Source organism: Adiantum capillus-veneris, chromosome 1 (genome assembly GCF_014529385.1).
Source record: "Adiantum capillus-veneris isolate H3 chromosome 1, ASM1452938v2, whole genome shotgun sequence".
NCBI lineage: Eukaryota > Viridiplantae > Streptophyta > Polypodiopsida > Polypodiales > Pteridaceae > Adiantum > Adiantum capillus-veneris.
The window spans coordinates 192,256,371-192,400,549 of NC_140931.1; the positions used below are offsets into that span (position 1 = coordinate 192,256,371).

The following is a 144,179-nucleotide window of genomic DNA, read 5'->3' on the forward strand; positions in this document are numbered from 1 at the left end:
TCCATATGTAGAATTTGATGTGAAATTTTTAAATAGATCTTTGGTGTAAGAGGTGAGAAGTTAAAGGGCCCTCTAAGAGGTAAACCAAAGTGAGGGTAAAGATATATCTTTCGTTGAGGAAGGAATTGTGCAAGCAAAAAGACCGTTTCAAAAAACCCCTGATGCATTGATCTGATCACACAATAATATCAAGGACCCAAACCCATAGCTTCGATTACGATAGCCAAGCAAACATTTTTACAAAAGTGATCACGAGCCCAAAGTGTTACCCTTGTTATGCCTCGAAACGTCCACCGTTTGGTTTGAGCTACTGACATTCCCAAGTGAGGGAAGAGCAACCGCTCATATCGCTGCACAAAATCTCTCCTTACAGATTCACTTGATTTTTGAAGATGAAGAATGGCCACAGATAAAACCAGCTCTTGCCACCGATCCATAAGTAAGGAAATGAGCAAAGAGAAGCCCTAAATGATTAAAAGAGACAATCCTAAGAAGTTCTTAACACGGAGATGTGAAGAAAAGAGAAAGATGAAGGTAAGAATAATGTAAGAGATGAGGATAGATTGCACCTTATAGCGTTACCTAAAAGTTAAAGGTGTAACTTGAGGTTGAAGATTTATCTCCTTCTTTTATTGTTTTGACCTGAGGATACCTCTTTCTTTTTGTTGGGGAGTTTGTAAGGGCCTTCTCCTAGCCCTTACGTGAGGCCAACACATCTAAGCCACCGCCTTAAAAGAAAAAAAAGATAATATAATAATAATAATTTTAAAAAATATTCGAGTAAATTTGTGCTCAATCTAAGCACCCTAATCTACTCGCAAAATGCTTTCAGTTTACACCATGGGAACATGGACATAACCAATGCATGGGAGATTAGCTCTTCATTTTGAAAAAATTATCATAAAGAAATGCAAGAAAGAAAGGAAAAAGAAAGAGAAGATAAGGATGAGGATGAGGTGAGTAAGTAGCTTGTTGAAGAAGTTTTGAAAAGCAAGATGAGTAAAAAGAAATTATCTATAAGGAAGATAAGCTATCAAGATAAGAGAAGGAACTTATCTAAAATGTGCGTAAAAAGAGGGCTTCTCTTCTCATTTTAAACTTTTGTCCTTCATTTCAAGAGGTGCAAACTTGAGAGTAGGCTTGAGAAAGACATAGCTAAGCCTCTTTCACACACACACCTCCTACACACACACCCTCTCCAAGAGAAGCCATGGCCAAAACCTTAATCAAGTTTGTCAAAACTTGATCTTCTTCTTCCCATTACCCTCTCCCTCTTCTCTCTCCTAATTCTCAAGATTTTTCATAGCTTGAATTCCCTTTTCCTCTTGCCATTCTCTCATTCCAAGTAGCCAAATTGGTGGTCTTCAAGTGAAGTGAAGAGGAAAAGAGCCGACTACATCAACACACTTCTTCAATACTCTCCCAAATCAAGGAGAAGACTCTACCATATACACACTAAGGTAATGTTTTCTTGTTCTCTTTATGCTATTGTGCTTTCTTGAAAGTGATTTACTTTTATGCTTACTTAAATTCATGGTTAAGCTCTCATGTTTCCATAAGCAAGACTATCCCTTGCTTGCTTGGAAAGAAGAAATAACTTCGTTGTTTCTTTCTAATTATGGTTCATTGCTAATCATAACGAACCATGTTGCTAGCAACTAATCATGATGTTATTTCAAGTTTCTTAGACTACCAAATGAATATGGCATAGAGAGAGTAGAAAGCACTCTCTTTAACCATAGGTGATTGGAGGTCATAATTATCCAAGTTCCATTATTTCAAGTTTCTTAGATTACCAAACTAATATGGCATAGAGAGAGTAGAAAGCACTCTCTTTAACCATAGGTGACTGGAGGTCATATTTACCTAAATAGTATGCATTATTGAATGGTGACTAATATCCTTAATTTTTCTTAATCTCTCGCATAAACCTTTTTATTGATTTTTAAGTTATTTTTTACTCTCACCTAAATTATTCTTATAAAAGTAATGCCATAAATCAAAGGCAACTAAGTAATGGAATTGTTTTTGCAACTAACCTTTTTTTTCCAAAAGAGGAATCATGATTTCTCCAAAAGAAATGCTCTTGATCTTGCATAAATTATATGTGCAAAAGTTTTAGTGACATACTAAGTTAATATCCAATTTTCAAGAGGGAGTTGAGTTTTTAAGGGTAAATTTATCATAAACAAAGAAGTTTTCTTTGTGAAAGAAGATTCTCATTCCAAATAATGCATTCCTTCCCTTTCCTATTGCCAATTGAAAAATCCCAAATCTTTAAGTCTCTCCTAGCTGTGTGATTAATCCTCTCCACGAAAGCAAGAGATAAGCCTAAACCCTATCTTGAGAAGAATTTGTTGATCATTCGTACTCCATTGCATGAGCATTTTTGCATGACACTAGTATCTCCACTCTTAGAAATTTCACAAATTACTTTTAGACTATCATTCATTGAAGGATTCTACTCTTAAATTAAGTCAAGAGCATGGAAGGGGATTCCGACCTACGGAGCGGGAATCGAACTTGGGAATGAGGAATTTGTGTAGTTAGTAAATACACTCATCTTAGGGGGACACATTGACGACTGTGCTCGGTCGTAATCAAGAAAAAAGCGTCAGTGCCTTGAACCAAGGGTGAATTAGAGGACTCTCACTAGTTGGTCCTGGAAGGTAGAGTTCAAATTTAGTCTCATGGCTTCATTTTGAAAGTTGAATCAATAAGAGAAAGATATTTTGGGGTTAAGGGTTTCATACGGGAAAAAGTGAATGTTATCACCTCCTTGAGTTGACATCGAAGAGCAAGAGGAGTCATGTCTTGGTGGGGGTCTCAAGCGGGAGGGATATCAGGAATCATGGTGTACCCATTTGGAGGTGGTGCAGCCAGTGGTCCCTGGCATGACCTTCACAAGACTATGGTGGCAAAGTATGAAGTCAAATTCTCAAACCTTTTGTAAAACCCATTGTTGTAGATATGACGTCATTAACCACCATTCTACTAAAAGGTCACACCCAAAACGAACAAGTACATAGTCATGAAAACATGCTACGTAAGTAAACAGGCTCAACCCCACACACTCCAAACAACACAGCCATGTCCAAAACCTATTGCATTTATGAAAATATCATATTTCACTATGGATACCCTCTAGCAATAGTCTCAAACCAAAGAAGTCATTTCATCAATGACACTATTCAGATCTGGATTGAGATATCCTTGCATCAAAGATTAACACCGTACTATCCTAGATGCAATAGATAGGCTAAAAGTAGTAACAAAACTACATTGTGGGCATACAAAATAGCCTACAAGATCACTACTTGAATGACACCTTTCAAAATGGTGTATGGGACAGAGGATGTAGTTCCATTGGAACTCGCACTTCTTAGTCTCAAAGTCATTGCTGAGTATGATATAGATCATAACACATACTTGAAGAAGATTCATGTTGAGATGTCAAGCTCAACATGTACACCTCCTAGATGACTACCACCAACAGTCATCATCACTAGCACACCGTGGTGGATATTCATAGCCTTGCCAATGATACTACAATTGGACTACATCAAGTTGGTCTTCCTATTGAAGCGATGGCACACTTATCCTGCACCGCACTGACTAGCGATTTACACTAGACCGTTGTATTAGTTCCCTCTTATGTTGTATTTTCCCCTTATGCTTTGTAGACCTTTTAACTTGAGTTAATGAAGAAGAAGAATAGTCTTTTGCCTCCATACTTGAGCGCGCGCGTGTGTGTGTGTGTGATTGCAAGCTCATAAGATCTTTCCTTCTCTCTCTCTCTCTCTCTCTCTCTCTCTCTCTCTCTCTTTTAATATGGTATCAGAGCTTGGTTGTGTCTAAGGAGCTTGGAGTAGTAAACAAGAGTAGCCTAGGAAGCGGCCTCGGTATTCCCGAGACTTATCATCAAATGATCCGATTGAGGTGATTTCTTTTTGGAGATTGTGCGCCTTAGAGTTCTATACAGTGCAGCTAGAGTTTCATTTCAGACACATTTTGAACCATGTTCTTTGAGTTAGAGTGCATTTGTATGCAAAAACAGTAAGGTTCACAATTCTCCAAATCTGCATTTTGGAGGTGCAAAAAGCTTTGGTTTGGCTACATTGTTCATAGATATTGTTTGGCAGTGTGAAATAGGTGTATGTATGTAGATTGTGGTTATAGATGGTAACTAATTATTTTCAACATATTGCTTAGGGACTTGGTGAAGGGTTGGAAACATTTCCTGCAACAATGATGGGCTTAACCAAATTGTCAATGAGAAGCTGGACAAGAACAACTTCCATGCTTGGAAGTTCAGAATGACCAATTTTCTTATGGGTAAATGTTATTGGGACTACATTGATTGAGAGCATGAGACACCACCGCCATTAACAGAGGAAGGTGCAAGTGCTGTGCAAATAAAGGCATTTAAAGATTGGAACCAGGGAGCTTAGAAGGGCATGTATTGGATTTCTATGAGTGCGCACAATACTATGATTGGGCACATACAAGATGCTCAAACCCCTAAGGAGGCTTAGAACACTTTACTGTCATTGGTGGATGTGACCAGCACAAAGGCAAGGAAGCTGCAGCTGAAAACTGAGCTAAATATTGTGCAAATAGAAAGCCTATCTATCAATGATGCATACAAGAAATGTGCAATTTTCTATGATATATGGTAAAGTACAGTACCTGGTTGATGTACTGCATGAGCCCAATATCTCAAAGAATTTGGTCTCTATTGGGAAACTAGTTGAGCAAGGATTGCCAAATGAGGTTTGACTCTGATGTTCTCTTTGTCGAAGAGCATAAGAAGAATGGAAGATTGGTCACACAAGGAAAGAAAGTAGACAGAATGTTTACTTTGGATGTAAATGTGCCCAAGGTAAATGCTGCCATGTTTGCACAAGGAGAAGAAATTGTTAAATATAATGAGATCGTATCGGTCATGTGAATCTGCAGAGGTTGAAGATGATCCAAACTAAAGAGATGGGTATAGGTTTGCCTACATTTAAAGTTGCTGAAATGCAAAAACTTTATGAAGCTTGTCAATTTGGAAAGTGGGTAAAATCATCCTTTCCTCATGATAAGCTTGTAAGCAGGAATGTAGTAAATTTAGTACACACAGATGTATGGGGTGCGACAAAGATTACATCTATGGGTGAATGTAGATATTATGGTAGTTTCATTGATGACCATACAAGGAATTTATGGGTCAATTTCATGAAGCAAAAAAGTGAGGTGTTTATGTACTTTTAGAACTTCAAAGTTATGGTTGAAAAATAGAATGAAAAACATGTAAAAATCATGAGGTCAGATGGAGACAAATAATATTTCTCCAATGAGTTCAATGGTTTTCTGAAAAGGCATGGAATTCAGAGGCAGTTTTCATCAGGTATACTCCACAACAAAATGGTGTTCTTTAGCGAAAGAACAGGCACATTATAGAAGTTTCAAGAGCCTTGATGAATGAGAAGAACATGCCTCACTATTATTGGGCTCAAGTTGTTTTTACAGGTATTTACATCATGAACATGACACCTACTACTACATCACATGATATGACACCAAAAGAGAAGTTCTATGGTGAAAAATCGGATGTATCAGATTTTAAGGTGTTCAAATGTATGGCTTATGTGCACGTGCTAGATGAGCTAAGAATTAAGCTTGATCCAAAAGAAAAAAAATATGTGTTCATTGGCTATTCTCTTGAGCAGAAAGGGCACACATGTTATAATCCTATCACGAGTAAAGTGAGTGTGAGCAAGGATATTGTTTTTTATGAGATGGCAAGGTAGTATGCTGACGTGAAAGATGATTGGGGGGCGTGGGGATTCACTATGTGGTTTCATATGGTATCATGTGAGTGTAAGGAAGGTGGGTTTTTAATAGGGGTACCATAAGCGTATACAGTAGGGGTAAACCCCACTTATATTTTATATCGACCATAGGTAGAGAGGGGAGGGGGTGGGGGGCGGGGGGGCAATCTTGGCACCCCACGCATCAAAAAATTTCCTTTATACCATGGCAAAATAGCCTATCTTCATTAAGACTACCAGAGTAAGCTTTTGAAATGTGTAAATTATTTAGGTTTTCATGTCAAAGGCCGAGCCATGTTTTTGTTATACATTATGGAGATGTGAAACTCTTGGTTGGTTTGTTGGTACTTACCGATCTATTTTTGCTTTGTAATGAGAATCAAAGATTCTTGCACCAGCTATCAAAGATGAGACAAGACATTTTTGAGGCACAAGTCTTTCTATCCCTCCCCCTTACTATTGTTTTCAACTCTCTCTTCCATACATATAAAATCAAAAACCACAAATATTACCTCTTACATTGTTATTGCTTGTGATTTGTCTTCGATTTGGTGTCTTCAATTGCTTGTCGTGATAATGCTTCCGCTTTAATTACTTGCGTTAGTTGATTGCTTGCAATTAGTGAGAAAAAGAGAGACAAAAAATGAGAGGGAGACGTGTTTAGAGTGGATTAGTTAATATTGAAGTGGATTTGAGAAAAAAAAAACGAGAAAAATAGCTAATTTGTAAGTAATGTAGATTGTGTGTAAAAAAGATAGTGAGAGGGGAAAAAAAGAGAAGGGTATAAAAAAGGAGTAAAAAAACCTCTCTTTAAAGTTTAAAACTAAAATGTCAAAACAAATATTAAAAATAAACTGCTAAAAATAAGTTAGAGAGAGAAAAGAGAGAGGTGTAATAGAGAGATTAAAAAGAGGTATGATTCAGGGTGTTGGTATGATTCAAGTTTAAGCTTTAGGTTTAGGGTGTGGGTGTGACTAGGGTTAGGTGTAGGGTAAAGAGTATGGATGGGTTTAGAGTTTTATAGGGTTTAGAATTAGGGATGGGTAGAGTTTAGGGTAGAGGGTTGCCTCGGGGGCTCCACCTCTATGTATGTAAGTATACCAGGAGAGTTCAACAGGAGGGGTTTTTTAATTCAAACATTTTGGATAAATTTACATAAATATATTTAAATAAGGGCTTTTTTTATTGCACTTTAAAAAGAACCCGTAAATTCATAAAGAAAGAGGGGTTGTTTTATTAGTTCAAGATTCACAAATAAGGGGTTTTAAATACCCTTTGAACGCACGTTGTATAGATGGTTTACATATAGTGAACCCCTCGAGAGGGTTGCTTTAGGATAGAGGGTAGGCTCTAGGCTTTAGGGTTAGGGTTAGGTTTGGGGTAGAGGGTGTAGGCTAGGCTTTAGGTAGAGGGTTTAGGGTAGGCTTTAGGTTAGGGTTTCGGATTTAGAGTAGGCTTTAGGTTTAGGGTTAGGCTTTAGGTAGAGGGTTTAGGATAAGCTCTAGGATTTAGGGTTAGGGTTAGGTTTGGGGTAGAGGGTTTAGGCTAGGCTTTATGGTTAGGGTAAGGGTTAGGTTTGGAGTAGAGGGTGTAGGCTAGGCTTTATGTAGAGGGTTTAGGGTAGGCTTTAGGTTAGGGTTTAGGATTTAGGTTTAAGGTTAGGCTTTAGGTAGAGGGTTTAGGATAAGCTCTAGGCTAGGGTTTAGGTAGAGACGAAGATAAAGAGAGGGAGAGGGAGAGGGAAAGATGGAGATAGAGAGGGAAGAGGGATAGGTAGAGAGGGAGAGGGAAAGAGGTAGAGAAAGAGAGGGAGATACGCATGTGCACACGCACCTGCTTTTGCTAGGCGACCATCTCTACATAAAGATCGGGGGGTATTGCACCCCACGAAAACAACGTGACCGGCCCTGCACCTTGAATCTTCACCATTGTCGGCCCCCCTTCCGTCCTGCTGCATGGCCCCTTCACCATCATTTCATCACTTGGTAAGCCTAATGATTATTGTTATTATTAAAGTTCGTTCTCATTGAAAGCGAGATCTGAGCAGCCCACCAAATGCTCATCAAAAAATTCAAATTTCGGGAGCATTGAGGATTTACTGAAGTACATGAATTCAACAATATAGATTAACTACAATACTCAATCCTCATTAACAATATAGATTACCTACAATACTAGCTTAATACAATCAGGTCAATGTTGAGAGAAGGCCATACTATTGCGACAACTAGTCTTGAGGAGATTAACGACATGCCAAATTATGAGGACGCCAACGATAGTAGTAATTATGTTGATCTCCAAGAATGCACATAGCACCTGGGCAGAGCTAGTACTGACCTGACATTCGTTATGACAACACTTGTGCTAGGCAGCTTTGGGTCCTTCATGTTGGAGTTGATGTTAAGGGCTGAAGTACATGACTTCAACAATATATATTACCTACAATACTCAATCCTCATTAACAATATAGATTACCTACAATACTAGCTTAGTACAATCAGGTCAATGTTGAGAGAAGGCCATACTATTGCGATAGCTAGTGCTGAGGAGATTAACGACATGCCAAATTATGAGGGCGCTGACGATAGTAGTAATCATGTTGATCTCCAAGCATGCATACATCGCCTAGGCAGAGCCGGGGCTAACCTAACATTCGTTATGACATCACTTGTGTTGGGCAGCTTTGGGTCCTTCATGTCGGAGTTGATGTTATGGGCGGGCTGGATAATCCTGCTGCTCAAGCTTCTCATGGCTTTCTCCATCCGTCCCAATTGGTTGTGGGTCATCAGTTATTTGAGCACTAGGCGAAGCATTAACATTGAAGAAAATGGTAGTATTAGCATCATTAACAACACTAACAGTACCATAGACACCATCCATCCATGATGATGTACACGAAGACATAGACGCCATCCATGCCAGGAGCCAGCGTGTCCATTTATTCTCTCATATTTTGGAGCGTGGCAGACACGAAGAAGTATCCTTGCTCACGTATCGAGGGCTGCTTCACAGAAGCCCTTAAAGACACTTGTTGTTTGCAATTAGTAACCATCTTTCTGATGCATCCACGAAGTCAAAGCACATGGAAAAAACCTGACAAACCTGCATAATCGCAAGCAGCAGAGAAATCTATTTTAGGCAATGGTCACGCGAGGCTTAGTTATCAGTTATTTAAACAAATAACTAAGCTTCATTCTTGGTCACACGCAAAAAGGAGCATTAAATGACTTACTAAGCCTACCCTTTGTAACTATGCCAAATTTGGCATAGTTGTGAAGTTGAAGACATAGTTGGGAGGATGAATGAATAACTAAGCCTCGCGTGACTATGCAAGAGGCTTAGTTATTCATTAAATGCTTTGCTTGTGCATAGTTGCCATAGATATCAATAAGTGATAACTAAGCGTCGCGTGACCATGCCCTTACGAGCGCACAGTATTACACGCTGAAGAAATTTTCATGGCCCTGCCTTTCTCTGCATGCTATTTTTTCAGGCGATGGTTTTGCACGCGAATCGCGATGTGTTGCTTTTTTTAAAAATAAAATTGGGTCAATCGTGCATGTGCCACGTGGTGGCTTGTGCGCAAAAAGGGCCTTTGGCTCACCTAGTAAAAATTGAATATTGCTAACTTGACTAGCACAAAGTAGGTGCGTTGAGAGAACAATGGCAGGCAACGGGCGGGATAAGGAGCGACAGAACAGAGACGGTACGGCCCCCCACATTGACGAGGATCTTGCGGAGCGCCGTGTAGCTGCAGCCAGGAACTGTGCGGACGGTACGTGGAGAGAGAGAGAGAGAGAGAGAGAGAGAGAGAGAGTTCATGGATGCCTGGGTGGGTTTCAGCCTAGCAGATTTGATAGATTGTAATCCAACAGCTACTGCTGGAATGGGTTTTTTTTTGTGTATCTCCAAGGTTTTGCTGCAGTTGTGATATATCGTGAGAGAGAGAGAGAGAGAGAGAGAGAGAGAGAGAGAGAGTGTTAGTTAGTTAGTTTAAACGGGTTTCTACGCTTAAGGTTTGTTTTAGCAACAACTTCTCTTTTCAGTGGTTATTTTAATTGAAGCTTTTCTCTTTAGTATGCGGGAAAATTTTATCCTTTGGAGTCTCTCTCTTTCTCTCTCTCTCTAAAATACACTCATGTATGTATGTGTATATATGCCTTTGCATTCATGTATGTATAAAAGTGTCTGTGTGTATGTATGTGGATATGTGCGTGTGCACACACATAATGTATATTTATATGCATGTGTGTATATTTTTATATGCATTGCTTCTTTCCACTCTGGATTAATCATGGTCTCTTCGATGGAGGCTGGTTCCTTTACAAAGCCCACAATCTCAATCATTAGAGCCTTGTCGACGATGTGTTTGGGGACTCTTTTTTGCTCCTTGATTCTCTTTGACCTTCTCAAACCATCTTCTCCTTCGCGAGGATTGTGGACATGAGGATTTCAATCATCAAAGAGTTGTTGAATCCACTTTGGTAGTGGCTTCTCTTGCGCTGCTATAAGTTGGGTTATTTCTTCGGTTAATGAGAAATTCGACCCATAATATGTGTGTGATTTTGTGTACACACACATGTATGTATGTAGACTTGAATAAATAAATAAATAAATAAATAAATAACTAAATACATATATACATAAACATAAACATATCAACTTTAAATTGATTAAGACTCCATTGTGAAAGGATTTCTCTGAGTACAGAAAGGAGGTCCTTTATGTATGAATAGAAAATTCAGACAAAGGTCTTTCTCTTAGATAGAGAATTTCTCTTTCCGAAAGTGAATACTCAGAATGGGAGAGGTAGTCTAGCATGTTCTCCTCCGCTCATATAGAGAGGAAATCACATTCTCTCTCTTCGAAATGAATAATCAAATGGGAGAGAGCTTTTGTTTGTTTTCCTAATCTATGTGCTTGTAGACTTCTGATTAATAAAGATTACTCTTCAAGAGGAACAACCCCATCTTCTTGTCCCCAACGGTGTTTCGTCTCAAGTCACATGGCTTTTGGATGCACTTGTCAATTGATGCTCTATGAGGATGGCTTGGAGAAATAGGAGTCTTTAGCTTCTGTAGTAGTCTTAAGCTTCTTGTACTTAAGGAAGGAAAAGCAAGAAAGCGGAGAACAACCAAGAAGTCCCCAAAGAGTTGGTCTAACGGTAAGACTTTGGCTTCTCAACCTACGGGTTGTGGGTTCAAATCCTCTGTTGGGTCTCCTCTAGAGGGACACCTTGTGCTCACATGGTGTTACTTGTTACTAGGGCTCTTGCCCTTAAACACACAAGTGTATCGGACATCCTTCTCCTGAGGTGGGTGATCCGAGGAGGAGGTTCCTAGCTGGTTGCTATGAGTTCTCTCTGCTGTTCCCAACATGTGGTGATGGTGATGCCTATGCGTGGCTCTTGCTTGAGGTGGACATGGTGATGCCTATGCGTGGCTCTTGCCCGATGATACGCAGCCCTTGCCGATGTTTGATGATGACTAATATTTGGAAGAGATAAGCAAAAGAGAGAAAATAAGATGTAGATGTTTGAAGTAGAAAGAGTCTAGGACCATACAAGCGTCAAAGTCGGCGATGCGGAAGCGTGTAGACCAAAGGTGAGAGAGAGAGAGAGAGAGAGAGAGAGAGAGAGAGAGAGAGAGAGAGAGAGAGAGAGAGAGAGAGAGACTTCAGGTAGCTCTTTGCACAGTGACTCCACGCCTCGGCACTAGAGATGGTCATACTTGGCATACATGGTATCGTTTTCTCTTTACGGATCCCCCCTTGTCCACCACCACCCTCTCACCCTTCATCCGATTGCTCCTTCAGATTTGGGTTTCCATGCGACGGGCTATCATACGCTCACCTCCCTCATGTTGTGAGGAGATTGAGCGCCAGCCTCTCATTTGGAATGCTGCAGTTCTTGATTCTTCGGTTAATCTACCCCGTTAGCTTGGAGAGAGGACTCACATTGATTGGGCTGCTTGGGACACTGGCCCTGTTGCCTCTATGCGGTTATTTCATGAGACACGTATGCTGGATGCAGATTTTGTGGCAGAACATTATGACATTGGTCGCGGGGTGATAGGCAGACTGCTTGAGATTGATTCCGCCGTTCCTTCACAGTGGGATGCAGTCATGCAAGGCACGGTTCAGATGCCTCCACATTGTGGCTGGGAAGGCCTCTTTGCTCAGAGCACTCTCTTATTAGTTCGTTTAGACACCATGCTGTTCACAATTGATACTGACTACTCTCCGGGGATTCATGCTAGATTGACATATGATGCCACCTCTCCGCACCTTGTCTCCCTCGGCGCTCGATGGGAGGCCATACGAGTAGTTGGCTCCCGCGGGAAGCGTCGTTGTGTTAACCCCCGTTTCGCTTCTGCTGATGCTGTACTTTGGAGGCTTTGGGTGTGGGAGGGTCGTGCCCTATCTCAGCTTTATTGGGATCCAGGAGAGTGGCATTGGCCTCACTTTGACCCCACCGGTGCACCTGTATCATTCTTTGAGTACACTGTCAGGATTGGAAGGTTAGCATTGATGAGACAGCAACCAGAGCAGCCCACTCGTATGCGTTTCTGGTTACATTCAGGTCTCTCCCATGCCTATCTACAACAGTTTTGGTCCGCCATATGGGATTTACATGCGGCTCGTCGTATTTCTTTTTTCATGTGGATGATTGCACATGCAGGACTTCTAGTTGGGACTTGGCTAGCTACTATGGGTCATGATCCGTTATGTACTCGCTGTCCTCTGCGACTACTTGAGTCACCTGCACACTGTCTTTGGTCATGCTCAACTTCCCATGTAGTGTGGCTTGCAGTTTGCTTTTTACTTGACAGAGCGGGTGTTCAGCATGGATTTCTCACTTGGGGATCTATCTCATGGTTGATGCCGATGCCCGGCCCGCATCTTTTCTACGAGGGCTCAGACACAGATCAAGCCTTTATGCTTACCTCGACTGGTTATCGGCGAGGGACTTTGGCTATGCTACCACAGATTGCTTGGCAGGGGGATTCTCAGACACGTGATGAAGTTTTTTCAGTCATCACTAGTATTACACTATGGAATGTTTGGAGAGCTCGTTGTCTTCACATTCTAAGTGCGGCTCCACAACTCCTTCAGGATACCCTCACTGCCATTTGGCTGGACATCATTCACACCCTCATTTGGCAGTGGGATTCTTCCTCAGGTATATCTCGAGAAGCCGAGGCTCGTCGATTTGCCTTCCTTCGGCGTTGGGCCCGATCCCCACTCTTCTTCACACTTACAGGTGGCCAGATTACGTGGCATTATGCCCCTCCTCGGTGGTTTCTCCTCCACTCATCACACCGACCACCATGAGATTGTTCTAGTTGAGTTGTCACTATAGTGGCTCTCATCCTTACATTCAGCTTGTACACCCCACGTGACAGGCTATTTTGGCATCCGCTGGGGATTATATTGTACTCAGTAATATACAGCCCTGACTTTTTCCAAAAGAGAGAGAGAGAGAGAGAGAGAGAGAGAGAGAGAGAGAGAGAGAGAGAGAGAGAGAGAGAGAGAGAGAGAGAGAGAGAGAGATGCACTGAACCAATCAACCAAGGCAATGAGATAACAGATGATGTAACAAATTGTTGACGTGTCGACCTACTGAAGAACGGAGCTACCGGCCGAGGGGCCTAAACCCTAAGAAGAACAAGTAACAGAAGGAGTGTCACAATGTGATGATGTGGTTGCCTGAGAGCAGAAACCCTAACCCTAAATTTTGCCCGAAACCCTAATTCTGTTGAAACCCTAACCCTAAAATCAGAAAGCCTAATTTTGCCCGAAACCCTAATTCTACTGAAACCCTAACCCTAAAATCAGAAACCCTATGAAGAAGCAGCAGAAGAAGAAGAAGAAGTTTTACAGACTTACAAAGTCTTGACAAGTGGCCTATTTTTAAAGAAGAGTTCCCACCAACTTATGGGACCCCGTCGATGGGGCCCAAGTGACATAAAGGCATTAAAAATAAAGTAGAACACACTAAAAATACTTTGCACATCAAAATATGATGATGTGGCACCTGTACGGACGTTCCGGAATTCGCAGTGGATTTTTAAGGAAATTCCAAAATTTTAGAAAAGTGATTTTTTGGGGTCAGCTTTTCATATTTGATACTTTTAGGCTTTGGGCCTTTAAATATGAGCCTTGGGGGCCCTCTTTGGCACTCTTCAACGCGAAGATTGCAGAGGAGGTGCTCTCGGTCTGTTGTACTTTGCGAATCAGCAGTAATATAAAGAAATACCGAAAGGGGCGCCAAGGTTTGGGGCCAATACTCTCTGGTGTGGAATTCCGCCACTCCGTGTCGCGTGTCGTCTCTCTCTCTCTCTCTCTCAGTTCAGTTGTTATTGAGCAGTTTTTGTTGAAGTGCTAAAAGTCTGTTCAGTCTGTTCTTTTATATTGGCACGTGGTGCCTATCTTGTGACAGTGGTATCAGAGCATCAGGCGTGTGCTTTCTGAAAGCATACCGGTCCTACAAAAGAGCAGACAAAGCTATTGATGGAATTTTATTGGAGAGATTTTCGCCCTGCAACCCGGACTTATTAGCCACTCTCACCCTTACTTCATCGCGCATCTGGCGCGCTCCCGTCTTCACCGCTCATGTCTTATAGGGCATAAGCCATTAAGATCACTTGCAAAAGAAGGATCCCATATTTGTTTCGAGGCACTGTTTTTCTCAGAAGCAGTGCATGCAGATGTTGATGTCTATAGCTACCAAGCCGCACACTTCCAAGGACTCGGCAAGATTTCAAGAAAATTTTTGCCCGAAGTTAAATGGTTTCTGACATCTTCCTTCGAAGTGCAACTTCTGGCAGAGTCGTGTATCGTGAAATGCTTGCCATGGAAACCCTAGCAGATTATAACTTGAAATTTCTTGACATCTCTCAGTAGATGTCTCTTCACGAGCAGATGACCTTGGAGGTTTGGTGTGATTGCTATCTCTTGGGACTACCATCGCCGCCAAAGAAACACTGTCTGTCCAAGAGCTGATGGACCATGTTGTGCTCGGCTATGACCTAATGAAAGGAACCTAACCCTAATTTTTGGTGCAGGTTTCAAGATGGAAAGTCAGTCGACTTTTCGAGCTTGATTGATGTCGAGATTGCTTTTTAAGTTTGAGTTCTGTTTGATCTTGTTTGGTGATACTGTTTGGAATTTGTTTGAAATGGATGGTATCTGTTTTAAACCTGTTTTGGTGCCGATTTGAATTGTTTGACCTTGGTTTGATACTGGTTTCAATGATTGGTGATTTTACTCCCGGGTGGAGAAGTGAGAAATATTGTTTTTGTTTGAACCTCTGAACGATGCAGGTCGATGCCTGGGGAGCGTTTCGTTGTATGTTTGAAAACCTCGGAACGACGCAGGCCGATGCCTGGGGAGCGTTTTGTTGTATGCTAGAAACCTCCGAATGACGCAGGTCGATGCCTGGGGAACGTTTGGTTGTATGCTTGAACCTCCAAGCGACTCAAACTGCGGTCTGTGGAGCGTTTGGTTGTATAGTCCTCTGAGCTCATGGCCCGGACCTTTTTAGGTTATTTGCGGGAGGAGTGACGAGGTAGTTGTTGAATAGCTTCATACCGCAAACCGTTTGTCTCTGGGGAGTGCTTAGCGGCGCTGTTTGTTGTCTTGTAACATGTATATGTAAGCATTTGTGTTGCATTGTGATGTGCCAATTACTGAATATTCCTAATTGGATGAGATTGCATGGGTATGTAATTTTAGTACATCAAGACACCTGTGGAAGATCAGTACGGTCTAGGTGTGATGGCTAATTTTACTACGTCGGAATATAATGAGTTCCGATCTGGACGAAAGGAGAAGCTAACTCCTTGATCAAAAGAGCAAAAAGGAGAAGCTAACTCCTTGATCAAAACAGCCGAAAGGAGAAGCTAACTCCTTGATCAAAAGAGTAGAAAGGAGAAGCTAACTCCTTAATAAAAAGAGCAAATTGATTGTCCCTCGGAATGTCCCTCGGAATGACCCTCAGAAATTTTTGAGCTAACTTGAGTTGTTTTGCAGATATGCTGTAATCGCGGACGATTACTCTCTTTCAAGAAGGGGAGATGTAACAAACTGCTGACGTGTCGACCTACTGAAGAACGGAGCTACCAGCCGAGGGGCCTAAACCCTAAGAAGAACAAGTAACAAAAGAAGTGTCACAAAGTGATGACGTGGTTGCCCGAGCGCAGACACCCTAACCCTAAATTCTGCCCGAAACCCTAATTTTGCTGAAACCCTAACCCTAAAATCAAAAAGCCTAATTCTGCCCCAAATCCTAATTCTACTGAAACCCTAATCTTAAAATCAGAAACCCTAATTCTGCCCGAAACCCTAACCCTAAAATCAGAAACCCTACGAAGAAGCAGTAGAAGAAGAAGAAGAAGTTTTAGAAACTTACAAAGTCTTGACGAGTGACTTATTTTTAAAGAAGAGTTTCCACCAACTTATGGGACCTCGTTCGATGGGGCCCAAGTGACATAAAGGCATTAAAAATAAAGCAGAACACAATCAAAAGACTTTGCACATCAAAATATGATGATGTGGCACCTGTACGGACGTTCCGAAATTCGCGGCGGATTTTTAGGGAAATCCCGAAATTTTAGGAAAGTGATTTTTTGGGGTCAGCTTTTCATATTTGATGCTTTTAGGCTTTGGGCCTTAAAATATGAGCCTTGGGGGCCCTCTCTTGCACTCTTCAGCGCGGAGATTGCAGAGGAGGTGCTCCCGGACTGTTGTACTTTGCGAATCAGCAGTAATATAAAGAAATACCGAAAGGGACGCCAAGGTTTGGAGCCAATACTCTCTGGAGTGGAATTCCGCCACTTTGTGTCGCGTGTTGTCTCTCTCTCTCAGTTTAGTTGTTATTGAACAGTTTTTGTTGAAGTGCTAAAAGTCTGTTCAGTCTGTTCTTTTATATTGGCACGTGGTGCCCGTCTTGTGACAGATGATAATACAATGGGACCTGTGTAACAAACTGCTGACGTCGCAAAAACCTAAAGAATGGAGTCAACTTGCAGATGTCGGCCGAGGGGCCTAAACCCTAAGAAGAACAAGTAATAGAAGAAGTCCTACCGACTTATGGGGACCCCGTTCGATGGGGCCCCAAGTGACATAAAGAAAGAAAATAAAGCAGGATCCGGACACACGCAAAAACTGATGACGTGGCAGATTTTCGAAAATTGCGCTAGCATGATGACGTGGTAGGCTGTACGGATTTCCGTAAATTACGCTGGTAGCTTTTGGCATTGCTTTTTGGACCAGAAGCTTTTGAGTTTTGAAGGCATTTCATTGTAACTGCTTTTCAGGCCAAGGGCCTTTAAATATGAGGTTAGGGCTCATTCTCTGGCATGCTTCTTAGAGAAGGTGCAGAGTCTGGAGTACCGACTTGTACTGTGTTGATGGAATATAAAGAAATACCGAAAGGGGCGCCAAGGTTTGGGGCTAATACTCTCTGGTGTGGAATTCCGCCACTCCGTGTCGCGTGTCGCCTCTCTCTCTCTTTCAGTTTAATTGTTATTTGAAGTGCTTAAAGTTGTTCGGTCTGTTCTTTTCTATTGGCACGTGGTGCCCGTCTTGTGACAGTGGTATCAGAGCATCAGGCGTGTGCTTTTTTGAAAGCATACGGGTCCTACAAAAGAGCAGACAGAGCTATTGGAATTTTTATTTGAGGTATCTTCGCCCTCCAACCCGGACTTATTAGCCACTCCCACCCTTACTTCATCGCGCATCGGGCGCGCTCCTGTCTTCACCGCTCATGTCTTACAGGGCATAAGCCATTAAGATCACTTGCAAAAGAAGGATCCAAGTTTTGTTTCGAGTCACTGTTCTTTTCAGAGGCAGTGCCATGTAGATGTTGTTGTCTACAGCTACCAAGCAACACACTTCCAAGGACTTGGCAAGCTTTCAAGAAAAAAAATTTGCCCGAAGTTATATGGTTTCTGACATCTTCCTTCGGAGTGCAACTTCTGGCAGAGTGGGGTATCTTGAAATGCTTGCCATGGAAACCCTAGCAGATTATAACTTGAAATTATCTCTCAGTAGATGTCTCTTCACGAGCAGATGACCTTGGAGGTTCGGTGTGATTGCTATCTCTTGGGACTACCATAGCCGCCAAAGAAACAGTGTGTCCAAGAGTTGATGGACCATGCTGAGCTCGGCTACGACCTCATGGAAGGAACCTAACCCTAATTTTTGGTGCAGGTTTCAAGATGCAAAGTCAATCGACTTTTCGAGCTCGACTGATGTCGAGATTGTGTTTTAAGTTTAAGTTCTGTTTGATCTTGTTTGCTGATCCTGTTTGGAATTTGTTTGAAATGGATGGTATCTGTTTTGAACCTGTTTTGGTGCCGATTTGAATTGTTTGACTCTGGTTTGATATTGGTTCAATGATTGGTGATTTTACTCCCGGGTGGAGAAGTGAGAAATATTGTTTTTGTTTGAACCTCGGAACGACGCAGGCCGATGCTTGGGGAGCGTTTCATTGTATGTTTGAAAACCTCGGAACGACGCAGGCCGATGCCTGGGGAGCGTTCTGTTGTATGCTAGAAAACCTCCGAACGACGCAGGCCGATGCCTGGGGAGCGTTTGGTTGTATGCTTGAACCTCCAAGCGACGCAAACTGCGGTCTGGGGAGCGTTTGGTTAGTACAGTTTTCTGAGCTCATGGCCGGACCTTTTTAGGTTATTTGCGGCAAGGTTGTTTCTGTACGTACGTACGATCTGGTATAGTACCGTACGGTACGTCCGTACGGTATCCGTACGTACCGTACGTACCCAATGGGAAAAAAAGAAAAAAAAAAAACCTCTGAAAAAAAAAAAAACGCCGACGGTGCCTATTCCCCGTGGTCGGATTGGTTGGGCGAGGCCTTTAATAAGTCCACCTATCCTATACTGGTTATTATCACAACAGAGAACCGGAGAGTAGAACAGAGTTTCTGCATAGTGTCTGCAGAAAGACCAAGGAAGGATTTGTCGCCATCGATAAGGTTCTTTCTCCCTCCCTCCCTCCCTCCCTTCCTTTGTGTTTGGAGTCTGCAAGGAGGCACACCAGAGTCCTGACCTCGCGAAAGATTGTAAGTTTTGTATTCAACTTTGACGTGTGCGTTAATTGTGTTGCAGAGTTATCTAGCGGTTACTTAACTTGTGGGGTGATTTTAAGTGTTTTTTGAAAGTTGTAAACTAGATAGGTTGTATATAAATTTGAAATTCTTTGTATTTTTAGCTTTTAAAAAATATACTACGAATTTTACGTACCTTATGGCCCAATCCAATATGGTAACGTACAGTACGTACCAAATACTACGTACCTTACAACCTTGATTTGTGGGGGGAGTGACAAGGTAGTTGTTGAGTAGCTTCATACCGCAGACCGTTGTCTCGGGAGAGTGCTCAACGCCGCTGCTTGTTGTGTCTTGTAACATGCATATGTAAGCATTTGTGTTGCATTGTGATGTGCCAATTACTGAATATTCCTAATTGGATGAGATTACCTTGGTATGTAATTTTTTTTGTGCATCAAGACACCCGTGGAAGATCAGTACGGTTTGGGTGTGATGGCTAATTTTACTACGCCGGAATATCAAGAGTTCCGATCTGGACGAAAGAGAAGCTAACTCCTTGATCAAAAGAGCAGAAAGGAGAAGCTAACTCCTTGATCAAAAGAGCAGAAAGGAGAAGCTAACTCCTTGACCAAAAGAGCAGAAAGGAGAAGCTAACTCCTTGATCAAAACAGCCGAAAGGAGAAGCTAACTCCTTGATCTAAAGAGCAGAAAGGAGAAGCTAACTCCTTAATAAGAAGAGCAAACTGATTGTCCCTCAGAATGTCCCTCGGATTTTTTTTTTTTTGAGCTAACTTGAGTTGTTATGCAGATATGCTGTAATCGCAAACGATTACTCTCTTTCAAGAAGGGGAGATGTAACAAACTGCTGACGTGGCAAAAACCTAAAGAATGGATCAACTTGCAGATGTCGGCTGAGGGGCCTAAACCCTAAGAAGAACAAGTAACAGAAGAAGAAGTCCTACCAACTTATGGGGACCCCGTCCGATGGGGCCCCAAGTGACCTAAAGGATGAAAATAAAGTAGGACCCGGATACACGCAAAAACTGATGACGTGGCATATTTTTGAAAATTGCGCTGGCATGATGACGTGGCAGGCTGTACGGTTTTCCACGTTTGCACTAGTTGATGACGTGGCAGGCTGTACGGATTTTTGTAAATTACGCTGGCAGCTTTTGGCATTGCTTTTTGGACCAGAAGCTTTTGAGTTTTGAAGGCTTTTCACTGTAACTGCTTTTCAGGCCAAGGGCCTTTAAATATGAGGTTAGGGCTCATTCTCTGGCATGCTTCCTGAAGAAGGTGCAGAGTCTGGAGTACCGGCTTGTACTGTGTTGATGCAATATAAAGAAATACCGAAAGGGGCGCCAAGGTTTGGGGCCAATACTCTCTGAGGTGGAATTCTGCCACTCCGTGTCGTGTGTCGTCTCTCTCTCTCTCTCTCTCTCTCTCTCTCTCTTTCTCTCTTTCAGTTCATTTGTTATTTGAAGTGCTTAAAGTTGTTCAGTCTGTTCTTTTCTATTGGCACGTGGTGCCCGTCTTGTGACAACCTGAGGGTTTCTTATATAGAAATCTCAGTAAATTGCCCTACCCAGACTTTGACAAATAATTGAAATAAATCCCTAAGAGCCAAAATAAATACTGGGTTCACATTGAGTAGTTCACTTGAGATGCCTAAACTTCAACACCCTCTCTACAACTCATAGTAGAAATCAATAGTGAAACCAAGTCGATGAAGAAGCTACCATGGAAACTCCAGCAGTTGCAGACTATTGGATACACCTCGGTGTTGCTCTCTTCAACTTTGTACCTGAAAGAAATGCCATCTTGAGCATCGGTTGCCTCTGTAGAAAATTTGAACTGTAGACAAGACTACATCCAATAATCCCCATTCGTGAACTGTGAACATTTCACGTCCAAAATATAACACTCCAAGATAATGAACTCTGGAACACATCCTGTCCATGATCCGACCAACAACAATGAATTGGCACGCCCATCCATAGTGTCTTTGATACGCCTGATTGGTTCCCTACTAGATACATTTGCCTTGAACTCCGACCTATGGGTCCAAACACCAATAACTTGAACTCCTACACAAAGGTCCAAATCAATCATAGGGATCACTCTCTGCCCCTCTGTGCCACTCACAAGCCTCTCTCTGGTTGAAGCTAGTGGTGACACCTTCACTTTGACTAGAAATCTGACGTCGAGGCCATTGTGGCCACCGCCACATGTGCCATGCCGATCTCCTCTGCCAAATCTTTATTACCATAACCTTTGTCTAGCTTGCCTTTGACTTTGTCTATAAGTGAATTCCTGCTTTTGCCTTTGGCTTCCAACTCCCGAGCCAAACAAAGCGTCGAATCACAATCATAAGTGTGGTCGTAACTCTTGGGTACTGAGGCAGCTAACTGAGTACTTGTATTGCCATACGTGTCAAGCTTGCCGATGCCGTTGTCCTCGATCAAACTCGCCCATTTGCCTTTGACTTTAGAATGTCGAGCCAAACAATTGGGTGGTCTCCTTGAGAACTGTGCCGGTGCATAGGCCGCTAACTCGAAGGCTGATCTGCCCTCCATAGCTTTTAGTTGGTTGTCCACACCCTCTTTTGCTGCTCTTCCCAAGTCGCTCCAGCAGATCCCTCTTTGCCGCGCCATGACTGCCGCAAAGCGTCGCACCTCCTCCACCTCACACCTTGTCCACCTCCTCTGCACTCGCTGCAATCGCCGCACTCTCCTTCTAATTCAGCAGGGGGAATTGCTTGCATGCTAAAAAACAGGCAGCGTTTTAAAACGCTGGCCCGTGTGGGATGCGCCGGCATGAGGGGAGAACTTGCTGCATTTTAAAACGCAGGTGGGCAGCAGGGGGGTAGTACACTGCGTAGGCGGGCAGAAGGAGCAGCAGGCAGCCAGCGCGTTTTAAAACGCAGGCTCTGCTGGGCACTTTTCTGCGCAGGCTGGGTGGGACAGTTGGGTGCGTTTCAAAACGCTTGGCAGCAGGGCAGGCTGAATTCCAGCGCGGGCAGCAGATGGAAGAACGCCAGGGAGATTGTAAAACCAAGGGCAGCAGGGCTTTCCAAAACGCTGGTGCAGCTGGGTAGCGACCAAGCGAATCTGGCGAGGGCTTCTTCTTCTCCTCCGCCGGGTCGCCTTGCTCCGCCAAGGTCCTTCACGCACAATGCTCTGATACCATGTCAAAGTCGGCAATGCGGAAGCTTGTAGACCAAGATGAGAAAGCACGAGAGAGAGAGAGAGAGAGAGAGAGAGAGAGAGAGAGAGAGAGAGAGAGAGAGAGAGAGAGAGAGAGAGAGAGAGAGAGAGATGCACTGAACCAATCAACCAAGGCAATGAGATAACAAATGATAATACAATGGGGGCTGAGGGTTTCTTATATAGAAATCTCAGTAAATTGCCCTACCCAGACTTTGACAATAAGTGAATAAAATCCCTAAAAGCCAAAATAAATACTGGGTTCACATTGGGCAGTTCACTTGAGATGCCTAAACTTTAACAACAAGCTTAGAGGGGCTCAGATTCCATTGCTTGAATCTATATTCATAGATCTTCAGTGACTTAGAACCAAACTCTAGTCTCAAAAGCCCTAGGGGATTTTAGGCCATTCGACAAGTGCTCTTCAAGTCGGTAGGGGTTAGGTTTTCAAACCTTAAACCCTTAGGCTCCTCTGCCACATCTTTTGGGTTCAATTCATTTTGGTCTCGCAGCCAGTTCTTTCCGGTTGGGCACGCCTCATCATGACATCGTGCCGGTTAAGGTGGGTAACTGGTGGCGTAATTTATCTAGACTAGTACGCGCATACTCGCGGGCTCGTATAGGTGAGAAATCGAAACATGGTGTTCGAGCATGTGCATGTTTACCCAATGCCTTTGTGTTAGATTTTCATTCATCTCCAGATGCTTCGCACATTCTATAAGCTCCTCACCACTCACGCGTTGGTTGCGGGTTGGCCACCCGTACACCTGCTGGACAGGGGATCTCAGACACACTAAGGGTTGTTCAACACATTTCCCACTTTAGACCTGTTTTGGTCACATATTCCCCCATTTATATTGGAGAGTTCTTTGGGCTTTATTGAGGATTATTGCCCGACCAGCCCCTATTCTCCTCTATATAGGAGGGGGGGCACTCTCTCTCATTGTCTTGTCTTGTCTTGTACAGAGTTCGCCATCTGGAGTTATTAGGCTGCTAGCCTTTCCACCATCTGTCTTCTCTCTCTCTCTCTCTCTCTCTCTCTCTCTCTTTGCCATTGTCTCTTTCTCTCTCCCTTCCGCTGCACGCTCTGACATGGTATCAGAGCACCAGGGTGCTTGATCTCCATTGCCATCCCTCGGGAGGACACTGCGGAGATTCCCATCGCGAAGACCTGCTCAGATCTACTAGCGTTTTTTTTGGGACCTGGCGTTTTTGCTTCAGCCCTAGCGTTTTGGGATCTGCACCCTCTTCTACTCCCTCTGCTGGTGCCCTCCCTCTCCCTACCCGATCGCCATCTTACTGCCCCTCCTCTGCACCAGCGTTTTTCAGCCAGCATTGGCCTAGCGTTTTTTGTTGCAGGAGGGCCATCATCTGCTCCAACGTTTTTCAACCAGCAGGATCTGCATTTTCCAGCCCTATGCTCTTGCGTTTTGGGCAGGATAGCAGCCAGTTGCACTCCGTTTTTGGCAGTAGGACAGCTAGCAGCTTGACCAGCGTTTTACCTCTAATTTCAGCCCTTCCTCCTTGCCGATCTTGGACACCCGGAGCCCCGCTCCTTGCTCCTTGGCCTACCCGCTTGGAAGGTGATCAATCCCGTGATTTTGCCGGTGATTCTCCAACTTCTACCTTGCTGATTTTCAGCCTGTTTTGGTGCATTCACAGCCCTCACCTTACACTCTCGGCATCCGGTGATTCCATCACTTGGCGGTTTTCTCAAACTCTGCCTCCGGTAAAGTTTCCAGCTCCCTCTTGCTGCTTTTTCTGGTTTTGGACAGCACCTCTACTCTGCCCCTTTAGCCTCCCTTCGGGTTTCCCTTGCCTCTCCCGTCACTTACCCTCTTCTTCGCGATCATTTGGCGTTTTCTGGGGTGGTTATTCAGATCGCATTTCAGCTTTGCTCCTTCTTCAACATTGAGACGTGGACTCAGATATAGGTTCTGGCACAACCAACGGATCTTCCTCGACATTGCAGATGTTCCCTCCTCGAGGCTCTTGCCTTGGGGAAGATGCAAGGGATTGGATTGGTACAGGAACTTATGTGGATGTGGCTTGTGTTTTCCGCTGCTACTTCTCCCTCAGAAACCCTCTGAAACTGGCCCGTAGGGCGGTAGGCTTTGGCTTTATACACCCGGAATTCTTTACTTTAGACACACACGGAGAGAACTTTGGAAAGATAACGTGCGATAGGAATTAACACTTAAAGCACACACGGCCCGAAAGCTAGAATGCTCCCAGCAGAGGCTGACAACTTGTAGGCCCCAAAATTGGTGCCCCTTTCGGTATTTCTTTATACTTAAGAGGGTAGATTACAAAGAAGAGTCCCGGGAATTCTTTACCTATATCAAGCTAGATACCACCTGTTTTGGCAAAATTTCGGCAGCATAACAACCCCAAAACTTGCTCGAAACCAATTCCCCTGCTAGAACTCACTTCCACTGACATAAACCCTCGGATTTCTGCCCAAAAACAGTAAAGTCAGCATGCTGTATTTACTGGTTTTTGCCTTGTTTTCAGCCCTAAACAGTCCCCGAACTGTCCTCTAACAGAGGGGCACTGTTCCCAATGGTTTTGGCGTCCGTATGATTGAAAAACAGTCCAATTTCAGCGCATAACCAGTGCTGAAAACGCCGTTATCACCCTCACCGGTGCATGCTTTTGGAGCAGCAGTTAGCTATTCCCTTTCCTGCTCAAAGAGGCTCTTGCCTCAGCAAAAACACATATAACCACATAGCTATACATGGGTCAAGTAAAGAGTCCTCTTGTGGGGCATCACATTACTGCACGTAGGGAGGAGAGAGCAGTGTGAGGTGTACAGGACATGACTTCTTGCACCACAGTGTACATGAGAGGGAAAGCTCGCAGTCAATAGCTCTTAACCTGTGGCAGGCAACAAATGAATTCTCTCCCATCTTAAAATTCAGCACCACTTGTTCTGCAAGAGGAAAGTGCACCAAAATGTGCCACTTGGCACGTTTACAAGTAATTTCCCGTTTCAGGGTTGCTACTTAAAAATCTCCCGATTGGTTGCCCAGTTGACTTTGCAGCAGAGTTCTGAAATGTTCCCCTTGTCATTTCGGAGGCAATGATGCGAACAGATTTCATGGCCCAAAATAGCAGTTTTCTAATTTTTAGGAGATGCTTTCGTTGGTCTCCCATTGGTCTTTTGATATCTATCCTCGTTGGGACCACATCCAAAAATGCAATGTGGCCCAATTGTCGGGTACTTTCCTTTGGTGACCCCACCTTGGCTTTGTGCCTTTATTGAGTTCACTTCCTAGTATCCACCAACTTACTAAGTGTGACGTGGGGACCTACATGATCTTGAACTGAGCCTAGACATCCTCTTACTATACGAGTTCCAATGCTGACCAACTTCTTGTCTGCGGGTGAAACTACTGTTCACATTGGCCATACAATGTCCGACCATTTGCAACTTCAAAAAGAGGGTCACAAAAATAAAACAAAAATAATTGGAAAGAAACCAACAACTAAGGTTAGCAGTTGCCACGTCCTCGTGACATACCCCCCTCTTGAAATCGCAAAAGTCCTCGATTACATACCATAAATACACGCCATTGATGATCTTGTGTTGTTAGCACTCTTTTATCATCGCATGTATCCGCAAGAAAGGTCGTAACACATAGATACAAACGACTTAATGAGACCTTCATACTTTTGTCATTTCCATCTCTTACATTGAATTCGTATGTACATTTAATGTGCTAGCTCTATCATTAGCCCTCCTTTGCACACGTTGGGTTGGGGCATAAGTAGGTTGTAACACAAAGGCTTCAAGGTAAAGCTGCAATACATTTGGACTCTGAGAGTTCATGCTCTTCCATCCACTTTGCATCCATAGGCGGATAGTTCTTGAACTTCACCAAGTAGCATCTTGCAACCTGTCCTGTAACTTTTCTGTCCTTATGTGTCAAAACTTGCTCAGGTACCAGTATCTCATCAAGTTCCTCAACTTCTGGCTGATCCTCATCTGGCATATCTTCTGGCACATCACCCACGAAGTGTCTTAGAAGACTCACGTGAAACGCATTGTGAATCTTCCACGCATCATGCAATTTCAGCCTCTTGTAAGCTACATCATTGATCTTGTCAAGCACTTGAAAAGGCCATAGGAACGCATGCTGAGCTTAGGAAACAGTCGTTCCTTGCCCTTCATCTTCGTTAACCTTGCCTTCTCGAACCTTAACAGAACCCAATCACCAAGTGATAACAGCAATTCACGACTGTGACGATGAGCAGCCTTTTTTTACTTTGCCTGAGTCTTCTCCAAGTTAACTTTAATTTTCTTATACATTTCATCCATGTTTTCAACATATCGATCTGCCTCAAAGACCTTGTCCTTTGTATGCAAAATGGGAGGAACTTTTTTGCCGCCTTCAACAATCTCAAAAGATGCTTTGCCAATCGACAAATGCACCGTATTATTGTACACATACTCAAGCATAGGCAAATACTGTTCCCACTTGCCCTTATTATTTGATACATAGCATTTCAACAGATCTAAGACAGTAGAATTAGCCTCCTCTGATTGTCCATCAGTTTGTGGATGAAACGAAGACGAGAACTTGAGCGTAGTGCCCATGTTCTCAAACAATCCTCTCCAGAACAAACTTGTTATGCGAGGATCACGATCACTGACAATCGATTGTGGCATACCATGGTACTTAAACACATTGTACATGAACAAGCGTGCCATGTGATCATATTTTATCTTCTTCGTGACAGGGATAAAATGGACCTGCTTGCTGAACCTGCAAATAATGGTCCATATACCATCATTCTTTGTTGGGGTTCTTGGAAGATCAAAGATAAAGTCCATAGCAATGCTTTCCCATGGCTTATCCGGAATCGACAGTGGTTGTAACAGCCCTGGTGCCTTTTGCCTGTCAAACTTGACCTTTTGGCAAATCATGCATGCTCGTATAAAGGCATCCACATCTCTCCTCAAGGTAGGCCAATAGAAGAATGTCTCTACCGCTTTAACAGTCGCATCAATACCACAATGCCCTGCATACGGTGGGACATGACTCTCTACCATGACCTTATGTCGCAATGGCCTAGTCACACAAAGTCTACCATGCATCATCATAAAACCATCTTTGAGGAGGTAGTGCTCATGGTGTTGCCCCTCTTGTAACTGTTCAAAGATCCTTGCAAAATCTTCATCAGTAGCATATTGTTCCTTCATGTCATTCAGCTCATGATATTCTTGATGGTATTCTTATTCAATGCACGGTAATCAATACACATGCACCATGAGCCATCCTTTTTCTGCACAAGGAGCATTGGGGAGCAAAAGGGTGAAGAACTAGGTTGAATCAGCTCCTTCTCTAATAACTCCTCAATCTGGCCCATAATCTCTTTCTGCTGCACCGCCCTAACCCTGTAGGGAGGTCTATTTGGTGGACTACACCCTGGCACCAAATCTATTTAATGATCCTCATGCCTCTATGGTGGCAATTGCGACGGTAATGAATCAGAAAAGCAGTCACTAAACTCTTGCAAAAATGTGACCTTTTTTCATCTAAAACATATAAATTTGACTGACAATTATCTGAGACATCACGTGCAAAATTCAAGTACACAGAAAGATGATCTTTATTACAGAAGTGACAGCCGAAGCAGATACAATAGGGACAGACTCCCCTTTGAGCTTTATATCCAAAACATGAGTTCTGCCCCTATGTTGAAGGGTTTTTGAAGTGATTTATTGTTGGTGTCGCGGTAGATTCTTGACTTGGAGTGTCCGAGTCTGCTACAGTGGTATCAAAGCACGATCGATTTCTCTTTTACGAGAAATTTGATCCTTTTTACGTGGCACTTATGGATTCAGACAGAGATCAATCGACTTCCTCTGGATCACAAAGAAGATTCACGCGAGGAGTACGGCCCGCTTCGGCCTACTCAGGCGGAGCTTGAAGAGATGGAGCGTCGACGATTGATCGACGATGCAACAAAGATGATGCTAAATTTTGCGAAGGACCCTAAATTTGCAAAATTTATGACCAAGATCTCCTTCGACGAGGTGCATTCACAGTGGCGGCAAACCACAGAACCACTCCTCAAACCGGCACTCAAGAAACTTCCTACTCCAAGGATGTTTACAGAGCAAGAATTAGAAGAGGTGGTTGATACAGTGATTTCTCAGCTTTTTGACGCGTAGAACAAAGCCAAAAAGCACGACAAAAAGCAGAAGAAAGGAACTGACTTCCCGGGTTATTTGGGTCGTCAATGTACATTTGCCTCAGCAAGAAAGCAGAAGAAGCTTGTGCGAGTTGAAGGAGTACCCAACTCTTCTTCTTCTTCTTCTACTGACAGTTCTTCTAGCTCCTCTGACTCGAGCAAAGAAGACATAAAAGGGAAAAAGCGAAGCAAAAAGCAAAGCTTTGGAAAGGGCAAAGAAGTCTAAATCTTGCCCAGTTGTTGACAGTTCTACAGAGGACTCGTCTTCGGATTAGTTCGGACTCTGACGGTAGCAGCTTTTATGCAAAGAAGAAGAACAACTAGTATGACTTTCTGGAGGATAAAAGCAAGAAAGTCCAAGAGTTTAAAGAAGGTGGCCAATCAATTAAATTTGACACGTTTTCTGGATATTGAGATGCTTCGAAGGCTTTGGCCTTCATACAGTAGTTTGACATAGCTTTCTCTGGAGGGCGTTACTCAAAGCACTCCAAGATTTGGAGGGCTAGCTCTTACTTCAGGGGAAATGCTCAAACTTGGTGGTCCACGCTTCTATTGAACAAGAAAGCGCCAGTTAAATGGCTAAAATTTAAAAGGCTTTTTATTTCTTCTTGGTTGACTCGGGAGTACGAACGTGACATACGAACTGCTTGGAACCATCTTCGGATGACCAAGAGAGATTCATCGGACGCATATTGCGAGAGATTCTGGAGCTCTTTTCTACCAACCTCTTCATTTAAGAAGATCTCGTTCAAAGAACAGATTGAGCATTTTACCTTGGGACTTTCCACAGAGATCCGAGATCACTGCTTAGAGCAAAAGTCAGATTCCATTCAGGAATTGATGAGTCGTGCGAAACGGGGTTTTGCCATTTATTCAGGCAGTTTGACCTACCCCACAGATGAAATCATGACGCAAAGGACCGAACAGACTTCGAACAATGAAAGTAGAAAGAAGAAGAGCAACCCAAAAAAGAAAGAAAAGGATGCACGACCCCAGCTTGCTCTTCAAGAGAGAGCTAACTACATCAAAGAGGGGAAGTGCTTTGGATGCCGGAAAACTGGGCATATCTCCGCGAAGTGCCCTAAAAAGGCACCGAATGAACAGGATGAAGAAAGGTTAGAGAGTTCGAAAGCAGTTGAGGAACGTGGCAGAAAAGGCAGATAAAAGCAGAACTGGTACCACATTGCGTGGGGCCCGAACCGAATCAAATGAATGGAAGTACAAAACTTTGCTGTTTTTAGGGCAAAGTGCAAGATCAAGAAGCCCTCTCTTTCTTTGATGAAGGAGCCAAGGCCAACTTCTTTTCACTTGAATTGGCGGCTCGATTTGGAATTACGCCCGACAGGCTAGGGCCACAACGGAGGTAGTTCTAGCTACAGCCGGACGGGATGTTGCCATTACATCGATCATTGGCAAACTTCGTTTGCAATGTCAGGGGTGTTTAGGGCACGAGGACTTCTACGTAATTCCCTTGAGGGTGTGACGTCCTGCTCGAAATCCCTTGGTACCACAAGAACAACGCCGTGGTTGACTATTGGGCCGAGAAAGCGACTTTGACAAATGAAGGGCACAGACATTGTACTATATGAAATTCAGTTTCTTTACTTTCCGGAAGGGACTGAATGATGATTGAAGGTCGAATATGTTTTGACCTTGAAAAGCACACTCATGCCGATTGCTTTTCAGAGGGCCTGCCGGGTGAGTTGCCACCAGCTCATCCTGAGGATCGTACCATTGATCTGATACTTGGAAATACACCACCGAACCGGCCACCTTACCATGTGAGACGAGCTCAGAGATACACTTTTTGGGACACCTTGTCTCAGCAGCAGGAGTGTAGATGGACCCGACCAAGATAGAGACTATCCGTGATTGGCCCAATTTGAAGAACGTCCATGAAGTTCGAAGCTTCTTGGGCTTATGTTCTTACTACCGGCGGTTCATCAGAAAGTTTGCAGAGGTTGCTTACCTCTGTGCATTTGTTGACACGGAAAGGAGTCTCTTTCTCGTGGTGACCCACAGAGGTGATTGCCTTTCAGGAATTGAAACAGAATTTGACTACAGGACCAGTTTTGACTTTGCCGGATTTGCAAAAGTCGTTTGAAGCATAGTTACCCGGAACGCGGAACGGGAACGACAACGGGATCCCCGCGGAACGGGGGAACGGCTAGGGGTCCGGAACGGGAACGTTGCGGAACGGGAGGTATAAAAAACACCCACATAGTGCAATTTTTAGCTCCTTGTGTTTAAATACAAGGAGTATTAGAGTGCTTTGACTCTAATACTCACAAAAAACTCGTTTTGAAGACCATTCAACCTTGCTATGACTAGATGAAGAGAGAGAGAGAGAGAGAGAGAGAGAGAGAGAGAGAGAGAGAGAGAGAGAGAGAGAGAGAGAGATTTGAGAGAGTGGGAGGGAGAGGAAGAGAGCTTGAAGTCTTGAAGCCTTGAGCCTTGAGAGGGAGAGATCTTGAGAGTGAGAGGGAGAGAGCTTGAGCCTTGAGGATTAGCTTGTGAAGAGAAAGGGGAAGGGGGGTGCATTTTATGAGTCCTTGAGGCCTTGCACACTTTCAAAAGAAGCCCAAACATTTACTTCAATTTTTTCAATTTTTGCCAAATTTCTTTGTAGCCATTGGCCGTTCCAAGGGCATTCCGGAACGGTCCGGGGGCGTTTCGGAACGTTCCGGAACGGCCGTTCCGGTTTGCATTGGCCACCCGGAATGTCAGACATTCCGGGACGTTCCGAAACGTTTGGGAAGGGAATTGTCCCCCGGAACGCCGGAACGGGGGCTAGGGGGCGTTCCCCGGTAACTATGGTTTGAAGTATATTGTGATACTTGTGGTCATAGTCTGAATGCGGTCTTAATGCATGAAGGCCATGTCATTGCCTATGAGAGCCGATTGTTTTCAAGGCCGGAATTGACAGTACAGATATGTGAGAAAGAGCTTTTGGCGGTTATCTATGCTCTTACTCAGTGGCCACATTACCTACTCGTAGCCGATTTTACTCTCTTCACAGACCATCAGAGTTTACGCTACTTCTTGTCACAGAAGCAGCTATCGGAAAAGCAGATGCGGTGGGCGATTATCTTGTCACAGTTTCACTTCCAGCTTGTCCACGTTCAGGAACATAAGAAATTGGTGGCAGATACTTTGTCCCGGAAGCCGTTGGTTCTGGCTATTTCTATGATACATCATAGAAGCTTCAAGGATATGGTCGGTCAGTACGCCACAGATTCAGATTTTGCAGATGTATTTTGTTGAATACAAAATGGGGAGGTAGTAGCGGGATATTTCTTTCGTGATGGCTACTTGATGAAGAAAACGATGTTGTGCGTTACACAGTCGTTAAGGGAAAAGGTTCTAACCGAATGCCACTGTCCACCTTTTACGGGTCACCGCGGCATTGTTACCATCTTCACAGGTGTGGAGAGATACTTTTGTTTGGTTGAGACTGAAGAAGGGCGCGGACGATTTTTGTGCGCAGTTGCTTGGTATGCCTGAAGGTCAAGTTTTGACAGGCATAAAGCATAGGGATTGTTACAGCCTTTACCCATACCCACCTGCCTCTGGAAAAGTATTGCAATGGATTTCATTTTTGATCTCCTGAAAACGTGGGCACGATTTTTTATGGCCCAGATCTTTAGATTACATGGCATGTCTGAGACGATTGTCTCCGATAGAGACCATAGATTCACGAGTGTCACCAGCGTGTGACTACTATCTATCCTTTTTGTTGATTTCTTTCTTATTATCTATTTACTTTCACTTTTTGGAAACACCCCTCGGGAAATCTAACTGCCCTGCATTGCATAGCTAGTGTGGAACTGTCCAGAGGGAGTCCAGGCGTGAGGGCAAGAGAGCACTAAGGTTGGACAAGGACTATGGTTAGCCAAGTGGGGTCATTGACTAGCCAAAGTGGAATCCTTTGCTACAGAGGCTACATTTCAGTTCTGGATGTGGCCGCAGTGTACAAAGAGGGTCGGATGACCTAGAAAGATACAATGGCAGCATCTCCTAAAATTTAGGGAACTGCTATTTTGGGACCTGAAAATGTGTTGACGTCATTATCTCCGGAATGACAAGGGGACATTTTCTTACTCTGCCGTGAAGTCAACTGGGCAACCGGTTGGGATATTTTTAGACGGCAACCCTGAAACGGGAAAATGCTTGTAAATGTGCCAAGTGGCACCTTCTGGTGCACTTGCCTCATGCAACAAGAAGTGGCGCTGAATTTAGGAGGGGGAGAGCCTCATTTTCAGATTCGTCACAGGTTAAGAGCTATGGAGTGCTTGCTTTCCCTCTTATGCACAGTGCGGTGCCAGGAGTGATGCCCTGCACGCTACGCACTGCCCTCTCTCTCCCCTTTGGCAGTATGTTATGCCCCTCTAGTGGGCTCTTCATTTGACCAATGTACAGTTGTGTGGGTTCATGCGCGATTGCCGAGGCAAGAGCCTCTTGCACAGGTACTGGATTAGCTAGCGGCTAATCCCCCCCGCAGGTACAGGTGAATTCAGAGAGGTTTCACGCCAGAAATCTCGTCCGATTCAAAGGGCAAGTAGCCCTACAGGTGCGGGAGCTCGAGGACTTGCTACGGATGCGACCGGCACGCGAAACGGAGCCCGAAACAGTCAATTACAGCCTGCTGTGTATTTTTGCAGGTTTAGGGTTTTGGCCCTAAACGGACCCTAATACCCCCAGGAGGTTCGGGGATGCAAGGGGACCGCTGTACAGGTGATCTGGCGCATTTTCAGGGCTGAAAACAGAGAATTCAGCGTGCTGCAAATTCTCACCAGGTTTTGCAAAGCGCCCGTATGCGACGGGAAGGTCAGTCAATGCGTGGGAATACTGACTGTGAAGGGTTCTAGTACAGTTATGCTGCCGAAATCAAGCAAGAACAGTCAAAATTCAGCCAAGTTTGTGCGGGGCAGCTTGTAGGGATCCACAACATTTATTCCCTCTTTTAAAGAATAAAGAAATACCGAAAGGGGCGCCTAAGTTAGGGGCCAATCTGGTGTCGGTCTTATCATACAGGTGCATTCTAGCATCTGTATCCCATTCCCCTCTCTTGTGTCACTAAAGCGCAGGTAAAATAGACGACTAATAATGGGTGAAAGCTAAATCAAGGTTTGAAGTAAAGTCTACCGCCCTTTTTGGATTGAACAGGCCGGTTACATGGTTCCATTGCCGGGATTTGAACCCGGGTCATCTGGCCCATTATCTCTTTCTGCTGAGCCGCACTAACCCTGTATGGAGTTGTTAGAAAAGGGGCTGATTCAGCCCAGTTCATCTCCATTCTGTTCTCTAGTGTTGTTGGTGCAGAAAAAGGATGGCTCATGGCGTATGTGCATCGACTACCGTGCACTGAACAAGAATACCATCAAGAATAGGTTCCCTATACCTAGAATTGATGATATTATGGACAAATTAGAAGGAGCAGCTATGTTTAGCAGGATAGATCTAAAGAGTGGGTACCATCAGATCTGCATTAGATCAGAGGATGTGCACAAGACTGCTTTTAGAACGACGTTTGGCCTTTACGAATTTTTAGTGATGCCCTTTGGTCTCACAAATGCTCCTGCTACGTTCAATAGGATGATGGACAGAATTTTCCGTCCACACCAGCAGTTTGTTGGTACATTCTTTGATGACATGATAGTCTACTCAAAGAATGAAGAGGAGCATAGGCATCACTTGGCCATTGTGTTCAAAGAGCTACGCAGTCATAGGTTGCTCATCAATGCAAAGAAAAGTGAGTTTTTTCTGGAAGAGATTCACTTTCTGGGACACATTGTCTCAAAGGATGGTGTCAGAATGGATCCTGCAAAAGTTGAAGCGATCAAGTCATGGCCAAATTTGAAGACGGTGCATGATGTCCGAAGCTTTTTGGGACTATGCTCCTATTACAGAAGGTTTATCCGAAATTTCGCTGAGATTGCTTCACCTTTACATGCTCTTCAAAAGAAGGCAGTCACCTTTAGATGGACCCAAAAAGAGATTTCAGCTTTTAATCTCTTAAAGGAAAAGATGACTTCAGATCCAGTCATTGTGTTGCCAGATCTTAGGAAGTCATTTGTGGTCCAGTGTGATGCCTGCGGTAGTAGCATTGGTGTAGTGCTAATGCAAGATGGCAGGGTAGTAGCCTATGAGAGCAGAATTTTGCAAGGGCCAGAGATGACCATGGAGGTCTATGAGAAAGAGTTACTGGCTGTGATTCATGCGCTCTTAAGTTGGAAACACTACCTGCTAGGTGCAGATTTCGTTGTCCAAACGGATCATCAGACCTTGCGATACTTCTTGACACAAACAAAGTTATCTGAGAAGCATATGCGATGGGCAAATATCTTGTCCATGTTCCATTTTCAGATTGTGCATGTGGAAGGCAAGAAGAATGTTGTGGCTGATGCCTTGTCAAGGAAGCCACAAATTTCAGCTGTGTCGATTCCTTATCATCATGAACTTGATGATATGAGAGAACAGTATGCAAATGATGAAGATTTTGCAAGGGTCTTCGAGCAACTAATGGATGGACAACGTCATGAACACTATCTTCTTAAAGACGGGTTCATGATGATGCATGGCAGATTGTGTGTCACAAAGCCATTGCGACGCAAAGTTATGGAAGAGAGTCATGTCCCACCGTATGCGGGGCATCGTGGTATCGATGCTACAGTTAAAGCGGTTGAGACATTCTTCTATTGGCCTACATTGAGAAGGGATGTGGATGCCTTTGTGCGAGAATGCCTAATTTGCCAAAAGGTCAAGTTTGACAGGCAAAAGGCACCAGGGTTATTGCAACCACTACCTATTCCAGATAAACCATGGGAAAGTATTGCTATGGATTTTATCTTTGATCTTCCGAGAACGCAGACAGGAAACGATGGTATTTGGACCATTATTTGCAGATTCAGCAAACAGGCTCATTTTATTCCTGTCAGGAAGAAGATAAAGCCAGATCAGATGGCACGCTTGTTTATGAGCAATATTTTCAAGTATCATGGCATGCCACAGTCGATTGTTAGCGACCGTGATCCACGCATGACAAGTTTGTTCAGGAGAGGCTTGTTTGAGAATATGGGCACCACGCTCAAATTCTCTTCGTCATTTCATCCTCAAACAGATGGGCAGTCAGAAGAGGCCAATTCTACTGTCCTAGATCTGCTGAAGTGCTATGTGTCAAAGCATAAAGGAAAGTGGGAGCAGTATTTGCCATTGGTGGAGTATGCATACAATAATACAGTGTATTCATCAATTGGCAAGGCACCTTTTGAGATAGTTGAAGGTGGCAAGAAAGTTCCTCCCATACTGCATACAAAGGACAAGATATTTGAAGCAGATAAGTATGTTCAGGACATGGATGAAATGTACAAGTAGGTCAAAGTGGCCTTGGAAAAGACTCAGGCAAAGCAAAAGAAAGCAGCTGATCGTCACCGTCGTGAAGTGGTATATTCACTTGGTGATTGGGTGCTTTTACGCTTTGAAAAGGCAAGGTTAAAGAAGATGAAGGGCAAGGAAAGACTGTTTCCAAAGCTCAGCATGCGTTACTATGGGCCTTTTCAAGTATGCGACATAATCAGTGATGTTGCATATAGGCTGAAATTGCCTGACAGTTGGAAGATTCACAATGCGTTTCATGTGAGTCTTCTCAGACCCTATGTGGGTGATGTGCCAGAAGATATGCCAGTTGAAGATCAGCCGGAAGTCGAGGAACTTGACGAGATCTTGGTCCCTGAACAGATTTTGGCACACAAAGAAAGGAAAGTGAAAGGCAAGGTTGCTAGGCGTTACTTGGTAAAGTTCAGAAACTATCCACCAATGGATGCTAAGTGGATGGAAGAAGGTGAACTTGCAGAGTCACCAACTGTGTTATCACTTTACCTTGAAGCCTTCGATTTGCAACCTACCTTGACCCCTTGAGTTTCAAATCTACATGGATTGTCAGTGTGACAATGGCTTCTGAAACAAATGATGTACATGGTATCTAAAGTGAGCTCAAATGAAATACCTGTTACATGAATGTTAGAGCTGTACAGATTGTCAGTTTGGCAATTGCTCTTATGGAATGTCCAAAAGTTTGGTTAGTGCTATAGAAGTGAGTATTTCTTGTCAGTTTGTCAAGGATACAGTGATTGCTTCTATTGAAGAGTACATGTGTAACTGCATTCTTAAACTGTCGGTTTGGGTATGCTCGAAAGTGTTACGGGATCCAACGTGTACTATAAGACAGTGGCAAAATGTGCAGCTACCATTTTGTCATTGGAAAGTTAGTGACTCAAAGCAATGGCACAGTGCGAAGCTACCACTATGTCATTGGGACAGGGTTCACACGCAGACAATACATGAGTCGACGAGGTGTTGAATACACCAGGGTTGACAATGAGCATGTATGTGTCGTATATGTGTCGACAGGTGTTGAATACATCAGTGTTGACACTAAGCATGTACGACATAGATGCAAACGAGGACGTTTGAGATTTCAAGAGGGGGGTATGTCACCAGCGTGTGACTACTATCTATCCTTTTTGTTGATTTCTTTCTTATTATCTATTTACTTTCACTTTTTGGAAACACCCCTCGGGAAATCTAACTGCCCTGCATTGCATAGCTAGTGTGGAACTGTCCAGAGGGAGTCCAGGCCTGAGGGCAAGAGAGCACTAAGGTTGGACAAGGACTATGGTTAGCCAAGTGGGGTCATTGACTAGCCAAAGTGGAATCCTTTGCTACAGAGGCTACATTTCAGTTCTGGATGTGGCCGCAGTGTACAAAGAGGGTCGGATGACCTAGAAAGATACAATGGCAGCATCTTTCTAGGTCGGAATGACAAGGGGAACATTTTCTTACTCTGCCATGAAGTCAACTGGGCAACCGGTTGGGATATTTTTAGACGGCAACCCTGAAACGGGAAAATGCTTGTAAATGTGCCAAGTGGCACCTTCTGGTGCACTTGCCTCATGCAACAAGAAGTGGCGCTGAATTTATGAGGGGGAGAGCCTCATTTTCAGATTTGTCACAGGTTAAGAGCTATGGAGTGCTTGCTTTCCCTCTTATGCACGGTGCGGTGCCAGGAGTGATGCCCTGCACGCTACGCACTGCCCTCTCTCTCCCCTTTGGCAGTATGTTATGCCCCTCTAGTGGGCTCTTCATTTGACCAATGTACAGTTGTGTGGGTTCATGCGCGATTGCCGAGGCAAGAGCCTCTTGCACAGGTACTGGATTAGCTAGCGGCTAATCCCCCCCGCAGGTACAGGTGAATTCGGAGAGGTTTCACGCCAGAAATCTCGTCCGATTCAAAGGGCAAGTAGCCCTACAGGTGCGGGAGCTCGAGGACTTGCTACGGATGCGACCGGCACGTGAAACGGAGCCCGAAACAGTAAATTACAGCCTGCTGTGTATTTTTGCAGGTTTAGGGTTTTGGCCCTAAACGGACCCTAATACCCCAAGGAGGTTCGGGGATGCAAGGGGACCGCTGTACAGGTGATCTGGCGCATTTTCAGTGCTGAAAACAGAGAATTCAGCGTGCTGCAGATTCTCGCCAGGTTTTGCAAAGCGCCCGTATGCGACGGGAAGGTCAGTCAATGCGTGGGAATACTGACTGTGAAGGGTTCTAGTACAGTTATGCTGCCGAAATCAAGCCAGAACAGTCAAAATTCAGCCAAGTTTGTGCGGGGCAGCTTGTAGGGATCCACAACATTTATTCCCTCTTTTAAAGAATAAAGAAATACCGAAAGGGGCGCCTAAGTTAGGGGCCAATCTGGTGTCGGTCTTATCATACAGGTGCATTCTAGCATCTGTATCCCATTCCCCTCTCTTGTGTCACTAAAGCGCGAGTAAAATAGACGACTAATAATGGGTGAAAGCTAAATCAAGGTTTGAAGTAAAGTCTACCGCCCTTTTTGGATTGAACAGGCCGGTTACAACGAGTTTGTTTTTGAAGGCTATTTGGGAGAACATTGGCACGCGGTTGCAGTTCTCGTCATCGTTGGTCATGCAGACTGGCGGGCAATCAGGGATTGCTAATTCAGTGGTACTGGATTTTTTGAAGTCTTCTTCTTTGAATTTGTAGACTTCATGGGAAAAGGGTTTTTACCTTTGGTGGAATATGCCTACAGAAACACGATTAACTATTTGATGGGGAAGGTGCCATTTGAGATTATTGAATTTGCTACGAAGGTTTCACCCTTCCTTAGCACGAAAGATAAGATTTTTCTTTGAAGCCGACCATTTCACGAGGGACTTGGACTTGGTCCGAAAGGCTTTATAGAAATCTCAGAAAAAGGCAGCAGATGGACATCGTCGCGATTTGAAATTGAAGGAGAACGATTGGGTGCTCTTACACTTTGAGAAGGCACGATTGAAAAAGAAAAAGGGAAAGGAGCGGCTTTTTCGAAAGCTTAGCATGAGATACTATGGACCTTTCTAGATTTTCCGAAAAGATAAATGATGTCTCCTTTGGACTGAAGCTGCCCGAAACTTGGAGAATTCACAATGCTTTTCATGTGAGTCTCTTGAAGCCTTTTAAAGGCGTGTGCCCGAAGATAGGGAGCGAGATGAGCAACCCGAATTGGAGGAAAACGAGCAAATACTCGTTCCAGAACAGATATTCGCACAGAAAGATAGAAAGATAAGAGGTAAAGTGATAAGACGGTTCTTGGTTAAATTCAAGTTTCCGCTCTACCTCTGCTTCTTGAGACTTGTTCAAACAATAGGGAGCCTTACTGACGGGCTGTGCTCCCTCCATGAGTTCAATGCGATGATCCTATGGACGCTCAGGAGGGAGACGGGGTGGAAGATCATCCTGCAAGAAAAGATGCTCATACTTCTTAAACAAACCTGAGTATCGTTCTCAGGTCTCGAAGTCCTGCATCAGTTGAGTGGCATAGATGAATGCCGCTTGAGCTCCTCGTCACAACTCACGCTTAGCTTGCACATGAGAAATGAGAGGTAAAGAATGACTAATCTGTGGATTGTGCTCATGAAACCATTCAATGCCGAAAATCATATCACATCCTGAGAGAGGAGAAACAACAAATTTTCGACGGAAAGATTCCTGCTGAACAGAAACTACCACACTAGGACATTCATGCGTGATTATAGAGTGCATGTTGGGAGCGAATCCAGACACCTCGATAGGAGATGTTGGAAGAGCGTCTAGGTGAGCCCTCTTTACAAGAGAATCACTGACCACATCATGCATATTGCAAGAGTCAAACAAGAACACAATGCGTTGACCATTCACATGCCCATAACACTTAAAGAGAGACTCATCAAGGTGCTCATCAGAGACATGTTGTGTACGTTCTGAGTTTATCAACGTGCTTACAAAAGATGTTGGATTCTGTGGATGCTTTTGGTGGTGTCACGTGACACATCCCAACCCTATGTGTCCGTGGACAAGCTATACCACAGCAGGGTTCAGTCAGTCCAGTCAGTTTAGATTAGCAGTGATCTGGCACTTTTGTGAGTCTATTCGTAGACCGTGCATGCCCAGTCACTTAGCCTAGATGCATATCCTCCGGTTGCACACAGCATGATCATCGGAATTCCTTTCAGAATCCATTAGCATCAGTTAGGGGAAATTTCCAGTGCATTTAGCCTATTTTCCTATTTTTGGTTATTTTCACTTATTATTCTTAAGTGACTTTCCAACAAAAGTAGGTAGGGCAATTTTGCTAAGTTAATATATAAGCAAACCCAAGTTAGTACTTTCTGGCAGAAGAGGCAGCATGAGCTTCCCGCTCAATAGGCAACTTCTCAGCAATACCTCAGCACCTTGGCGGTTTTGGACTCCCAACCTCGCCATACTCCCAGATCTTCCTAGCGCTTTCCTTCTCTAGCAGCAGAGCCATCACCTTGGCGTTTCCCCACATCAGCCTATCGCCCTCAAGCATCAAGGTCTAGCGTTTTTCCTCCTGACCATCATCAGCGATTTCAGCCTTTTACTAACGCTAGCAACAGCAGCAGATTCAGCGTTTTTTAGCATTGAATTCAGCAGAGAATCATCAGGCACATCAGTGTTTTGCTTTGCAGACTCAGATCAGCCTCGCATGCATCAGATACATCAGTGTTTTGGGATTGCAGATGCAAATCAACCTAGCATTTTGGCAAAGGATAGATTCAGCCAGCGTTTTGGTTTTCAGCCCTAAACCACATCAGATCCACACAGTTTCAGCCCTATGACACATTAGCAGAACTCCCCCAAGACGGTTGTAGATGTTCCTTTATTTTCAGCCATAAAAACGCAGCCAAAACAGTCATTTTCAGCCACTGAAACAGCCCCGAAAAATAGCAGTTAGAAGATCCCAGATTTCAGCCATCAAGTCGTCGTCGTCATCATTGTTGTCGTCATCGGCATAGTCCCATTGCATCAGTCCATTGCATACGCACACCTTTGTGCAATCAAAGTAGACCACTCTCGCCGACGAGAGTGGGGCCTTCGGAGGAGGGTTTTACAACCTCTCGGGTGTCGTATCTCTTCTCTCTCCTTCTCTCAGTCTCATTCACTTGCACGCACAATATCCACTCACTTTGTTCGTGATCATAGCACTCTCCATAAAACGGAAAGCTCTCTCTTTCCCTAAGAACTAAAAGGAACCTTGAGCAATAAAGATCACTAATCTTGAGAAAATACAACATTCATTCCGCTGCACCTTACAGGTGGTGCTTTCTTAGGACAATCTTTCTTAACATGACCCTTGATGTGACATTGATAGTATCTTCCTTCTGTACCATAAGAGGCTCTTTCTTCTAGAGCTAACCATCCTCTACAATTCCTTGAGCAGACTTTCCATCAGATGTTAACTTAGGTTTATCTTGAGATTTGTTCTTTCCCTTAGATTCATTGTGAGATTTCTGTGCTCTAGGTGTGGAAAAAGATTGAGAAGAAGAGTTACCGTTATGCTTACCATTGGTCTTACCGTTCTTACCATTCGATGGGTTTTGAGAGGTACTTTGAGAAGACTTGGCCTCCTTAGGCTTGCCTTTGTTGTGCTTCATCTCTTGGACGAGAGCAATCGCCACTGCCGTGTTGTAGTCCGTAGGGCTAAAGACTTGCACATCAAACTTGATGTACTCGGCTAACCCAAAAAGGAAAGCTTCCTTTCTTTCGGCATCTGACTTTTGCAATTGGACGCCAATCTGCAAAATACGGTTAGAAAAAGACATGACAGGAGATCCATTTTGCTTGGGACCTTGTCAATCTTCTTTTAACCGATCTGGGTATTGTGGTGGCATGAAGCGAGCCTTGAGCTTGCCTTGGAAGTCGCTCCAACTCAGAGAGAGGAGAACACCTTCCTCGGCATGCTCAAGGTACTCAGCCATCTGTGACTCTTGCCAAGCTTGATACCAATTAATGGCATCCCCTGCTAGATACATGGCAGCCGTCAAAACTTAACTATTACTTGTTTTCTTGTTAGTCGCAAAGTAAGCATTAAATTGATGCAGCCACGAATGAATCATAGAAGCATCCATCTTATCGTCATACTTACTAAACGTCAACTTCCTAGTGACTGGATTGTTGGAGTCGTGGCCTCTACCTATGCTACGGGATGACTTTCAGCCCAGAATTGCCAGCGTTTGTAATTTTCAGCCCTTAGCCTCATCAAATCCGACCCGATCCAGTTGCAGATCTTTGTCGCAAGTCCCACCTTGTTGGAGATCAGCCCGCATTCAGATTTCAGCCCAAAGCACCCTAGCGTTTTGCAGTTCCATCACCGATCAGCCAGCGTTTTGCATTCAGCCTGTGCTCGTCTCGAAGGTTGCAGATCAGTCCCGTGGCGGTACGTCAGTTGTAGAGCCAAAGCATTTTCAGATTTCAGCCTTAGGACAATCGTCGTCGACATAGCCTCATTAGCATCATAGCATCCAGAAGCATTCTACCAGACCTTTGTGTAATCTAAAGCAAATACTCCTCTAGCAATAGAGGGGGGGAGCCCTTGGAGGGGGGTTTGGGACCCCATCTGGTGTCGTCTCTCTCTCTCTCTCTCTCTCTCTCTCTCTCTCTCTAGCACTCTCTTGCACTCACTCACAATTTGCACTTCACTCTTGTGTTTGGTCATTTGCACATTCTCTCACTAAAGCACATTCTCTCCCTTCCGCTAAGAAAAAGAAACCTTGAGCACCACTGATCACTCATTCTAAGTCACACACCATCATTCACTTCCGCTACACATTACATTGGTATCAGAGCTCTTTGGAAGTGTTCAGTATCATCACTCCAGGAGAGAACCACAAGAATTTTTTTTTGGTTGTGGTCGTCGCACGTAACCCAAGTGGTGATCCCTAATTTGTGTTTTTGAAGAGTGGCAGGTAACCCAAGAAAGAAGGCTTGTCCATCCTCCCCTCGTTCCTCTTTTTCACTCATTGAGAGCGGAACTTGTACTTAACGGCAGGCCAATCGACGTGAGGTGGGGAAAATCAACCTTGGTGTGAGCACAAGGCCGTCAAGGGGTGCACCAGCAAGAGAGAGTCGGGCTTGGGTAAGAGAAAAGCCTTCTTTAACGTAGATTGTAAGCCAAGAACTCAAGAACCTCAAGAACCTCAAGAACCCAAGAACCCCAAGTACCCAAGAACTCAGTGCATGGTTATCACCCAAAGCGGAATGGATACTTTGCGTGAAGGTGATGAGAGTGGAGTTGGAAAGACGAAGTTTCTACACCAGGAGGATTGTTCCCCGATCCTCCCTCATCCCCATCTATGCCTCGGATTGCACCAAACCCTATGGAGGCTTTGGTCAAGTCGATGATGGACATGATGCTACAACAAGAGGCGCAACGCGCCACCATGGACCGCGATCGTGAAGAGAGAAGGGCATCTATAGAGCTAGTGCGTGAGCAAGCACGTGAAGCTCAACGCTTAGGGGCCGCAGAAAGAAGGGAAGCTATGGAGCTCGAATGTGAGCAAACGCGTGAGGCTCAACGCATAGCGGCCGAAGAGAAGCGCCCGGCTATGGAGTTAGAACGAGAGGTGCAGAGGGACCAACGCATGAGAGAGTTGGTCCTAGAAAGGCGGGCCACTCAAGGAGCCTGGCTTTTTTTATTTATTAAGTGAATGTCACTTATTACATTAAGTGCTAAGGGGTGGTTCATGTGCGGTTATGAAACTGGTTCATGCGGGTGATAATGCTCATGTTGTGGGTACTGGGTGGTAATGCTCATGCTTTAGGTTGTGCAATCAGAGGGTATGCAACTACTTCAAGTGCCTGGACATGCACGGCCTGTGCACAGGCTCACAAAGGTGCCAAAACACTTCCTAGGCTTCTTAAACCCTAGAAGTAGGAACAGCTTGTCCACGTACACATAGGGTTAGATGTGCACGTGACAGTTCCAAACCCCCCTCCAAGGGCTCCCCTCTCTATTGCTAGAGAGGTATTTGCTTTAGATTGCACAAAGGTCTGGTACAATGCTTCTAGATGCTGTGGTACTTGACGACGATGATGTCGACGACGACGATGCCGACCACGATGATGATGTCGACGACGATGATGGCGAAGACTGAGGGCTGAAAATGCAAAACGCTAGGGCTGAAGCTGGCTGAAATCTAAGCACTCTCCTAGGGCTGAAATCTACAACTGTGCCGGCAACGACGACGGCGATGATGAGGCTATGCAAATGGCTGATGGGCTGAAATCTGAAATTGATGGCTGGAATCTGGAAATGCTGGCTGAACTGAAAACGCATAGAGAATTCGGCGAGGGAACGGGTGCGGGACGGTGTGGTACCGCAAGGCTAGGGCTGATCTGATGGCAAAAACACCAAGGGCTGAAAACGCTGATCTGGAGTCTGCAAAACGCTGGTGCTTGCTGAAAACACTGAGGCTTGTTGCTGAGAAAACGCTTGAGGGCCTGCTACTTACTGGGCATTGTGCTCTCTGCTTGTCTTCTGTCTTCTTCATGCGCCCAAGGGCCTCCCTCTATAGTTGCCAGCAAGTGGATCGAGCAGTCTCCAGGCTAGCGCCACAATTCGCTAAAGGAAAAGTCACTTCAAAAATGACCCCTTTCAAGAGATGGTTCATATGCCCTGCAACTTGGGTTCGTGTATGGTAAAACATACTCATGCTAGGTGTGCAATTAGAGGGTATGCAACTACTCTAAGTGCCTAGACATGCACGGCCCGCGTACAGGCTCACAAGGTTGCCAGAACACTTCCTAGGCTTCCTAAACCCTAGAAGTAGGAACAACTTGTCCACATGCACATAGGGTTAGATGTGCACGTGACATCCCCTCCTTTTCAAGGTGAGGTACTGGTACCGAGCTGCATGGCTTCTTTGTAGTCTGCCAACAACTCGTGAAAAATGCTTCATCAACCCACACTGCCTTGTGGGTTCCTCAATCTTTGAACTTCAAAAGGTATTGTCGTGCTTGCTTCTTGGATCCATGGCAAAACCGATGCAGCAAAATCTACTCCGGTTCCATGACTTCGGCTTCATCAATGATCTCGGGTTCTTCTTCGTCAGAAATGTCCATCGGTGGTTATCCCTAAAACAACTTCAACCAAGAAACATGAAAAGCGTTGCGCATTGACCATGAGTTTGGAAACTGCAATTTCATAGAAACCTCATTTATTTTTTTAACACTAGTCCTGTAATTGGACACTGAAGTGTCGTGAGACACTAAGGCGTCATGTTTTTCTATCAAGTTTGGGCAAGTTATTTGTCAAGCTAGAAAGAAGTTTTTTACACCTTGCTTCTACCATAGGTTGGTTACGAGATAAAGAAAACACTGGATTTTTCTCCATGTCAAAATACAATCCCTATAGAGAGAATTATGGTAAGTTCTAAGCCATAAATTTTAGTAAAATCTCAAGTTGTTTTGCCAAAAAAATCATAAAATTCTTGTATCTTTTTGTAGAGATGTCCTTTTATATCTTAATAAAAGCCAAGTGTTAGTACTTATTGTTACGAAATAATGGAATGCCCTTCAAAGACTAGTTTCCAAGTCACCCAAGTTATAGACATAATTTCATACTTGAGCACGCGGTGAATAAGACCATAATTTTGGTATTCCAAAGGTCCCCTCATGGAATTGGGGCTATTCTTGTGCAGTTTGACAACTACAAATGACTTTATATGTTGAAACCAAGAAACTACGTATTTTTTTGGCTCATAACTCAAATAAATCTCGTTGCTTGAACTCTTATCTTAAACTTTTTATTGTGCCAAAACTCTTGAAAATCTTGAGTTTTCCATAATAACATTAAACCAAGGTTTTAGGTGTCCCAATTTCATGATGAATCTCATGATAAAGAAACGAATCTTTGGGAAATTGCTGAATATTCGGATCTATTGTGGTGGTTTTTTAAACCGTGGCCCACTTCTTTTTGTGATCCCTCTAGGGCAAATCGGTGTAATTGATTTGTCAAAAATCGTCGATTCCACATGAATAACACTTTTTACAAGGGGAGAACATCCACGAAAAATGTTTAACTGATTGGAAAGAGAGATTATCTTTTCTAGCATTGCCCAGTTTGTCATTTTTTGGGAAAGAAATGTATCAATCAATGGCAAAGTCCGGTAGATCTTTTGGAATCCGTTTGTCATATCAAAATTGGGTTTCAAAAAAATTAGCCAAAACAAAATTCTTTGAGAAAGAATTAACGGATCAAATCAAGTTGTTAGACATTGGTTCTTCATTCTCAAAGACGATGAGTAGAAAAACAAGGTTGATGGGCGGTAAAAGGAGGAGAATACCCCGCACCTATGACCCCTTTTTCAATAACTTCCGCATAAGAATTCCAGTTTCACAGACATTTTTGTTAGAAGATGACTTGGGTTTGAATCTATGGGAATGGGAGAAATCAGTGACGGAAAGAAAAACTAGAAAGGCAAAAAAAACTGTCAGTATAAATGCTATCAAGGGTAAGATTTTCACAAAAAATCGGGGATGGAAACATGGATATGGAAATCCGCTACCGTGGGAACCTTTGTCGTCGAGAAGTAAACGCATGTTCTATTTTATATTTGAAAACCGAGCTTTATACGACTACAATCTACAAAATATCTTGAAAAAGATAAAATCTTCGCCCACACTTGATCTTACTTGGAAAGAAATAATGGATTTAGTTTATGAAGACCATATCTTATTTTTGACCTACTTAGAGGTGGGATGCTGTCGCCAATTTGGTTGGATATCTCCACTCGAAGCCTTTTTGAGAAAAAGTTATAAGAGTTTGTCAAATGTGGAACGGAGAATACGCAGACTAAATAAATTTGGGAATTTGAGTATGGATCTGGCTCAACATACTATCTTGTATTTTGAAAACAATTTTGATATACCGGGAGGAGACGGTGATTTTCGCCACAGAAAATTGCGTAATGTGGGTATCACTTTCGCAAAAGGAAAGCCCAGATCGGAAAGATTAATGAAGCGATATGCAAAAGTATCTGATTTCCGTAGAAAATTTCTGAAGGGCTCTATGCGTTCTAGGAGGCAAAAGACCTTGCTCTGGAAAGCACTTCATGAAAAAATACGTTCGTCTTTTTTCCTCAGATTAGCAGAAAGGACAATCTTGTTTCAATCACTTATTGAGCGACTGACAACTTCAAGCCGTGAAGGAAAATTTAGTGAGTTGGAAAAAGACACGGATTACGAATTTCAGAAACAGCTAGTAGATATCTCCCTATCAGCGAAGAGGAGTTTAATTGGTGAATCGAAGCTTACTCGTTCAGTTATAGCAGCTAGATCAGACATAGGTTCTATCCATAATGGAAGGGGATATATGCTAGTTTTTCAATCCAGATTTCAAAAGTTTATTAAACTACCAGTACTTATAGTCTTGAAAAATGTCGGACGTATTTTACTCCGTCAAAATTCCGAATGGAATAAGGACTGGACGAGATGGAAGAAAGAAATTCATATCAATTGTACGTTTGATGGCAAAGACTTTTCACAAGATGAGTTACCCTTACGATGGTTAAGAGAAGGTATTCGGATAAAAATTTTGTATCCATTTCAAGTGAAGCCTTGGCACACAGATGGGAATGAAAAACAACATACTCTTCGAAGAGAACACAAGGAAATTGGATCTAAAAGCCGGGAATTGGAAAGCAAAAGGAAATTGAAGCAAAAGAAGCACAAATTTACTTATTTAACTGTTTTGGGGTATCAGACGGATATACCTTTTGAAACTATTCAAAAGAAAACTTCTTTTTGGAAACCTGTTCTGAGAAAGTTAATTCGGATTTGTAAAAGAAGCTTGCCTCGTCAAATTAAACAAGCCTATGAATGTATTCACTCTAGGTTCGAGAAAGTATCGAAATTGAATTCAACTCCATCGAAGAAATTGAATCTTATTTCCAATCTAAGACAAGGTGGAAAATTACTAAGTGACTATAGTCTGGATGAGAAAAGTTGGATGAAAACCTCATCTACCAATAATGTAAATGAAAAGACAACCTAACTGTACTGTAATTTCAAACATTGAGAGATTTATTGCTATTGGTGGGGAAATGAGTCCGGCTAATGTTACTTGTAAACAACTTGTTACTCGGGACCAGGTAGAAAGAGAATTTTTAACGAGTATTGTTGCAGTTGACTCCGAAAAATCTTTTGGACAAAAAGGTGACCCATATTCCAAAATAACTTAGAAGGATTTGGAAATAGGTGATACTACATCAGGTGACATAAATCTTATTAATTCCACCAAATTTGAACGGAAGCAATTGCTCGATTCCGAGGATGCAGGATTAAGTTTATATTTACTTGTTAGAGAATTAATTGAAACATTTGTTTCAGTAGTAATAAACTTGCCTTTCACAATTAACATGATTTTTGTTCATTACTTCACTGAATTCCTCGCGTTGTATACACAATTGGTAGGGGTATTGGATAACATTAATGAGGGAAGCAATTTATCAACAAGAAGTAAATTGTTGCAGTTTGACTTGCCATCTCAAACCTGTATTTATGTTGATAAGTGGAACATTGGTACGAGGGGCAGCTTAAACCTGGATCTGTTAGTTAATGATAAAAGACGTAGCAGTAATTGCGGAGTAAAAAGTAGACAAAGTGGCATCTATGTTGAAACTGACGGTGTATCAAACCTATATCAACCCAAAATGTACCAGAAACAAACTCCCGTCCATTACGATTTAATCGCGACAAAATTTCTGAGTCCTGAAATGAGAAATAATCATATAAATGATTTAACAATGTGTTTTGATACGGAGACTGGCAAAACTGATAAGAGTTTTTTGATGAAAAGGTTGTGAAGTCTATAGAGAGTTGGGGATTTTTGAATAAGTGTTGCAAATTGGATGAAATTAATTGGAATGAATGGTTATATTATCTCTCCAGATGTAACTTACCATTAACAGCCTGGCGCAGTATAGCACCTCGGAAGTGGAAAGTTTGCTTGAGTGAACTTAGTAGTATTGAGACGAATACGATAACTGAATTGAAAGATCAGGTATCTCAAAACGAGCTACACAGTTATTATTCGATGTACACAAAAAAATATTTTCTCAGGGATAGAATTAGCAATTTTAGTAAACTGCGTAAACATAGAAACCTGCTACAAAACTTAATTGATTGCGTACAAAATGGCGATGTGGAAAATTTATCTGTGCAACGAGATATTATGGAGCAAAGGTTTCATTGCAAGAGTTGCATTCAAAAAAGTAGTAGAGGAGGAAGAAAAAGAATTAGCAAATTTGTTCACTTTCTGAGTTCCAATGTGGAGAGCAAAAATAATTTGAATTTGCAAATTGATTTGCTATCATGGCTAGATCTAGATATTACAAAAACAAAAATATTGTTCAAAAAAAAGAAAAAGGCAAAGCAGTTAAAAGATCCTCTATTGAGAAATTACTACCGATACAGATATATATTAGACATATCTGGCAGATTTCAAAAGGTATTGAATCAGTTGAATGATCTCACATTAGATGAAAGAGAAGATGCGGACTACATTTTTCGATGGAAATTTAAATTTGAAACAGAATTGGAAAAATTAAGAAACTTAATTTCTCTCACAAGAATGCTAGGAGATGACCAAGTGCAATTTAATGCAAAAACTAAACGTGATATGTTTCATAACTTATCTGTTGTTTCAGCCCATCGTTTGCGGCTAGTATTTGACGATCAAGATTTGTTGTATAAAATAATCAACCCTTTGTTAAAATTCAAAGGGAGATTAAGAAGTATATTTAGGAGACGCTTATACAGAAATGTATATAACGGTAGTTATATTTCCAATTTGTCACACATATTAACTAAACGAAATTGTAAACAGTCTTGCCTCTATAACATCGATGACCTTTTAATTCCGCGACGTAGGCGGGAATTTCGATTTCTCTATTGTCTATTGAGCCCGAAAATAGAATCTTCCCAATTTATATCAAGAATTAGAAAAATAGACAATGCTGAGAAAAAAACAAACCCTTTACCATCTCCCAAGGCCGATTAGGATTCAAAAGATTAAACGTTTTTTATGGCCCAATCACCGATTAGAAGAAGCGGCTTGTACAGACAGATCCTGCGTTGGCGTTATGACTGGAAGTCGATTTGTAACGCTTAGAATCCGAATATATCCTATTCCTCTAAATTGAAAAAACGGGGTGTGACATACGCTTAGTTGCCAAGTTGAATTCTTGAAATTGAAATAGTTGGAAGTCAATTATCCACCAATTTGAATTTTATGGATAGGTTAAAGCATTTGCTGGTCAGATTAGATGCGGTGATTCAAGCCGTGATTATGGGGTGTGTGTGGGAGTGTTTGTACCACACCCACCCCCCCACCCCCCCCCCCCCAAAAAAAAAAAAAAAAAAAGAAGAAGAAAGAAAGAGGGAAAAGAAGAGGTTTCATACTATAAAGTGGGTCTAAAAGAAGGTATTCCGTGTGATCTCGATAATAGGATCCATGAATATACCCGATAGGATTGATGCTAGCGCACGAATGATCATAGCTATTTCAAGAGAATTTTTCGAAATCGAAATTGATAGAGAAACTAATGAATTTTGTCTAGAATTTAGGGGTGTATCTCTCCTCCCACTCTTCCCGGTGAACATTGATTTAATTATTTTGAGATAGTAATAGATGGAAATGACACTTGTGACGAGCGCCACCGGAACTGATGAGTACAAACCAGCTTTCCATCCATGCTAAAATAGATAGAGTTTACCAAAAAACCCGGATGGTGGAGGCATACCCCCTAGGGATGGTGAACGTAAAACCGAAGAAAATGTTAGAACAGGATCCTTCATGTATAATCCCGCATAATCCTTGATATATCAGTTTCGGTTCGTAAACCAAATGGGGTGATACGAGCAAAAGTTCCCAAATTCATGAGTATATAGATAAACGTATAAGTTATCATACTTGCATAACTGTTCCTTGAGTCTGTAGAAAGTACCCCAATCATGATATATCCAATTTGGCTTATAGAAGGATAAGCTAGCATATGTTTTATGCTTCTCTGAGTAACGGCAATTAAATTTTCCAATATCATGCTAAAGGTAGCTAATAATCCCACCGCGGCATGCCACTCATTAGGGAAGTATGGGAAAATTAGACCGAAGAGTCTTGTAAATGAAGCTGGAGCTGCTACTTTGGAGGTAACGGAGAAAAAAGCAACGACTGGTGTAGGGGAGTCAGAGTCGAAAAGAAGATTTTCGATCTTTTCGCTCATTCAGAACTGTGCGTGAAATTCTCACCTCACACGGCTCCTGGTTCGGAGGGGAGTCATAACTAGTATTGCTCCCTGAACCTTCCTCGTGTATGTCTCAAATCCATTTTACCTCAAAAAATCCAGAATCACTCGATGCAAAGAATAGTTGTTAACTTCTCGAGGAATCCCTCATCATTTGTTTTCATCTCCCGCCAAGGGTTTCGCCTCAAATTCCTTCTTGGATATTTGTCCTTTTCCCTTTTGCAACGGAATCCTTTCAACAACTATTGATTGATAGGCACATGCAACAGGCGGAAGAGACAAATTGCAACTTTCTCCGTTCCCGCCAAACAGACAAAAACCTATCTATACCATTACATAACGTAATGATATAATGTCTCAAAGAAAAAGAAAAGTATTCTTCGCATCCATGGTTGAACGGTCAAAGCACCCAACTCATAATTGGCGAATTCACAGGTTCAACTCCTGTTGGATGCAACAATGAAAAAGATATAGACATTGACAAAGATATTTGAACGATAAGGGTAGAATATTTATCAAAACTTATAGACTATACATGAATCTTATTAAATAAAATGCTTGTAGAAGCAAGAGGGGGAAAGTACACCTCTAGTACATAGATCAGCTATTTACAGATATAGATTTATATCTTCCTCTTCCCAATATATTTACAGTTCTCCTCTCTCTACGAGAAGTGGGAAACAAAGTGAGGGGGATACTACGGATAAATTAAAAAATCAAGTTATTACTGGAAAGTCTATTCGTTTATTGCAACAGAATCAATATACTTTCCAAGTAGATTTGAAACTAACTAAAACTGGATTGAAAGATTGGATCGGACGATTTTTTGACGTCAAGGTGGAAGGTACAAATAGTAGTCGAATGACAAGTAAAAATGGGGGGGAAAAAAATAAATCGAATATTACTTAGGTAAGTTATAAAAAGATGATTGTAAGACGAAGAAAGAATTATTTCATTCCATCATTTATGAGTCAGACTTAATTTTTGTTTGATTCCCACGATTTCCCCAGAAAAAAAGGACGAAGAAGTTGGGGGAGGGGAGAAAAGTAAATTCTATTCAAGGAGGAAAAAGAGATATGGTTATGTGATCCTATAGGGACTATACCTCGAATCCCCGAAAGCAAGACATACCAAAAGAGGGAAAGATATGAACCCTGTAAGAAATTAACTTGCGGCAAAATCTCTGGAAATGGGCGCAATAATAGGGGAGTAATAACAAGTAGACACAGGGGGAGTGCTCACAAGCGTTTATATCACGAAATTGATTTCCGTAGGAACAAGTTGGATGTCATTGGAAGAGTAGCAAGTGTCGAATACGATCCCAATCGTAACGCCTTCATCTGTTTGATCAATTATGTAGATGGTGATAAGAGGTTTATCTTACATCCAAAAGGAATGGGAATTGGAGACATCGTTTTATCCAGCCCAAACGCATCTATCTCAGCAAGAAATGCCTTACCTCTGAGCGCGGGGTGACTAGATGATTTACGTGATCGGAAATTAATCAATTGGGTTGTAGAATAGACCCACAAACCCGGCACTATTTTGAAGTTGCCAAAAACTACAAAGTAAACTTGGTCAGGTAACCGACTCAGGACAATAGCATGTGCCATAATTTATTGACGGGCATAAATACATCAAATTGCAAGGGTAAAATAATATGGAAACGGATAAATAGTCTCAAAGTTGGGACAGTAGGCAATGATACTTTTTCTTTTCTACATATAAAATATAAACGGGAGTGCAGGAAGTAAAAACTTATTCGGGTTGATACTCAGAGGCGATGCCGAAACTACAAGCGATAAATTTTGACATGCAGAACAAATGCGCAGAAACGCAATTATATGAGGTAAATGCTGAAGGGAAGGAATTTCCTAAGTTATTCCAGACATTTAGTAATGTTAACGCAAGTCATCGAAGTCATCAATTCTGTTACCAAATTATTGGTAGATGCTGAGAAAGCCAGATGCTGGCAGGAAGCCAAGGATGTGGTGAAAAGAACTAGAAATAGAATAACTGATACCCCACTTTATGTTGAACAACTATTGATTAAGTGGACTTCTGTTTCTATTAACAAAACGGTATCTGACTTTTTTTCTTTACATCCAGAAAGCTGTATGCTCCGAAAGAAGCTTGTACAGTTTGGGAAGAGATCTTCCAGAATTGTCACTAACTAGTGAAGGGACACCACAGTTAAGGAGATCTACTTCAACAAAAATGCCTCTAGGGACTATTATACATAATATAGAGTTGAAATCCGGAAGAGGCGCATAATTAGTTAGATTAGCCGGCACCGTAGTCAAAGTAATTGCAAAGGAAGGTCGACTAGCTACATTGAGATTACCTTCCGGCGAAATTCGCTTAGTACCTCGAGATTGTCTAGCAAGTGTGGGTCGAGTTGGAAACGTAGATATCAGTAACAAGGGCTTAAAAAAAACAGGGTCCAAAAGGTGGTTGGGAAGGAGACCCAGGGTTAGAGGTTCTGCCATGAATCTTGTGGATCATCCACATGGAGGGGGAGAAGGCAGAACCTCCATCGGCAGAAAGAAGCCATTAACCCCCTGGGGGCGGGTCACACTGGGTAAAAGAAGTTGAGGGAAAAAATGTATCAATCCTTTCATACTTTGTCGACGCAAAAGTTCTTGACCGAGAAGCATTAGGAAAGGAGTAACTGTCCACGGCACGTTCATAAAAAACAGGTCCCTTTGTTGCTAATCACTTAATAAGAGAAATTAGAAACCTCAATATACAGAAAGAAAGAAAATTGATTACGACTTGGTCTCGTGCTTCCGCAATAGTTCCTATCGGTCTCACAATTGCCGTCCATAATGGCCGAGAGCATTTGCCTATTTACGTAACCGATCGAATGGTAGGTCATAAACTGGGGGAAGTCGTACCCACCCGAAATTTTCAGGGACATGCTAAAAGCTATAAAGGATCTCGCCGATAATCTAATTGGAAAATCATATTTCATGGGAAACGTAATTAAATTGCAAGTTGGAGCGCAAGTTCTAGGGAAGAATGTCCGTGTGTCAGTTACCAAAATGCAACATATTATCGATCGAATACGAAATTGCTCATATGAAGAAGCACTTGTATCACCCGAATTCATGCCCTTTATGTTATCATATACATGTGGTAGTGATGTGTGTGAACACACTAGGACCGCCGGGGCATTTTTTCCCTCTTTAGGAGGTTTTTTCCCCCGTGCATTGTATATACGTCCATCACTCTAGGGCTATCGATCTTTCCATTGCACACTAAGTAACACACTCTCTATTGTGTGCCTTGAGCTTCCTTCGTCTTCTCCAAGCTTTGTGCGTTTCTTTGCAACCCTAATTCCAACAATTGGTATCAGAGCAGGTCACGTCCTCCTGGGCTTAGTCGCCAGCTGCTCCAGCACACGCCTGCTCACTTTCTCCGATTTCAGTGAGCTTTGGTGAGCGTTCGCAGGTCGACAAATATTTTGGGCGAGCTCGAAGAGCTCGGTTTGCTTAGAATTTTGATTTGGGCTCATTTCGGCCTCCGTTTCCACTACAGGCAGTACTGCACAGGCTATTTCGTCATTTTGTGCAGAATTTCTGTCAGTGCCGTTTTCTGCATAACAGGTGTCTTATAGTCTTCTACGGTTTGTGCTATATAGCACAGGCTGTTCCCGCTCCGTTTCTCCTATTTTCAGGCAGTTTTCACATCAGTTGCAGCATTTACCATGGCTGACAACAACAACATAGATGTGTTCAAGATGTTTGCTGCTGAGGACAGGTTGGATGGGGACAACTACCCTATGTGGGCTTATATGATGCAACATGTTCTTGTGTCAAAGGGTGTTTGGAACATTGTGCAGGGCATTGATGTACGTCCTGGTTCTGAGGATGTAGGCAATGTTGAGGATGTTGCAGGTCTTGCTGCAAGGATTGCAGCTGTTAGAGTTGTTTTGCCTACGGCAGAACAAGCTCGTTGGGATGTTAAGGATGCGCAGGCTCATGCATTGATTGCGTTGTCTGTGAAGCGCACCATTGTTCCTCACATCCGTTCAACAAAATCTGCGAAACAGGCTTGGGATATTCTAGCAGGTTTTTATGCAAGCCGCAATGAGGCTAAAATTGCTTTGCTCCGTAAAGAGCTGGAGTCGAAGATTATGCATGAGGAAGATGATATGGACACTTTCCTTGCTAGTGTCAAGGATATCAATGAGCAACTTATTTCTGCAGGTGAAGTCATTTCAGACAGTTCACTTGTGCAGACTGTTCTTGATGCCTTACCAGATTCTTATCAGACTTTTGCTAGTACTTGGAGACTTATGACCCAAGGAAATCCAGAAGTTGTCAAGTTTGATGCATTATGCACATTGCTGTTGCAAGAGTCACTTTCCAGAAAAAACAGGACTAGGCAGCGTGCAGTTGAACAGGCTTTTATTGCTTCTCAAAGAAAGGGTGGTAACAGCAATGCAGCCACTTCTTATGGTTCTGCTGCGAGTGGCAAAAATTCTGTTCCTAATGCTTCTGCTGGCAGCAATTCGTCTGGAAATTCTGGTGATAAGGGCAAAAAGAAGATGCGTTGCCATTATTGTAAAGCCAATGATCACTTGATCAAGTCGTGTCCTAAGTTGAAGGCCAAAGAGGCTAAGAAGAAAGAGGGTGGTTCCACTGCAAATGCAGCCATTGTTGAGTCTTCTGTGAAAGGAGACTGTCATGCTGATGTTGATGCAGAATGGGCTTTTAGCGCAGAGTGCACTTACAATCTTGCTGTCCATGATGCATGCTTGTCAGTTGCTGCAGATTCACATGTGTGGTATTTCGACAGTGGTGCTACAAAGCACTTTACCTCACATCGTGAATTGTTTACCACTCTCGAGTCTGTCCCTCATGGGAATTCAGTCACTTGTGCCAACAACGCCTCTTATCCAGTTCAGGGAGTTGGAAAGATTGTGCTCACTGCTGCTAATGGCAGTTCCTTCACACTTGTTGATGCACTTTATGTACCTGGGATCTTCTTAATATTTTTCCCATTGAGTCTTCTGATCAGCGATGTAAGGAATCACACTCTCCTTTCATCAGCAATCACATGACCTTCTTGCATCAAGACGGCTCTCAGACTACGACCACAAGCATCACAATAAACTTCGAATGGCTTTTGCAAATCCTCCAAAGCCAACACTGGTCCAGTAGTCAATTTTTCCTTAAGTGTTTGAAAAACAGTCACCTTTGTCGGTCCCCACGAGAAAGGGACTCCTTTCTGAGTCAATAAATGCAAAGGTGAAGCTATCTCTGCAAACTTCCGAATGAACCGCCGATAATAAGAGCACAAGCCCAAAAAGCTTCGAACTTCATGAACATTTGTTAAGTCGGCCAATCGTGGATATTCTCAATTTTGGCCGGGCCATCTGTACTCCTGCTGCTGAGACAATGTGTCCCAAGAAATGTATCTACGGTAAGAAAAACTCGCTCTTTTTGGCATTGATAACCAATCTATGCTTGCGCAATGCCTGAAAGACTTGTAGCAGATGGTGTCGGTGCTCTGCTTCATTCGTGGAGAGAACTATAATGTCGTTAAAGAAAGTGCCGACAAAGGACCGATACTCTTTGAAAATCCTATCCATCATTCGATTGAAAGTTGCTGGAGCATTTGTAAGTCCAAAAGGCATCACCAAAAATTCGTATAAACCAAAACTTGTCCGAAAGGCTATCTTGTAGACATCTCCCGGAGCGATTCCGATCTGATGATATTTGCTTTTCAAATCAATCCTGTTGAAACAAGAGGATCCTTGAAGTCTGTCAAGCATATTATCGATCCTTGAGATAGGGAATTTGTTCTTGATGGTGATTTTATTAAGAGCTATGTAATCAATGCACATTCTCCAAGATCCGTCTTCTTTAGTATTAATAGAACGAGAGAACAGTAAGGTGATGTACTAGGTTGGATGCGACCCTTTTCTAGAAGTTCTCTCACTCGGTTCATGATTTCTTCATTCTGGGCTCGGGTAACACGATAAGGTGGCCGGTTTGGTGGTGTGCTTCGAGGAATCAAGTCAATGGTGTGGTCCTCAGGACGAGAAGGAGGTAATTCGCCTGCTAGGCCTTCTGAGAAATAGACAGCATGTGTGTTCAAGAATTCTTGTCGTTCTTTATCCAATTCAAACATATTACTTCTTTGTTCATCATTCAATTCTTTCAAGTAGATCGAGGAAACCAAAAGGCTGGATTTCATTAATTTCGAAATGGTTGAAGTTGATACAATAGGGACGGACCCGCCCTTCAATTTTACATCAAGTACATTTTTCTTGCGCTTCTCATTCGTCAAGGTCGCTTTCGTGGGCCGATAGTCGACCACAGCATTGTTCTTGTGGTACCAAGGGATTCCTAGGAGGACGTCACACCCTTTTTTTTTTTCGAGCAAAAGATCCTTCTATTAGTTAATGAAAACTGCCCATAGGGCTACAACCACCTCTGCAAGAGAGGGCTACAACAAACATGATGGGGAGACTCTCCCAATGAAAAAACAGCATATATAGAATGAGGCTAAATCAAGAGATGGGAGGAGGGAAGAGCCACATAGGTGGACGGTAATGCCATCTGAGCACTCCCTGGACCATGGTGAAAAAAGGCCTAGGACGCTAGAGTCGAAGGAAAGCCTCTCTGCGCTCCCGCATGCGGTTGGAACTGCCCTTGAGTCTCTCGAATCGTCCTCTGAGACGAGGACATCACACCCTTCCAAAGGCATGATGTAAAAATCCTCGTGCTCTAAATATCCTTGACAATGGAAACGAAGTTTGCCAATGACAGGTGTAATGGCAACATCCCGTCCGGGTGCCGCTAAAACTACCTCCGCCTGTGGCCCCATCCTATCGGGGCATAATTCCAAGTCAAGCCGCCAGTTCATGAGAAATGAAGTTGGCCTTGGCTCCTCCATCAAAAAAGATAAGGGCATCTTGATCTTTTACTTTGCCCCATGCACGGCAAAGTCCTGTGCTTTCGTCCATCTGACTCGGGTCGGTCCCCATACAATTTGGTACCAGTTCCACTTTCATCTTGCCTTTCCTGCTACGTTCTTCTGCTGCTTTCGAGCTCTCTAGCCTATGTTGAGATTGTCCTTGCTGTGTCTTTTTAGGGCACTTCGCAGAGATGTGGCCTTGTTCTCCGCAGTCAAAACACTTTCCCTCTTTGAGATATTCAGTTCTCTGCTCCTTGGTGAATCGAGGTCGTGTGTCCTTACTTTTCTTCTTTCTATTGTCAGTTGTCGAGTTCTGTCCGGTACTTGGTGTCGAAACTTCATCAGAGGGATAGGTTAGGTTACCCGAATGTATCGAGAATCCTCGCTTAGCATGTCCCATCAGTTGTTGTATGGACTTAGGCTTCTGCTCAAGGCAGTAATCTCGGATTTCTTTGGGAAGTTCACATAAAAAAACTGTGAGGAGCTCTACGCGTTGGTGTGTGTGTCCGAAGGCGAGCAAGTGATAGCGTAAGCACGTGAGCGCGAGCGGGTGAGAGAGGAGGGTCGGGAGAGAAGTAGCAAGCTTGAGAATGAATTCTCTGCAAAGTTATTCACTCTCTGTAAGTGAACTTGAAGAATGTGCAGGTTTCATATCGTTTAAAAAAAAAAACCCCAAATTGTCCTTGGCAGATTGAAACATTAAAATAGGGCCTCCCTTAAAAAAAAATCAACACAAGACCTAAAGGCTGCCAGTGTAAAAAAAATCTCAGGAAGGGGCGCGCGTAGAGAGAGAGGAGCATGACGCGTGTCGAGGGAGGAAAGGGATTCGAGGCTTGTGCCCACCCGTGCCCAACACACGAGGGGCTACCCACCTCATATGCCAGCACGTACATTGGCTGCCCACGTTGGAAAATCAGCCAGCGTTTCTTTTGCTGTACACCAGTGCAAGCTCTCTTCGAGAGCCAAGCAGAGAGAGGTAGCTCTCTCTCTCTCTCTCTCTCTCTCTCTCTCTCTCTCTCTCTCTCTTTGCTTCGCACAGAGGTAGAGGAGGTTACAGAGAAAGATTAAAAAACTATTGTATGCTGAATTTAGTGATTCTCTGATTTTTCATCGAAAATCAGTAAAATTAATGAAAAAGCTCCCAATTTTCGGCATTTCCATTTGTCAAATTGGTGATTTTTATTAAAAATCAGCACACGCTTATGAGAAGAAAACAAGTAATTTCAGCAATTAATCACTAAAAACTACGTGAAATTGAGGTTACCGACTTGAACCAATCTATAGGTGTGCACGTGGCCCTTCCTGTAGCCAAGCCGGCTCTGATACCATGAAACGAACACGCGGAGTGGATCTCCCGGCTACACGGACCACCTACAGACACATGTCGGCGAACCACCCGATCATAGCCACCATCCGATAGCACCCCCATGTTGGGATTAGCGTCCGAGGACATAGGCGTGTACGTGTAAGACCGAGGGTCCCATTGTCACAAACTGTTGACGTGTCAAAGCCTTGAAGAATGGAGCCAACTTGCAGATCCGGCCAAGGGGCCTAAACCCTAAGAAGAACAAGTAACAGAAGAAGAAGTCCTACCAACTTATGGGGACCCTGTTCGATGGGGCCCCAGTGACATAAAGGAATTAAAATTAAAGCTGGACTCTCAATTGCACAGAAGCTGATGGCGTGGCAGCAGTACGGACCCTCCGGAAATCACACTGACAGTGCAAGCTGTACGGATTTCCGTGTTTTGCGTTGACATGCTGACGTGGTAGGCTTTACGGATTTCCATGATTTACGCTGACAACTTTTTGGCATTGCTTTTGGACTAGAAGCTTTTGAGTTTGAAGGCTTTTCATGTAAACTGCTTTTGGGGCCTAGGGCCTTTAAATATGAGGCCATGGGCTCATTCTTTGGCATGCTTCCTGGAGAAGGTGCAAAGTTTGGAGTACCGGCTGGTACTGTGTTGATGCAATGTAAAGAAATACTGAAAGGGGTGCCAAGGTTTGGGGCCAATACTATCTGGGGTGGAATTCCGCCACTTTATGTCTCTCTCTCTCTCTCTCTCTCTCTCTCTCTCTCAGTTCAATTGTTATTGAAGTGCTAAAAGTCTGTTCAATCTGTTCTTTTCTATTGGCACGTGGTGCCCGTCTTGTGACAGTGGTATCAGAGCATCAGACGTGTGCTTTTCTGAAAGCATACCGGTCCTACCAAAGAGCAGATAGAGCAAGATCGCACTTTCAAAAGTTCATTGGAAATTTTAGCTTCATGCCATGACCCCGTACCTATTAGCCACTCCCACCCTTACTTCATCGCGCATCGGGCGCACTTTCGTCTTCACCGCTCATGTCTTACAGGGCATAAGCCATAAAGATCACTTACAAGAGAAGGATCCAAGATTTGTTTTGAGTCACTGTTTTTCTCAAACGCAGTGCCATGTAGATGTTGATATCTATAGCTACCAAGCCGCACACTCCAAGGACTCGGCAAGATTTCAAGAAAATTTTTGCCCAAAGTTATATGGTTTTTGACATCTTCCTTCGGAGTGCAACTTCTGGCAAAGTGGGGTATCCTGAAATGCTTGCCATGGAAACCCTAGCAGATTATAACTTGAAATTTCTAGACATCTCTCAGCAGGTGTCTCTTGTTGATAACCTCGGAGGTTCGGTGTGATTGCTGTCTTGAGACTACCATTGCCGCCAAGGAACACTCTGTCCAAGAGCTGATGGACCATGTTGTGGTCGGCTATGACCTTATGGAAAGAACCTAACCCTAATTTTTGGTGTAGGTTTCAAGATGGAAAGTCAGTCGACTTTTCGAGCTCGACCGATGTCGAGATTGCTTTTTAAGTTTGAATTTTGTTTGAGAAATTGTTTGGTGATCTTGTTTGAAATGGATGGTATTTGTTTTGAAACTGTTTTGGTGCCGATTTGAATTGTCTGACTCTGGTTTTAATACTCGTTTTTTCAATGATTGGTGAATTTACTCCCGGGTGGAGAAGTGAGAAATACTGTTTTGGTATTGTTTGAACCTCGGAACGAAGCAGGCTGATGGTTGGAGAGCGTTTCGTTGTATGTTTGAAAACTTCGGAACGACGTAGGCTGATGTCTGGGAAGCGTTCCATTGTATGCTAGAAAACCTCCGAACGACGCAGATTGATGCCTGGGGAGCGTTTGGTTGTATGCTTGAACCTCCAAGCGACGCAGATTGCGATGTGGGGAGCGTTTGGTTGTACAGTCCTCTTAGCTCATGACCCGAACCTTTTTAGGTTATTTGCGAGGGGAGTGACGAGATAGTCGTTGAGTAGCTTCATTCCGCAGACTGTTTGTCTCCGGGGAGTGCTCAACGACGCTGTTTGTTGTGTCTGTAACATGCATATGTGAGCATTGTGATGTGCCAACCACTGAATATTCCTAATTAGATGAGATTGCCTCGGTATGTAATTTTAGTGCATCAAGACACCTGTGGAAGATTAGTGCGGTATGGTTTTTTAATTTTGTTAAAGAGTTAGCTTCTTTCTCTTTCAAGAAGGGGGGATGTCACAAACTGCTGACGTGTCACCTTAAAGAATGGAGCCAGCTTGCAGATCCCGGCCAAGGGGCCTAAACCCTAAGAAGAACAAGTAACAAAAGAAGAAATCCTACCAACTTATGGAGACCCTATCCGATGGGGCCCCAATGACATCAAGGAATTAAAAATAAAGCTGGACCCTCAATTGCGCAGAAGTTGATGACGTGGTAGCAGTACAAACGCTCTAGAAATCACGCTGACAGTGCAGCCCGTACGGATTTTCGTGTTTTGCGCTGACATGCTAACGTGGCAGGCTGTACGAATTTCCGTGATTTACGATGACAGCTTTTTGGCATTGCTTTTGGACCATAAGCTTTTGAGTTTGAAGACTTTTCATGTAAACTGCTTTTGGGGCCTAGGGCCTTTAAATATGAGGCCATGGGCTCATTCTTTGGCATGCTTCCTGGAGAAGGTGCAAAGCTTGGAGTACCGGCTCGTACTGTGTTGATGCAATATAAAGAAATACTGAAAGGGGCGCCAAGGTTTGGGGCCAATACTCTCTGGGGTGGAATGCTGCCATTCCGTGTCGCATGTCGTCTCTCTCTCTCTCTCTCTCTCTCTCTCTCAGTTCAATTGTTATTGAAATGCTAAAAGTCTGTTCAGTCTATTCTTTTCTTTTGGCATGTGGTGCCTGTCTTGTGACACCCATACCACCCGGCCTCACCTCCTCGAGGTGACCTCGCGCACTCCTAGCCTCACGGGCTAACCACTAGCACTCTGCAAGTGGGGGTCGATAATCCAAATGAGGCCTTGGCCTCCCTTTTACAATAACGGTTGGCCACAATGGCCGGGTTCACACTACGTCCGCTCGAACACTGCACGCCCATTCCATGGGGTCTAGGCTAGATCCCCTTTCTTGTAAGCGGGACATAACAATTGCTGACTTGATTGGTGTTTTGACGGCGTTCTGCCACTCGGATACTTTACATAGTTCGGATCCTTGGAGTATGTGACAAGTCCTCTTGCACAAATGTCTACTTGAAATTGTTGCTTATATTCCAATTTGTCAAGATCTTCTGCTGAAGGCGGGGGCCATGGTCCTCTTGGACTCGTCAAAAGAAGGCTTGCCCTCATTAGAATCTCCGTTGGTTCTCTTGGTATACCCGTTGGGATCTGAATGCTCTTCCACCTCTTGCAAAACAGGGTGTGTTCCTCCATGTTGGATCTACTCACGTGTGTTGTAGAAAATTTTCGTATACAGCCTTGGAGATATGGAGTTGGTTGTCGGAGATTGTTTGGTGGAGTTTTCGGCCTCCTCTCGATGCCAGGGTGGCCTGTGTTTGTTTTAGCTCCCTGCTACTTTCTTCCTTGCTCTTAGCTTTTGTTGCATCACCCATCTTTTGTAACTTAGCATTATTGGTAGTTTTTTCCCTATGGTTTGTAATCATTGAATATCTCATGGGTTTTTCACTATCAAATCCGTTATCCTTGTATGAATTATGACTCTGGCCCGATGTAATGCCTTAGGGCATGTAATTTTGATTGCGTAATACTAAAGGGTACCAAGCCCCACAGAGAGAGAGAGAGAGAGAGAGAGAGAGAGAGAGAGAGAGAGAGAGGATGAAATGAAATGTTATATTAATGTCTTCAAAAGGCCCTATAAGACAAAAGGTTAGAGCCATGTGTGACTCTAGTACAGTGTCAAGGGAACATAAGATAAAAATAAATGAGGGTACCTAGAGTGGGTAGATATGTAAGCCTAACCTATATCCTCAGCATCGTCAATGTCCTCGTGACATAATACATCATCTCAAAACATATGGGAAGTGGGTACATTCACATGACGGCTAATGAGGTGCACAGTGGGGAAAGTAGACAATGGTGACCATCCCATGAGCTCTCTCATGGGTCTCTGTAGTATGGCCTCAATGTCCTCCATGGTCAGCTCTCTGGGGGGGGGGGGGGGGGGGGGGGTGTGTGGGGGTGGGGCTGCTCGATGTCGCTCAATGATGCTCTGTAGCCTCCGATGTAGACCTTGTCTACGGTGTGAAGATCCTCGTGCGTCATGAGCGGCCAAGCTGGATGGCTCGTAAAAAGTAGTGATCTTGCTTTGTATGGATCCTCTATGTGTAGGCCTTTCACTCCTAAGGGTATTCTCTTTGAGTCTACAGATCTCCTTCAAGAAGATACCTAGACACCTCTGATCATAGTAATGAATGAAAGACACTGATCTAGCAAGAGCCTCCACTACAATTGGTGGTGCGCTCATCTCAGCTCTAATAATCTCATGTGGCACTGAGGCTTTCACCGGATCAGCATGGAGATCATGTATATAAGTGGTCTCTCCATGGATCTCCATCCATGATATGTGGGCCCTGATCTACTTTGATGATCCAGGCTAGGCCCCCATATCTGCACTCCATAAAGCATGGTGGAAGTGACCAATGTGTCAAATAGCCACAACTTAGTGCGTGGCTCCTGAAACTGCACCTGTGAACATATCCTCTCTAGTCCTCCTAATGCTGCATATCCCCTCGTCAATCTCGCCTTTGTAGCACCTCTCATAGAGAAAGTAGGTCCACTAAATACAACACGAAGGTATCTATAAGAGTTTACATACTATGCTATCTCCTGTCCATATGTAAAAATAGGTGCTGATCTTTTGACCCACTGCGTTGTAGTATTGAATACCATCACCTTGGTTTTGCCAAGGTTGATGGAGAGCCCACAGTTCTGTGCATAAGCATATAACGCATCTAGATGTCTTTGCATACCCTATGGAGATTCTGAAGTAAGCACAATATCATCGGCATAAAGCAGTAGAGGTATCCATGTACGTGACAGCTGTGTCCTCTATCCCGTGCAGTCTCAATATAGTCAGCAATCTCATCAATATACAATCCAGGCAAAGTTGAGAAAGTGGGCATCCCTGCTTGACCCCAATAGTAAAGTGAACAGGGTGAAGCAGGGATGCCCCCCTGCAGTCTCAATATAGTCAGCAATCTCATCAATATACAATCCAGATTCCAAACAAAGTCGGAGAAAGTGGGCATCCCTGCTTCACCTCAATAGTGTAGAGAGAGAGAGAGAGAGAGAGAGAGAGAGAGAGAGAGAGAGAGAGAGAGAGAGAGAGAGAGAGAGAGAGAGAGAATGAAATGAAATGCTATGTCATATTAATTCCTTCAAAAGGCCAAAATGAGAGAGAGAGAGAGAGAGAGAGAGAGAGAGAGAGAGAGAGAGAGAGAGAGAGAGAGACTTATTGCAAACTATTCATGTATGGTAGAATAGAAGGGGCGAAGGCAGGCGCAAAGGCTGGAGCAGCAGCATTTGTTTTGACGGCCATCCCCACAGTTCGTCTCTTTCCTTAATGTTGGACTTGGCTAGAATCATTTGTAACAAGTGAATCAAAATCTGATTTAATCCTAAATTTAAGGTAAATACGTTCTCTTGCGAATGCACAGATTGCAGCTCCAAGATATATACCATGGGCAAAAGCACATCTCAATTACACTGCCCAAGCATTGATCATCTCTGCAGGTGAGTTGTTTAAAGTCTGTGTGTGTTTTGTTTGGGCAATTTCATCACTTAGTCCTATTTGCAGCTTCTCTGGCCACTTACTTCATCGTTTCTGACAAAACCATTCTTGAGTGCGCTAGAACAACATCATATGAGAGGATTCAAGCTGAGCGGGCGGCTGCTAATAGAGATGTTTGACATGTATATGTTTGAGTAACCGAGTTTGAATAAAGTTGCTGTTTGCAGCACATCTTGCTTGTAGGAACCTGACAGGTTATCTGCTGTTTTAAAGTGCTCTGAGTCTTTTATGTTGGGGCTTGAAAAGCAAGTGAATTACTGGGCAAATTTGTCCTCTCTCTCTAGGAATCATATGTGTAGTCTAGTCAGGGGTCATCTGTTGAGTATTGCATAGGAATCTGTAATGCATAGGGAAGTATGGAAGCATATTGAGTTAGCTCGCCAAGTTGGTTATTTTTGTTGGAAGTAATCATAACTCTGATTGCAGGACATAGAGTGTGCGTTTCTGCAGTCGGGAATTTTGGTTCCATTGAGGATGAAAGTGCCTTGATCCTTTATAATGGTCTTTTAGTCTTGATAAATAGATTATTGACAAAATACTTTAGTGTCAATCAATCACATATAAGATGTCTTTTGCATAATTTTGGCTCAAACTACAGGCTCTCAATGGTTTATTTATTTATATGGTGTGAATTTCTTTCCGTGCGAATGAACAGCATTCCTCTGGAAACTGGCTATTTTTTTAGTCAAGTCAGTTGGAAGCAAAGTACCGAGTACTTGCAGTTTGTGTAGTGGGCCAAACTGAACAGTGTTTTCTCCTCTTGGAGCAAGAGAATTTTGTGGAGAGAAACTTGTTGAGAAACTCTCTTAGTAAGGAAGTGGAGGAACTAGCTACAAAACAAGATTGCCAATGTGATTGTGTTAATACTAAAGCAATCATGATAAATGGATATGAAGCTAAAGAGAGGCCATGATAACCTTGCACATTCTCAATTTTAACAATAGAAGGCCATTGGAGAGAGATGTTGGGATGCGGGCTTTTGTTCCATCTCTCGTGAGAAGAACCTCTTCACTTACTATTGTGATAAACCGTGTGAAGAGTACATGTGTGTCCTATGTGGCAAGCCGAGTTAGTAGTCTTAGCTTAGCTTATTTTCTGATGTCACCGACCGTGTATGCAAAGATGCTTAATTGAAGTGTGTAAATAGATTTGTTTATACACTCAATAATCCCAATGATCAAGTGTATGTTGACATTGCATTAAGTAATGTGTGTAATCAGTTTCTTTAATTTTTTCAATCATATGCTTATCAAGAATGCTTATTCATTATTGTCGATTGCACCAACAATTGGTATCATTGTAATGTGGTTAGTAGTTCCTAATCACTAAAATCAATAGTACTATAATCTTTTATTGGTTAAGCCTTGAGTATGTTCTTGGGTTAAGCCCTTGAGCCACTACTCTTCCTGGCTTAATTGGCTTTGAGAAGAGCTATTGTGTATGTTCTTTAATAAAGCTCTCGTATTAGAGTGATTTGTGTATAGACTTGCATTTGCTCTTCTAATAAGCTCTTGACAAAATGAGCATTTCGTTTGTGATTTTGCACTTCAATTGCTTCCTAATAAAGTTCATTAATAGAGTTTGTTTCAATCTCATCACTTGGATGCATGGGCATAGCTATAATTGTGTATTTTTGAAGTGAGCATAAGATTGTATACTTCGCCACTTGAGTGACTATGCACCTTGGGTTGTTTTATCCCAAGGGGAGATCATTGCTGTCATATTTACATTCCCTTTTTTTTTTGGACTCGGATTGGGTTGATTGCTACGACACGAGTCTCCATGATTGGCTTTTGTTTGATGCTCAATAGTTCATGCATATCTTGGTTGACCAAGAAGAAACCTAATGTGGCCACCTCTAGTTGTGAGATTGAGTACAAGGTAGGCTTCATAGCTATGGTTGAGTGTCTGTGGCTTAGACACCTTATGGTTCCCTTCGAGAGTTGGCAGTCTGATACACATTGATAGAGTACGTTGGTGGTTGCCAGTGAGGAAACTAGCCTTTCCGGCTCGCACAGGGTACATCGAGATGCATTATCACTATGTCGGGAAGAGATTCTCAGTAGGAGGGATCAACTTGGCTTATGAGCCGTGACAGTACAACCTTGCAGATTTATTCACAAAGGCATTCCTTCTCGAGAAGTTCAAAGTTTTTTGTGAAACTTCGGGCTTGCTTCTTTTTGTGGGTTGATCTTTTCCATAGGGCATTGACATTGCTTCATAGTGTACAAGGGTGACCTACCACTTGGTGAGTGACCCTAAATCGAGCTAAGGCCTTGGCCTATCAAGACCTAAAATCTAGTGTGTGTTTGAGGCTATGCTTAAAAGTTTTCTTATAAAAGAAGCAAATAACCTCGCGTATAACAAAGGTACAATACAAACCATATAGAAGCTATCGGACACTCCATGATTTTGACTAGTATAAGAAAAAATGCATGATTTGATCAACAAGGACAAGTTGGAACTTCTTATGCTACTCATGCAAAAGACAACGGGGATGCTAGTCTTTCAACGATGAAAAAATTTGTATAGGTGAAGCGAGACAGATGGCTCCATCCTAGCAATAGGAGTGAGCCCCAAGCACTTAAACCTCCCTAATACATGAGAAGAAATATGGACTTCGTGTTGTCTATGTAAGAGACTTTAATTTTATGTGATTAAGTCTAATAATCTATATGGTCAGGAGGACAAGTGTGTTTATTATAGTATTTTTATATGCTTCTCTAGCATTTCTTAATTCCCTAGTAAGGGTTGGAGCTAAAAAGTCATTTTCTCTTTACCTTTTCTACAGTGATGGAGGAAAAAATGGATTGCATTAACTTTCCACAATCAACACTTACTCTTTTTTTGGTTTCCATGCCGTATTATTAAGAACGTGCATCACCAACACTCCAAAATTTTTTTTTTTCAAAAGAAAAAGTCATTGGACCCATTTTCAACTCTAAAATTCTCTCCAAATTTTAAACATATGAAAAAAAGACCATGAAGCTATTTTTCCTACATTTACACACTCTAATTCAGTTTCTATTTTCGTTCTCTCCTAAATGTTTTCTTCCCAACCTGTTTCTTTTCCCTTTTAGCTTGTCTAATTAAATATGGCAATTGGAGATGTTGTAGTCAGAATAACCTTGATCTGTGATACACACATAAGTTTTTCGCTAAAAGTTAATTGGGTTATTTTTCTCTCCTATTCCAACTTATCAATTTCATTGCTTAATCAGGCTCTCAAAAACATATTAATTCTTGGCCAGTATTGGAATCAACCCGTTTTGTAGCTAACTAAGTTTTGTTTTGATTATAGGAACCTACTCTATGTTCACTCTTGGTAGGATTAATCCTCACCACCCATTGCATTTAAACCTTCTCGATCGAGGGATACCACTTGTTTTTTCATGCTTGCATTAGATACGTACGTACTGCGGCATTGCAGGATCCGACGGGCCCATGTCCTTCTCTTTCTCCTTGTGTGTGCTAATCTCTTCATCTGATGCCGCTGAGTATCTTGAAGAAGCTTGTGCTTACCGTATTGATATGGTGAATCCTTGTATTCGCCATTAATCTCAAGCTCTTATTCTTCCATTCCCTCATGCCCTCTATGCGTCACTATTGTTGGTCTATTTCTCCTCTCGTCTTGTTCACGTATCTAAAGTTGGTCGATTTTTGCCCCTCTAATGCTCATAAGGTAACTTGTTATCTTTGTCAACCTGATGTACCTGTTTTCGCTTGGGCATATCTTCTGGTTGAAAGATTCACATGTAGACGTACATGGTTTACTTCGAGAGGTGATGGTTGGTGGCGCCCATTTGGATTCCATCTACCCGTGATTCTATTTAAATTGGTGAGGGATGCTTTTCTCTCTCACTTAGCCTTGCATTACATGGGTGTGTATCTGAAAGAGAGTGAGGGCCATGGTGATACCACTTGTTTGCTCCATGCTTTATGCATCATGGATATTGTGGAGCAACTTGCTGTGTCTCACGTGCTCTTTTGTTGTTGCGTTGAGTATGTTAAATGTGCTGATGCTTGGTATATATTGACAAGTCTTTCATAATTCCCTTTGTGATGATTGAGTGATTCACTGCAAAAAGTAAGTACATGTCGAATAATGGTGACGATCACCTAATAACATGTGATAAAATTTGAAATGGGCCTAGATTCTGTTTGAACATTGTATTCTATATTGGTTGCTTAGGTGGGGGCACCAAAAGCAAATCAAAGTGTGACAAGGTAAAGGATAAAAGTCTTACTAGGGAAGCTCGAAATTGATACTTCAATCATAAGTATTGTAAACATGAAGCTTTTGTTGTGATTATTTTTTGGGCTTATAAACTGAAGGGGTCTCTGGTTTTTATGCCTCACCAATTGGTTTTTTTAATAGGGATATCCTATGTGATACTAAGTTAGAGCGGTTGTTAGTGGGTCGTTGAGACGGACGTCTATAACATAGCTTTCCGGCACTAGTGAACCGACAGAATAACTCTCACTATCACATGCAAATCTCTCACTCTTAGTCCTGGAAATGTACCTATTTCTTACGTCACCACACTCAGTCACTAGCCCATTTTGGCACTCAAACGGAGTCCAAATGCTACAAAACTTTAGGAGGAGGAGGTCAAGGATTTAGGAAAATTAATCTACCAAGTTCGGTCACAATAAAAAATCAGAATGGTCACTCTATGGTCTAGGATCACTCTCTTATAGTTGGAATCTAATAAAACACTCATTAACACATTCAAATCAGCAGATTTAGCCTACTAACTCGTAGTTAAAAATCGCAAGAGAATTGACAATGAGCATACTTGAATGAAAGAGCATCGAACAAGGAACACATTGTAAGTTTCAAAATTGAAATGTCATTACCAGAGCTCAAGATATGAGGATTACAAGTTGTAGGAAAGAAGTCACTCTTAGCCGTAAGCTCCAAAACTTTAAAACGTGATGATGATAATAATCATTTTCCCACTTTATAACTTATGCTTTATACCTAGGGCTCTCTTGGCCAGTGGCCGACAATAAAGAACTCAATTTCATTGCAAACTCTATATTTCACTTTCTCAGAGTTTGTCCATCTTTAGTTAGAGATGATCAAAATAATTACAAGGCTTTCGGAAAAAGAACGGGAGTACATTAAAATTTTAGGCTCAAGCAAGAAGGGGACGACTTGAAGGGTGCTCATTTGGCTTGACTGCTAACATGTTTCCCTTCCTTGTCTTTGCATGTCCTCGTGAAAACTGGTTTGGTTTGCGTTGGATTACTTTGTTTCTCTTGTATATATGCTGGATTGCTGGATGTATATGCTTTGGTAGTCCAATTGTCGCTTTTCCAAAGTCCGCGTGAGTTGTCTGTACTTCTCCGCCCTTGCTTCGATCTCTACTTTTTTTGCCAGCTCCCTAAATCGGTTGTTGCTCTAAGTGCTTTGGTATGCAACATGACGAGTCGGTAGATTCTTCGTCATGGGGTTGAAGATTGGATGAATCTACTTCAAAGACCCCGGTTATGAACGCCTCTTCAAATGTTTGCATGTAGTGCGAGGGCAAAAACATGACGTAGGCGTACAATCCCATGATGATGTTCCTATTCTTTATTTCTAGATTCCAACATAGCCCTCTGCTTCCTTCCAGGAATAGTTGCCAATGATGTTCTACTGCCTCTTATGTTTTCAAATGCTGTGATACATGTGATAATCATTTTCAAAATTTTCACTAGCATTTGGCAAGCCAAGTTCGGAACATCCTTCATCTGATTGATTACGCCTCTTAGATTATGGACCATATATTTTTCAGTTGGATGGAAGTTTCTCGCCGGCTTCGTGAGAGCTGGGTAGTTTAGTTATGCGGGTCTTTTCCTTGCCAATTGTAGAAGCTATCCTAGGATCGCCTTCTATTGATTGGGCAGTAAGATAGATCGATCCTTAGATGTTGAGACGTGTTTCTGTAATACGTCTCATCTATTGGGCGCTTTTCAAACCATTTTTCTCCACGGGGGTTGGTTGCGAAGGATTGTCTGAATATGTGTTGGGACATCCCTGTAATCTCCTTTGTGGTTGGGCTCAAGACTAGGTAGCATTTTCTTTTCCACAAGAGGGTCTCTTGTCTCATTAACAGTAACGCAATTATATCATGCTCGTAGTTCTTGACTACTTCCCCAAGTGTGATCATAAGAAGTGCGGTTGACTCCAATACCTTGAGTTCATACTGCATATATTCTTTGTGAGATGTATCACACACTTCTGAAATCCACCGCTGAATTTCCTCTTGAGCATTTGTTTGACCATCTCTATCATCTGTATTTACAAATTCATGGAATCCTGCTTCTGTAGAGGTGCTATGCAATTCTACAAAAGGAAGATCCATGGTTCTTTTATCTTGTCCGATTGCCGGAAGAACTCCTATTGTGATCGGCTGGGTTTTCATGGCACTTATGGTGAGATCTTTCTTTTGTAAAGCCGGACATGTTCGACGCTTTGGGTAGCTAGCTCTTTTCTAGCTTTTGCTAGCTCTTCCTGTAGAAGTACTATCTCCTCTTTTTGTTTTTGAATGGCTTTATGGCCCGTTGTCATGACTTGCCTATCATACTGCTCTTGAGCTACGGTTGCCTTTACATCTTTTAACTCTTGTAATGATGTGGACGACGTTGTTGAAATCGAAGAAGGGGCTGGGATGTCTTGCATTGCCAGGACCTGTGTAAGTGTTTTGCTGATCACCCCATAGGATTCTTGTAATGTTGCATTCTTTTGTCGCTCTTTTTCCAACTCTTCTTCTAGACGTCGTTGCTCGACTTGTAATTCTGTGTTAGCCTCATTAAAGGCTTGAGCCTCTTGGTAGAAATGAGTAGGATTTGTCTACTCCTTTTGTAGTCAGCTTGAAGCTCCTGCTAGTTACCCTGTAAATCCTTTATCTTCTGTTGTAGCTCTTGATTGACTTTAAGTGCTTTAGCTACCTCTTTCTTGGTATTTTTCTGGTCCATTCCTCGTAGGTTGTGGAGTGCTCTTTGACATTGATATTGTAACTTGATTTCTTCCAGATGATCATCAATGTCAAAAGAGTCTATCAATTGCCTTCCTTCGTCAGCTTGAAGCTCCTGTTGGTTACCCTATAAAAATTTATCTTCTGTTGTAGCTCTTGATTGTCTTTAAGTGCTGTAGCTACCTCTTCCTTGATATCTTCTTGCTCTATTCCTCGTAGGTTGTGGAGTGCTCTTTGACATTGATACTGTAAGTTGATTTGTTCCAGATGGTCATCAATGTCAAAAGAGTCTATCAACTGCCTTCCTTCATCTATGTGACCTCGGCTTTGGTTGTGTCATTTGAGGTTGGCTGGAGGTGCCGGCTTCTGTCGTGTTTTTTGCAACCGCTTCTTATCCCTTATGATTTTGTCCTTGAGGTGCATGTGGAGTTTCTCTTGTCTCTTGACCTTCAGCTTCATCCGTCTTTTGAATTGTAGGTGTTGTTGGCAACACTTGGTTGGCTGTTTGCTTTGGCAATTCTATTGTCTGCTTGACCTTCTCTTTATTAGCTTTCTAGTCAGCTGATTCTTGAGTAGGAGGGGTGGTTTGTTGATGTGATGTTGATGGTATATTTTGGGTGTGAATTTTCAAATGATCCACACCACCCTCCTCTTCTGTCTCTTTCTCTTCATTATGACTCTTGTCATCCTCCTTTGATTAGGTAGATTCGTCGGATGATTCTAGATCATCGACATGTTGTCGCTTGGACTCTTGTTGTTACCTTTGCTCGGATTTACGTTTGAGCTCTTCTCTAATCCTTTGCCGCATCTCTCCTATACCTGCTAAATTTGCTTTAGCCACCTGTCTTTTGTACTACTTTATTTGCTGTAGTCTTTCTATTTTTTTTTGCTCCAGTGGCTTATCTTGACCACTATTCCTTCATCGTCCGCATCAGCTCCCTGCTCCCTCTTTTCTTCCGTTCTTTTTTTGTTGAGCTTCGCTCTGAGTTTCTGAGCTTCTTCCATGGACCTTGGCGTTTGAGAGATCGGGATGGGATCTCTATGCACACTTGATCTTATTTTTAGTCGAACCTTGCGGATTGTATACTCTTCTTTTTCTCCCTTTTCCTTTTCTTTGTCGTCTGAAGATTTGGATTCTGATGGTGGATGCTCACTCAAATTTATATTTGACTCAATTGCATCGCTGTCAGATTTCTTTCTCCTTGAATGTTGTTCGGATGTTTTCTTCTTTGGAGGTAGTACTGCAGAGAGACCTGCCACTAGTTTAACCGCCCTTTTGGATTTGTGTATCAATTCCAATAGTGTCTTTGTAGGTGGTAGCTCATCGATCATGCCTTACGCTTGGTATGCAATTCTTGTTAACATTGGACCAATATTCATGTATGTGTTGTTTTTGTCACTATTCTTGAAGTTTGCTTCCAGAAGATTTTCTAAAATATAGGTGTCTAGATCACACTTTATGGTCCTTTGCTCAGATAATCGTATGGCCATTACCACCGCAATGTGCATGTTAGGCTCTGTGTATCCTTGTGGTTTCTGGACTTTTAGATATTGAGAGATTAACAACAATGGAAACTCTTTCTTTGAATAAACCAGGTCTTTATAAGTGAACTTTTTTCCCTGTTGCTTCACAAAAGCTTTGTCATTATCAACAACGTTTTCTTTAGGAGCAAGTTATGGTTTCTTGGTCGCAAGTGCAATGCCTGATTTATCATATCCGACGTGATCCAAACTTTGATTTTAGCTCCATCCTTGTGTGTCAGTATGGCCTCAATGTTGTACTGCATTGAGGGTATCAGCTCATAGGCCCTCTGGAAATCCGTTCCCCATGACTGAAGTTAGAAAAACGTGTCCATTTGGAGGCATCTTCATCCCTCTATTACTTCTTGCTGTTGATAGCCGTTTTTCGGCTATTCAAAAATTGCCATAGTAAGCTACCTCACCCTATCAAATCACTCAAACACCGTGGTCACCCTTTCACTGTACATAGGCGTGTGTGAGTTAAATGACTTTTCTCATATCTCCTTAAAAACCCTCAATTAGATAGTCACTGGGTTAGTTGAACCCAAAAAAAAAAAAAAAGTATATTATGGTCTTTTTTGTGTGTAAATATTTCATTGTATATATGGCCTATATATAGGGATTTTTTATAATTATTTTGGTATTTTATTTAAATATTTATATTTAGGTGTGTTTTATTAAACCTATGTACGTCTTCTTTCATCCTTTTGCGCCATAAGTATATTTTTTTGCTAATGTGTACATACTTCAACCTCATATTTTTCTTTTATACAAATGCGCCTCACATTTTCACCCTCACCCTTGTGAAAATAAAAAATCGATTTCTACTCCCTTAGTCACGTTCATTATATTATTTCCATTTACTTTCATACCTTTTTTACTTTCAACCAAAATAATACAAAAGATGGACCATATCATATGATTTCAATATCTTTTCCCATATCCGTAATTCTTCCATTTTTTTTTATATACTCATTAATCTAACACCATGTGCTCATTGACCTAAAATCCATGAATAGTCCATACACTAGTCCCACCATATATATATTTCTTTATTCACCAATAATCCTCCTCCATGCATGTGTAAAGGTAGCTTAGCTGCTTTGTACCATGATATAACAAAGGAGGGGCTCACTCTTGGATGCATTGTGCAAATTCAACAAAGGAGGGGGCCACTAAAAGACTTTTGCATGCGTAAAAACAGGCTTTTTGGTGAGATTTTTGGCACCTGTTTTCGCTCAAAATTTGAAGAAGTGGTCAGCAGAGAAAATGTAGCCCACAAGTTGAATAATCACCTCAAAATTTTTCATGTTTTTTAGAGCTACCACCAATGAGATATGATTTTTTGAGTGGACCCCAATTAGTCCACTTTTCTCACAAAGTAACCCATAGTCTTCTCTCACCTTCGTTCCCACTTTCACACACACACACACACACACACACACACTCAATCCTCTCCATCCCTCATTCAAACCTGCAACTTTCATGGCGTCTTTTATCTTCTTCACCATTCCTATCTCTCCCTTACTCTATAGCTCCAAATTATCATCTCTACACACATATAACTTAATTTTTCTCTATAATTAAACTCATATTACCATAACCTCTTCATCCTTTCATAAAAAGAGAAAAAATCAACAAATAATGAAGCTCAAGCTCTGCCAAAGGAGGAGTTTAATCATGAAAAATTCAACTTTTCCATGGTCACAAGAACGACACCGACAGAGTTTTAGAACCGCTTCATTCACTGCAGGAGATAGGTGGAAATTCCCTTTCCATCTTGTGGTTTCCATCAAATTGTGTATACTCTCATCCTTCTCTTACTTTTTATCATTGTATAAATCATGTAATGCACCTTGAGTGCATATGCCATGTAATTTCACCCATTCCTACTAACTAGAAACTACTAACGCTAACCACTAACACAAGATAGCCATTGACCTAACCATAAATGACACCTCACCTCACCTCAAGTTTACTTGTGCATAGTAACTCTCTCTCTCTCTCTCTCTCTCTCTCTCTCTCTCTCTCTCTCTCTCTCTCTCTTCTTCCTTAAAACTCTACTTTCATCTTATCGACTATCAATAATGCTCTTTTTTGAGCTCACATCCATGACTCAAGGAGACAAAGAAGACCCACAATGTCTTGATATTTAAAAAAAATCTTCATAATCCTGATTTGTTAGCTTGTAAATTAGGATTTTCAATAATCTTAATGAGAGGTCTCCAATCTATAAATAGGCCCTCTCCTTCTTGTAAATCACCTCCAATATTTCACATAGCACCCCAACACTCTATGCGTGAGGAGAGACTTAGGAGTAGCAACCACTTTGTGAGCTTCACTTTTGGTGTGAGAGAAGCTTTCAAATACACATTGCAAGTGAGAGAGCGTGAGTTCAAAAATCCCTAAACCACTAATGTATATGTTCCTTCATCATCAATAAATTGAGGTTTGGTGCATCAAAGGCGTGATTCGACGTTTAAATCTTCGTCCCTCCACTCGTGCAATACGGTTTGGTGAATTCAAGGTGACTTGTGTATTTGAAGTTTCTATCATTTGATCTTGTTGTAGAGTGTGTTTTCATTGCCAATTTTGGTCCATTGTAAGAGAGTATTGTGGTGAGAGGTCTCCCACACCCTAAGACAGTGTCTGCGTGTTGTCAATGTTTAGCATCGTAACGAACCATCTCCATTTGCAAGTCACAAACAAGGTATTATGTAAGTTCCATTCCTCTCTCTTTTCCCTTTGCTCTAGCTCACTCTGCTCCATTTAGTGTGTCTCTGTGCGAGATTGATTGTGTGTGTTTTGTGGCGCATCTTCTTGGTTGTGACAAGATCTCTATTGCGTCATAGTTCGTATACCATAACTATGTGGTGCCCTTTCACTTGTTTGGCTGTGGATTGTTGTTGTTGTTTCTTACTTGTGGTTGTCTCAGCCCCAATTGAGCAGCACGGGAGCCTTGAGGGGTGTTTAGAGCTCACCTCTCTTGTTGCTCGCCTCGGACCGCCTCAATTTTGGTGCCCCCACGGAGGAGGGCTTGTGTATCTTTTTGTGTAGGTTCAAGCTTTAGCATAGTCAAGTAGTTTCCATGAATCACGAGAATTTGTATGATCCTTTCATTCCCATTGCAAGGCAAAAAAAAACACATAATTGTTAGTACTAAGTTGCAATTTCAACGTGTAATTGGTAGAATTTTAGGTCCTCTTAAGTTGGCCGAGATAAACGCTTCAGTAAATCCTTTTATCTTGCCTCTCATTAGGTACAACCTTAGTTTGGACGTTTACATTTTTGTTTTATTTTAAGCATTAGGTCATGCATAGACATTGGATAATGGCATAGGAATAGAGGTTTTTCCCTTCCATTTCACTCTACACATTAGAATAAACGTTGCAATTAGTAGAAAGATCCACTTTCAATAACGTATGGTGTTCATGTTTAGTGCCCAAAGAGTAGGAGAAATTCTTGCATCACCAAACCTTGTCATCCTGTCTCTTGTTGATTATCATAGATCACTTGATGTGCATATTTTTATTTTTTTGTAGAACAGATTGCAATTTAGAAAATAGTATTGTGTAATTCTTTTTAAGAAAAAAAACGCGTGTCACTGTGAAATCAATTCAATGGAAAGCCAACTCCAAATGTCTGGATATCCTCTTTTCTTAAGAGAGCTTGGAGAGGATGCATAATTATTTTTAGTAAATTTCAAGATGTCTTCGCATATCAAGAGGATACTAACTGATCAAGAACGTGTAGAAATGTTTGAGGTGGTCCTTAGGAGAGATGCTAGCACTTGGTTTGACTCTTTGCCTGAGGAAGTTAAGGGGAATTACACAGAAGTTTTGAATCGTTTCAAGAGATACTTCTTTGATCCCCAAAACACTCAAAAACTATGGCAAGATATTGTTTCTCATAAGCAGAAATAATTAGATAATTAATACTTGTACAAGCAAGAGTTTCTATATCTTTGGACTCTATGGATACGAAATGTTGCTAACCCTAGTAATGGTGCAGAATTTCTAAAGAAGGAGAGGTTCATAGCTGGACTCTTTTCTGATCTTAAGGTAAAGGTGGAGGTGGATGCACCTGCCACCTATGATGCAACTAAAATTAGAGCTTCCAAGAAGTATAGGAAAGTCAAGTGCCTAAGGGGAGAGGTTCCAATAGAAGGTCTTAGACCCAAAGGTAAGTCACAAGCATCGACATCTAGGAAGCTTCCTGAGGTAACGACAGAAGTGATTGAGAAGTTAAATGAATCTTTAAGCAGCCTGTCAATTCACCTTGCACAAGCTGTAGGTCCAAAGGGACAAGCAAAGAAGTCAGAAGAGCGAGATCCACGATCTAGGAGTCTTGCAATGTTGGAATTGCGGAGAGTCTGGACATGGGATGTATAATTGTCAGCCCCGTGGGGAGCCAGGGAGACCTAACTTGAATTACCCAGGATTAATGCAGGTGAAGGAACTAGTCAAAAACCATGGCTTCTACACAGGCCAAATGAAGCAAGACCACCTCCACAAGAGAGTTCCACCTTTGCCAAATCCAAATGTGCATGTGATAGAGGTGACAAATTCAAACGAGATTGACATGGAAGCAAATGGCATCAAGCGTGACCGTGGGAAAGGTAAGGAAAAAGAAGGAGTCACATCACCAAGTGACCATGGACGAGAAAAGAAGGCAAAGGAGACCAAGGAAGCCAAGAGGACTCGACGTTGTATCAACATCCAAGACTTCCCTCTTGGACATGGCATGGCTCCATACAACTTGCTGGAAGAGATGAGAGGTAAGGGTCTTGATACCTCATGGCCTCATTTTCTTGCATTATGTCCACAAGTTAGGAGGGATCTAACAAAGGGAGTTAGCACTAGAAGAAAGGTAAAAGAGAGTATGCCTGCTGTAAAAATTGCACAAGCTGAAATGAATGAGGATATTACACCTGTGCTAGATTGTTACATCAAAGGAAGATTGGTTAGGAAAGGTCTAGCGGATGGGGGTGCACAAATTTGCATCATGACAGAGGGAATCATGCAAAGACTAGGCATGCATATCCATGAGACACCTGAAATAAAAGTGAAAATGGCAAACAATAGCAAGGCTAGGTACGTAGGCATTTGTAAAAATGTTTTTGTGGAGGCCTTTGGTATTAATAAGGTAGTGGATTTCTATGTTATGTCTACCAAAGGAAATGGTTACCCATTTATCCTAGGAAGAACATGGCTAATGAAAATGCGAGCTTTGCAGGATTGGGAGAGTGGAAAATTAATTTGTAGGAATGACAATCATAAGAAGGTTGTCTTTGACATGAAGGAGCAATGCCATGAGGAGCTCCATGAAGAATCATCTTAAAGTGAGACGGAAGAAGAGTGGACAGATAACATTTCAGAAGAAGAAAGTAGCGGCAGCATTACTGAAGAGGAGTCTTCCATCAAAGTCATGGGGGTAAGATTTAAGCCAACCAACCTAGAGACCTCTTGCCCAGGTTTGGAAGAGGTAGGTTCCCAAGAGAACCAAAATGTGGAAGATGAAGGAATGTCAGAGGTATGTTGTCTACAATACTTACAAAGGATGAAAGAAAGGAGTTCAAAGGTGTGTTAAGAAAATTTCCTAGGCTTTTTGCTAAAGACTACATCAACGTGTGTGGAGTAGCCAGAGGCCAAACCTAAGGCTCAAAAGCTACGAAGGCTAGGAGTCATCAAGGAGCAGGCTTTACTCAAGGAGGTAAGAAAGATTCTAGCAGCTTTCAAGATGAGATACTAAATGAGGTAGCTGGTCATGAGAAGTACATTGTGTGTGATGGCTACTCAGGTTACTTTCAAACAGGGATTGCATCGGAGGACCAATTGAAAACAACCTTCATCACTCCTTGGGGTTGTTATGCTTTTAGAGTCATGCCATTTGGCCTGACAAATGCTCCTGCAACTTTCCAATGTTTCATGAACATGGTGTTTCAAGCATTCTTTGGAAAGTCAATTAGGGTGTTTATTGATGATTTCTGCATTTATAACTCAAAATCATTGCATCTACAAAAGGTAAAAGAAGGTTTAAAAAAACTATACGACATGGGAGGTCAGCTCAATCCCAACAAATGTCACATAGGTGAGGATAGAGTGATCTTTCTCGGTCACAAGGTTTCCTATAAAGGCATTGAGGTGGATCCTTCAAAGGAAAAGGCTCTTATTGAGCTCCCATCACCCAAGAATCTCAAAGAGGTCATCTCATTCATTCAAAAGGTGAAGTATATGTCACGCTTCATTCACTTAGCTTCAAAGTTGATCCATCCTTTGCAAAAGTTGACACAACAATTAGAATGTGCATGGTTTGATGAGCTTGAAGAGTACTTTTGTAACATTAAAGTAATTTTGTCAGAGCTACCAACACTCATGCCTCCTTGTTGGGAGTACACATTCTTTGTTAGCTCTAGTGTTGGGAAGGAAACAATTGGTGCAGTTTTATTACAACAAGATCGCCATAGTACTAGGATGCGATCCATCTACTTTGCTAGTAGGGTCATGAATGCTTTGGAGAGAGGCTACATGGAGATAGAACTCATGATGCTTTCTCTCATATTTGTGGTGAGAAAGTTTAGATCCTACTTGCTACCAAAACCTTTTGTAATTCTCACTGCAGAAAATTTGTGGGTGTCATCTCAAATGAATCTTAGTACTAGGATCTCAAAGTGGATTATGGAGTTGCAAGAGTTTCAATACTCTTTCAAGGTAGAAAATAGTGTGCATGCACAATTGGTAGGGATTCTCACTTATAGGGTACATGAGAAGGAGATTAAGGTGCCTAAAGTAAAGACCCTACCATTGCCACCACCAAAAAGTATTCCTAATGCTTTTACCTTGTTCTTTCATGGAGCTTTTCGACGAGCCATAGGAAAAGCAGGGGGAGGGCTAGTGTTGCTCAACCCAAGTGGAGAGGTGGTCATGAAAGAGAAGGTCAATCTACTAGGTTCAACTAGCAACAATGAAACAGAATACGACACACTACTTCATGGTTTAAAAATGTGCATTGGACAAGGTATACAACATCTCATGGTAAAGGGGGATACACTTCTCATTGTGAAGTAGATTTTAGGCATTTGGGCATGCAAGAATGAAAGCCTGACAAACTTTCATGCCATTCTTAGGTTGTTTAATCACTTTGAAGAAGTGCAACTATATCATATTCCTAGGAAACAAAATGAAGTTGCAGATTTACTTGCACAACAAGCAGCTACATGTGTTGAGAAAGAAGTGCAGGTCATTATAGTGGCATCAGCTGTCAAGCAACCGAGATACGAAGGATTAGAGTCATTGGCTTCCATTATTGGCTATATTTTGGAGTGTGAGTTTCTATAAGATTTCGCAAAAGCTCGAAAGAGGAGACTCATGAAGAAGGCAAGCGTGTATCTCTTCCTAGAAGGCTCCCTCTATCAAAGAGGGAAGGATCAAGTGTGCAGAAGAGTACCAACTATCGAGGAAATTCTAGCCATCCTAAAAGGTTTGCATGAAGAAGCATGTGGTGGTCATTTTGCCCAAGAGTTAACTGTGAAAAAGATTTTTCTTGCGGGATATGTTTGGCCAAGCCTGCATGTGGATGTCCAACATTGGTGTAAAAGCTGTCACAATTGTCACGTAAATGGAAATAGAAGATTGGTCCCTGGTCCAAGGCAAATCGTGCTTGTAAATGGACCCTTTGAAAAGTGGGACATTGATGCTATGGGTCCTTTGCCTAGAACAAAAAATGGTAAACTCTACATTCTAGTGGCTGTAGATTACATAACACTAGGTGGGTAGAGGCTCAAAGTGTGGCAAGGGTAAATGAAAAAACAGTGAGCAAATTTGTCTACACTAATATTTGTTGCAGATTTGGCACACCTTTGGAGATTGTTTTTGATAATGTCCAGGGTTCAAGAAGGGTTTACTCACGGAAGTTTATGAAGAGATTCACATTCTACATAATCATAGCACACCCTACTATCCACAGTCAAATGGTTTGGTTGAGAAGGCTAATGGTGTCATTGCAGGCATCATTAGAAAGATGGTAAAAAATAAGACAAAGTTGTGGGATAACTTCTTGGATGGTGCCTTGTGGGCATATCGAACCACATATAGGGAAGCCACGAAGTTCACACCATTTCACTTGGTCTATGGTCAAGAGGCTTTGCAGCCTATCGAGCTCAACATTCCAACAATGCGGCTCCATAGCTGAGGTGCACAAGATGATCAAGAGGTATGGATGGATCGACTTCTTACCTTAGTAGAACTTGAGTTGAAAATAGAAGCAGCTTACGAGTGCTACAAGAGGAAAGCTATACAAGCAAAAGAAAAGCTCGACAAGAACTCAAGGACAAAGGCATCAAGGAAGGAGAGCTTGTGCTAAGGTATGCCAATCGACTTGACAATCATTTTGATGTTAAGTTTGAAACTAGATGGCAGGGACCGTACATAGTCAAGAAGGCCTTCAATTCAAGTTACTATCAACTTATGGATTTGAATGGTAAAGAGTACTCCAGGAAGGTAAACAGGTATCGCCTAAAGCCTTATTTGAGTCGCCTTCTACCAAAGGATCTATCAAAGATCTGTCAAAAGGCAGCTATCTCATGTAAGTTTTTTTGCATGAAGCATGAGTGTAACTCAAGCCAAAATGCCAAGAAGCCAAACAATGAAAATCTTGTCAAGGACTCTGAGGCATTCTCTTTGAAAAAGATGCTTTATGATGGTACATGAATATACCATCATTCTCGGGGGGGGGGGGGGGGGGGGGGGGGGGGGGGGGGGAGGGCTAATGATAGCCGTTTTTCGGCTATTCAAAATTGCCATAGTGAGCTACCTCACCCTATCAAATCACTCAAACACTGTGGTTATCCTCACCCTTTTACTGTACATAGGCGTGTGTGAGTTAGGAGGCTTTTCCCATATCTCTTTAAAAACCCTCAATTAGCTAGTCACTGGGCTAGTTGAACCAAAAAAAGAAAAAAAGAAAAAAGAAAAGTATATTATGGCTTTTTTTGTGTGTAAATATTTCATTGTATATATGGCATAAATATAGGGATTTTTTATAAATTTTTTTGGTACTTTATTTAAATATTTATACCTAGGTATGTGTTTTATTAAACCTATGTACCCCTTCTTTCATCCTCTTGCACCATAAGTATATTTTTTTGCTAATGTGTATATACTTTAACGTCATATTTTTCTTTTATATAAATCACCCCCACATTTTCACCCTCACCCTTCTGAAAATAAAAAATCAATTTCTACTCTATTAGTCACGTTCATTATATTATTTCCATTTACTTGCATACCTTTTCCTCTTTCACCCAAAATAATACAAAAGAGAGACCATATCATACGATTCCAATATCTTTTTTCATATCGATAATTCTTTCATTTTTTAAAATTATATACTCACTATTCTAACACCATGTGCTTATTGAGCTAAAATCCATGAATAGTCCATACACTAGTCCCAACATGTATATATTTCTTTATTCACCAATAACCCTCCTCCATGCATGTGTAAAGGTAGCTTGGATGCTTTGTATCATGATATAACAAAGGAGGGTCTCACTCTTGGATGCATTGTGCAAATTCAACAAAGGAGGAGACCACTAAAAGACTTTTGTAGGCGTAAAAAACAAGCTTTTTGGTGAGATTTTTGGCGCCTATTTTCCCTTGAAATTTGAAGAAGTGATCAACAGAGAAAATGTAGCCCACAATTGAATAATCACCTCAAATAGTTTTGGAGCTACCACCGGTGAGATAGGATTTTTTGAGTGGACTCCAGTTTGTCCACTTTTCTCACAAAGTAACCCATATTCTTCTCTCACCTCCTTTCCCACTTCCACACACACACACACACACACACACACTCATTTCTCACCGTTCCTTACTCAAACCTACAACTTTTATGGATTCTTTCATCTTCTTCACCATTCCCATCTCTCCCTTACTCCATAGCTCAAAATTATCATCTCTACACACATATAGCTCAATTTCTCTCTCTAGAATCAAACTCATATTACCATAACCTCTTCATCCTTTCACAAAAAGAGAAAAAATAAGCAAATAACCAAGCTCAAGCTCTGCAAAAGGAGGAGTTTAATCATGAAAAATTCAACTTTTCCATGGTCACAAGAACTACACCGATAGAGTTTTACAACCTCTTCATTCACTGGAGGAGATAGACAGAAAATCCCCTTTCCATCTTGTGGTTTCCATCAAATTGTGTATACTCTCATCCTTCTCTTACTTTTTATCATTTTATAAACCATGTAATGCACCTTGAGTGCATATGCCATGTAATTTCACCCCATTCTACTCACTACAAACTACTAACACTAACCACTAACATACTAACACAAAATAGCCATTGACCTAACCATAAAAGACACCTCACCTCACCTCAAGTTTACTTGTGCATAGTGACTCTTTCTCTCTCTCTCTCTCTCTCCTTCCTTAAAACTCTACTTTCACCTTATCTACCATCAATAATGCTCTTTTTTGAGCCCACATCCATGACTCAAGCAGACAAAGAAGCCCCGCAATGTTTTGATATTTAAAACAAATCATCATAATCCTGATTTGTTAGCTTGTAAATTAGGATTTCCAATAATCTTAATGAGAGGTCTCCAACCTATAAATAGGCCTCTCTCCTTCTTGTAAATCACCTTCAATATCTCATATAGCACCCCAACACTCTATGCGTGAGGAGAGACTTAGGAGTAGCAACCACTTTGTGAGCTTCACTTTTGGTGTGAGAGAAGCTTTCAAGCTACACATTGCAAGTAAGAGAGCATGAGTTCAAAAATCCCAAATCCACTATTGTATATGTTCCTTCATCATCAATAAATTGAGGTTTGGTGCATCAAAGGCGTGATTCGACGTTCAAATCTTCGTCCCTCCACTCGTGAAATACGGTTTGGTGAATTCAAGGTGACTTGTGTATTTTAAGTTTCTATCATTTGATCTTGTTTTATAGTGTTTTAGTGTGTTTTCATTGCCAAATTTGGTCCATTGTAAGAGGGTACTGTGGTGAGAGGTCTCCCACACCCTAAGATAGTGTGTGTGTGTGTGTTGGCAATGTTTAACATTTACTAAGCAGGAGTGAGTGTTGTACAAGATCTACGATAGAATCATAACGAAACATCTCCATTTGCAAATCACAAACAAGGTATTACGTAAGTTCCATTCCTCTCTCTCTTCTCTTTGCTCTAGCTCACTCTGCTCCATGTAGTGTGTCTCTGTGCGAGATTGATTGTGTGTGTTTTGTGGCACATCTTCTTGGTTGTGGCAAGATCTCTATTGCGTCCTAGTTCACATACCATAACTAGGTGGTGCCCTTTCACTTGTTTGAATGTGGGTTGTTGTTTTTGTTTCTTGCTTGTGGTTGCCCCAACCCCAATTGAGCAACACGTTAACGTGTCACGCTTTTTGTGCTAGTTAGCATTTTCAAGTTAGCACATTTTAAAAAAGTTTGGCGTCTCGTAAAAGCTTTACAAATTATATCAAAACTTATCAGAGGTTTTTAATTTGAATTCATGGTTTCAAGAGCTTTCTATCGATATATCATATGTCATAGACCTTGGAGATGTAGCTCATGTTATTGTACTAGGTAGCATATGTCAAAATTCTGCTAGTTAGCATTGTCCGGGACATGAAAAAGTGTGACATGTTAACATGCTTTTACCCTTTAGCCCAAGGCGGTTTGAAGGTCCACCACCTATCCAAGCTAGAGATATTGAAAGAAGCTATCTCTATTGTTTGAAGGTCAATGTGTGAATGGAGTGTAGCTACTATGTTTACTACCACGGATGGTTTGGGGTAGAGATCCACCAGTTGTCCAACCTACTATCCATTGTGTTATGGAGGTTTAAGTCCAAGGTAGTTTTAAGGTCCACCACCTATCCAAGCTAGCTCTATTGAAAAAAGCTATCTCTATTGTTTGAAGGTCAATTTGTGAACGGAGTGTAGCTACTATGTTTACTACCATGGATGGTTTGGGATAGAGGTCCACCACTTGTCCAACCTACTTTTCATTGTGTTCAGGAGGTTTTAGCCCAGGTTTTTTTGAAGGTCCACCACCTATCCAAGCCAGATCTATTGAAAAAAAGCTATCTCTATTGTTTCAAAGTCAGTGTGTGAATGGAATGTAGCTACTTTGTTTACTACCACACGGATGGTTTGGGGCAAAGGTCCACCACCTGTCCAACCTAGCTTCTTTGAAAGAAGCTATCTCTATTGTTTGAAGGTCAATGTGTGAATTGAGTGTAGATACTTTTTCTACTACCATGGATGGTTTGGGGCACATGTCCACCACTTGTCCAACCTACTATCTATTGTGTTATGGAGGTTTTAGCCCAAGGTTGTTTGAAGGTCCACCACCTATCCAAGCTAGTTCTATTGAATAGTCCTATCTCTAGTCTCATCACATGGATGGTTTGGGATAGAGGTCCACCACTTGTCCAACCTACTAACCATTGTGTTATGGAGGCTTTAGCCCATGGTGGTTTGAAGCTCCATCACCTGTCCAAGCTAGCTCTATTGAATAGTCCTATCTCTATTGTTTGAAGGTCAAAGTCCATGGACGGTTTGGGATAGAGGTCCACCACTTGTCCAACCTGCTATCCATTGTGCTATGAAGGTTTTAGCCCTAGGTGGTTTGAAGGTCCACCACCTATCCAAGCTATGTCTATGAAAAATTCCTACCTCTATTGTTTGAAGGTCAATGTGCAAATTGAGTGTAGCTACTAGGTTTACTACCATGTATGGTTTGGGGTAGAGATCCATCACTTTTCCAACCTACTATCCATTGTGTTCTGGAGGTTATAGCCCAGGTTGGTTTGAAGGTCCACCACCTGTCCAAGCTAAATCTATTGAACAAAGCTATCTCTATTGTTTTGAAGTCAATGTGTCAATGGAGTGTAGCTACTTTGTTTACTACTATAGATGGTTTGGGACAAAGGTCCACCAACCTTCCACCCTACTATCCATTGTGTTATGGAGATTTTAGCCCCAAGGTTATTCAAAGGTCCACCACCTGTTCAAGCTAGATCCATTGAAATAAGTTATCTCTATTGTTTCAAGGTCAATGTGTGAATGGAGTGTAGCTACTTCGTTTAAGATCATGGATGGTTTGGGGTAGAGGTCCACCACTTGTCCAACCTACTATCCATTGTGTCATGGAGGCTTTAGCACAAGGTGGTTTCAAGCTAGCTCGATTGAAAGAAGCTATCTCTATTATTTGAAGGTCAATGTGTGAATGGAGTGTAACTACTATGTTTATTACCACCAGCCCAAGGTGGTTTGAAGGTCCACCATCTGTCCAAGCTAGATTTATTGAAAGAAGCTATCTCTATTGTTTGAAGGTCATGTCCAAGTTATATCTAGTGAAAGAATCTATCTCTATTGTTTGAAGGTCAATTTGAGAATGAAGTGCAGCTACTATGTTTAATACCATGGATGGTTTGTGGCAAAGGTTCACCACTTGTCCAACCTACTTACAATTGTGTTACAGAGGTTTTAGCCCAAGGTTGTTTGAAGGTCCACCACCTGTACAAGCTAGCTCTTTTTAAAGAAGCTATCTCTAATGTCTGAAGATCAATGTGTGCATGGACTGTAGCTACTATATTTACTACCATGGATGTTTTGGGGCATAGGTCCATCACTTTTCCAACCTACTAACCATGGAGGTTTTAGCCCAAGGTGGTTTGAAGGTCCACCACCTGTCCAAGTTAGCTCTATTGAATAGTCCTATCTCTATTGTTTGAAGGTCAATGTGTGAATGAAGTGTAGCTACTATGTTTACTACCATGGATGGTTTGGGGTAGAGGTCCACCACTTGTCCAACCTACTATCCCTTGTGTTATAAAGGTTTTAGCCCCAGTTGGTTTGTAGGTCCACTACTTGTCCAACCTAGCTCTATTTTTTGAAGGTCAATGGTGAATGGAGTGTAACTAACATATTTATTCCCATGGACGGTTTGGGGAAGAGGTCCACCACTTGTCCAACCTATTATCCATTGTGTTTTGTTTTAAGGTCCACCACTTGTCCAAGCTAGGTCGTTTCAAACGAAACTGCCTAAATTTAAATAATCCCATCTAAATTTGTATTAAACCATCCAAATTTAATAATCCCGCCTAAATTCAAATCAAGCCGCTCAAATATAAATAGTCCCACCTAAATCAACTTCACCGTCTCGCTTAAATTTAAATTTTCCCGTCCAGATTCAAATTTGAAAGCAAGTTTAGTTAAAAAGATGTCTTTGTCTTGCCTAAATTCAAATCCACCCTTGTTGAATCACATTTTTTGCATCTATAGCCAAACAAGGTCCACCACTTGCCCAACTAGTAACACCAAGAAAAACCCCAGCATTATATATCCACCAAAGTTCTAGCTCACATGTTTTATATTTCAGCCATTTCAAAAACAACAGACAAAGTAAGTAGCCATCAACAACTCAACAAAGACCAACCATTTGGCCAAACCAAGATTTAAGCAATTGACACAAGTAAGTCGGCTTGTTATTCACGTTTACTGTTAATACACTACGTACTTGATATTACACAAACAATATATATGCATATCTTTGTATGTTTGAAATATGTGTATTTGCATATAATGATACTAAACCCTAAAACCTAAAAACGTAAATTATGTCTCTCTGAAAAAAAGAATGACAGAGAATTGATGAGAGAGAGAGAGAGAGAGAGAGAGAGAGAGAGAGAGAGAGAGAGAGAGAGAGAGAGAGAGAGAGAGAGAGAGAGAGAGAGATGTACCTGTTCTGCTATGTTGACCTATTTTGTTGTGTCAATGTGTTCCGCTATAGCGACCTGCTCTGCAATAGTGACTTGCTATGTGATGGTGCAACTTGCTCTACAATGGAGACCTGCTCGACGATGGCAATAGCGACCTGATTTTTTAAGATAGTGATGGCAAACTATTCTGAGGTGTCAACTTATTTTGCAATGGCAATACCGCCTGCAATAGCGACCTGGTTTGCAATAGTGACCTGCTCTACGATGGAGACTTGCTCGGCGATGGAAATAATGACCCGTTCCTCTAATGATGACCTCTTCACAATACCTAGGTTTGTGTTTTTTGTGTGTGAATGCCATGTAAGCAGCAAACGCGGCCTTTAAGATTAGAAGGATAATGACCTAATTGTGGTTTGTTCCTCATGGCACATATGGGACCTAAACTTAAAATATAGTCTGTTTTGAGTTTTATTATCCTGTTTCAAGTCCAAGTTGCCTGTTCTATCATAACTTTTGACTAGGAACTCAGAATATAGCAACCAAGGGCTAGGATCAAAGATTTTGCTTTTAAAGGTGTTTCTTAATACCTTTTCCAAGTTAAAACTTTTGGGGTACCCAACTTAAGCATCCTAACCCTAAAAAGTCTAGAGAGACACAAGTTTCATATCAATTTCAAAGGCCACCTACATAGAGTTAAAGCACAAAAAGGGACAATTAAGTTGTTCATATTCCCAAAAGCTATCACATGGATTCACTTGAAAACCAGTCTAGTAACGATGTGATGAAAGGACGAATGGTCAGGGAATTGGTGGAAGTAGCACCACTATTAGACCTTCTTATAGCATATAACTTCTTGGCCAAAAGGGTAATCAAAATAGAGACAAGTCACGTTATTAAGCTGGCCTTAGACTCTTCCATGACTACTTGTGTTGCTTTCCGAGCCCTTCACATCAAGAAGCAAGATCTTAGCCCAAAACCTACATGACTCACTTGTTCAACATGTAGTCTAACATAGTAGGCCTAGTCCACTATCTGCCATCGGGACCCATCATCAATTGTCCAACCAGTTTGTTATTGCATTAGTATTTTACCTTCAGCATTGGCCATTAAAACTAAGTCCACCACTTGTCCAAGCTATACTGTGGCAACGCCCTATCCATTGCCACCACTTGTTTTGCCCGCCAACCACTTTGTTTTTGCATTGGTAGTTCACCTTAGTCATGGACCATTAAAACTAGGTCCACCACTTGTCCAAGTTGTACTACTCTAACATAGCACTATCCGCCACTGGGTTCCACTGCTAATTGTCCAACCATTTTGTTTTTTCATTTCTATTTTAACTTTGACATTGGCCATTAAAATTAGGTCTAACACTTGTCCAAGCTATACTTCTATAGGCATCGTCCACTTCCCACACTTGTTCTGCTTACCAACCACTTTGTTTTTGCATTAGTAGTTCACCTTAGTCATGGGAAATTAAAACTAGGTCCGCCATTTGTCCAAGTTGTACTACTCTAAAATAGCACTACCGCGACTGGGTTCCACCCCACCAATTGTCCAACCACTTTGTTCTTGCATTAATATTTCACCTTTGGAATTGGCCATTAAAACTAGATAGTAAAACTGGTCCATTATCCACCGCTTGGTCCACCAACCAACTCCTTCTTGCATTTGTAGTTCACCGTTAGCATTGGCCATTAAAACTAGTCCACTACTTGTCCAGGCTATACTCTTAGTACGCCTCATCCACTTTCCAACACTTGGTCTTCCCGCCAACCATTTCGTGTTTGCATTAATATTTCACCTTAGTCATTGGCCATTAAAGCTAGGTCCACCACTTGTCCAAGCTATGCTTGAACATAGTAACCCTAGTCCACGATCCACCACCAACCACTTTGTTCTTGCATTAGTAGCTCAGCTTCAACAAGGGCTACTTGGAGATTGGAAATTGAAATTGGTCATTAAAAGTAGGTCCACAACTTGTACAACCTTGCTTACATTTTCAAAAGCAATGACTACTTGGACACTAGGAAGCAGGGTCTTGCACTAGTTCACCTTGGACAATGAGCTTTAAAACTAGGTCCATCACTTGTCCAAGCTATGTCACTAAAATAGGGAGGGGTTCCTGAGCCAATTTCCACCACTTCTCAAACCTTTATTCCATTGAAAGAATCAAGGCCTACTTGAACACTGAGATGCAAGTTCTATAGTATTTTAGTGATTACATTAGAACTAGGTCCAACCTACTATCCGTTATCTTATGGAGGCTTTAGCCCTAGGTGGTTTTAAGGTCCACCACCTCTCCAAGCTAGCTCTATTGAAAGAAGCTATCTCTATTGTTTCAAGATCAATGTGTCAATGGAGTGTAGCTACTATGTTTACTACCATGGATGGTTTGGGAAAGAGGTCCACCACTTGTCCAACCTACTATCCATTGTGTCGGAGGCTTTAGCACAAGGTGATTTGAAGTTCCAACACCTGTCCAAGATAGCTCTACTGAAACAATCTATCTCTATTGTTTCAAGGTCAATGTGTGAATGGAGTGTACCTACTATGTTTACTACCATGGATGGTTTGAAGGAGAGGTCCACCACTTGTCCAACATACTATCCACTGTGTCATGGATGCTTTAGCCCAAGATGGTTTGAAGGTCCACCACCTGTCCAATCTAGTTGTATACTGAAACAAGCTATCTGTATTGTTTCAAGGTCAATGTGTAAATGGAGTGTAGCTACTATGTCTATTAGCATGGAAGGTTTCAGGCAGAGGTCCACCACTTCTCCAACCTACTATCCATTGTGTTATGGAGTATTTAACCCAAGGTGGTTTATTGAAGGTTCACCACATGTCCAAGCTAGTTATATTGAAAGCAGCTATCTCTATTATTTCAAGGTCAGTGAAAGAATGGAGTGGAGCTATTATGTTTACAATGGATGGTTTGGAGCAAAGTTCCACCACTTTTCCAACCTACTAAACATTGTGTTATGGAGGTTTTAGCCCAAGGTGGTTTGAAGGTCCACCACCTATCTATTGAAAGAATCTATCTCTATTGTTTCAAGGTCAATGTGTGAATGGAGCCGAGCTACTATGCTTACTAACATGGATGGTTTGGGGTAGAGGTCCACTACGTGCCCAACCTAATAATCATTGTGTTATGGAGGTTTTAGCCCATGGTGATTTGAAGGTTCACCACCTATTCAAGCTAGTTCTATTGAATAGTCCTATCTCTATTGTTTGAAGGTCAAAGTTTGAATGGAGTGTAGCTACTATGTTTACTACCATGGATGGTTTGGGGAAAAGGTCCACCACTTTTCCAACCTACTATCCATTCCTGCCCAAGCTAGCTCTATTGAAAAGTCCTACCTCTATTGTTTGAATGTCAATGTGTGAATGGAGTGTAGCTACTATGTTTACTACCATGGATGGTTTGGGGTAGAGGTCCACCACTTTTCCAGCCTACTAACCATAGTGTTATGGAGGTTTTAGCTCAAGGTCCACCACCTGTCCAAGCTAGCTCTATTGAATAGTCGATCTCTATTGTTTGAAGGTCAATGTGTGAATGGAGTGTAGCTACTATGTTTACTACCATGGATGGTCTGGGCAGAGATCCACCACTTGTCCAACCTACTAACCATTGTGTTATGGAGGTTTTAGCCCAAGCTGGTTTTAAGGTCCACCACTTGTCCAAGTTAGCTCTATTGAAAGAAGCTATCTCTATTGTTTCAAGGTTAATAGCTGAATGGGGTGGAGCTACTATGTTTACTACCATGGATGGTTTCGGGCAATGACTACTTGGACACTAGGAAGCAGGGTCATGCACTAGTTCACCTTGGACATTGAGATTTAAAACTAGGTCCACCACTTGTCCAAGCTATGCCACTTAAATAGGGAGGGGGTTCTTGAGCCAATATGTACCACTTCTCAAATGTTTCTTCCATTGAAATAATTAAGGATTACTTGGACATTGAGATGCAAGTTCTATAGTTGTTTAGTGATGACATTAGAACTAGGTCCACCACTTGTCCAAGCTATGTTGTAATATAGTAAGTGGGTCACCATTTATCCACTTTGATTGGGGCTCCTCAAATTGAAAGTCGCCGGACTATTAACATTCATGTCTTTTATAGTGGAAATTATAATTTTTTTCTCAAAGAGAAGTACCTATGAGTATGAACTTGACAACGTATTTTTTTCACTTGTAGGATGGACTTCAAATCTGGGGAGAAAGTACATTTGATTCTTGATAATGAAATTGTTGGTATTGGTTGTGTGTGTAAAACAGATCTAGATTCCACATGTGGTGGTACAAAGACAGGGCAAGGAAATGTATCTATACTAGTGGAGGAATGTTTGAAGGATGTGGTGCTCCCTTTTCCTACAATGGATACTACATCTCTCCAAAGCTCATTATGGAGTGCCATTCGATGGCCCAAGCTTCTTTTGCAGTGTTCCATGATAAATGACAACCCAATTGACACAAATGAAAGCTACAGTGGTGTTGAACAAGGGGATCAACCTCATCCTCTACTTACATATGCAATACCTATAACAAGCCCAAAGTTTGAAACATTGATATGAGAATCTTGGAGAATTCAATGGGTACTTTTAAAGGATGACACAATGATGCAATTTTTACATGAAGGGACCATCTTATATGTATTTCCAAATGATTATGTTAACTTCCATGTACTTGGTGATGATTTTGTGGGTGTGGGTATTGAAAGGGAGAATGAAATTAGTGAGAACATGCCTGATGTGGCTAGCATCACTTTGGTAAAGTGGCCCATCAAGCAGACGACCATGTTGGATGGGATCCCATTACAACGCTTTGTTCCTATTAATGGGATGCATGCTAAATGTGCATAATCTAATGTATCCAATGATGATAATGCTAGAAAATATGGTGATGGGAATACTGTTGCTACATTGTTAAGGAAGCGACGCTACACATTTATCAACAGATCTCGGAAAACAAGAGCAGCACCAGCTTCTGCTTTTTATTTTGCAACTGAGTCAATTCAAGGGGTTTCATGTATTGATTGTTGTGGACAAAAATGCTATCAGTTTGCAAATTGGGATATAGTGACAAGTTTACGACAAGAATTTTGGGGAGAGTCTCAGAAAGAATGCACTAATTATGTTTATGATGTCCTATCTATATGCTATCAAAAAGATGAAAAGATGCGATACCAATTCAAGATAAATGGCTCTATTGTTTGTTGTAGAGCATGGTATGAGCTACATGGAATACCAAAGACATCATTTTACCGCTACAAGGAAAATTTTGAAAATGGTGTGCGCCATTATGTGCATGGTAACACATGCACATTGAGACGAGGACTTCAACATACTAATTTAGCAAGAGCATTGCTAAATGAGTTTGTGGATAACAACTGTGAGAATATGCCACACAGAAGTAGAACACTACTAGATGGCTCAAGAGACACTCAATTAGTGATTCCATCAATGTACAAACAGGTTGACATTTTAAGCGAAATCAACACAACACTTGACCAAATGGGTTATGAGAAGAAGTTATCTCAATCTTCTTTTGGTAGGATGTGGAACAAAGAGTATCCACATGTCACTTTAACAAAGACAAGTGAGTTCTCTAAGTGTAATGTTTGCAGTTCAATCAAGGCAAGGCTAGAAGCTAAACCTTCTCTTGATGAGAGATATCTTCTCTTGAGAGAGAGAGAAGTTCACATGGCACAACAAAAGAGTTGCATGAGCCTATATTATGCATGGCGCACATATTCAGAAACTCAACCACAAAAGTATGTATGCATAATTCATGATAAGATGGATCAAAAGAAGACTACAATTCCTAGATTACACGTTGTTCCTAAGGATGTGGACTCTGGATACAATTTGCAAGTGGCATTGATAGGGATGATCACTCATGGACATGGAGAAGGTCATTATGGTCACTTTGTTTTGAATGGTTTGTGGCCAACTGACCCAAATCTTACAATTGGCTCAATTGCTAATTATTTACATAACCTAGAGAGGATAGATAACCATCCACTTGGTGATCTAGCAACCAACAGACTACCAAGGAGCTCTATCTCACCACTAAATTCTTTGAACTCAAGGGATGCTTTGGACTACCACAACTTGAGTGAAAAAAAAGAGCCCATTGTGCAAACATCAGAAACTATAGAAGAGGAATTGGGGTCATCATTTTGCAAGTTACCGGAGAACTTGTTACTACAACTAGATAATTGTGCAGGGGAGAACAAAAATCGATACTTAATTGCCTATTTGTCCATGCTTGTTGCAAGGGGCGTTTTCAAAACCATTCAACTAGGATTTTTGATGGTTGGGAATACACATGAGGACATAGATGCAATGTTCGGTAAGTTTTCAAAGAAGTTGAGAGTTACAAAAACTTATACTTTGCCTCATTTGATGGATACACTAAGGAATAGCTCATCTTCATCTCCAGATCCATTTATGATCACAAAGGTCCCTCATTTCAAGCAATATTGTGATGGCTATCTTTGTGATGGACAAGACATACTTGTTGGCTATTCCAAACCTCTTCAATTTAGGATTTTTATGCAAGATGAGACACCCATGATGCAATATAAGGCACATGTAGGTGTATCAAATTGGAGTGGAAGTATTTGCCTTTGGAAAAATGACATAGAAAGAAATCCAATGTTACCACATGGACATCCACCTTTGGTACCAATGGCAAAGTATATCAAGGCCCATGAAGAAGTGATTTTAGGGTTGAAGAATTATATTGATTTTTGGAAAAATTTAGGAAATGGTTCAAGTGCCACGATATTATAGGCCCGTGATAAATTACTGGACTAAGGTAATTGACAAGCTTGGAAGAGAAATCATATCAAAGGGAGTCTTGTACGAACAATTTTGGCAAAAAACGCAAGAATCTCATCACGAACAATGAACCATAATGAGCTTACAACAAGGAGCCAAAAGATTCCCATGTCTTGAAGAGCTAAATGATCATTTCTATGGTCCTCAATGAGATAGACCAAGGGAAGAGTTTGACCCTCTATCTGATGTGCACCAAGGTGACTTTGTTATGCTACTTCCAAGTGACATGGATATCTATCCAGTTCAGCTTGCAATGGCTTTATCAAACATTGACAATGAACCTACATCACCAAAATATATAAAATTTTTGATTCAATATTGGGCACCTTGTGCAAGAAAGAGTGGGATGACAGATACTCAAGCTTACACTAATTATTGGAAGGGTTTTTGGGCTGTCAACTATAAGGACCCGCAAGTGTGGGAATCTGTAGATGCGATTGTTCGGTCTTGAAGACCCAACAAAGAAGGTCCATTTTCAAGGATTAAGATTCCAGAAAGGCATGCTCTAAAAGCTAAAACTAGCCTTGCTCATGCACATCATCAGCCACACTTGGATCAAAGTTTGGACATGGCATCCAATTTGGAGTAGATTATATGGAGCTTCTATTGTTACTATGATGGTTGTAAACAAGACCTTTGATTTACTAGTATTTATTCAAATTTGTGCTTTGTGCATCCTCAAATTTTGGTGTTTATCAACACCAGAATTCTTTAAGATTTCACTCTACCCCATCAGCAAGTATATCAACATTTTTCCCACTTTAAATGGAAAATTCCCAGATTACATGAATTTAGTCGATTTGGAGATTCCCATAATGAGGGATTTTTACCATAATACCTAATATGGTCTTATAAGAAAAAATATTGGTTCTTTGAGTATTTTTATATTTGATCATTTTGATGCTCGTTTTAGTTTGTAGATTAAGTTTTGTAGAAATTGCCAACATGTAGGTTTTTGAAGAATCCAAGTAGGGCATGACTTTTTTGCATCACACAACTATTAAAGAGCATAGTAACACAAAAATTTCATATGAGACGGTCTTGGATATATTTGGAGCCGTTTAGGAAATATTGGCCGTCGAAAATTGCTAGAATTTTAGGAATTAATTTTTTTTTCTTTTACAGATTCACCCGTTGGATATTTTTGGTATCGCTTTTGTGTTTGTATACAAGACCTCTTTTTGACCCTAATTTTTCTTACTTTGCTAAAGACGAGATTTTGAGACAAAAATAGTCGCCTTTTGGCTATCTATTCTTGGGGACAGTCTCTATAATCAATAGAGGTTGTGTGATTGTGACTGTGATTAAGAGTGTGATGGTGATTTTTATTGCAGTTGAGTATGATATTGGGATTGTCATTGAACGTGAGACAGGATTGAGAGTGAGATAGCTCAGGTGGGTGGTCGAGAGGTTATGATACAAGCTATGCTCTTCTTGTAATCATCATCTAACATCAATATAGATTTTCTATTTTATATGGCTATTCTACGCACTTTGTATTTTTCATTTATCAATATATTTTGCTATTTTGTGTCACATCACATGTCATGAAGCCATTGTTAGGTGACCATATGTACTCGCTAATGCATATGCCCATACTTCCCATTACATACCTTAAAAAAATATATCCTCTATATCCTTCATAGACATAGCCGACTATTAACACCCAGGATATGAGAATACAATAGATCAATAGCTACTTATCTTGCTTCTATCAAGGGTATTATGGTTTATCCAATAAACAGATGAAAGGAACAATACCCGATACCTTTGTGATGACTAGAAGAGGATTGATAGCCTATTGATAGAGCTAATATAGAAGAGCGTTTGTGACGAGTTCCCGATGACTAGAAGAGGGGTGATCTTAACACACTCACCTGGTTAGTTATGAATGTTGCCCTACACATAAGACTTTTTCTCATTTGTCCAAATGTGGGTGCCTTATCAAATACATCTTCTTCCACTTCAACATGTCGTATGTAGAGAGTCCTACACCAACAAGTTCTTGAATCTGGCATTGTTATTTCCAAGAACAATTCAGATCCATTGGGATGGAATCAAGGGTGGTCCTTTTCTGCTAGTCTCACAACTTTCTCCTCTTTTTGGCTAAAGTAGATTGTGTCATTACAACTCTTTGAAGTGAACCACGTGGATTTCTTACAATTTTAACAGGTGATACCTTGATGGAGTACCCTTTAGAAGGTTGGTTTATCCTCATTGAGCTCAATTTCAAGATCCTCTTCAATGTATTTATCTTGATATAAGAGTCCATTAAATTCTCTTGGCCAAGGATAATAACCCCTTGCCATCGCATTTCAACCTCTAGGTGTCATTGAGACAACATTACAATCTCTTGGGCAAGGGGTTATATAGGTTGAGAATACTAACTATTTGAGTTTGGGATTGAAGTTTGGAGGACTTAAAGATAAACGAGAAAGGGGTTTGAAGTTTTTGAAACTTGAACAAGGATTCTATTACGAGGAGGTAAAGCTCATGGGAAAGGGGTTCTAAGTTTTTGAATACTTTGCCTTTCATAGCTATAGCTAGCCCTTGAGAAACTCGAGATAGGTTGGGTTTAAGGACAAAAGAATAAGGGTGACAATTAAAGGCTTTTGGTTTGGGTAGCCTTACAATCCTCTTTGGATTGTGCTACATAGCACATGTTAGTCCTACTTTGTATTTCCTCTTTTGGAACAATTTTCACATCAAGTGTAGTCACTAGCCATGGATGACAACACAGATGTTTTCAAGATTTTTTCTATTGAGCGAAAATTAAATGGGGATACTAACCAATGTGGGCTTACATAATGACGCATGAGGATTGGAAACCTAGTGCCACTCCAATGGAAATATGTTTGAAAATGAGTCTTCATGATGCTGGAGATCTTGTTGATGTCACTCTTTAAGATTGTTGTTGGATTCCTTACTTATGCATGCAATACGAGGCTAGATATTGATATTCAATTTGCAGTCTCACATTTCAGAAGATTTATGCATATCCTAGGGTCTAAATATTGGCAAGCTGTTAAAAGGATCTTTCACTACTTAAGTGGCCCTTTACATATTTACTTGTTTAATCCCAAGGAGGGATCATTGTCATTGAATTTGCATGCTTTTTTGGACTCAGATTGGACTGGTTGTTGTGACACACGAGTGCCCAAAACAAGTGGTCTTTGTTTCATGCTCAACAGTTCATGCATATCATGATTCAACAAGAAGAACCCTATTGTGACCACTTTGAGCTTCCTTTCATTGGTGGAATCTCTTTCCCTATCCTTTGGTCCACATCCCTTATGGAAAGCCTACTTTTATTCTAGTCATGGAAACAAATGTAGCCCATACTTGTTGATCCCTCTTCACGAAATCATTTGCATTAGCAATCATACGTGTGGCAATTTGTGACACATGCACAATGCCTTCCTTTCAATCATGCAAACCCACAAGCTGCACAAAGCAGCCATGATGCATGATCCATGAAACCCTACCTTGGTAAAAATTGAACAACTCAAGTGCTTGTGGTTGATGCTCTTAAGCTGAAAAGTTAGGGTGTCTATTGTCATGATCCCTCTTACCCTAGTCTTTCCGTTCATCATCGTCATCATTGCCAACATATCCGTTGAATCTTCCTTGGTGATCATCAAGTCCTTTGTACGTCCTTCAATCACCATCCCTGTAGCTATAATCCTTTTTGTATTCATCCTCTCTACCCACGGTCGTTTAGTCTTTCATACCTTCTCTCATGTCTATTGCAATCTCTATCATCATCTCTTTTGTGACTTCTACCATATCATGGTTGAGCAAGAAGCACCCTATTGTTTCTACTTTGAGCTTCCTTTCATTGGTGGAATCTCTTGCCCTATCCTTTGGTCAACATCCCTTATGGAAAGTCTACTTTTATTCCAGTCATGGAAACAAATGTAACCCATACTTGTTGATCCCTCTTCACAACATCTTTTGCATTAGCAATCATACGTGTGGCAATTTAATACACATGCACAATGCCTTCCTTTCAATCATGCAAACCCATGAGCTACACAAAGTAGCCATGATGCATGATCTATGAAAGCCTACCTTGGTAAAAATTGAACAACTCAAGTCCTGGTGGTTGATGCCCTTAAGCTGAAAAGTTAGGGTGTCTATTGTCTTGATCCCTCCTGCCCGATAGTTTTTCCGTTCATCATCATCATCATTGCATCATATCCATTGAATCTATCCCTATGATCATCAAGTACTTTGTGCATCCTTCAATCACCATCCTTGTAGCTATAATCCTTTTTGTATTCATCCTCTCTGCCCACGGTCTTTTAGTCTTTCATACATTCTCTCATGTCGATCATGTCTATTGCAATCTCTATCATCATCTATTTTGTGACTTCTACCATCGTGTTGATTATCATGTGCACTTTTGCTATGATCTCTACCATCACTGTCGCTTCTATGTTGTTCCTCTTCTTTACTTCCTTTGTCTCAACTTGATGAAGGAGAGGAGTCGGGAGCACAGTGGAAGAGGAAGATGAATACGCACACACACACTCACACACACCACCATAGCCACACACACAGGTTGGAGGGGGAGAGCCATCACACACTGTGTGCCTCCTTTTTTTCTTCTCTATCTTATGCACTTAGGCACAATACACACTCTACTTTATGTTAGTGGATCACACAAGTATATGGCTGCACACTTAGGGTTAGTAGAAGTTAGCGTTGGGTGATCAACCACATGGCCATTAAACCTAACATTCTTCCACTTGATGGCCAATGTGGGAGACCATAAGAATGGAAGAGAACCACGCTTTACCCAATGTCCATCAACTCACGATAGTGCTAAAACTGATAGTTGAAGAGACTTTTAGTGAGTGCATCCACTGTGATCTTTGACGTAAGAATCTTCACTAAATCAAGGCTCTTGTTTGCGAGGCATTCATGAATGAAGTGCTAACACACATCAATGTGTTTTGTTCTGGAATGAAACACTGGATTGTTAGCCAAGGCAATAGCACTCTGACTGTCACAATGAAAAACCGGTGTATACTGCTCCAATTCAAGATCTTTCACTAGGCAAGCAAGCCAAATAGCTTCTTTGCATGCCTCACTCAATGCAACATACTCTGCCTCTGTGGTAGAAATGAATGTACAGTCTTGAAGAACGGATATCCAAGAAATAGCAGAACCAGAAAATGTGTAAATACAACCTGTTCTTGATCTACGACTGTCAACACAGCCTGCATATTAATCACTGTCTACAAATCCCTCAATGTATTATTCTCCATGACCAGAGCATAACTGTCTATCTGCAGTGCCACTCAAGTATCTGAGAATCGACTTGACAACATCCCAATGATTTTTATCAAGGATACACATAAATCTTCTGACAACTCCCACTGCATGTGCAATGTCAAGTCTTGTAGCCACCATGGAGGCATACATGAGATTACCATAAGCTGAAGCATAAGGAGCCTTATCCATCGTAGATTTTTCCTCAATAGATTTGGGACAGTCATTCTTGCTAAGTTTCAAATATGCAGGCAATGGAGTACTCAAAGCCTTCCCCTTCTGCATGTTGAAACAATCAAGAACCTTGTGCACATACTCTTTTTGAGAGAGGTACAACAACCTCTTCTTACAGTCACGAGTAATACGCATACCCAAAATGTGATTGGCTTGACCCAAATCTTTCATGTAAATTTGACTTTTCAGCTTGGTTTTCAAGTCAGCAATGTCCTTGGAATGACCAGCAATAAGCATGCCATCTACTTAAAGGATAAGCATAATAAGTTGTCCATTGGGTTGTCTTTTCACGTAAAGACATGGATCCTCATTATTGCACTTATAGCCTACGGAACGCATAAATGCATCAAACTTTTGATATCATTGTGTGGATGATTGCTTCAAGCCATAGAGACTTTTTAGAAGGTTATAGAACAAATGTTCCTTGCCCTTTAGCACAAACCCTTCAGGTTGATGCATATAAATTTCTTCCTTGAGATCACCATGTACATTAGGAGAAATATGAACTTTGCATGGGTCTTGTAAGGAATCCTAATTTTTAGGGATTAAGGCTAATGTTGTGTGGGGTTTAGGGGGCAAGGGCATTGAAGAAGGTAGTTTTGAGTGGGCTTTTCTAGCATTTTTTTAAGACAAATGTAGGATGTGGACCTAAAGGGTTTCTTTCTCTCTCTAGCTTTTTTTAAAGTGAAGGAAGCATAGGGGTGTGTCCACATCAGCAATTCCGTGGGTCAAAAAGAGTCAAAATTTGACTTTTTAAAAAAAATTTCATTTTTATTTGTTTTTTACTTAAAACTCCCTCCCAACATATATACATATCCAAAAATCATTTTTTGACCAATTTTTTAACCCACAAGCTTAGAAAGTCCATTTTTTCAAAAATCTTTTCCCCCAAAAAGTAATAAACATTTTGTTCTCTCCTCCTCCTCCCTCCTCCCTCCTCCCTCCTCTCTCCCTCTCCCTCTCCTCTCCCTCTCTGCCCCTACCTTCCTCCTCCTCCCCAATCTGTCCCTCCCCCCCCTCCCTCCTTCTCTCCTCCCATCCTGCTCGGCCTCTCTACCCTTCCCCCTCTATCTTTTCATCATTTGCTTCCTCACGCAACAACTTCCATGGTGCTCACGGACATCACAAATGGTTTGCTTCCACCACCACGTACTCCGCACACCAAAAGCATACATATTCACTTACCCACGGCATTTGCACCGAAGACCACTAGTGAGGGTGATCAAAGGTCATCACAGGAACGTCGCACCGCTTGTGAGACCAATGTTGACATTTGGGTGGATGGCCATTTGTACCCTTACGATCCTATAAGCCGCTTCCATCCACCGTTTAATAGCCTTTCTATATTTCTTCAATTTCTTGGGAGGGGAGAAGCAGGCTTGTTAAGCTATTGCAAGCGGCTGTGTATGGGTGTAGGTGCTTCTTTGCATATGTGGATGCACGAATGTCAAGCTCTTCACCTCAAGACGATGGCATTACAAGAGAGTGTTGCCTCTTCAGAGAGGATAGTTAAAAGTCTTGAACAACAAATGCAAGAAAAGGAGTCCCACATCCAGAAGCTTACCAACACCATCACATACTTGAAAGAAACACCCCTTGGTGCAAGGGAACGCAAACGCCTGTATTCATCCATTGAAACTCTTGCACATTCCGGAGGAGCACGCAAATGACGAGTTACAGCCACAAGGTGATTTGGTCTTTACTTGCATGATGCATTCTTACTTCACACTATTTTCTAACATTTATGTTTATTTGTTGCTAGAAAATTCATCCAGGAGGCATGCGGTGGAATAAGCCAAGATAATCGAGTCAACCTTCTCACTAGTTGTCTCAATACCCAGGACGTGATTTCTATCTTACAATCACTTGGAGGTAAGCACATTAAGGATGCAGTCACCAAGGACCTTATGCATAAATTAAGAAATGTGGTAAGTGATGGTGACGTTCAACAAGCTTGTGATGAGGCTGGAATCAGCACCAAAGCCTATCAGGCTATTTTTCAACTCCTAAAGGATGCCCTCAAAGAACATGGAATTGTGGAAAACCTATTTCCCGTTCCTCACAAGGTCAAGCTCGCAAAGAAGGCCACAAACGAAGATGTGTTCTCCCGCATTGGGACATACCTACACATTGAGGACACAATTCCAACTTCCCTTTATGCTTCGTGCACAACAAAGACAAGGGGAAAAGATAAGAAACAATCCATAAGACCTTCGGAGAAGGGCTTTCCTTACACAATGTGGAACAATATTTTCGTGGATCTTAGAAGGCTTCAAGAAGCCATGCTTAGATTTTACGAGTTACCTGAAGAAGGTGACACACTTTACTTTTTTCTTTGGTATTATTCTTATCATAGACGCTGAAGTTTAAGGTCTTAGCACTATTTATTTTGTAGTGCTTGGCACAAAATTCGCTTTTGTGCTGAAACTCGATGAGAGTCAAATAGTGAAAGGCCGAAGGTTAGAGAGGCTAAGTGTCACTTTAATGAACGAGGCCCTTCTGCAAACCAAGCGAAGGGATTCAGTTGAGCCATATCCCACCCTATCTTTTAGTGTGCAATCAGAGAAAGACATTTGGTGGTTGGGTGCTATTGAGGTGCCCAAAGAGACCAATGGAGTACTTTCATTGATTTTTGAGAGAACTCCATGGATCACAGAAGTAATACACTCCCAAATTGCAGGTCAGAAGTTGGAGATTGAGGGCTTTGGTAGTTATGATGTGGAGTGGCACTTAGGTGGGGATTTGAAGACCATAAAGTGTTTGCTTGGCTGCAAACAAGGGGCTTCTTCTCTCATGCCTTGTCCATTTTGCACTCGAGGGTACAAACCTAATGGACAAAAATCACATAAGAGCATTGCAAAGGCCGGTTACATGCTTCCATGGCAAGGGCATGGAGAACAAGGGTTAGATTGTCGTGATGTCGGAGATGAAGGTAGAGAATGGGAAATGTCTATTCTGAGATGTCCCATGCTCAATGCCCCAGACCGTGATCAAAAGGACCACGCTTGGAATCCAATCTTTAGATTTCCTCTATCGAATGTAAATTTTTGTACATTACACGCATTCATGCGCATTTTTGATAGGCTATTGAAGCTCCACATTGACTATGCTTTCACAATGAAACCGTTGGAAAAGTCCTAGGAAGCGATCGAAAGAGTGGAGGTACTCTTGAATTCCATTGGCTGTCACGGTGGAAATGTGTCTATAGTTGCTGCAAAGAACACAGGGGAGGCCCATGAAATTGCTCAACAAGTGTCAATGAGTGGACAAAAAGCTAGACACTTTTTGAAGAAAGTTTCCCAAGGAAAGCCAAGTCGATATGATGCTCAAAACAGCTCCAACCAGCAGGCAGGTAACCTTTGGGAGCTTTGGAAGGAGTTATGCAAAGCTACTACTGACAATGATTCAAATGGCAAGCTTGCAAACAAGCGCAAGCAAGTTTGGGCCCATTTTGATAAAATGGTCAAGCTTATGGGCCTTAAAAGCACAACAGAAGAACAACGCCAATCATTTCAAGAAGCTTTGGCGGATTTTACCAAGGTCTTCACCCTTTCTTGGGGTGAAAATAACATCACACATTACATGGTAAGTCATTCATGGTGTATTCATCACAAGGGATTGTTTTTATTTAATAATGTGGATCGTTTACTCATGTGAACAGCATATCTTGTTTGCGAATGGTGCATTTTTTATGCACAAGTATGGATCGCTTGAAATTTTTAGCACTCAAGGCATTGAGAAGTCCCATTATCGAGCAAGGGGAGTGTACTTCAAAAATACTCGACATGGTGGTGGAATGGTGCAATCCAATTATTTGGAGGAGATGTTCAACTTGTTTTTTCGCACAACATTTGCTCGTAAGCTCACAATGGAGCGTGCGCGACAATCCAAGATTGCTATTGAAGTGCGCAAATGGAGTCGTCAAGAGCATAGCAACAAGTGGCAAATGTTGCAAGGTCCCACCAAACATGCTGCATGGCGGCGATGCAGAGTGCGACAAGGATCAAAGTGGATACTGCGCGAGTCACTAAATGTGAACGCAGGGTCCAACATGTTTATTTAAAAAATAATACTTCTTTTAAAAAAATTAGTGTGAACAGGGCCCTTTTTAAATGGGCCCTTATAAATATTGCATGCTCTCATAAATCACTCATTTCTTAAGAACAGGTGAGCTCTTACCAACAAAATGGCGCGCACCAAACAAACCACGAAAGAGCATCCACCTGCCAACAAAAACACCCTCCAAGGATGTGAGAAGCCGTCATGGCTTAAAGGCACAAGAAAACGGCCACAAACACCTGTCCGTTCCAGGAACTCTTCTGGTAGTGGGCATGGTGGTAGGGCACGAGAGTCATCAAGGACTGTTGAATCTCCACCTCCTCAAGATATAAAACCTAGAAAGAGAATGAAGCAACGTGCCCAGCGTTGGAGAGAAGCAGAGGGCCAGCAAACATCAGAGGCTGATAGGGAGCAGCCGTCGCACCCCCAATCACAAGCAGGACCATCCAGGACTCGGGTGGTCCATACAGACACCGAATCAGAGAATGAGCCACCATGGATGCGAGAAAAAATACCGCGCACACATCGGGTGGCCGTCGGGGGAAGACATTGCCTCAAGGCCAGGGAGCTCTCCCCACACGACAAGATCGGCAACCAAGGGAAGAGGAAGAATCAGGAGAGGCTACGAAACCAGCCCCTAAGCATGTAAACAGGCGCAAGTCTAAGTTTTTCAAGAAGCCTAAACGCTGCCCGCCAGCAAATGTGCAAGTGCCCCCAAGACAACCGCAGCGGCGCTGAAAAATAGCAAGGGCATTTGCAAAAATCCGCCACTACCAGAAGACGACGGAGCTCTTGATTCGACGCGCCCCCTTTGATCGCACTATGAAGGAGGTGCTTCAAAGCTATGGAAATCAGTATAGAATGCAAGCAATAGCGCTAGAGGCTATTCAAGAAGCTGTAGAGGCCCACATCATTTCGGTGTTGGAAGATACCAACCTATGCGCCATTCATGCAAAGCGAGTGACAATACAGCCAAAAGATATGTAGCTTGCATGTCAATTGCAACGAGACTTTGAGCATTAGCCGAAGTTACCCCTCTTTTTGTATTGCACACCCTTATCTTTGTAATGATTTGAATTTCCAATGACAATATGATCAACAGTTGTGTCTTCTCTGTCTATTATCTTTGTAATGAAATGACTTTGTAATTTCAAGTTCTGTATGTACTTGTAGTCAATTTCAGTAAATTTGTGCATTTTAAGTACCCTTGGGGGTAGATAAGCCTACAAGGGGCCAAAAAAATCCAGGCCACAAGGGCACGCAAATGGCCCATCCAAAACTGATGGATGGGCCATTTGCGTGCCCTTGTGGCCAGGCCTTTTTCTGCCCCTTGTAGGCTTATCTACCCCCAAGGGTACTTAAAATGCACAAATTTACTAAAACCTATTGGTTTTGCATCAATATTTTACATGGATCCTTGTGGACACCTTTTTTTGGTCATTTCAAGCTTTGAATTCCTTATAGGATATCAAAACAAATAACATATTGTGAAACCAAGTGTCTATGCAACATTAATTTGGATTTTTTAAATGTCCAATGTAATTGGACTTTTTGGTGCAGGGGTGTACTAGGTAGAGCTAAAGCAGGTGATAGTGTGCTGGAAACTTCATTTCATAATTGATTTCAGCTTTTCTAGTGTCCTTGAGTGTGAACATATGCTGGAATTGCCATAAAAAGGGTGCATCTAAATGAATGATGCAAAACCAATCCATTGCAATGAATTTGTGCTTTTTAAGTACCCTAGGCGGTAGATTAGACTATAAGGGGCAAAAAAAAGCCTGGCCACAAGGGCGCGCAAATGGCCCATCCAAAACTGATGGATGGGCCATTTGCGCGCCCTTGTGGCCAGGCATTTTTTTGCCCCTTATAGGCTAATCTACCCCCTAGGGTGCTTAAAAAGCACAAATATACTGAAATTGACTGCAATTACATACTGAACTTGAAATAACAAAGTCACCAATCAAAAAACAATTCATATCACGAATTGAAACAATTTTCAAGATTGACAAATCAGATTCAAAAGAATTTTCAATATAGAGAGACAATTTCAAATATTTTTTTTTCCTTCCAGCACGGTGATTTTACATCATGTATCTGAGGAGTTCATAATTTTTTTGACCATTTCCTGGCGCCTATTTTGCGCGTAAGGCAACTCCCCAGTCAAGAGGGACTGCGCTATGGCCTTTGGGTCAGTTGAGCCAATGGAAGCATGTATCCCTATCTGGGCAAGCACTTTACCACGAAAGCTAGTGCCAAACGCTGTGCATACAAGGGATCTACGCACTAGGAACACTTGATGCGCAGTTTGAGCAATGGTGCTCAAACACAAAAACTTGCTCAAAGCTTTTAACGACCAAGTCATAAAATGGGCTTGGGGAGTAAATTCATTATGGATAATGGCCACATCGCCAGGGGGGAGTTGTCCTAGGTAATGCGCAAGGGAAGCTTGAGGTCCAAAGCCCGTCCGCTTGCCACCCGTCCTTGCAGCAAAATCATCAACCTCCACAACATCCTGTCATAAACCGATGAAGGTTGAGAAAAAATACAATGAAGGATAAAATAGTAACATGAAAATTAGGATACAGTTTACCTCCTGGTCCTTGTCGTCCTCCTCCCTGTTGCCCTTTGCATCCAAGTCAATGCTCCCATGCACCACAGATACAAGCTTTGGATCATCAGATGGGAGGTTGCATAATGGCATAGGCATCCTAGCAGCCTCAACCTTGGCTTGCGTGGCTTGGAAATCTTCATCAGCCACGTGCAACTGCTCTGCTGCCAGGACCTCCACACATACAACTGCAATAGTGTCAGCAACAGAGTCCCCATCTGGCAAGAGCTTGCTTTCTAGGGAATCTGGCGTATTGTCTAAGGGACATTTTCTGCTATTGCATAGCACGCTCAAGCATTCATCCATGCGTAGGCCAAATGCTTTTTCCAAATCATGAAGGAACACATACTCCTCCCCATCCACTAACACTGAGGAGAAGCGGCTGATTTCTACCTCTGGGATAGCCACATCCGTCAGTGGTAGTGGAACTGGAGTGTCACTAGGGCTAGCCGCAACTATGGATTTCTCAACCACTTCCTCAAGACCCCTAGCGTACTCGAGCCGGTGTGCTTTTCCTTCCGCTGCAGGGTTCATGGGGATAACCTGCTGCTCCTTGGTGTCCTTGATAAAGGACCCAACTTGAAGGTGTGGTAAGCGGAGCTTCTCCAAATCAAATTCCTCGCTCACCAAGAAGATAAATGTTGCGAGCCGAGAAAGGTAGTCCACACCCAACTTGCACTTCTTGAGCGCTGACACCCCAGGGGCTTGCTCGTCCAAGTAATGGCCTGCATCGGTTGCAATTTCTTGCAATCGTTGCAACCGCTTGGAGAATGGGCGATCACCTTTGTGTATATAGCACAAAAGATCGCAAGGCACTCATATCCCTGCATGTGGGGGAATAGATACAGAATATTTTATGATGTGCTCCTCCATGAACGCAAAAATCTCCTCAAATGCATCCATGTGAAGGGAAAATGTGGCGTCAAGGTCAGGGAGACGAGTAAAAAAGGTGTGGAGGTCCAACTTCCCTTTGTATTTGGTGTCCTCGAGGAAGAGGATGAAGCGTGACAAAGGGGTGGATGTGGGTGCATATGCAGAGGCTGTGGCAGCATCCATGTCTAGCCTGGGGTGTGGATAGAGAGTGGAGGAGCTCAAGAGTTGCAAAAGTGAATGAGTTAGGTGTCCCCCCTTTTATAATGGATCCTTTTTTTAAGACATTAAAAACTTTCACCAAAAAATGATTTCTCATCCCAATGCAAAAAATTATATTCAAAGGCATGATTTGCCGAAGCAAATCATGTTGATTACAGTGGGGATCAATATGAAAATTGCAAGAGTTACAAAGTTATAAGATCGATAGCATAGTTCCATCTATCCCCCAGTCCTCCTCGACCTTCAATTTGTCTTCCATTCTCTTCCCAATCTGCGGACATTCATTACAATAAGCATCTAATGATCGACAAACCATGATGTATTGAAAATGTGGTGGAAGGATTCTCACCTTGTGACCTTGTAAACGAAATTGTGCTTGTTGAAGGGCCTCAAAACCCATAATAACCAAATGTTCTCGAACATTACTGAGAGTCCAATGCTTGTTCACTTGGACTGCCTCCAAAGCATCGTTGGGCATCTTCACTGCAATGTCAAAGCTTGCAATAGCTCCGTCTACACTCTGTAATGGAGTCCACACTCCAAGCCTGCACATCCAACGATCATAGTGAAATCGTATGTACAAGGAGGTGCGGGATTTCAAATAGTGCATTCCAATACCTGAAGCTCCAACCTTACAACAGTACCGGTCCCCGTTATGCATGCCCTCCACAAAACCCCATTCCTCTTCTAAAAGCCTTCCTAATTCCTCGTAATGCGCATCTTTACATACAAGCATTGTGGTAGTCTCCACAAATCCAAACTCTTTAAAAATGTGCACAAAGAAATGAATAGGCAAACACCAACTCAAGCCCACAGACCTAGAAGATTTAGAGTATTTCAAAGAGTTTTGGACATCCATTATCATATTTTTCTTGAAAGATGCTACCAACCACAAATCTGGGACCGGCCACTCCATACTTAATAAGGAAGTTTTTTGATGGGTTCAAGCGTTCCAAATGCTTGTGTAGAAGTAGGGACAATATCGGAGTGAGAATAGAAGAAAATCCTTCTTTGAACCAGTTTGGTTGGGCAAAGATGTGGGAACATTATTGCTCCAATATCCGCATGTATAGCATTGAATGTGCCGGAGAGACTATGTAGTGGCTGCTCCTCCACCAACGTGGATGGAAATATGACTATAAATGCATGACAAATGTTAAGTATGAATCCATAATAACATTACACTGTGATTTCACACCTAGATTTGTATTCTCAAAACATGTACTTACAATGTGTTGGAAATCGAGGTGGTTGTTGCAAGTGCATGGTTGACATTGAGAAAACATGTTGCACAATGGCTACGGTCCCCTTGTCTTTGCGGTTCTTGAAGCCAAGGAGCTTTCCTTTCCAATGAAGATCCAAGTTTGCACGATTCCGCACACGATGAGGGCCAACAGTAGATGGTTGCATGTATACCCAAGCACCTTTGGTGAACTCTTGTGGAACCCACTCATCATGTACACCTCTAGTGTTGTGGCATGCAAGTGCTGTGACCTCATCCTTTGGCCGCCTTTGCGAAGTAGAGTTGGCCATGGTTGAGCAAAGCAAACTAGGAGGAGGAGAAGAACCTTGCTTGTTGCTACAATGTAGGTGGGATAAAGTGATATGAGAAGGTGGTTAACCCTTGTGGCAATGGGAGGAGAAGGTGGATAACCCTTGCTTGGTGTGGCAATGGAAGGTGGTAGGGGAGGAGAGAGGAGCTTCCTTGCTGCAGCAATGGAGATGGTGTAGAGAGAGAGAGAGAGAGAGAGAGTGTTGGAGTAGAGGATGAGTGTGATGGTTGCAACCAAGGAGGGGTTGGAAAAGGGGTTCTAGAGAGAGAAAATCACTTTTTGCCTAATAGCTACTTTTGGGGGAGCTTTGGATAGCAAAAAAAGATTTTTCAAAAGTTTTTAAAAAAATTTGAATTTTAGGGTTTTTGGATGCACGTTTTGACTTTTTGAGATCAAAAATGCTTTTTTGACCATAAAATAGTTTTAGGGGGGGTTTCAGAAGATAAAATTTGAGTTTTGAAATTTTTGAAAAATTTCAAATTTTTGAGAATTTTTCAAAACCGGATAAAAAAGGAGGGAAGTTGGAGGTTCCATATGGCCCACCCACAACCCCCCCCCCCCCCTACTACATTTATCTATGCATTTTAGTCTCATTAAAGACAACATCACTGCTACGGATCACTAATCGAGTTTTTGGATCCCATAAATGATAGTGAAATTGACCATCTACACCATAGCCAATGAAGATGCATTTCTTGGACTTAGGATCTAGCGTAGCACGCAACTCCTTGGGTACATGTGCATAAGCTTCACAACCAAATGCGCGAAGTTTTTCATAAGACAATTTATGTCCTGACCATAACTCCAAAGTACATGAAACTGTAATGAAGCATGTGGTGATCTATTGATCAAGTACACGACTGTGTATAATGCTTTAGCCCAAAACGCTTGTGGTAAATTAGTGTGTGATAGCATAGACATAATCCATTCTTGGATGCTCCTATTCCTTCGTTTTGCAACACCATTTTGTGCAGAGGTATAAGGAGCTGTAAACTCATGCTTAATTCTCCTACTTGAACAAAAGGCTATAAACTCTTTGGAGACATATTCTCCACCATTGTCTGAGTGCAAAGCTTTCAACTTACGTTCACACTGAGTTTCAACACTAGATAAGAACTTCTTGAAGCAAGAAAAGGTCTCACCTTTAGACTTCATGGCGTAGACCCAAACATGCTATGTTGCATCGTCAATGAATGTAACATAATAGGACGCACCACCATGGGATCTAAAAGGCATAGGCCCACATAAATCAGTGTGCTTAAGCTCTAAGGGTTTTCTTTCTTTGTCAAAAGAATATGTACGATGTGTCCGTACCACTATAAGAGGATTTGTCTATAACCGCTAGCATTGCCGCGGAAAAACAAAGGAGAAAGGAGAGAGAAAAATTTGCTGGAGTAGCAATAACCGCGGCTATGGACACGATAGTGGTTTCTTATCGCAATAAGCACGATAATAGTCATGGAAATATACCCGCTGCTATTATCCCGACAGTTGCCGCTCCTATTACCACGCTTATTGCCGCTACACACCAATTCAAAAATAAAGGTGTTCATTTGGGCCACCCAAAATGGGGTGGTCCAAATGAGCACCTTTAATTTTGACCTGCGTAAAACAATGAAACATCAATTATTTTTTGGAAGAGTATAAAATATACCAAATAATTAAAATTGAATTTACTTTACCTTGACAATTTAATATGCAGAAGATCAACTATTTAAAAAAGTTACAATAAAAAGTAAATAGTTGTATATACATTGTGCCACATTGGGACTTCACGAAAGTTTGGACAAATTATTTTTCTATCTAATCCTGCTCTATCTCTTCGTTGTTTAGAGGCACGTATGTTTGATCACTTTGACTCTACATAAACCCATTCCAAATTAAACAATTATCAACAACTCAAAATAATTGATACAAAATTACGTGTTTAAACTTACCGCTTGTAGTGATCCAACCACCGCTTCGAATTGCTCGCGAGAGATATGGCTGTTTTTGAACAACCATCACCAAGTATTAAATTCTGTATGTCGCTCCCGATACTTGACCATCTCTCTGGTTGGTCGAGAGAGAATGATATTTTCCTAAGTTAGCAATAACAATACCAAATCATCAACTACAATCTTTATAATTGTGGGACGCACGTCTAACCTCACCATCCTATCTTATTGGAGTATTAGCGATAACCACAATTAATTTGTCAAACCATGGGACGAAGCTGACTCGACTAGTGCAATATAGAGGCTACAAGAGGTTGTCAATCTCTCGGAAAACAACTAACAACTCGCATCTAACTCAAGCTACACTCAACTGACTGAACTCACCGAAAGCCAATCGCTCATTGGCAAGAAAATCACATCCGTTACAGCATCAAATGACATCCAAACATAATGAAACTTCTAGGACAAGTTTATAAGACCTAAGCACACATGCCTATGGCCTCAAACCCCACTTTAGGTCAAGTTTCAAAATCGCGATTATTAACAATAGTGGATTTTTGACCTAGTCATTTTCGACCCAAAATGCATCTAAATGCTTAGCAATGATGCCCCAATACCCCGCCTATGCTTAGTTTTTGATTTGAACATGTAAATTCCTAGTTATGATGAAATTAGGCCGCCGGTCGACGATGCCAAAAGCTACAAAATACTGTGAATGGCTTACATCAATGCGTAGAGCTCTTACTTGCGGTTGCAATGCAACAAACACATTCGCAATGTGAAAATCGGAGAGGAAGTAGGAAGCGCGAGAAGGAGAGAAGTGAGCGCCGTTAGCTCACGTTGTGTATTTCTTATCCAAAAACTTATAAAAAGTGGCTTTTATACCTTAGCCAAGGTTTTTGACTGGTCAAAACTAATAATCTGGAGTTCTACCAAAGGTGGGAGTTGACTGGTTGATACAATCTGGAAGTTTGTAGCCCCGTCTCATAAATTACAAAGTTTACCAAGAAAATTGGAGTTACAATATTCCCTATTTATCAAAATAATATTTGTTTTGCAAGGAGAACTCTGAAAAATGGTGTCCGTGTTAGCTTGCTGCTAACATTCCCCCCCTCCTCGCTTGTTTTGTCCCTTGACACAGCTTTATGGGCTGAAGTAGTCTTCGGGTTGACGGTGGGCGAAGCGGTCTTTCAGTGCTTCCAGTGCCTTTTGGTATGTGATTTTGCGTTTTTTGTGAGGCACTTGCAAAAATTGCATGGTGACTTGGCTTTTCAGTTCCACCGTTGAATAGCCTACAAATCTAGATGTGAGGTTGCTTATCACCAACGCAAATATCTTTGTTCGCCAGTTGAAGAATCCAGTGTAGAATGCTTCTTCAAAGGTTGGCATATTATACGATGGCAAGAACATGCATCTGGTATAGAATCCGTAAAGGATTTCTTCTGAAGGTTGCCCACTCAGATCGTAGCATAGGCCTTTGTTTCCTTCTAAAAATGAGAGCCATGGGGCTCGTGTCTGCTCAGGCTCATTGAAAACCTGTATGCATGTGAGTAGCATCCTGTAGATCTTATATAGCATTGCACAAGAGAGATCTGGCAGACTCTTGAAGAATGTCATGGCGCCCGTTAGGGTTTTCACCATGTATTCCTCTGTCGCTTGGCCTCTCTCTGGAGCTCGCAGCCTGGGGAAATTGAGCCATGCTGGCCTTTTCTTCTACAGTGCTTCATGCGCTTGCCATGTCCTTACTCTGGGTATAGGACAAAATGTTGGATCTTTCTGTAAGGCTGCAGGTGCTCTTGTGAACAGAATCAGGTAGCTCGGATTCTTGTTCAGCCAGCTTAACCTCCACTTAGGGTGGTCTTTATCTGCACCATCTTCTTGCATATCCTTGTACAGCCTTTGTTTTACCTGTAAGCGTTCTACCTTGATGAGAGGGTATGGAAGGGATAGCTGGTGCCATTGAGCGTTGATTTGATTGGGAGTGAGTTGAGTGACATTGACAGAGTGTAAAACTCTCATCTCCCAATCCATAGAGGCCTTCCACTGCTCATCCACCTCTAAGGTGATCTTTTCCTTCAGTGCGTCTTCTTCAGCTTTCGATAGATGGACCATTGGCACTGTATCTTTGTCAGTAATGTGGACCTGAAAGTCTTCATCACCACTCGGCTTTGCTACAGACTACGTCTCAAATTCAGCAAATGAGATCGAGGGAATGTCAATTTGGGGCAGCTCTGAAGTGCCCGTCTGTTCGTGTGTGTCGGGCTTTCCATCTTTGAGGAGTTGATTCATACGCTTCAGTTCTGCAATCTCCTTTAGGAGCTCCTTCTCTCTTTGGACCCGTATCAGTGCCAGGTCTGTGCGTTGTGGCTGTTCAAGCTTCAATTCTAGTTCTAAATCTTTGTTTTTCTTTTCAAGTACCTTGTACACTTCATCTATTTCGTTGATCAAGGCCACGGCTGGATTTTCTCTGATTTGCCGCAAGAAAATGGCTTGATCATTGATTCTCTGTTTGGAGTATTTCAGAGAAGCGTTGGCTACATCTAACTGCACTTGAATTTTCTGAGCTGACAGAGAGGTGGTAAGAAGTTCATTTTTCACTTCTGTCAGCTGCTCGTCTTTTACCTTGCAGGCATCAGATAACTTAGTGAGGAGGTCTCCTAACTCCTCCATTTCCTTCTGTTGTTTGTCCCTAGCTATCTGATGCTATTCCGCTTTTGTCTTTAGCTCTTGCACTTGCCATTGGAGATTAGTGATAGTAATCATCCTGTCACCGAGCTCTCCTTGAAGAGCATCGATGACCATCTCTAGTTCCTTGGCCTTTGTGCTGCGGTTTAAGGCTACTGAGTTTCTTCGTCATGTCTTGCATCTGCCTTGCATACTCATTTACCTGTAAAATTACTTCGTCGTTGGACTGCCACTCCTCCTGTCTTGCTAGTTGGGATGTGCGTGCAACCTCTTGTGTTGCTTCTTGCTGTGTTGTAAGTGCTGGTGGCACTGTAAAGGTGGATGGTTATTCTTTTCCTTGGCCATCCTGAGGCTTTGATGCCTGGACAATTTCTGGCTAAGTGGAAATAGCCGGTGTGGTCTCAACCCTTACCGTCTCTTCAGGTGCTGGCCTTTCTGCCTTCTCTGGCTCGGGCTCTTTCTCGTGTGCAGTGGTATACTCTTTTGCTGTATCTACCTCTTTATCAGTTTCTCTCGCTGGCTTTGGAGTTTCTGCTGCTGCCTGCTCCGGTTTGGGCTCGGCTTCTTTTTCCTCCTGTCGTTCGGTGTGGTCAGCTTTTTGTGTAGCTTCTGTTTGGTGGGTGGATTCAGAATCTTTTTCTTTTTCGGTCTTGGCTTCTTCATTGGTATCTTGGCCTGGCGGTGATGGTGGTGGACTAGGCATGGGATGGTCCTGGTGTTCCGGCGGCAGTGAGGTGGGTTGGGGAGATGCCTAGCTTTGCTCTTGAATCGCCTCTTCCTCAGCTTTCTTTGCCGCTTCTTCTACCTCTTTTAGCTTTAGGGCTTCGGCCTCCTGGTACATTCTTTCTAAATAATCTTTTGGATCCTCGGCCTCTTTTCTTGTATGATGCTTCGTTCGAGGTTCTTTCAGGCCTATGGGTACCCACTTTTCTGGGTCCTTTCCTTGTGCTTGCCTACTACGCTGGTAAGCCTATTTTTCTCTTTCAAATCGTGCTTGTTTTTGAGCTGGCTCTCCTTGGTGGGCAGCCACAACTTTCCTCTCCATCTCCTCCCTTCTAGGTCTCTTTTCTTCGTTGTCAAAGCTTTCGCTACTGTGTTGCTTTGATGAGCTATCATCTGATTCATCGCCTGATTTAAAAGATCTTTTACCTGATCTTGTAGCTCTTGGAGAGGGTTGTGCTGCCAAGATCCATGTATTTTGATCCGGGGCAGACGATAGGTGTCAGCCATGCCGATGGCATGATAGGCTATTCTTGTCAACACTTCTGGCGCACCCAAGTATGTGATTTTACCCTCCTTCTTGGTGGCCTTTAGTGTGGTCAAGACATACTGCACGTCGTCCACAGGTTGCCTTGTTGTTGACTTCAGAACTTGAGTAAAGGTGGTGGCCACGGTGTGATTTGGTGTCATGTACCTTGGTGGCCTTTTTGCCAGGAAATGGAAGTGTTGATGGTACAGACGGGCTGGCTCTTCCACCTGTTTGTGGATGAGATCGACGAATGTAGCCGCGGTTGTCTCCTTGGTAAATATGCCCGTGGTTTTCCTATCTCTTGCCCGCATGGTCATTCCTTCAGTGGGCAGTCTGAGTGCCTCTGCCACTATTTATTTTGTAATTACAACCTCGACCTTGTTCCCTTGGGTGTCTGATATCTGGGCGGTTCCGTCTTCTTTAATGGTGGATAGAAGCTCGTAAGCTTTCTGAAAGTCCACTCTGCCAGGCTCTTGTTCGTAGAAATGTCGTAGCCAACCTACGATTAGCTTCTTTGGTTTCTAGCTTTGCCGCTACATCATAGACCTCTTTAGGCAAGAGTTGCAACTCCACCTAATGCCCTTCTTCACTCCTGAACTTGCCAGTGAAGACCGTGGTGTGGTGTTCTTCCAGCTGTTCTTTGGAAAGATAGGATGCTTTTGCCGCCCTGACTGACTCGGGGTCCAGTTGATACGCAGGCAATTCTTGTAGTTTCTCTTTTTGGTTTAGCTTCTTCTTGGCCTTCTCCGTGGCTTGCATTGCTCCTGTTCAGTGAATAGAGTGCAAAGTTAGCAGAGTTGTCAGATTTTTCTCTGGAATGTCCTTTTACACTGAAATGCTAATAATCTGGTCCAAATTGCTTCAAATCAATTTTTGAACAAGCAAAGATGCATAAAATCATGCAAGGAACAAAACTGTATGGTCAAAACAAAAATTTGCAATCAAAATAAATAATCGCGATTATTTACAAGGAAAATTTTTAACTTTTTGCAAATTTGGGTTTATAGGCTTGAAGTATATGCCAAATACATGCTCTGAGTGAAGTATGGGCTCATTTGGATGCACATGTTGAAAATGGTACCAGATTTTCGCTTTAGGTCTCTGTAACAATAGATATAAAGGAAATTTGAGATTTTGAACTCCAAATTGATTCAAAATTGGCTAGTGGGCTTATCACAACATGTACTTTGGATGTATGATGACAAAATATCCAAATTCTCCAATTTTGACCAAAAAGTAAATAATTGCGATTATTAACTTTTCTTCCAAAATTGACATTTTTTGGCATAAATTGGTTCTAGGCATGGTATAGACCTTGAGTATGAGATATGAGGTGATTTGGATCAAGAAAAGTTGTTCATAACCTAGATTTTGGCTTGCAAGGACTTCTTTGCGTTTTTTTGGCAATTTTACAAGTAATGGGTGGTCATTTTGGCTCATACTTGATTTTTGGCATGTACACATGATGGGTGAGGTGATTTGACAATTTCCAAGAAAATCATGCAAAAGTAAGTAATCGTGATTATTTACAATAGTGACAAAAACTTTGTAAATCTCACAAATTTTGACCTAAACATGTTTCATACACCTAATACAAGTCCTAAATTGAATTTGGTTAAGTTTGGTTATGCTGGCATCACTTTGTGCTCTGTTGACTCTGAAATCACCGTTTTTTGTGATTACTCTGTCTGTTAGGTTGTTCGGTCACCTTTGAGGCTTTGGACTTGTCCGTAACATAGTCGTGAAGCTACCTGTTCAATTCTGGCTCATTTGGAGTCAGTTTGGCCTCGTATGTTGAATTTGACACTTTGTAACCTTCGAGTCGTTTTTTGCTTTTTGAGGGCTTTGATTGATGGATTTCACCAAACCAATCATATACATCGTATATGAACCTCATTAGCAAGCCATCTGTGGAGTTAGGTCGGAATTCTGGCATTGTCCAAAAACCCCAACTTTTCTACTGGGGACCCCCTTGACCCCAGTCGAATGGTCATCTGATGGTATAGAAAGGTTCTATTATGTTAGGGCATGCTATGGTTCAAATCCCGTCCGATTTGGTCAAGTTGGCAGGCCGCTATGGTCAGTTTTAGGTTGTAGGTCTTCGTGCACTGCTCGGTTTCTAGGGGTTTTTCTAAGGCTTTAGACTAGCTACCGGCCGTACAAAATGGATCAGTATTGAGTAAAGAAATTACCCCTCATGTCTCGTGTGAGACGGCACTGCGAAAGGTCAACTGTGGGCTCCGGAAATGTCACGCGAAAGAAGCCGAAAACTCTCTCTGCAAAGGCTTCAAGTGGAAATGAGGTGGTTTTAGCCTACCCTAGATGTCTCTGGACTTCCCGAACCAAATTTTTCCAGATTCCCCCGTTAGTCCTACTAGGCCGTGAAATCTATGTTAGACTCAAAAATTTCCCTGATCGGATTCCTGTAGCTCATTCTGCAACAATTTTGTAAAAGTAGACCTGGCCACCTAATTTAGGCTTCCCGCTTCCGTCTTCTGATTTTATTGAAAATTTTTGTGCTTGTCTGTCTTGTCCTTCTGATCACCATCGTGTCTTCAATTTTTCCATCTGAGCTTTCATGCTATTTATTATTAATTTTGACCCGTTTCTTTGAAAAATCAAAGAAAATAGCAAAATTCTCTAAAAAAGTAAAGTAAAAATCCAATAATTAATAAAATCACTTGAAAAACATAGCTTTATTATTTTTTGTTGAAATTCTCTATTTTTAATCCTCCTTATCAACAAAAATGATGAAAAATACCCAAAAAGGGACTATTTTTGATGATTTTTTGATAGTATATACACTATTTACACTCATCGGGAAGATATTATCAATGAATTTTCCCTTGGCGATGAATTATAAAGGCATTATTAGGTAATTTTGCAAAAAATCTCACGTTAACATGGAACGTTTTCCTCCCTCTTCAAACATTGCCCTTGATTACTTAGTACTTAGTGCCCTTCCACCCCTCCTAGATGGCGTACTCCAAGACGAGTGCGTGCATGGGTTGAACAATTGTGTCTATGCATCGACGTGATTGGATCTACCATGATATGAAGATCAATGCAACTCAAACCAATATGCTGTGCAACAGCTGGGTCTTGAGTAAATAACTCAAGGGTTTCAGATGTCGAGGTTTGCTGATGATGTCTTTTTAAGAGAAAATCCTGTAGCTTTTGTGCTCTCTGTTTGATTGTACCATCAGGGTGTTTTAGCACGTTGATTGCTTGCGCTATTGGTAGCACGTTAGACTGTTGTCGAGATTTTTCGCGCCATAAGTAGCTCGGTCGGCTTGGTGCTGCATGGTGTGTTGGAGTCTGTTGAGACTTAACTCACCTCTGCTTGATTGGTTTCACGAGATGTGGAGAAGATAAGTGCTCTTTTTTTCTCCAAACCCTTTTCCTGTTATGTTCCTTGCTCGTAGATGCTTGATTCTATGTTTGAATCCTTGGAACCGTCTTATGTTTGTTCGGTGAAGTTTTAGGTACCCATATCTGATTTGGTTTATCCTTAAGTTGTGCTTTTGGTACCCAAATTTTCCTGACTCCTTGCATGCTACTTGTAGCATTTGTTTGTCATGGAGATGGAGAAGATTTTCTTCGTGAAATTGTCTTCTAATTGCATCTTTTCCATTCCTCCTTGCTTGGTGCAACTGGAACAATGAGTTGACCTCCTTTAGGTGATAGCTTTAGCTGATTCGTATCCCAATCTGGTACTGCTTTGTATGTACGCATCCAAGGAATGCCAAGAATCATCGTCTCATTCATGTGTTCATCTGGTAAGCATACAAACTGATGCGGACATGAACATCCATGTACTACCACGTTCAAGTTGACTACTCCCAATGTTGGAGTTGGATTCTTGTTGCATCCTTTGATTGTCGTTATTCCTACGGTCAATGCTTGACTTGTTGCCTTCCTATAGGTGGAATAAGTTACTGCATTCACTCTAGCTCCCGTGTCTACCAAAGCATTAGTGCTATGATTGTTGAGCTGTACTTTGATGCGTAGATCCATTCCGTCTAACCAGTTGCCATCTGTTGAAACTGCGTCTTTGGGTAATTCCCATTGTCGATCATCTATTTCCAAAGTGTTGATGGGAATCGGTATTTGTTGATTCTTGGGAGCAGCTTTACGCTTGAGTACTCGAAGTCTAGCTTCCTCTTGGGCTTCATCAATAACCTATTGTCGCTTCATCTTCCTTTGTTTGGCTGCATGCATTCTCTCTAGCAATTCATTGGTTAGTGGCAAATTGTATTTCTTTAAACGACATCCACTAATCCAATTAGCCATTGGTTCACCATCTAGGGTGGACAATTTTATTGCTCCACTTGGAGATACATATTCAATGATAAATGGTTCGTTTCCCTTTTTCTTAAACTTGGGAATGTGTTGCTTAATTAAGGGATTAGACTAGAACTAAGTCCCCTTTTTTGAAGATTTTGGTGATTAAGTGGGAATCAAAAAATTGTTTTTGTTTCCGCTTTTGTGCATAGTTATGAGCTACAGCAGTTAGCCTTTGCTCGTCTAGCTTTTCCAAATCTTCAAGTCTTTCTGACAATTCATGTCTAGTCCACTCAAGAGTCTGTGCTACCCTTAATGTCGACAATAAAAATTCTATTGGTAGTATGGCATCAGGACCATAAACAAGGTTAAAGGCTGTAGTATCTAGAGCTATTTTGAACGAAACTCAATAAGCCCATAGAGCAGCATGGAGATTCATTTCCTAGTCTGTCCTCCCTCAACTAACCACTTTGGTCAGTACCGTGCTAAGAATTTTATTTGTATGCTCAGCTTGTCCGTTTGTTTGTGGGTGATAGGGAGCTGATTTGTTATGGATAACTATAAACTCATTAACACTAGGTTGGTAATGGGACACTTTTATGTCCTGTTAAGTGACCATTTTCCTTGAATTATGTCAAGAGTTTCAAAATGGATTTTGAGGTGCTATCTGTCTAGAAAGTTGTCTCATGAGCTGAAAAAAACTCGACATTTTTTTGGAATATCAATTCCATCTTTAACCTTGTCCTTGCACAACATTTCACAACCTAAACTATGTGAAAAAATGGGTCCTGTTTTTTGCCTTTTTCAACTTTTTGCAACTATACCACTCTAGAATTCATGTATGTGAGGTCTATAATGCTAGAGAACTATCTTTAGTAGGCCTCAACATGTCCTGATGCTTCTAGGGAGAAATAAATGTTAAAGTTGTAAGTTATGACTAAATTACAAAAAATTGTCAAATCCTGTTTTTTAGCCAATTTTAGCTCTTCTATGATTTTTTTGGTGGCTTTCATGATATCCAAATGCAATTTTGATTTTCTATGTCCCATATTGTAACATAAAGCTAATATTCCTTGAGTTTTGGGGCACCTAATACCCTATTTTGCATAGTAGACAACGATGGTTGATTTTTTCAATTATAGAAGAAAACGAAACATTCTAGTATATGAAGTATAGCTTTTTCAATATTGTTAGTTTCTTGTGACAACGTCATGCATTTTGTAGGTAGTAACCATATCTAGTCATAAGGATCAAATTTGGCTAGATATTGAATAGTTTCTATTGGATTCTACAACTCATAATGTTGAACCCGGTTTTTTCATGTTTGCTGTATTGAGCACTTCATCTTTGTTCCCAAGATTCCCCTTGGTAATTGATGTATTATTCTTTTGACATGCTCCATGGCTCCTTATGAACCTAAAGGATAATAGGGAACTAAGAAAACATGCATATATTATTTGTATTGAGCGTGGCTATAAAAACTTTGATGATAGGTTTGCAGAATGGTAAAAATTCAATTTTTTTGTACCTATTTCTTTTGGCAAAACAAAAAATAGTGAGTGAGAAGCAATCATATGTTCTGATCACCAACCCATTGAAGTTAACTAGGGAATTTATCTCAAGTCCTACAAAAATCCCTAATCTTATTTTTATGCAACAAAACATAAGAAATGATTGTTTTGATGAAAATGTACTGGTCCATCAACTTTGGAGGCTTGGTGTGACCAAAAGATGAGAAATTTTACAAGTTTCTTATTTTTCACATGTGTAGTAGGCCTTGAACTATAACCTCATGAAAGGATTTTACAAAATGAGTGGATCTACTATGGTTTTGGAGGTTTTTTTCAAAACCCTGAAAGGACACTTTTATGTCCTGAAGTCGTTGGAGAAGGGGAATGGGGAACACACCCAAAACACACACAATTGCCCCTATATAGCTTAGGGTACTGACAACCATCCTTGTCCTCTCAAAAACACCTTAAAAAAACACCAATCACTCTAGTGGGACCTCGCCTGCACTTCACATAGCGTTCACACATCCTGCAAGACCATCACATGACCCACATGCACCATCACGGCTTGCCTCGACACTTCCAGCACACATAACCACTCTATTTCACTCTCTTCACACAAACACCACCGGATTGTAGGACAAAAGCATCCATTGTTGACACCGCGGAACGCAAGAACATGAGAAGGAGGGGGAAGAGGAGGAACGACACTCTAATAGGGCAAATGAGCTTGATCTTGCTTCCAAAAACCAACTACAACCTTCAAAACAACATAGCCATGGCTATCCCCAAAGGAAAAAACACTCCTTCATTCCACAGGAACAACCCTTTGTATGCAAGAAGCTCCAAAAACACTCTTCATGGCTTGACAAGCACTTCCCTCTATCAAATAAGCCACCAACCGATTCTTCAACTACTATCTTCCTTCTCCACTCACCCACACAAGGAGGTACCTTGAAAGCCAAGCAAGAAAGTAGTCTCTCTCTCTCTCTCTCTCTCTCTCTCTCTCTCTCTCTCTCTCTCTCTCTCTCTCTCTCTCTTGAGCCACTTCTACCTAGTTGGATCTCTCTCATGAGCTCAACTCTAGCTCCATGTCCTTTCACCACGGACCAACCTTTTGAAGAGCTACTCCATTCGCAACACCCATTTGAGCTCCTCTATGGTGCTCCTCTCTCTCATTTGAGCACTTGATCCTTTTCTTCTCCCAAAAGTGGCTCCCCCCTTGAGAACGAGGTACCCCCTTTGGCTTCTTCATCCTTTTGTTCTAAAAAAGTCTCCTCTTATCAATAGCACATGCCGTTTTCTTTCTTAGCCTCACCGAAAACTTTTTTCCCTTTCGTTAACTATTGAGCTTCCCTTTGGCTTGTAAAAAACTCTAGATCACCATTTACCTCTTCCATTCCAAAAAAATATATTTAAGCATGCGACTCCCATTCCATCAGTGCTTGCACATGAGCGGACCTGTCAAATACCCATTTCATCAAGCCACATCAAAAATCCATCCTGTCGACTCCAAACCCTCAGAATTTTGCCGTATTCTAACCATCTCATACCCTCAAACAACAAGTCGTAAAAGTGGAAAAAAAAACCCGATTCTTCACCACCATGGTTATTTGTCAACTTGCACTAGGTATATCTTGGTCCCTACAACTCCAATCAACAAGTCATGAATTTCAACTGACTCTCCACACCACGTACAACCTTTGAGAGCCTTGGCAAGCCCAAAAATATCCTTGTCAGCAGGCCTACTGAGGTGATCAAAACACTCTAGAACTAGCCCTTAATGATCCGTGTTGCGAGAATGAATCACAACACCTATAAAGTGCATGCAACACAACCTAGATCAGCATAATGTCAATCGAGGACACAAATGACATGATAGGTGCACACAGGCAATCTCTTTAGCTTGTCAGCTGAGACCATCCCACACATAGAACACTCTAGAAGGTGAACTAAACCACAATCTAGAATCTCGCTGCTCTCAACTACACCACTCAACCCACATACACACAAACAGAAGAAAACTTATTAAATTATACCAGAATCATATGGAACTTAAGGAACACCATCCCCTCACTAGGATACACCTATCCCAAAGCCTCTATACTCAAAACCCTCACTCTAGACCCATCTATAGAAAACATGTATGAAGAAAGAGTAGTATTTTGAAAGTGATCAAAACTAAAATCTATGAGTACCTATGTGTAGCTTATGTCGCCATGATTCTAATGACCACTTGCAAGCAAAAAATAGACATTGTTTGATACACTTACAATCACAAATGGCTCGTAGATGCATTAGTGTGCGTACTCCGTCTTGCATGGAATGATTGGCGTTGTCACGTAGATCTCACCGAGCCTAACACAATGGTACTTTTGGTTCTCCAATGTGATGAGCGTTGTGATGTCCCCAACCCGCCTATACCGAGATCGGGATGGGATCCTTGACAGGTCTCTAGGCCTTATAAAAATCGGAATCTCTAAACAAGAAAAATCCAAGGAATAGACCTTTACCATTGACAATGGCTTGGGTCTATAGCCTTAGAAGCAGACCTAGTCCTGTCTCGCAGCGGAAACGGGACAATGTATTCAAACGACCTACAAAAAAATTTCTTATTTAGGCCCTATAACTTCATCATTCAGATTATGGTTTCCTTAGCCAACACTTTTTTCCCCCTAACATATGTGTGGGCACAGCCGTTGGTGGATTCCTCTCCAAGTGAAGAAGTTTCTAAAACGTTTTAGTGCGCAGGGATGGATAGTTACCTGACTCATCAGGTCCACCCGTCCATGATTGACAACCTTAGTCAATCCCCACTTACCACCCCGCACTCACACATGATTTATTTATCTTACTATCACATTGTTTTGAACATTTAAGATAATGGTTTGTCTTTAACATTCTATCACAGTAATTCCTTGAAGATAGTATTGAAAGCATTCTTTCAGAAAACAAACATCTTTAAACTTAAAACAGGGTACTGTCAATCAAAACATTATCCATAATAACCATGACCAGTACTCTTCTTGTCTCAAGATCACCTAAGGGTGAAAAACGGCACCCATTCCTTATTCAAATCCGGAGTGGATAAACCCCCACCCAAGGTTCCGGGTGCCCATACACCAAACCACTTGCCCATACAACCGGGCGGCTCCCCTAGGATAAAAACGGTATCCTAACTTATGTAGAAACATCAAGACATGACACGGAGTAGAAACTCATCGTTCATGGGGGTAACCAACTTAACCGTGGCTAGAAAGCCAATCATTATCATCAATTTATATCAAGGAGTCGGAGGTGTCTTGAGACAAGCTGTCTTAAGGATGATCAAACATATCTTACCTAATTCAGCCAGTTTTAACCCAAACAATTCTTTCCTACATTCAGCCAGTTTATCCTTCTTACGTATGCAATGCTAACTTATAAAAGAACTTAAACTAATTAAAGACTTAATTGAACAATGGGACACCCACCTGGGATTGATTGGACATCTGCTGCTGCGCTGGCGCCTGAAGACTCTCCTCCGTAGGCCTACTACTAGGCCCGGCTTCGTCGTCGTGCGATGCTCTAGTTCGTTTTGGAGCTACGTCCTCATCATCAGATGTAGGATTTGCTCGGGTCCTTTTTGGTATCATAACTTCTTATCCTTATAAAAAGGACGTCTAATTATTAGGTAAATAGTTCAAAATCTAGACTTAACCTTTGTATTCAACCGTAACCCATCCAAGGTTAAATTTATAGTTTTAATTGGTAAATTCTTGACCTAGTAATTTCTTATTTGTTTATATAGGTATGATAACTTTTTCCACCACTTCCCTAAGGGTTTTTTAAGCTCTCCTAATTTTATTATAATTTTCTATATCTCTTTCCTAATTTTCCTATCAACTTTTAAGCTAATAATTTACTTATCTTGGGCTTAATATTTATTGTATTTAATTTCTCTTAAATATTTCATTTTCTCAACTTGATATCATAGGTTTACACTTACTACAATTTTCTTTAAAACTTTTGACCACAAAGTCTATTTATTTTAATTAATCATTCGCTAAAAATAGGACTTTTGGTCAACTATATTTTTCTAACTTCACCAATTAACTATGGTATAATTACCACAAGTAGATAAGATAATTTTTTACCTCTTGTAATTATCCTATTTTTTTCCAACTTAATTATATAATTTCCATCTTCAATTCTCAGCAAAAAATAGTGTAATTTGACTTAGATAAATATCTATACTACTTTTCTAACCTTGGTATAATTATCACGGCCTTTTTAACCTATAATATAGCTCTGATAAATAGCATATAATCATATAACATGATTTACTAATTTCCCTCTTTAGTTTTTAGCTAAAAATAGTGTAATTTGACTTAGATAAATATCTATGCTACTTTTCTAACCTTGGAATAATTATCACGGCCTCTTCACCCTATAATATAGCTCTGATAAATAGGATGTAATCATATAGCATGAGTTACTAATTTCCCTCTTTAGTTTTTAGCTGAAAATAGAGTAATTTGACCTAGATAAATATCTATACTACTTTTCTAACCTTGACATAATTATCAAGGCCTTTTTATCCTATAATATAGCTTTGATAAATAGAATGTAATCATATAGCATGATTTACTAATTTCCCTCTTTAGTTTTTAGATAAAAATAGTGTAATTTGACTTAGATAAATATCTATACTACTTCTCTAACCTTGGCATAATTATCACGGCCTCTTTACCCTATAATGTATCTCTGATAAATAGGATGTAATCATATAGCATGATTTACTAATTTTCCTCTTTAGTTTTTAGCTAAAAATAGAGTAATTTGAGTTAGATAAATATCTATACTACTTTTCTAACCTTGACATAATTATCAAGGCCTTTTTATCCTATAATATAGTTTTGAAAAATAGCATGTAGTTATAGCACAAGATTTACTAATTTCCCTCTTTAATTTACCCCTAAAATTAGCGTAATTCCACTAAGATAATTAATTAAAGTAATTATCTAAGAGTAGAATAATTATCACAGGTTATCTAACATCTAATTAACCTCTAAAAAATAACTCAATTAAATTTGAACCTATTTACTAATTTCCCTTATTTAAATTGCTCAAAAAGCAGAGTAATTCTGCCTAATTAATTAGCTACATTAATTATCTGAGCTTCTACTAATTATCACGGATTTCTTAGCACTTAATTAACCACTGATAAATATATCATACCAATTGAAATCAATTTACTAATTTCCCATATTTAAATGACTCAAAAATAGAGTAATTCTGCCTAATTAGTTAGCTAGATTAATTATCTCAGCTTATTGTAATTACCATTGGTTCCTTAACACCTAATTAACCACTAATAAATATATCACAGCAATTGAAATCATATTACTAATTTCTCCTATTTAAATTTCTCAAAAAACAGAGTAATTTTGCCTAAGTAATTATCTAGATTAGTTTTCTGAGCTTCTCCTAATTATCACAGGTTCTTTAACACCTAATTAACCCCTGATAAATATATCACAGCAATTGAATTCAATTTACTAGTTTCCCCTATTTAAATTTCTCAAAAAATAGAGTAATTTTGCCTAAGTAATTATCTAAGCTTCTCCTAATTATCACGAATTTATTAACACCTAATTAACCCCTGATAAATATATCACAGCAATTCAATTCAGTTTACTAATTTTCCCTATTTAAATTTCTCAAAAAACAGAGTATTTCTTCTCAAGAAATTAACTAGATTAATTTTTTGAGCTTCTCGTAATTATCACAGATTCCTTTACACCTGATTTACCCCTGATAATTATATCATAGCATTTGATATCCATTTACTAATTTCCCCCACTTAAATTGCTCAAAAAACAGGGTATTTCTATCAAATTAATTAGCTAGATTAATTTTCTGAGCTTTTCCTAATTATCACGGGTTCATAATCACCTAATTAACCACTGATAATTAATTAGCTAGATTAACTTTTTGAGATTTTCCTAATTATCACGGGTTCTTAAACACCTAATTAACCTCTGATAATTATATCACCTCATTTGAAATTCATTTACTAATTTCCCCTATTAAATTGTTCAAAAAACATAGTAATTATGCCTAATTAATTAGGAAAACTTCTCAGAAAATTATAGGATAATTTTTCTAGATTAATAACTGTCTAATGCATCTCTGATAAAGAATTCAACTTAATCTAATCCTAATTAATATTTTTACCATTAATTCATGGTTAATTTGGCTAATTTCCGCCTTAATATGATAGGATAAATAATCAGCTTAGTATTACTAAGCTTAATTATAATAATTAGCAGAGATTGATTAATTTAAAGAGGTTTAAGGAGCATGCATAGGCCTAATCTTTGATTTATTAGCAATTTATCTTAATCTAACCTTGCTAATTAAGAAGGATTATGTTAATTATCGTTAGGGTTAATCAATTAGAGATTAAACTCTAATGATTTCTGCGTATTGTTCTCTCTAGATGAGAGAGAGAGTAGCAATGCTCCGAGTCTGTGTAAAATGTGAAGCTAGGGGTCCTATTTATAGTTTTCTGGCACTCATAAGCTCTCACCGGCTGAAAAAGGCAGTTGCTTGAAGTTCAAGCAGCCCCCAGCAAGTCAAAAAACGACCCCTACTGCTAAATGAGTCCATGGCAGGTCAGTGATGACCCTCCCATTTCCTGCCAGCTTTTAAAATATCAATTATGCTATATTTTGACCTATTTTTGCTTAATTGGTAAATATCTTGTAAATATCTGGGAGACCTTTAATATATTCTATGCTTTAAATGATTACTGTAACCCTTCAATTTTTCTATTTTACTCAATTCACAGTGTAAACTTCCAGGGGTCATAACTATGCCCGTTTTTATCGGAATTCAATTCTGAAAATTTCTAGCCCGGGGTTTGCTGTGCTTAAGATTCCAAAAATACCAATATTTGCCATGGTCGGACAATTTTACATTGCTTTTTCAATAATCATATCAGTTTGATTAAGCTTTATACAACCTTTAAGGTTTCAGAAACTGGAAACCTTACAAGCATGGGGAGTAGCACCAAAATGAAGCTCACACTCTCTCTCTTTCTCTCTCACACACAGTTGACGGTAGCTTAAAACTTGATTATGATAAAAGTTCTTTTTACAAAATGACCTAGGTATCTTATATACTAAGGCCACCATAGGTTAAATCTGAAATAGAGTTCAAGGGGTAAACTGGCTTTGTATTTACAATCTGGAAGTGCCATTGCACTCTGACTTTTGCAACTAGATTAGCTACTTATTACAAAAGATATTTCTAACCATAATCCACAGCATTTCATAACTCTCAAAAAATAAGGCTTCCACTACAAGAGGTACTTCACATTAGCGACGCTTGCAGTGTGACACTCAAAAGTGAAAATCCACGGTGTTGCTATCAGCATCGCTATTAGCATCGCTATTTTATTTGTTACATAATGACGCCTATAACGACGCCAACAGGGTTAAAAAATAAACTGAGAGCGCCCGAAAACTTAGATCTCAGATTTGAGTTTTCAACGCTCAAGCAAAGAGGTAACCCACACTCTCCCTCTCTTTCTCTCTCTTTCTCCCCCCCCCCCCCCCCCCCAACACACACACACACACACAAGGAGAGGAGGGAGAGCCAGGTATGCTCCTTCCCTCTCCTCTCTCTCATGTTCCCTTCCCCTCTTTCTCTCTCTCTCTCTCTCTCTCACACACACACACACACACACACACACACACACACACACATTGTGTCTTTGAAAGAAAGAGAGAGAGAGAGAGAGAGAGAGAGAGAGAGAGTGTAGAGAGAATGAGAGAGAGAAAGATATAAAACACACACACACACACACACACACACAGAGAGAGAGAGAGAGAGAGAGAGAGAGAGAGAGAGAGAGAGAGAGAGAGAGGAGAAAACAAAGAGAAAGAGAAAGAGAATAAAAAGCCAAAGAGAGAGAGAGAGGGGAGAAAACAAAGAGAAAGAGAAAGAGAATAAAAAGCCAAAGAGAGAGAGAGAGGGGAGAAAACAAAGAGAAAGAGAAAGAGAATAAAAAGCCAAAGAGAGAGAGAGGGAGAGAAGACAAAAGAGAGAGGTAAGGGGAGAAAACAAAGAGAGAGAGAGATTAGGTTAAGATTTAGATTAGATTAGGTTAGATTACATTTAGATTTATGTTTATGTTGAGTTTAAGATTATGTTAGATTTAGATTTACGTTAGATTAAGATTAGGTTAGCTTAAAATTAGGACAGTATTAAAGATTATCTAGCTACGTTAGATTTAAGTTAGATTATATCTAGGTTTAGGATTTTAAGATTGGATTAGATTTATTTTTATGTTGAGTTTAATATTAGATTAGATTTAGATTTAAGATTAAGATAAGATTTAAGATTAACTAAATTAAATTTAGATTTAAGTTAGATTACATTTAGGTTTAGGTTAGATTTAAGATTAGATTAGATTATGTTGATTTTGAGTTTAAGATTAAATTAGATCTAGATTTATGTTTGATTTAAGATTAGATTATATTTAGGTTAGATTTTAGTGCATGTTAATGAAGGAACACTTTGCCCAAAGAGCAAACACTAGTTACACAACAATATATATATTCCCATCAAAATATGACACCTATTAACTCACACATTAACCATATTCAATTAGCTGCGAATCACCACATGTTCAATTAGGTTAGATTTAAGATTAGATTTTGGATTGAGTTTTTATTTTAGAGTCTACCTTCGGGATTACGGTAGAAAAATTAGAGTTAGACGAACGGTGATCCCTCTCTTCCTCTCTACGGATGCGACCTTAAGTTGGAGAGCTTTCAACGGCATGATACTCAGATTGGAGGCCAACATGTAATGTGCTAAGTAATCCCTCGAACAAAGATCTATTGTGAAGAGATGTTAAGATGCTGTGAAATGATACAACTAGAGAAGAGGCAATGGGGTTTTGTCCACTACGTGCACTATCATGTAGACGTGGGTGGATTTTGCTAGGGAATCTCAAAATTTGCACCTTGGCCTGGCTATGGATGGTAGAATTCCATTTGGTCAAAGATCAACATCTTACAGTGTATGGCCCGTTGTCATCGTCAACTACAACATTCCCCTGTGGTTGACTACCAAGAAGGGGCACCTGTGGCTAAGCTTGATTGTGCCGGGGTGGTATAAAGTGAAGAATATGGATGTGTATCTTCGTCCACTATTGAAAGATCTACAACAATTGTGGATTGGCATAGAAGTGGTGGATATGAGCCGACACACAGGTCTCGACGGAATGCTTTGATCAGAGGCATTCTAATGTGAACCATGCATGACTATCCCGGACTAACAGAATGCTCAGGTGATTTACACTCAAACTCAAACACTATAAATCTTGGTTTTTCTCAAGCTTATCTATTGTCATGTGTATACATGCAGGGCTTCAAATAAGTGGATACAGAGCATGTGTCACCTGTGGACCTAGACTGAATGCATGTCGGGCACCCTCATTGAAGAAGCAAATCTACAAAGGTCATCAAGCGTATCTTCCAAAGAATCATGTGTTACGCGACGGCTTTTTAGGAAGAGAGCCACCGAGGATGTCTTCACAAGCATGGTTAGAGCAGAAGGAGATGTGTGATGACAGTTTTCCCCCAAGGATGAAGAGACTCTCTCTATGGTACGAGTTACCATATTGGCCCCGACTCATGATCAATCACTTGCTCAATCCAATGCACATATTCAAGAATGTGGGTAATCTGCTATGGGACCATCTGATTGGTAAGAAAGATACTTTGGGAGCCAGGTTGACCTTAGAAATGTGGATCGTATGGAGCAATATTGGCCACAGACAGCATCCGATCCATTGATAAAACTCCCTAAAGCGCCATAGATTTTCACAGGAGCCCAAGAATGCAAAGTAAAAGAGACCATTCAATCTATGCGGACCTCCACTGGTCGATCTGTGCGGACCCCCACTGGCATAATGCACTCACTCCGAACGTGTTTTACTAAAGATAGAAATGTTACCGGTTTGAAGTCACACGACTGACAAAATGTGTCAAGTATGTTTGAAGTGGAATATATCATAGTGGGAATTGTGTAACAAATTTGTGTGTGGACTTTAATATCATTGCTAGACGTGTTTTGCAGTTTATTTTACCGGTGGCCATTGAGGGATGTTTGTCTCTTGACGTCTGTAACACAATCTACAAACTTGTGAAGTTGGTGCAATGGATCTCACAAAAGGAGATCAATGTAGACTCCATACCATTCGCCAAACTAAACGTTGCGGAGGTTGTGTGCATGTTTGAGAAACACTTTCCTACTACCATGCTAGCCATTCAGGTGCATCTTCTTGTTCACATAGTTGATGAGGTGGAAATAGCTGAAACATCACATTCCAGATGGATGTTCTTTTTAGAACGTTTTATGAAAACAATTAAGGGATATGTACGTCAGAGCAGAGATGGAGAGCAGAGACGGATCACCTTTGCGATTGCAGCTTTAGTCTCCATCGCACCTAGAGCGTAGTGCTTTTACAAATTCACAAGAACTTTGATGAAATCTCTCTACGCAGGAATCCCTCCCCCTTTATGAGTCCTCTCCCTCTCACTCTCTCTCTCTACTTATCCATGTTTTCTTCTCCATTCATTCAATATTAAGATTAAATGTTTGTGTGTTTAATGCAGGTATGAGTGATGATGAGTTTCTTTCTTCTTTGTCACCCCAGCAACGGAGGTGGTAAGAGGAGCGTCATCGCTCTGGAGCACCATCACGTCGTTCTACTCCTTCAGAATCTCCCTCTGTTTCGGAGCACTCAACATGCTCTGAAGCTTCTGTGTCAACGAGATGATCTTCACACTTGTCTAGGCACCGATGCTCTAGTGGTGGCGGTGGCAGTTGTTGTAGGGATGTTGCCGCTGATGCCTCGACACCACCTCATGTTTGACGAGGCTCTTTACCTTCCCCTTCTTTTCCCGCCCCCACACCAGCCACGACATCACCATCTATGCCAGGTTTTGCACGGCTAACGACCGTTCGTGGCTACAAACCACTACCTACTCCTCCGAGAGTCACCCCAGTCGACACTCCTCGCTTCGGGGCTCAGACTCTAGTGGAGACACCTGACGTCTGTATCCCCATTGACACACCGCTAGAGACCCCTGCCGGGATACCCAGGTTCATGCGTCATAGGAGAGAGAGCTTGCCTTACTCCATGGACTTCAGTGGTGGAATCATCTTGGATGATCAAGGCAAGAAGGTGATCTCGTGCATGCGTGGTCTTTGATCTCAGGTGTTTAGACACTACATACTAAACACCTGGAGTAAAGTACCAAGTGAATTAAAAGACAGAGTCATCAGCATGCTGCATGACGAGTTTCCCGTGTCAACACGGGATGACCGCTTCAATGAAGACCTGATGAAGGTTCAAATGTCCAAATACTACAAGCACAAGAGTTTTGAAGTGAAAAAATAAATAAAGCATGGGTGGAACAGACCAGATTGGTTGGCCAAAGAAGATTAGAAGAATGCAAAGAAAGTAGTGCGCGAGAATCCTAACAAGTGGAAGCAACAAAAGGAGGCAGCCAAAGCACGAGTAGAGGCAAGGAGCTCACACCACTTGGGGAGCGGCAGGTGGGCATCATTTGAGGCCGATTTTGTAAGCGTTTTTGCATTGCTCTTTAGGTTTGATAGTCTAGGGTTTAGGGGTTTTTAAATTCTAACATAGTGGATTCTTTGTATGTTTTGAATAGTGGTCGATGACAGGACGTGACCCCACACCGTACGAGTACGAGTACGCAGGCAGGAAGGGCTTAAACGCCCTGATGGACATTCTAAGTTCTCGCGGCGGCATGGTTAGTATTTGGGTTTACTCTTTTCTATTTGTGGTATTGTTTTATAAATTATATGTTTATACTTACAGAGAGCTGTCTTATTGTTTTTTTTGCAGAATACGATAAATACGCCGCTTGGACGCGATGAGACGTCTGATTAGACGACATTAGTCTAGCCGTAGCTAGATAGCATTAGTTTCCTTTTGTCATAGCTATATCATGAGATGACGTGTATACGTCTTTTTGTAACTGTTGGAAAACCATGTATATTTTCTCAATAATGACAATGGTGTTGTAACTATTACATTTGCAAAGCTTAACAATCAAGTGATTTTGCCTATGATGTGTACAATTGTCATTGATTTACTTTCATCAATTTACTTTTGTCAGTTTTGTATCTTTATTCTGTAAACAATACTATGGATGATGGAGTTATTGGTTATATTGTCTTGTGGGTGACTACTTTGGGTCTATACCTAAGCTTGCACTTTCTTTCAAAGGTGAATCTGGGCTTATCTTGGATTCATTTAGTTTACTCTATTATTGAAAGATTCAATATGGTTGATGGGTGAATGCCCTGCCACCAAATTTTTTTACTTTTGGGCGTCGCTATATAAGGCTCTGCAACGTCTCTATAAGCGTCACTATAGGTAGCCTGTAAGTGTCGCTATTAGCATCGCTATATACGTCGCTATATAGCGACGGCCATAGCGACGGTTATAGAAACACTCATAGCAACGTTCCCGTATTGACGCTATTAGAAACGCTCTTAGCAATTCTAGGGAGTATAAAAACCCAATGTATTTTCGTCGCTAAAAACGTCACAAGTGCACACAACCTCTTGTAGTGTTTGTTGAGTTATGTCCTGGTGTCGACCCACGGGTCAACACTCCCCCCCTCCGAATTCATGGCGTCCCTGGCATGATTGGTTGTCAATGTCGGTGCGGTCTTTGTTGTCATTTTGTTGTATTGTGTTCCACTACTTGTACTTTTGTCAAACCACAACAAGAATTATGATCCATGAAAATCATAATTGATGACAAAATTTTGTCCTTCATATCCATGCTCTGAGCTGCAACATTTGTTTCTGTCATTTTAGGTCTATTTCCAGACCTAAATTCAGAAAGAACCCAATCTTGTTCATCTTGACTCTTATCATGATGGATAGATAAAGCTCCATCCATCACTTGCTCTAGCAAATATGTCAAATTTGAGTATTTGTGATGCCCATCTATGAGCTATCACTGTCCATTTGTCCCCAAAACGCATATACATGATGTACAGGGTATGCAGATGGCCATCATGGCTTTAGATTTGAAGAAACTGCATCTCTTAGCTAGGGGTTAGACTCAAATTTGTTTTTTGAACCCTTAGCTTGCACTCTCTATGCATAGCCTCGTGACAAAGTCTATCTTGATTTGGAATTGCATTTGGCTTTTTAAGCTTATTTTTTTGTGTTTCAATCTCAAGAATGACTGATGGGCATCTCGAACACCTTATGTTCTTGTCAGTAATATTAGTCCCTTTTGTTTGTTAGGCTTCATTAAGTCACATACAAGATAGAATATTTACAATATAAAGATCTACTTGCTGTATACAACATTGTAGTCGCTTGAAGTGTTTGATAGGCAACTTTACACTTGATGGGTGCTTTCAGTTAGTCTCATTACCAACTTCCTTTGTCCTTGTAGTCCATCTCGTTTTTTATGACCATTCTCAGTCATGTTTGGCCTCATGTTGTTGTTGAAGGCTGATTGGCATTCTTTTCTGACATTACCCATTGTGCATATGGCTTTTGAGACATGTTTCATGAAGTGTCGTAATTTTCTTGGACCTTCTTTGTACTGCTCGGAATCTCTTCAAGCTCTTTCATCTAGATTATGGATTTTTTCCTTCGTTTTTTTTCTAAAAATCTCAAAAATAACAAAATAAAACCAAAAATCAAATCAACAAAACCCAAAATCAATCGAATAAAATTTGAACGTTATGTACAATGCACACATGTCCCTAGGGGCTCATGTATGGCTTTTGTCTTCGTACTTCTCTTGTATAACTATTATGAGGGAATATACTCTGAATCAAATGCAAAAATTCAATACAACTCACAAAACAATGCCCTCTAATATTCGTAATATTAGGTCCACATTTAGAATGCCTCCCCCCTCCTATTTGGAGTCCTCCTTTGCGACAGGGTATCACCAAGGGTATGTGGTGTGCTTGGGCAATAAAAAATTGTGCCTATGTAGGCCGTGTAATGTAGCCCTATCATGTATACACAATCAATGCATGGAAAAGATTTATGTTGTGCAAGATGTGGTTATAATAAATTTGCTTATTGGCATTTACTGGCGACGCTTCCTATTCTAAGAATATGATGGTCTTTGAAGCTCCTGTGTCGTTTGCTTGATTGAAGGTTGTAGAAATTTTTCAAAGGCTTACTTATCTATTTGATGCTTCTTTGGAATCCAGTTTAGGCCTGTGGTTGGTTTTCATATTTGGCATTGTCCCTCAGTATTGGGTTCTGGCTTGAAGTGAGCTTTCTTTTAACTGTACTGTAGCTGTAGGGGAAATTTAAAGAATTCAAGTGACGGTGCAGTGACAATAGTTTTATTGGTGTCCTTTGGGACCCACTTATTTGTGATTATTGGCTGTTTCATTGATGCTGCTTGTGTGCAAACCCATACTTGTACGTGCTTTGTTTGTGTTTGAAGAGACTTCTTTGGGATCCACCTTGTCTTTGTGTGAGTCTTCAACGATCTTTGCTTCAGCTCTTGTACTCTTGGTTGAGGGGACGAGATTTAGAATTTGATAGTTGATACTTCAATCTTTTTGGAATCCAAATAAACTCTTCACCTCTTTGTGCGCTTGAATCATCTTCTTTGGAACCAAAATCTGAGTTGCAGAAGCTTTAGACTTTGTGTTTTTCTTATATGTTTTTGTAGGCTCTGACTGTTTCTCTTTTGATGTTGGATCTTGTGATTTTCATCAAAGATCTTTGTCTTGTTGATCCATACCTGCTTTGGGGCAAGTTGGCTCTTTCGTATCCAGCTTTGTTGAACTTTTTGGCTTTGACTTGTTGTTCCTTTCTTTTGGTCCTATTTGGTTGTCACAAAAGCTACTAGTGATGGTGATAACATAAGTTGCTGGTAGGGAATGTCATAAGAATCATCACTATCACTGCTATCCTCAACAAGGTTGCACTCTAGCACTTTCCTTTTGTGGTTTGGTTGATTATGGAAAGTTAAAGTTTGATTGCTCTTGGATTTCTTTTTTTGAGATGACTTTAGTATCCACTTGATTAGAGCATTGGTAGCTGATTGACATGTTTCTGTTCTTCTTGGTTGAGTCTTTTCTTCATGTATGGGAGCCACGTATGAGGGTGCTTGTTAAGGTTTCATTTTCACCATCAAAGATTTTGGAATCAACTTCTGATGCACTTTATTCTTGTAGGGCAGTGACATTGGTTCCTAGGTCTTTGATATGGACAATCAAAAAACCGTGCATTAGTTAAAGTTTTGTTCTTGTCCCTTGCTGGGTTGTCTGGATTTCCATTGCCGGCATCTTCTTGAAGCTCCAAGTGTTCTACAAATTAGTAGAACTCATCTTCTTCTTCGTCTTTGTTTTCTTGGATCACACTCACTACAAAGTAAGGAACAACATCCAAGCCATCTTCATCACAAAACTTCGTTGTTGGATCGTCATTAGGAAGAGAATGGGGTCTAAGAGGGCCTCTTTATTTGGTAGTTTAAGGAAGTCAAACCTTTAGTGTTAAGAAAGTAATCAAAGGACAACCTTTGAATTCAAACCTGCAAAACGGCTAGTTTATTTGAATTCAAATTTCTCCCTCAAAATGGAATTTAGAATGTGGAAAATGTATAACTCCAATCTTTACTGCTTCTTCCTGTTGATCTTTGATGTGCATCCTTAAGGCTCAGACCTTTAGTAGCTTTTGTTAACTGATGTTGACTCAGTTAACATTCCCCCCTTTTCCGATTTTAGTGCCCGTCCTCGGGTACTATTGAAAAGTGTCAGTAGAGGTTGTGGAAGGTTTTTGATTGTTTGTTGATGGGCTAATTGTCTTCATTTGTCATTGAGTTTGTTGATGAGGTTCAATTTGCTGCAGCATCTTCATTGGTTTGAACATGTGTGCTGTGAGAGATGATGTCGCATTTGTCCGTTGTAATAGCATAATGACGGGGCTATTGTTTATTTATGAAAAGTATGTACAAAGGAAGTATAACGATGAGGTTCTAAATTAGGGTCTAATACCTGGATGACCAAAGGGGAAAAACCTAGTGGGGAAAAAGTGCCTTTGGGATATGTGCATTATTGGAGTACTTATTAGCATGGGAAATATTAATAAAGTACTCAAGGGATTATTTCCTGATAGATATGGAGATAAAAGGCTAGCAAATATGAAAGGGTAGCGTGATGGAACATTGGTTTTCATGTTGTAGTCCACTCAAGGGGTGCATAGGTGGAAGCGAAAAAGAGTGTCTAATGCATATGTCCAATGATGGGACATCCTATTTATGCATACACGTAAATGCATGGAAACAAATATGCTATGCAAGAAGGACATCGAGGGGTTTTGCAGAAAGATGGTGTAGCATAAAAGCATATGACAGGGCTTTGCAAGCTGGCACCCCTTTAAGAATGGTTTTCGTTGTCAAGGATATGTGCTCTCATCTTAGTGTGCACTGTGCATGAGTGGACTCTATGATACTCCACCATTTGTAAGTTAATAGACGTTGACTCTTATGCTCATCTCATCCACCATGAGCAACATGACTCAGATATGCTCAACTCTTCCAGCTTGAGCGTAAGCCTAATAACTATGACTCTTAGCACATGGTTTAATATGACTTGAAGCTTTGGGACTAATGATTTGCTCATTTTATGGCTCAGCAGCCCAACTCTGACTATGCTAAAGAGTGTTTTGTGCACCCCGATGACTTGAATTTTTACATTTTTGTGCTTACTACAAACATTTCTTCAGGTAAAAGTAAGCTTGAATCCTCAAAAAGAGGATTAGTGAAGGGCCAAGTTGGCATTGAAGGTTTCTTTTTCCATATCTGTTTTATCATATTTGAATCAAAAGCTTTGTTGGTTGGGTTGTCCTTCTTTGACTGTGAAGACTCCATTATTTGTTTGATTCTCCAATTGGGCCTGTTGATAGGAGTCTTTGATGTTGTTGTAGGCCTCTGTTGGCTGTCAGCATCTGGATTTTGACTAGGAGTATTGGAAGACTTAGGAATCCAAATCTCTTGATGACCTTTGTATCTCCTTTGTTGAGTTTTCTTCTCTTTAGGCCTTGTTGATTTCTTGACATCTTCATGCGTGCCTAGTGTAGTTGTAGTTGGCTTGTGACTGACTGGTAGCCAAATCTTTGTATAACCTGTGTAGAATCCTTGTCTAAGAGGAAGATTCTTTGAAATCCGTCTCTGTTTTGTATCCTCTTGAGAGTTGTGGTAGACTTTAGTATTTTTTGATGTGGTTTTGTTGTATATTGTCTGCTTAGGTATCCTAGGGTATTGTCGAGGTTGATACCTTTTGGTACTTTATAAGGACATGGGTCCTACATGCAAGGCCATCGGCACGGCCGGACAGTGTGTACTCTAGGGGGCGGCTATAAGATAGCACGGTTGAGTGGAGACTAGCACACACATTAACACCGCCCTTTCACTGTATCATAGCTATTTTTGGAGAAGAGAAAAAGGGGTTGCATGTGCATGCAACGTGCTGCTTCTCTCCCACGTCTTGCAGACAACGACGTCTCCGCTGCGCACCAAAAAGAAGGCAGGCAAAGTCGCTTGTGTGCAACACGAAGATAGACAGCAACAACCGAACGCGACGCCCCACCTACGCTCTCCACACTGCACGACCAAGGCAGGCGACCAAGGCAAACGTGGCCGGCAACTGAACGGCACCGAGGCTTCGAAGGCTTCTGTTGGCACCCTTGGATACACATGTAGGAAGGCCCGCTTAACCCTTGCATGAAGGAGGGTTGAACCCACCCCATGAGGGTACGAGGAAAACACTTTACCATCAAGCTATTGACCCTTACTGTGTATAACAAGGAAAGATAGAAGGAAAGGGAAAGCTTCAAACTTTAAGGAAGTAGTTTCACCCTTCCTTTTTGCTTCTTGGAGGAAGGAAAGTTTTTCTCCGAAAATTATTTTTTCCTCAAGGAGGTAGCTTCAAAGTGAACAAAATCCTTCACAAAAACGACGAGTTTTTATGAAGAATCAACAAAGGTGATCTTACGAGACCAACGACACGTGAAGCGCTACAATTCCCGCAATACGAGATTCGCATTCAATGCAAATTGCGGAGCATACAAAACACAACTTCAATTTCACAAGGTATAAGTTGACATTTTTTTTCTCTCTTTACATTAGTGTGTGTTTACCATAGCCAGTGAGGATATCCCATCTATACACACTTTTGATTTTGAGCACGTAGATCAAAATCAGGGCACCACGGGTGCTGCTGACACTAATATGCATGATGACAATGATCTAGGAGATCATGGCGTTTTAGATATGGCTGCTTTCAAGACTTTGGAAAATTGCCAAAGTGTACTTGAATGCAACCTCTCTGCATTCAATGAAAATGTTACCAATCTTACGGAGTTACCTGTGAAATTTATGAATTCACAGACGGCTCAAGGAGCCACATGTGGCACGATTCAAGGGAATCAAGCTCGCACAACTCAAGGAGTCCAAGAGACAAGTGCTTCAGAAAAGATGCAGAAGGTAGCAATGCATTACTTAAGAATATCACCATTCTTGAGTTTCACAAGGAAGAGCGTGATCGCAACAAGGATGCGATCAATACGTTCTTACACAAATGGAGTGATATTCATAGATTGAGACACACCCCGGATATAAAGACAACTGTGGAAACAAGTCTATCTCTTAAAGGCAAGGCCTATAAGTGGTGGATGACATTTCCAATAGATGCCTGTCCTCCATCTTTGGCTGAGTTTCAAGTTTCTTTCTCCAAAGATTTTTTGGACTCCAATGAAGAAGATAATAATTGGTTAATATGGGATGCATGCCGCATGTCTAGCCTCTCTCTCACACAGTACCTTTCAAAGTATCAGGAAATCATATTAAAACTAGAAGGTCTAGATGAATTTCAAAAGATACGAGATTTTAATAGGGGTCTTGACAAAGACTATCGTCTTCATGTCAAGACCCAACATCCAAAAACTTTGGAAGAAGCCATCCGTCATGCCCAAAGATATGATGATGACCAAGAGAGGAAAGGAAATGTTCCCTACTCTAAGAATAATTTTGCTAAGAGCAATATGGCGAGGTAGATCTCCCACAGGCTCCAAGAGGAATAAGAGACAATCTACCTCTCCACGTCCACAAGAGGCTAAGAAGCCTAAGAAATCACAAGATACTCCACGTGGATCTCTCAACATTGCCAATTCTGAGCGTGCGAAGAAACACAATTTGTGTTTTAAATATCTTTTAGACCAACATAACAAGAAAGATTGTCCTCTTTTGCAAGGAAAAGAAAAGGCCATGCACACTGTGCAACGCCTCACATTAGATTCATCTCCTAAATATTATGTTGTAGAGGTTCTTCATATGGAAGAAAAGCACAAGTGTTGTGTGCCTGCTTCAATGTAGTAGCCCACCTTTGTCCCCATGATTTGATTCGCATGCATGGAACTATTAACTGACAAGGTGTTCATATTTTAGTGGATGATGGTGCAACTCATAACTTCTTGAACTATAAGCTAGTCAAGAAATTGAAGCTTACATAGACTCCCTGCTCTCACAAGTATGTGGTGGTGCAGATTTTTAGGAATGATAAATAAGTATGGGACACGGTAGTTCAAGGGGTTGAGCTTATTGTTCAAGATCATACAATGACCCTTGACTTTTAAGTTATGAACATGGATCGTGCTGATGTAGTTTTAGTACGGGAATGGCTACATGGTTTAGGAAACACATTGCACACTAGTTATAAACACAACTCCTTATCCTTTATGGCCAATGGTAAACATATGCTTTTGCTTGGTGATAAAAATATACCAACTGCACCTCTTATATGTACAATCAAGCTTTCTATTTTGCAGAAAGCAGATTTAATATATGAAGTCTTTTTGTGTTACTTCTCGTCTTCAAGTCTTGTGAATTCTCAAGAGCAAAGTGCGGTGAATTCTAGTAATGGTATGCAAAGTGCAATGAATTTTAATGATAAGCAAAGTGTTAACAAATCTAACGAGCAAAGTGCTCTCAAATTCAATTCTATAGAGCAACATGCAACTATTGTAAAACAAACATTACAAGAATTATAAGATTCTCCATTCCAGCATAACTCTAGTTTACTTTCTCCTTTTGCACGGCAAAAGCTGACTCACTTACTCATAGAGTACAGTGATGTGTTCTCAAGTGATTTACCACTGGGTTTACCCCTACACGTGATGTGCAACATCGCATAGATGTCTTGCCAGACACTAAACCGGTGAGTAAACCACCTTATCGTATGAGTGCTAAAGAAGCCAAGAAGGTTGAGAGTCAGTTGGCTGACTACCTCACCCATGGTTTCATTAGACCTAGCACTTCACCTTGGGAATCACCAATTCTATTGGTAAAAAAAAAAAAGATGGTACTATGCGCATGTGCGTAGATTATCACGGATTAAACGCCATAACCATTCAAAACAAGTATCCTCTACCAAGAGTGGATAAGTTGTTTGATCAATTCCATGGGGCAAGAAACTATACAAAGATAGATCTTCATTCAGTATACCACCAGGTGCGTATCCTTTTGCAAGATATCTCCAAAACTGCCTTTGGAACACAGTTCGGGCATTTTGAATTTTTGGTTATGCCTTTTGGTTTAACCAATGCTCCAGCTATATTTATGACACTCTTGGATGGTGTCTTATGTCCCTATCTCGGAAACTTTGTTGTGGTTTTCCTTGATGGTATTCTCATTTACAGTAAGACTAAAGATGAACACATTGAACACTTATGACTAGTGTTTGAATAGCTACGAGCTCACGTGCTGTATGCTAAGCAAAGCAAGTGTGACTTCTTTAAAAAAGAGATACATTACCTCGGTCATGTGATCTCTTATTCTGGCATCAAGATGGACACTGACAAGGTTGCTGCCATTCTTTGATGGCCACATCCCAACATGGTTGAGGAGCTTTAAATATTTTTAGGCATGACTAGATTTTATCAACAGTATATCCTTGACTATGCCAAAATCACTGTTCCTATGACGGATCAACTTAAGGCAAAAGGTGAGACCTTTTCGTGGGAAGAAGCCCAGAAATGAAGTTTCGAACAGCTCAAGCTAGCTATAGCCACTGCTTCCATCCTAGCAATCATTGACCCACTTAAGCCGTTTGTGGTAGAGATTGATGCTAGTGATAAATCAATTGGTGCGATACTTCTCCAGAAGAGAAGACCTATAGCATTTGAAAGTAAAAAGTTAGATAAAGCTCAACATAATTATTATGTCTATGAGAGAGAGCTCTATGCCATAATTCACGCTTTAAGCGATGGAAGAATTTTTACATTGATGATGGCTACTTACTCCACAAGGGTAGAGTATGTGTGCCAAAGGACTCAAACACTAGGCGCCAAATATTATTTGAGTGTCATGATAGTCCAAGTGCTGGTCATCCAGGTATTTGTAAAATCTATTCCTTAGTTTGACGGCAATTTTATTGGCCGGGCTTACATCATGGTGTTGAAGAGTACGTACTAAACTGCCAACGGGTAGAGCGCCTCAAGGTAGGCAGCCTTTTACATCCTTTAGAGATTTCACAAGGTAAGTGGGAGAGTATCTCTATGGATTTTGTAGTAGGACTACCTACTACAAATCGTGGCCATGATGCCATTTGGGTAATTGTAGACCGTCTCACAAAGATGGGTCAATTCATTCCCACTAAGACTATGGTTAAGACACCAAAATTAGCCCGGCTATTTGTAGAGCATCTATATAAACTCTACGATCTTCCAGCTAGTATCATTAGTGATAGAGATCGAAAGTTTGATAATCACTTTTGGAGAGTTGTGTTCCAAAAGTTGGCAGCTAAACTTAATCTAAGTACGGCTGATCATCCAGAAATGGATGGTCAAACCAAACGAGTTAATCAAGTGCTAGAGGATATGCTACGAGCGTATATTAGCAAGAAGCAAACCAATTGGGAAGACTACTTACCTATATTGGAATTTATTTATAATAGTTCAAAGCATGTGACTACAAGTTTAGTCCATTTATGCTTTTTTATGGATTTCAACCTAGATTACCCATTACGGTGGGGTTGGCTAAGAAGAAGATACAACAAGCAAGGGATTTTCTCCAAGACCATTTTGACATGCTTCGAGTTGCTTGATAGAATGTTAAGCAAGCTCAAGATCGATATAAGAAGTACGCAGATGAGCATCGTTGTCTTGATACTTTTGAAGAAGGAGACAAGGTTTTCCTCAAAGTTTTGGAGCATTCTGAAAGTCTGAAGATGGGAAAAGTTGCTAAAGTTTCACCGTGCTATTGTGGACTGTTTACCATTCTCAAACGTATAGGTCAAGTGGCCTATAAGTTAGCTCTCCCACAACACTCACGAGTTCATCCTGTTTTTCATGTTATCCATTTACAAACACACCTAGGACAGAATGATAATTTCATTGACACAGGTGTGTTAGTTGGCCTTATCGAACCACCAAGCATCCCTCATGAGCCCGAAAAGATTTTTGATTCTCATGAGATTCACACCAGAAATCATGTCAGACGACAGGTGTTGGTAAAATGACTAGATAGACCTGAAGAAGGTTCTACATGGTAGAATGTCT

At 41.4% G+C, this 144,179-nt stretch overlaps 1 protein-coding gene across 4 annotated transcripts; it reads left to right on the top strand.

Annotated features, from left to right (window-relative positions):
- The first annotated feature begins 9,432 nt into the window (after positions 1-9,432).
- Positions 9,433-66,142, top strand: LOC147466224 (early nodulin-like protein). Of its 4 annotated transcripts, none has more exons than XM_086524643.1 (4): positions 9,433-9,591; positions 64,662-64,723; positions 64,835-64,910; positions 65,395-66,142. In XM_086524643.1, exons 1-4 carry the CDS (start codon positions 9,480-9,482, stop codon positions 65,697-65,699), a joined length of 555 nt encoding a protein of 184 aa, XP_086380769.1. In that variant the 5' UTR covers positions 9,433-9,479; the 3' UTR covers positions 65,700-66,142. The 4 variants fall into 4 exon arrangements, with proteins under 4 accessions (XP_086380769.1, XP_086380776.1, XP_086380773.1 ...); XM_086524650.1 differs by lacking the exon at positions 65,395-66,142 and adding an exon at positions 65,030-65,197 and having other exon boundaries at positions 9,434-9,591; XM_086524647.1 differs by lacking the exon at positions 65,395-66,142 and adding an exon at positions 64,975-65,197 and having other exon boundaries at positions 9,435-9,591.
- The last annotated feature ends 78,037 nt before the right edge of the window (positions 66,143-144,179 follow it).

What these genes read in the sequence shown, in the direction of transcription:
- LOC147466224 (XM_086524643.1), top strand. Translation starts at nt 9,480, where the DNA reads ATGGCAGGCAACGGGCGGGATAAGGAGCGACAGAACAGAGACGGTACG. An exon ending in AGCCAGGAACTGTGCGGACG is followed by an intron (nt 9,592 to 64,661) that starts GTACGTGGAGAG and finishes ATGGTAGAATAG; the next exon opens with AAGGGGCGAAGGCAGGCGCA. An exon ending in AGCATTGATCATCTCTGCAG is followed by an intron (nt 64,911 to 65,394) that starts GTGAGTTGTTTA and finishes CTCTGATTGCAG; the next exon opens with GACATAGAGTGTGCGTTTCT.